The sequence below is a fragment of the Mustela lutreola genome, chromosome 2 (genome assembly GCF_030435805.1).
Source record: "Mustela lutreola isolate mMusLut2 chromosome 2, mMusLut2.pri, whole genome shotgun sequence".
In the NCBI taxonomy this organism is placed as follows: Eukaryota; Metazoa; Chordata; class Mammalia; order Carnivora; family Mustelidae; genus Mustela; species Mustela lutreola.
The window spans coordinates 222328934-222466970 of NC_081291.1; the positions used below are offsets into that span (position 1 = coordinate 222328934).

General features: G+C 56.4%; 3 protein-coding genes and 1 long non-coding RNA gene across 18 annotated transcripts; 1 reads left to right on the forward strand and 3 right to left on the reverse strand.

Moving 5' to 3' along the window:
- Window positions 1-15051: 15051 nt before the first annotated feature.
- Window positions 15052-22242, reverse strand: LOC131825421 (uncharacterized). The gene is made up of 3 exons (XR_009351251.1): window positions 22133-22242; window positions 18718-18762; window positions 15052-16924 (listed from the first exon to the last, which is right to left on the reverse strand). It is a non-coding gene; the product is annotated as an uncharacterized LOC131825421 (long non-coding RNA).
- A 298-nt stretch (window positions 22243-22540) lies between these two features.
- Window positions 22541-85641, forward strand: PKNOX1 (PBX/knotted 1 homeobox 1). 5 transcript variants are annotated; one of them, XM_059164829.1, is made up of 13 exons: window positions 50337-51128; window positions 51352-52072; window positions 53373-53441; window positions 54469-54576; window positions 57659-57786; window positions 60176-60347; window positions 62004-62174; window positions 65666-65765; window positions 67094-67191; window positions 72812-72940; window positions 76539-76615; window positions 80163-80335; window positions 82409-85641. In XM_059164829.1, exons 4-13 carry the CDS (start codon window positions 54526-54528, stop codon window positions 82618-82620), a joined length of 1311 nt encoding a protein of 436 aa, XP_059020812.1. In that variant the 5' UTR covers window positions 50337-51128; window positions 51352-52072; window positions 53373-53441; window positions 54469-54525; the 3' UTR covers window positions 82621-85641. The 5 variants fall into 5 exon arrangements, with proteins under 5 accessions (XP_059020811.1, XP_059020815.1, XP_059020813.1 ...); XM_059164828.1 differs by lacking the exons at window positions 50337-51128; window positions 51352-52072 and adding an exon at window positions 22541-22692; XM_059164832.1 differs by lacking the exons at window positions 50337-51128; window positions 51352-52072 and adding an exon at window positions 22541-22692 and having other exon boundaries at window positions 65669-65765.
- Window positions 85642-96177: 10536 nt separating this feature from the next.
- Window positions 96178-115548, reverse strand: CBS (cystathionine beta-synthase). Of its 7 annotated transcripts, none has more exons than XM_059164837.1 (17): window positions 115396-115548; window positions 112813-113026; window positions 109483-109589; window positions 108995-109129; window positions 108756-108835; window positions 108531-108665; window positions 108070-108139; window positions 106681-106772; window positions 105767-105892; window positions 105280-105364; window positions 104276-104381; window positions 103055-103132; window positions 102829-102963; window positions 102188-102296; window positions 98714-98798; window positions 98252-98293; window positions 96178-96923 (listed from the first exon to the last, which is right to left on the reverse strand). In XM_059164837.1, the coding sequence occupies exons 2-17, from the start codon at window positions 113016-113018 to the stop codon at window positions 96784-96786; spliced, it is 1731 nt and encodes a 576-aa protein (XP_059020820.1). In that variant the 5' UTR covers window positions 113019-113026; window positions 115396-115548; the 3' UTR covers window positions 96178-96783. The 7 variants fall into 7 exon arrangements, with proteins under 7 accessions (XP_059020820.1, XP_059020816.1, XP_059020817.1 ...); XM_059164833.1 differs by having other exon boundaries at window positions 105767-105916; XM_059164834.1 differs by lacking the exon at window positions 115396-115548 and adding an exon at window positions 114889-114905 and having other exon boundaries at window positions 105767-105916.
- Window positions 115549-124397: 8849 nt separating this feature from the next.
- On the reverse strand, window positions 124398-137233 carry U2AF1 (U2 small nuclear RNA auxiliary factor 1). Of its 5 annotated transcripts, XM_059164844.1 has the most exons (9): window positions 136400-136524; window positions 133788-133875; window positions 130838-130904; window positions 129937-130003; window positions 126504-126553; window positions 126257-126355; window positions 125550-125683; window positions 125367-125459; window positions 124398-124674 (listed from the first exon to the last, which is right to left on the reverse strand). In XM_059164844.1, exons 5-9 carry the CDS (start codon window positions 126531-126533, stop codon window positions 124527-124529), a joined length of 504 nt encoding a protein of 167 aa, XP_059020827.1. In that variant the 5' UTR covers window positions 126534-126553; window positions 129937-130003; window positions 130838-130904; window positions 133788-133875; window positions 136400-136524; the 3' UTR covers window positions 124398-124526. The 5 variants fall into 5 exon arrangements, with proteins under 5 accessions (XP_059020827.1, XP_059020824.1, XP_059020825.1 ...); XM_059164841.1 differs by lacking the exons at window positions 130838-130904; window positions 136400-136524 and adding an exon at window positions 137090-137233; XM_059164842.1 differs by lacking the exons at window positions 129937-130003; window positions 136400-136524 and adding an exon at window positions 137090-137233.
- Between the last annotated feature and the right edge of the window lie 804 nt (window positions 137234-138037).

Consider the following 138037-nt stretch of genomic DNA (forward strand, 5'->3'; position numbering starts at 1 on the left):
TTTTTCTTTTTTTTTTATTATTATTTTTTTAACTGTTGGGTTTTTTTTTTTTTTTTTAAGGTTTTGTTGATTTATTTGACAGAGATCACGAATAGGCAGAGAGGCAGGCAGAGAGAGAGGGAGAAGCAGGGTTCCCGCTGAGCAGAGAGCCTGATGTGTGGCTTGATCCCAGGACCCTGAGATCATGACCTGAACCGAAGGTAGCGGCTTAACCCACTGAGCCACCCAGGTGCACCTGGAACTTTTTTTTTTTTTTCAGTTCCTATATCCATGCGTACATATTACTTAAGGCTAGAAGGGGTTCAATGAAATTTAACAGAAAAGAAAAAAAAGATGTGTAGACCAGTTATCGAGGATGGATTCAGGTTTTGTGGGACCTGATAGAATCTAGAGGGCTCTTTTTTTTTTTTTTTTAAAGATTTTATTTATTTATTTATTTGACAGAGAGAGGTCACAAGTAGGCAGAGAGGCAGGCAGAGAGAGAGAGGAGGAAGCAGGCTCCCCGCTGAGCAGAGAGCCCAATGCAGGACTCGATCCCAGGACCCTGAGATCCTGACCTCCATGGGATGCTGCCCAGGCACCCTAGAGGGCTCTTTTTAATAAATACAATACAAACATACAAATTCAAAGTTGAATGTGACCAGGAATATTATATAGGATGAGGAAAAATAGCTTACAAATTTTAAAAGCTGGTATATACTATAAACCTCACAAAATCCAGAAAAATAACATTTTAATTAACCACTTAACATACTTTTTTTTTTCTTTTTTTTTTTTTTTAAAGATTTTATTTATTTATTTGGCAGAGAGAAATCACAAGTAGATGGAGAGGCAGGCAGAGAGAGAGAGAGGGAAGCAGGCTCTCTGCCGAGCAGAGAGCCCGATACGGGACCCGATCCCAGGACCCTGAGATCATGACCCGAGCCGAAGGCAGCGGCTTAACCCACTGAGCCACCCAGGCGCCCCAACCACTTAACATACTTCTATATGTGCCAGGCAGCTAATAAAGAAACAAGTTTGGAGGAGCACCTGGCTGACTCAGTCGGTTAAGCTTCTGACTCTTGACTTTGGCTCAGATCATGATCTCAGGGTCGTGAGCTCGAGCCCCGTGTTGGGCTCAGCGCTGCTGAGTGTGGATCCTGCTTAAGATTCTCTCTCTCCCGGGGCGCCTGGGTGGCTCAGTGGGTTAAGCCTCTACCTTCGGCTCGGGTCATGATCCCAGGGGCCTGGGATCGAGTTCCGCATGGGGCTCTCTGCTCAGCAGGGAGCCTGCTTCTCCTCATCTCTCTCTCTGTCTGTCTCTCTGCCTATTTGTGATCTCTCTCTCTGTCAAATAAATAAATAAAATCTTAAAAAAAAAAACAAGGGGCGCCTGAGTGGCTCAGTGGGTTAAAGCCTCTGCCTTCGGCTCAGGACATGATCCCAGGGTCCTGGGATCGGGCCCCACATCGTGCTCTCTGCTCAGCGGGGAGCCTGCTTTCTCCTCTCTCTCTGCCTGCCTCTCTGTCTACTTGTGATCTCTGAGTGTCAAATAAGTAAATAAAATCTTTAAAAAAAAAAAAACAAAAAAAAAAAACAAACAAAAAACAAAAAGATTCTCTCTCTCCCTATGCCCATGCACGTGGGCTCACACTCCCTCTCTCAAACACAAAAAATAACGTGGGGGGCTGTCAGGGTGGGGGGGGGCGTGTGGGTGGCTCAGGTGGCTTAGCCTCTGCCTTCGGTTCAGGTCATGGTCCCGGGGTCCTGGGATCGAGCCCCGCATCGAGCTCTCTGCTCGGCGGCGAGCCTGCTTCTCCCTCTGCCTCTGCTGCTGCTCCACCTACTTGTGATTGCTCTGTGTCAAATAAATAAAATATTTTAAAAAATAACTTTGGGCTGTATACTTTTTCTTAAAGATTTATTTATTTGAGAGAGCACACACAAGCTGAGGGAGGGACAGAAGGAGAGAGAGAACCTCAAGCCGACTGCCCGCTGAGCGCAGAGCCTGATCGGGGGCTCATCTCACCATCGTGATCAATCCCACCATCGCGTGATCACCGAGATCACGACCTGAGCCGAAGTCCAGTCGGACGCTTCAGGGACCGAGCAAGCAGGTGTCGCTGGGCTGCGCGTGGCTGATTGCCTCCGCACGCGGCGGTGTCATAGCCTGCTGCGCTGGATGGAAGGATAGAGGCGTGTTTCCCCCAGCACTGTTGATCAGAATTTCGTTCTGGTAGTTTGGATCCATAAACGTGACCGCACACAGACCTCTTTGCTGTTGTGGGGCTCCTTCAAACACGGATTCTGAGAAACTTGATTTCCCATGATGCCGTCAAAAAAGGAAAAGCGAGGCCCGTGTTTACGTTCTCACAGAGAGGATTCTGTTGGTCTAGGTACAGGTGGGAGCTGAGTCCTCTGAAATGAGTTTTCGTGATTAAAAGGATTTCCTCCAAGTAGCTTCTGTTCCACGTGCGTCAAAGCCCGCACACACGTCCCACCCCACATCAGGTATTTCTGGTGCCAAGACACCTGGGACCCCATCACATTTGTGGCCACACCACGCATTCATAGCCGGGGTGGTGGGGGGCGCGTATTCCTGGTCACGTGGCACAGTCATAGCCACATTCGTGATCACGGACGTGTCCACACCACAATACCTGCTCTGGTAACCACCTTCACATCGGAGTTCCTGGCGGGTTTGCTCAGTGGGAACCAGGAGTATGCCTGGAAGCCATTCCCACATCAGACAGCTGTCACCAGCTTAGCTACCCAGGGGACTCAGTGTGCACCTCTAAATCCATCCCACTAACATGTCCCAACATGTCCCAGCCACTCCGACACCAGGCAGGGGACATGGGGGCTGACCATGCCGGAGGGGAGGTGGTCTGCAGTGACGGGGATCCAGAGGTCTCCCTTTTGGACATGTGACACCGGCTGACCTGGGGAAGCCTTGGCTGGACCCCAGTACACTCCGGGGAGGGGCCTGAAGCTTGTCTCTGTGGCCCACGGGAGCGCCCCCACTGGGCAGGAGTAAGTGTCCCCGTGTGTCCACATTCCAGGCTTAGTGATGGCCAAGGGCGCCTTCACTCTAAAAGCCGCAGCCCTCGTGACGTTGATCCGTATCTAACATGGACACGTAGCAAGGAATGAGTGACACTGCCGGCAAGTGACAGCAGTGAGACGGCCCCACACCCGAAGTGAATATCGATTTCCGGCATTCAGTTCTCAGATGGCAAAAATGAGCGCCTGTGTTTCCCCCACAAGTCTGGACAACCCAATGTCTCCCGTCCTGTGCCTTTAACTTGAGGATGTGACCTTGATCGGTCGGAAGTCAGTGCAGCCTTGTCCTGGTCTCCCCGAAATCACAGGACACACGCAGCCGGGACGCGGTCAGTAGCACACTTGCCACGTGCTTCCTCGTGGGACAATGGCAGAAGATGCCCCTGGGCTGGCATTCCCGGCAGGCTTCCGGCAAATACTGGATGCCACCCGAGTTCCGTGACCGATGGACAGTGCCACGAGGGTCCTTCCGTGTCTGCTGTGCTGTCTGGGCACCCCCTCCCTCTCCTTAACGGGAGTGAGGGGGTTATAAGAGCCATATCCCCCTCTGACTGCCGGTCGCACGCCCCTGGCCCCAGAGGCACAGCACCCTGACACAGACTGAGACATCTGGGGGTCCCGCCACGCTTCATCCTCAGCAGAAACACATATGTGAGGCCAGGGAGGACCACTCCCCGTGGGGTCACGGTGCCCCAGGGACAGGGCTTCCTCCGGCACTGTGTGCGGCTGCTTGACGCGGGGCCCTGCAAGCGTGTGGTATGGGGCCGAAGCTGGCAGGTGGGCTGCTGGGTGAAAAGTCCGCCTGCCTCCCCGAAGCGAGAGTGGGCTGCTGGGGGGAGAGGGGTGGGCCCTCCGGAGCCCCAGCTGTGCGGGCGGAGCGCGGTGGAAGACAAGCGGCGCGAACTCATTCCCCCCCGGACTGCCTGGGCCGTGCGTCCTGTAGCACAGTACGGACACCCCTCGTTCATCCAGTGCTGGGCGCTTGCAAATCAGGTATTCACCCAAGTCACGGTGGGAACGAAACAGGAATGTTGGCCACAAACCGCCTTCCTCGGCCACTGCGGGTGGAGGTGAAGACCGTGGGGTGGCGTCCCAGGAGGCAGGCTGTTGGCTGGGCTCCGTGAAGAAGCAGCTCTTCCTGCCCGAAGAAGGTGAGAGGTCTCTCCTGTCGCCCCCACCTGCTGGATCCCCAGCCCGGCAGGGATGCAGCCCGTGGGAGGAATCGGGGTAAAACCTAGCCCGGGGCAGCCATGGCCGTCTCCCATCTCAAACAGACACCCAGCCGCTTGCAAATGCACGAAAGGGGCAAAGGTGGGAAGAGCAGAGGGAGGCCTGTCCGCACAGTCGGGGCCTGACCGCCACCGGGACCTCCTTGGCAGGAGCGCCAATGGCCGAAGACCCGAGCCCGGCCCTGGGGGCAGGGCCGGTCCCTCCACACTGGTCCCCACTAGCCTTCCTCCCTTTCTTTCTTTTAAGTGCTGGTTTTGAAATCTCACAAAATTCCAACTAATCAGAGCCCAGGTTCCAATATCTCTTGATGTTTTTAGTGCATCCGAAGCCTTGCCAAGGTTTTTATTTTTAAGCGTGGGGCTTAAAATATCCCCTCCTCAGCTCTGAGCCAGCCAGAGGGAAGCCAAAATAAAACGCCGTCCTCTTTGAACATATGGCAAGTCACTGCTGCCGGAAAAAGGGAGAAATCAGAAGAGAAAGGATGTTCTGGTACAAAATAAGAATGTAGGTTTAATGCATGGAAACAGGCAAAGCTTCGTGCCACCAAAAGCTGTTTTCTGAGTGCGAAAATGTGAACCACAGCGTTTATGAGAGGGAAGGGGGGAAAGTCATTCCTGAAAACTGACCCAGACCCCCACCCCCGCCCGTCGGACACCGTCGCATAGGAAGGGCCAGAGAGAGAGGCTCGGCGGCTGCGGGATGCAACTGAACCTTTCCACGCTGCCCTTGGCGAGCTGTTTCTGCAGGAGGAGCGCCTGCTTGGCCTGAGTGGTGCTGAAAGCAGTTCCTTGTCTTTCTCCTGCCTGTTGGGTTCCCGGGTTCCCCGCCGTCACCTTCTCACCCTGCCGCTGTGTCCTCCAAAGCCTCCCACGGTCACCGGACACATGGCTGCAAACTAAGGTCATCCAGGCCATGGGGGCGCAGCTCACGGAGCTCCCGGGGCTTGACCTGTTTTTAAGGCTTATTTTTCAGCATCTTTTTTTTTTTTTTTTTTTTTTTAAGATTTTATTTATTTGTTTGACAGAGAGAGATCACAAGCAGGCAGAGAGAGAGAGGAGGAAGCAGGCTCCCGGCTGAGCAGAGAGCCCGATGTGGGGCTCGATCCCAGGACCCTGGGATGATGACCCGAGCCGAAGGCAGCGGCTTAACCCACTGAGCCACCCAGGCGCCCCTTTTTTTTTTTTTTTTTAAAGATTTTATTTATTTATCAGAGAGAGAGAAAGAGGAAGCGAGCACAGGCAGACAGAGTGGCAGGCAGACAGAGTGGCAGGCAGAGGCAGAGGGAGAAGCAGACTCCCTGCTGAGCAAGGAGCCCGATGTGGGACTCGATCCCAGGGCACTGGGATCATGACCTGAGCCAAAGGCAGCCGCCCAACCAGCGGAGCCACCCAGGCGTCCCTTTTCAGCATCTTTTGATGTTCTCTGTATTATTTTTTTCCAGTCCTTTGATTATTTAACCTAAAACCGTAATTCTCTCTCCATGCTCTTAGCTTTCTGGGGGGTTTCCATTCCTCTCTTGTCTTTTCAGCCGACGCCAGATTTATCATTGTTCTTGAAGAGCTGACAGCGCAGAGTAGGACATTTTATGGACTGGCGCTGGAGATCAGCGTTTCAGGTATTCGAATTTATTATTGGAGTTAGGGTGTCATTAGAAAAAAATGCATACGCCCAAGGAGACTGTTGGTAGTGTAATCGTAGAGGTATCAGGTTGATATATAATGTATAAGTCTGTGTAATGGATAGTTTTTATTATTCATAAAATTTTCCAATGCCTCACAGATGTGCTGCCGCAGCTGTTCCCTCACTAATGGCCTCAGGCTGTGACTCAGAGCGGAGTTTGATGCCAGAGGCTTCTGGCAGCGACTCTGGTTCTTGTGATATTCCCGGGGAGGAAATCATTCATTGTCAGCAGGGGTGATGATGACAGGCCCATAAAAGGCCGAGTGGGGAGGAGCAGGGCCGACCAAAGGGAAGGCCGGACCGGGCTTGTTCACAAGGCTGTTTTCCGAGCTGCTTTTGAAAGGAAACGTATTGTCTTCAAAGTCCTTTCCAGTGATTTACTTGAGTCTCCTTCTGTCTACAAAGTCTGCTGTTGCCCCAGGGCAAATCAGAGTGGCTCCTGCACCCAGGCCGGGGGACAGAGGGGCTGAGGACAGAGGGTGGTGGGGAGAGCTGACTCCCGTGCCCCCGCACACCCGTACCCTCTCCTGACTACGCCGAAAACGTCTGTCCGAGCGCCCACCGCTCGGCCCTCACGGCCTTCCCTGGGCCCACGGGCCTCCAGGACCCAGCTGCTCAAACATGATGCCGTAGGACTCACCCAGGGTTGCTAGCGGAAATGCTGGTTCCTGGGCCCCGGGCAGGCCCTGCCTGGACGGAACCATCAGGCAAGGAGACTGATCTTCTGTAGAGTCCTGCGGCAGGCGGGGCCGGGTCCCAAGGTCAGGTGGTCTCACCTTGGACTTTTGCAGGGAAGGTGGGACTCCTGACAGGTGGGGGAACTCACAGGGTCCTTGCTGTGCGGCCGGGGCGGGGCGGGGCGGGGCGGCCCGGTCAGTCGGCCGAACCGGGGCTGTCCGTCTGTGTCGAGCGGGTCTGGCCGGGACACCTCTCATCTCAGCCAGCCACTAGGGAGACAAAGGATGGGAAATTGGAGAGTCTGTGTAGAAAAGGGCATCTCGTGGGCCTGTGGGAGCAGAGAGAAGGACCAGACAGTGAGCCTCACCTAAGGTGCACGGGCAAGTGGAGGGTTCTCAAGGTCGCTGTTTTCTGGGGGGTCAGGTGAAGCTCCTTCTTGTGAGCCTCAACTATCCGGATTTTGACCGATGCGCAGACTTGGAGGAGGTCTGGAAACTTCGAGAAGCTCTGCCTTGGGGCGTCAGAGTGATGTAGGCGCCGTGTTGCCCCGAAACTTCGCCTGTCATGCGGTGACCCGGGGTGCTGAGATGTGGCCAACTGCCCAAGTGCTCCCCAGCATTCCCTGTCCTTTCTGCTCACGGGTACTGATTTCTCCCGTCTCCAAATTCAGAGACCTGCGGCCGCTACGTTCCCCGAGACCATGAGCGCCCCATGGCGGGGAGAGGTCTGTATGCGGATGGCTTGGGCTGCCCCGGTAAGGGCCCTTGGCCCCTGCCTCCTCCCCTCAGGGTCCTCTGCTGGCCTGTCCTCCCCACCCCCTACCTGGTCTGGCCAGACTGTCCCCTGCCCAGGCATCTCTGTGACAACCCTCAGTGCTGGCCGGTGACCCCTGCTCCCGAAGGGGCCCGAGCCCCTCTAGCCAGCACGGGGGGCGCTGCTCCCGGCGGCTTCCCTGCATTCCTGGTTACTGGCCAGGGCCAGGACTTACAGAGCACACTCGGCCTGAGGGATCTGAAAACACTTTATCCAGCGCTGCTCTGGGCTCAGCACAAGGTTATGGGGAGCCGGGCGCCCCTGCAGAGAGGGCCAAGGGAGGGAGCAGCTCCCGGAAGCCAGGGAGGCAGCCGAATGCTGGAAGCCAGCCGTGGGCCAAGGGACACCGCACCGCTGGGGACCCGGGCCTGAGTGCCACCTTCCTTTCCTCCTACCCTCTGAATTCTGGCCAAGCCTCCCCTTGGCCAACCTACCTGGAAGCCAGAAGGAGGGAGCCCAGGGAGCAGCCCCGGAGGGTGGGCCCCAGGCCTAGAGCAGGAGGGAGGAGGGGCCGCACCTCTGTCTTCCCCGGGGACCCAGGGCCAGCCTTCCTCCTTAATACTGCAGACCCTGAAGTCGGCAGGGGACACCTCTTTCAAGGGATAGTGGGTGCCTCCGGGCACACCGAGAGTACTTTCATTTCTATATTTTTATTTATTCTGTATTTGAGCTTCTAACCATGGGTGTGTTGTTCGATAATGAAACCTAATACACCTGTTTTCATACGTAGAGCAGTGACACAGGGAGACACGCTACGGGCAGGCTCTGTGCTCCAGCTCCGGCCGGGCCCCTCAGGTGCTGTGCTGAGATCTGGGGCTGGATGGAGGCCCGGCCACAGACCAGCCCACGGGGCCCACTGTCCCAGCTGTCCCGGCTGGGGGCGGTCCTGCGGGGACAGGCAGTGTGCTCCCGCCATGGGCTCCTGAGCTTAGGGCGGACCCCGCAGCCCCGGCCTGCAGACTGCCCGCCCTCACTCCAGACGCCAGCCATGCTTCGTGGGTTCCAGGCCTCTCGTGCTTCCGACAAACTAGCCACAGATTCGAGAATTCCTCCCACCCCCTCGGTTCAGCCGTTCGCCAGGACGCCTCACAGAACTCAGGAAACCACTAGCATGGTGGTTAGGGTTTGGCCCTAAAGGTTACTCTAAGGTCCGGGCGGGCCTCGACCGCAGAGTGTCGCGCCATCCTCCTGGCACATCCCGGGACTCCCAGCCGGGAAGCTCCTCTGAGCCTGGGGTGTTCGGAGTGCTTGTCGGGGTTTACGAAGCGGGCACAGGGGAGCCCTGTCCCATGACTGGTCCCAGGCTCCAGCCCCCTCTCCTCCCTGGAGGTCAAAAGCTCCGCCTGCCATCACTTGGCTCAAAGTGCCAACCCTCTGGGCTGAGCTGGTCTCTGGCAGGAAGGGCTCACATCCCGAGACAGGGTAGGGACCGTTGATGACCTTCTAGCACCAACTCGGGTGTGGGCTGACAGCTTAGAGGCCCCTCCCAGGAACCAGTGACAGAGACCTGCCAAATTCTTCCTGTTAGGCAACACTGGCTTCCCGGAGGCACGTCTGGGGACCACAGGCGCTACGTGAAAGCCACTGTCCGGTGGGGAAGCCTGAGGTTGCAGATACGTCTGAGAGTGCGCCCCTGACGGGCACCTGGGGGTACCCAGAGCTCAAAAATGGGGTCAGGAGAAAACCCAGACATCTAAGATGTCTTCTGGGGAGACGGTGTTTGCTGTAAATTCTGGCTTTGTCAACGCTACCGCGAAGCCCAGTAGGGTGTGCTCGGAGTTGCAGGTGACCAGAAGGTCCCACATTTATTCTTTATGACTGCATACATTCGGATCGTTAAGTGACTTTCTGCCTCAGTGTAACTTTGGGAAGTTAGCTCGTAATTAATTCCTTCAAGGGACTCCGATAGCTTCCGGAAGTCAACTTTTTTAACTTCTTTAAATACTTATAGACTGAGATAAATCTGTCTGTGTTCTTCATCTGTTTGACTGTCTTTGCCACCGCCGACGTTGTGTAGTTGGTGACAGGCTGTATGTAACTACGCACATCCCTTTGTGGGACAGTTCGCCTCTGTTCCGAGGAGCAGGGTGTGGGGAGGGAGGGAGACCCACTCCTGGTGCCTGTCTCCTCCGGGGACTCGGGGTAATGGGGCGGCGAGGGCCTTCACGTGCCTCCACTTCCCCCTAACCGGGAACTGATAACACGTTCTCCCCCTGCAGTGAAAACCCCCCATGGCTGGGATTTATTCGAAGCTGCTTAGAGAGGAGAGGGACAGGAAAACGATGGAATAAGACTTGAGAAGTGTTGATGATCTTACAGCTGAATGATGGGTGCGCAGAGGCTCCTTATACTTTCCTCTCTGCTTTTGTGCATGTGAAAATTTCCAAACTAGGAAGAAAATAATAATAACAACAACAACAACAACAATAATGCCTTCCCCTGTCTACTGCACAGGAATGCCAGAACGTTCCACACTGTCCTCAAGTGCCTTTGCCTCTTGGAGAAGGACACCACGTAAATAGTTCTGAGTTATTACTCTGTGGCCATCAGCTGATCGAATCTCCCCCTGGAGGTATTGTTGACAAGGAGACAGAAAACAGACGAGGACCCAGGGGAAGAATGGCTACAAAACACGAAGGTAAAACTCCCGAAGCATCTGCTGCTCCTCGGAGCATCCATCTTCGTACGAGGAACTGGAGGCCCATCTGGGCAGCTCAGTGACGTAGGAAGTAAATTCGCCATATATCAGAAATATGTTGCCCAGTGGCGGACAATTTATTCCTGGAGCTCCATATGCGTCACATTTCCAGGCTCATAAATGATAAATAATAAATTTTTATTTATAAATCACTGGCTCCCAGGGGCGGATGAGCAGACCGAATGCGGCTGAGAAGCTGGTCCATTCCCACCACAGACGCGGGGCGCCGGGCGGTGGTCTCACCCAGTTTGGGGAATTGCGGAGCCCCTGAGAAAAGCCAGTCCACCTTTAGGAAACTGTGCCTGTCATACCTCGAAGTTGAGGTTGTGACAAGTGCATGGAGGGGAGGTGCCCACAACAGCGGAGCCCCGAAGTGCAGGCTCGGAAGCTTGCTTCTTGGTGAGGATTGACAAACCTGGCCCTCCTCGGAGGACGTGCATTTGAGAAGCCATCGCACCTGGCTTCTTCACACCCCGGCGCTGTCTGCTGTCGCGCGCAGAGAGTTACCCTTACAGAGAATCACCCTTATCCTTAAAGGAAAGATATGCCTCCTCGCCCTGTCAGTGGCCCCCGCAGAGGCCTGGGCGTGTGCTGGTCCGCACAAACCGTGGCGCTGGCCGAGGGCAAGAGTGCAGGCAGGGCTCAGCCCGGCTCCGGCGGCCGCCATCCAGGACCGCTTGGACAAATGACCGTCGTGAAGAAAGGCAATGCGGATGTTGCTGAAAGTGCGGAGGAAACGTATGCAAAATTATTCCGTAGCAGCAGGCCTCCCGCATTTTTTAAAAATTTAATTTAATGTGTGTGTGTGTTTTTTTTTAAGATTTTATTTATTTATTTGACAGACAGAGATCACAAGCAGGCAGAGAGGCAGGCAGGGGGTGGGGGAAGCAGGCTCCCCGCTGAGCAGAGAGCCCGATGCAGGGCTCGATCCCAGGACCCTGAGAGCCTGACCTGAGCCGAAGGCAGAGGCTTTAACCCACTGAGCCACCCAGGCGCCCCCTGCATTTTTTTTTTTTAAACACAGACCAAGCATGAGCATACAGCAGTCTTCGGTAATTCTGGATTGCTGGTGGTTGTAAGGAGACAGGGAGTGGAAGCTTATTTTTGTTAGTATAGCCTTGGGCCCTGGGAGAATAAGATGGTATCTATAAGACTTCTAGGGGAATCTTTAAGTCAGGAAGAAATTCCCTTTATAACTTTTTTTTTTTTAAAGATTTTATTTATTTATTTGACAGAGAGACAGATCACAAGTAGGCAGAGAGGCAGGTAGAGATGGCGGGGGTGGGGGAGCAGGCTCCCCGCTGAGCAGAGAGCCCGATGTGGGGCTCGATCCCAGGACCCTGGGATCATGACCTGAACTGAAGGCCGAGGCTTTAACCCACTGAGCCACCCAGGTGCCCCCCCCTTTTTTTAACGTACAGTCTACACCCAACATGGGGCTCGAACCCATAACCCTGAGATCAAGAGTTACATGCTCTTCCAACTGAGCCAGTCAGATGCCCTGGTAAGAAATAACATGTAAAAAGACTTTGCATAACTTTACATATAACTTGCAAAAGCCAGGTTGCTTGTAAATGATTCCATCCTGGTGTTAAACAAACCTCAAGGTTCTTATTAGGTAAAAGCTTGTGTCCCTCGTTCATACTGCCCACAAGTAGGAAAGGGGACGACTAGTTAAGCCTGACGAGCACTAGCCAGGAGGAGGACACCCGGACCCTGTCTTCACTGCACGTTGAACTTGTCTAGACGGGTTTCTCCCCATAAAAGGACCCAGAGAGTTTCCCTCTAGCTCTAGAATTCTGTGAGCACATTCTGTTTTCTGGAAACAGAATCTCTCCAGGGATTGTGACTACTCTTTGCACCTAACAAAAGTACGTGTGTTTGCAGTAGGTGATACTGTGGAAGCAGGGGAGGAAGAGGGCCGTTCAGCCCGACGAGCGGCCAGCCGGACAGACACACAGCCGCCACGGAAGTGTGCTGCCCTACCCAGCCCACAGGTCCGGCCCAGGATTTGTTCTTTCCTTTTTTCTCATTGAAAATTTGTTATGGAAACTGCAGCTCTGTCCTCTGATGTCTCAAGAGATGGTAAACGTTCATTTTAGCAAGATTAGGAAAGCAGCCAAGAAGGAGAGGCAGGAAGAAAAGGGGAAAATTTTTGGCATGATGTGCTTTTTTGTGCTACTTTGTCCTGAGTGTGGGAGGGCAGCGCGCCAGCCCCCGCCTCCCTTGGGCATCCACTGCAGCCTCCCCCAGACGATCCGGGTTCCTGCAAGGCCAGCGCGGCCCACTGGTGGGCATGGAAGCAGGACAGGGACCTGCAGCCAGGACGTCACTTCTGTGCCTCCCCCCTCCTCCAGCCAGCAGCGCCTGAGCTCTGGGGACCTGCACGGGCAGGAGGGCAACCTTCCACTGCCCGTTGTGGGCAGATGCGAAGCAGGAGGCAGGATCCAGAGGCACGTCTTCCGAGCCCAACCCTCAACTGCATAGTTCGTCCAGGGAGAGCCACGGGTGAGGGAGTGGCTAACCTGGACCCAGGCCTTCCAGGACCGCCCCACAGCAGCCTTGGCGGTCCGTGGTGCCTGCCTGCTCTCCCGGTGGCCTCACTGGGCCATCAGAAAGGCCTAGATAGAAATGGAAAGGGTCCTGGATCAGTTAGGACTCTCCGGAGAAACAGAACCAACGGACGGGGATTTTAGATAGACAAGTTCACAGACAGATCGATCGATACATAGATCGATGGTAGGGACGGATGCACGGGTTCTAAGGAGTCAGCTCTTCGGCAAGTCTGGCAAAACTGAAACCTGCAAGGCCGGCCCGTGGGCTAGAAACTCCGGTAAGAGATGATGTGCTGGGGTGGGGGGGGGTGCCCCTGGGTGGTGCTGTCGGCTGAGCACCTGAGTCTAACACCGGCTCAGGTCCTGATCTCAGTGTTGTGAGAGCCCACGTGGGGCTCTGTGCTCAGGATGGAGTTGGCTGGAGATTCTTGCCGTCTGCTTCTGCCCGTCCCCGCACCCCTCAATAAATAAATAATTATCTTAAAAGAGAGAGAGAGATGGGGCGCCTGGGTGGCTCAGTGGGTTGGACGGCTGCCTTCGGCTCAGGTCATGATCCTGGGGTCCCGGGATCGAGTCCCGCATCGGGCTCCCAGCTCCACGGGGAGTCTGCTTCTCCCTCTGACCTTCTCCCCTCTCATGCGCTCTCTCACTGTCTCTCTCTCAAATAAATAAATAAAATCTTTAAAAAAGAGAGAGAGAGAGAGAGAGAGAGAGAGAGAGAGAGAGATGATGACGTTGCAGCTGGAGTCCCAAGGCCAAAGGCTGTCTGCCGGTAGAATTCCTTCTCCCGGGCTGGGGGGGGGGTGGACCTGTCTTTGCTCTCAAGACCTTCTTCTGATGGGATGAGGCCCACCCACGTTCTCTCAGGGAATCTGCTCTGCTGATCTAAATGTGAGTCCCATCTTGGGCCACCTGGGTGGCTCAGTCGGTTGGGCATCTGCCTTCGGCTCAGGTCATCATCCTGGGGTCCTGGGATCGAGCCCCACATCGGGCTCCCTGCTCAGCGGAGAGCCTGCTTCTCCCTCTCCCACTCCCCCTGCTTGTGCTCCCTCTCTCGATGTCAAATAAATAAATAAAATCTTAAAAAAAAAATTCAAACAATGTCATTCTTCTGGGTGACACTAAAGTCCCACCACCTGGGACGCCTGGGTGGTTGTCAGTTAAGCATCTGACTCGGTCTCAGGTCTCAGGTCTCAGGTCTTGATCCCAGGGTCTGGAATCCCGCAGGGGCTCCCTGCTCCGAGGGGAGTCTGCTTCTCCTTCTGCTCCTCTCCCTGCTCATGCCCATGCTTTCTCTCTCTCTCTCTCTTTCTCTGAGGATGTCCTGACGAAGCAGAATTTATTCATTAGCTTTATTAAGGGTCAACCATTGAATATGCAAATTTTAAGGTTCTGTGTGAGGCAACCTGACGGACACATCAGGTTCCTCTGCTGCAGACCCTGGGACTGGGACCACCGGCAGGAAAGGCCTGGCGCGGAGATGTGCACTGCGTCAGCCGCTGCGTCTTCACAAAATGTCACTTTTGCCTGAAGGAACCAGTGAGGGACAAACTTTTGCTTCTTAGGCTTAGGGCCCTGGCAGACATATTCTTAAAAATTAACGACTTAGGCTTGCCACTTCAAGGCAACCCACGGACAGTATTTGCTCTGAAATGATCAAAATTTGGAAAAACTTGTATCTGTCACCATGAACTTGATCGCATCCCGGTACTGGGTGAGGTTTCTGATGAGGCAGGTGCCGCTGCCTCATACCGTCTAGGGACACGGCGCAGCACTCGCGGGGTCCCTGTAACTTGGGGTTAACAGGTCTCCAATGACTGAGTGACCACGTGACAGCACCGCGCGGGGGTCGCAGGTCCGTCTGCAGGGCGGGGGGAGCCCAGTGGGGTTTAGGCTGACAGCACGAAGAGTTCATCGATGAGGTGTTGCCGGGCCCACGTCACCACACACCTTCCAGAAACGTCGATGTGTGGGTTTCCGTGGAGTCTCTGTAAATGCTACACGGCTCCTCGAGGCCGGAGTTTCTTCACACGCGTTGACTAAGACAATATATCGTGACAGACTGGACACGGAAGCGGCTGTGAACCCCCAAGCGTCTTCTCTCAAGCTACACGCTAAAGAGACCGGCAAAAGCGTGAAACAAGTTGACTCTTCTAATTTTTGAGAAGCATTTTCTATAAAATACACTATTTATATTAACAGAGGATCATATGGAAGAGGCTTCTTAGTGAAATCACAAATAAATGAATCTTTCAATTAAATAAATAATTAAATATGTTACTTTAATAATAAGTAATATTTAATATAATAATACATTTAATGATTTATTTTAATTTAATTTAAAAATCTGTTAAAAGCGGTTTCTTGGTTTTACTGTCTGATGCCGTATGTGTCGATGAGCATAAAGCCCGCAGAGGAGAGAGGCGGGGTGGTCTCCGGCTGCGAGAGCTTCAGGCGGTGAAGGGACTTGTTCCAACTGCTCTGGCGACGGTAAGTCTAAATTTCCCAATTCTTCATGTTTACCAAGTGCCCCTCTGATACATTTAACCTCTTGAGTATTTCAGAGAGTAGAAGGGAGGGAGAGAGAGAGATCAAGAAGCTCAGAACCAAGTGGTCTTTTAAAAATCACGAGATCCTCGCACACCCTCTAGAATGGCTACTCCAGAAACAAAACCAGAAAATGAGTGTTGGTGAAGATTTGGAGAAATTGGAGCCCTTGGGCACTGCTGATGGGAATATAAAATGGTGTATCCACGGTGAAAACCAGGATGGCAGTTCCTCAAAAAATTAAAAATAGAACCACCATGTGATCCAACAATCCCACTTCTGGATACACACCTGAAAGAACTGAAATCAGGGACTCACGAACTGGAACAGATATTTATGTATCCATGTGCTTAAAAACAATTTTTTTAAAGATATTTTATTTATTTATTTGACAGAAAGGGAGAGAACAAGAAGGGAGAGCAGAGGGAGAGGGCGAAGCAGGCTTCCGGCTAAGCAGGGAGTCTGATGTGGGACTTGATCCCAGGAACTTGGGATCATGATCTGAATTGAAGGCGGATGCTTCAAGGCTGAGCCACCCCAGCATCCCTTAAAAACAATTAAAAAAAATTTTTTTTTGTATATCCATGTTCCTAGCAGCATTATTCACAATAGTCAAGGGTTGAAAATAATACAAGTGCCCATTGACAGACGAAGGGATAAGCAAAATATAGTATATCCAGACCACGAAATATTATTCAGCCTTAGAACAGAAGGAAATCTACACAGAAAACTATGTCATTCATCAAAGAAACTGTAGAAGAGGGAAAGATATGGAAAGACATTCTGTGCTCTTGTTAAAATATCCATATTATCCAAAGCAATATACAGATCCGTACCCCATTAGATCCAAGCCCCATCCAAATCTCAGGAACAGTGTTCAGAGAAGAGAACCAACAATCTTAAAGTTTGTATGGAACCACAGAAGGTCTGGAATAGCCAAAGCAATCTTGAAAAAGAATAAATCCAAAGGTATCACCCTCCCTGATTTCAAACTACATTACAATGTTATACTAATCAAAACAGTGTGGTAGCATAAAACCAGACACACACACAGATCATTGGAACAGAACAGAGAGCCCAGGAATAAGGCCACACATAGAATATTAATTAATTTATGACAAAGGAGGCAAGAATATAGAATTGGGAAAGCTGGAAAGAAAGAAAGGAAAAAAGGAAGGAGCGAGAAAGAAAGAGGGAGAAATTAGAGCACTGTCTTACACCATACATAAAAACTCACTGAACACTTGAATGCAAGCCCTGAAACTATGGAAGTCCTGGAAGAAAACATACATGGTAAGCAACCTGACATCAGTGTTGGTAATGAATATTTGGATTGGACACCAAAAGCAAAGGCAACAAAAGCAAAGATAAAGTATCAGGACTACATCAAACTGAAAAGCTTCTGCACAGGAAATGAGACCATCAACAAAATGAAAAGACAACCTATGGAATGAGAGAGAATATTTGCAAATCATGTATCTGGTGAGGGGTTAATACTGAAAATATGTAGAGAACTCATAAAAGGCAGTAACAAAAAAACAACAATCTTATTAAAAAATGGACAGATGGGGCGCCTGGATGGCTCAGTCAGCTGATTCTCCATCTCTTGATCTCAGCTCAGGTCTTGATCTCAGGGTGGTGAGTTCAAGCCCCACATCCGGCTCCATGCTAGGTGTGGAGCCTGTTAAAAAAAAGGGGGGGGGGGCGACAGATGATCTGAATAGACATCTTTCCAAAGAAGTCATCCAGATGGCCAACGGACACACAAAAAGCTGTCCCGCATCACTCATGATCAGGGAAATGCAAATCAGAACCATAATGAGGGATCACCTCCCACCTGCTGGGATAGCTATTATCAAAAAGACAAGAAATAGCAAAAGAGAAAACCACAGCATGGTGGGGGCAAGCGTCACCCCGCGCCCCCCTCCTGAGCCGGTTTGGCATGGTTTGCAAGTCCGCTCCCGAATTCCTGACCCGTAAGTGTGTCTGTCCGCACCTGTCCTTTGAAACTGGTCGTCCCATGTCACCAGTTCCCGCATTCAATCACCGGTTCGGTAAGACGTTTGGCACACGTCGGTTGCGTACCCCTGGGACACTCAGGACTCTGTCCTTGGTCACCATAATTTTTTAACATTGGTCTGTCCCACGTGTTGTGGCTGCCATTTTTTTCCTGCTGCATTTCCCTGGGATCCTTGAGAAGGAAGCGTGGGTGGTGAGGACAAGGTCTCCTGATCTTTTAGGACTTTGGAGTGAAAGTCTGTGGGTCCCCCTCATCCTGGCCTGAGCGCTTCACAAGCTCTTCTCAGCTCGGATGTCCCCTGCACTTTCCAAGTGCAGCCCCGTTTTCTCTCCTGTGTAACCGTCTCAGAGAGGTCCTGCTGCCCCCATTGAAGGCAGAAAGAACAGAATCTCAGGGAAGGAAACTCCTCCTTGGAATTTAACAGTAAGTGGCAAAGTCATATTTACACCCAGGACTTTGGACCTAGGACTTTGGACCGCAAGCCCAGTGCTCCTTTGACTATACCACAACTGCCTCTCTCTCTCCCTCTTTTTTTTTTTTTTTTTTTAAATGATTTTATTATGAGAGAGAGAGAAAGAGAAGTGGGAGAGGCAGAGAGAGGGAGGGAGAGAATCCCAAGCAGACTCTCCAGCCGAAACGCCAGCTCAATCTCACAACCCTGAGATCATGACCCGAGTGGAAACAAGAGTTGGACGCTTAACCCAGTGAGCCACCCAGGTGCCTCCACAACTGTGTCTTCAACATAGAAAAAGAAACTGCCACATGTAGGCAGCCTCTAAGCGATTCTTGGGGATCCTTTCCTCCAGGCGCTCACGTCTTTGTGTGATCTCCTTCCCCGAGTGTGAGCAGGACCTGTGACTTCCCTCTAAGCCACAGAGTCCAGCAAAGGAGATATGACGTCACTTCTGGGATTACTCAATGCAGGAATGTGATTTCTGTGTCCTAGTGGACTCTGGTCCCTGCCGGTTTTAATGAAGCAAGCTTCCAGATCATGAATTCCTCCATAACGAGGTCCAAGTGGAAGGGAACTGAAGGTGACCCCCATGCCAAAAGCCAGCAGGGAGCTGAGACCCTCAGCCCATCTGCTCACAAGGAAATGAACCCTGAAAATGGAGCCATCCCCAGTGGAGCCTTCAAAGGAGCCCCCAGATTTGGCTGGCACCTGTGAGACCCTGAAGCAGGACCGAGGCAAGCCATGCCTGCATTCCAGACAAGCAGAAATTGTGCGGTAATAAATCAGTGTCCTTTGCAGCCACTAAGTTTGTGATAATTGGTTACAAAGCAACAGATTGCCGATACATCAGGTCTTGGAGCTTGAGAGGCACTAGTCAGACACTCAGATGCAACAGTGAACGAAACAGAGTAACATTCTTGCACTTTGATTTCTAGTGTTTACAGGTGTGTGGGTGGGGGGGCCTGTGTGAGTGAGACAGTTGATATAATGGGTACCTTACCTGGTTATACAGCTACAGAGGAACGTTACAGGGAGCTACACAAGTCTGCTGGAAGAAGGCAGGGTGAGGTGGGAGGGAGGAAGCCGGGAATTTTGCGATTTTAAACTTTTGAGAAAGCATTTTGAGAAATACCTCAGGGAGGAAGCCAAGCGGGTATTTTTGGGAAGAGTGCTGCAGGCAGCCGGTGCAAACGCCCGAGGCTGATGGGCCTGGAATGAGGGAGAGGCAGGAAGGAGGCGGATTGAACAGCCTGGGTGGGGGAGGGGAGGGGAGCTGAAGTCAGAGGGGGAGGGTGGGGGAGGGTCCGGTAGACCCCCTTTGGCTAGTGTGAGGACTTTGCTTTCACTCTGACTATGATGCGGAGCTCGACCCCAGGACCCCAGAATCATGATTGGGGCCAAAGGCAGACTTTTAACCAACTGAGTCACCGGGCGCCCCTCCCCCATCCTTGCATCCCGTCACTGTGGGTGCCTTTCGGCCTCCCCCCCGACCTCAGCCACACCGGCCGCCTTAGTAAGCCAAGAGACATGCCCTTATTTTTAAGTGGTTTTCACGGTCATTTTTCTTACTGATGCCTTCAGATCCTGGCCAACTGCTAAGGACAGCTCAAGCCCCGGACCCCCAGCCCTGACCTCAAACCCTCCTCCAAGCAGGCACTAAGCACCTTTGCGTCCTATTGGGGGTGGATGCTTGCTTTGCACTCTAGACTGTAAGCTCTCCCGGGCAGGTGCGAGCCCTACCCGTCTTTTACACCTGGCTGCTGAGCCCGAGCCCCCGCCCCGTTGGGCTGGCGGGCACCTTGGCAGAATTCTTTCTACCTGTCGCTGCGGCTTCTCTCCAGCAGCACGCCCCACCTCCTGCAGCCTCCTCACGGCCTCCCGGCATGACCACGACGGGCACCTGCTGCCACCTGCACACTTCTATCCGCATTTATAGGCGGCTTTTTACTTTCCACACCTAAACAGGGTCCTTGGGAAAAGACTAACACACTTGGGGAGGGGGGGTGGGGGAGAATAGCTAGAACGGCTGATTACCTGCAAGTTTTTGTCTGGGGACCACCTGGTCCTCAACACTGGGGACAAACCTGGGGGTGGAGGCCAAGGGAAGCAAGGAACCCTCCAAGGCCCCACAACTAATTTTGAATGACTTTTACTAAGGGTCCCCCTCAACCCCCAAATGTGTGAGCCTCAGGGCTACAAAAACTGGGGGTGATTACTGATGGTGCTCCAAGCCCCCGGAAAGGAAGAAAGCTTAGCTGATCAAGGCTGGGGGGGGGGGCGGGCGGGCAGGGGGGAAGACCAGAACACAGAGCCAGGAGGGCAGGTTGGTGGGGCTTGGGTCTCCTGGGCCTTCTGACCTGAACGGCTCTCAGGTGACCGCACACAACCAGATCCTCTCCAGGTTCCAGAATCCCTGCGGATCGCCCTTTTGAGGGAGGGGGAGGTGGGGAAGCGGGATGATGACATCCAGAGTTGAAGCACCCTGGCCCCCGTGGCTGCCCAGCCTTGCTGGCCTGTCCTCTTTCACAGCCTCAGGAAGCCCGGCTCCCCAAGTTCTGCCAGTTAGATGGTCTTACCTGGAGGCTCTGACAACAGCCTGATTTATAGACATTATGCAACCTTCTATCTTGTCTTCTGTGTGCAGTGTTCAGAAATCGGACTCGACATTTTAGACCTCATTCAAGTATTTGTGGAAACATTGGACAGGTGTTTTGAAAATGTCCAGAGCTGGATTTAATTTTTGCCACGTCGATGAGGTTCCTAATATTCTTGCTGAAATGGTGACGGGGGTGGGGGGGGGGGGAGTGCTACCGGAGACCAACGTGAAGATCGTTACACCAACTGATGCAATCTGAGGCTAAATAATCTGATAATCTGACGCTGATAATCTGAGGCTGATAATCTGAGGCTGGTTTGCAGGAGCCCTGGCCCCAGCTGTATCTGCTGTGGACAGGAATCTTCTCCCGATCCCAAGGAATACTAACACTGGTGACATCAGTATAAATCCGCCCACTTGTAAGGAATCCAGGGGAGAAAGTCATCTCAGTTTACCGCACAGTTGTTCACCAAAAATAGAGGTGGAGAGTCTTACTTTTTGCTCTGGGATTTAAGCCAAGATACTGTACAGAAGTTGTATAAAATTGGTATGGAAGTTTAATGTTCCTTTTCTCGCTCAGTGATTTTGAAGAAATTGGGTAATTCCAGCATGATATTTCTTTCTTTTCTGAATGCGTCCCTATGCCCACCTCAGGCATCCCTCCATGTCTTGGCTCCTGCTGTATTTCAAAAAGCATGTGAGACGTGTCTTTAAATCACGTACAATCCAAAATGTTGTTTTGTGTGGATCACAAGTGCAGCGTTCCATAACTCCTTCTGTTGTTTGTCAGAATTGTTAAAGAACTGAGTGCTAGTCCATGAAAACATTATGCTTTTTCTTAGTTTACAGAAACTCCAAGGTAACTAGAAACTAAAACAAAACAACAAAAACGCAAAAACACAGGACAGGACCCGGGACTCGGGGGAGGAGAGGCCAGGGACAGTCGGGCAGCCTGGGGACAAGCACAGTCACAAGGTCCGTGCCCAGGCCGGCTGTCGCTCCGTTTAGAGTTGTCCTGTCCCTGCCTTCACATTCCCAGTAACTGTTGAACAAGGGAACTTGCCTTTCCGCTTTGCCCTGGGCACTCCACATTCTGCAGCTGGTGTGCATCTCTGAACTTTTGGGGTCCCCTCCAACTTTTCACCCCGTTAGAGCCCCAGCGGCCTCTGGCGCGCGGGCCTTGCTCGCTACAAGCTTGTCTGTACAACGCGGTCCACAGAGCAGTTGTGCTGTGGCTCGCGGCGTCGGGGAGCTCAGCCGATGTCCTCCGAGCAGCTCCAGGCCGGACCGGACCCGCGGCTGCGGGGCCCCATCCCGGCGCGGCATCTCCCAGGGGCGGCGCCGGAGCCGGCCGCGCGGCCCTGCTCCGGGCGGTGCGGAGCCCGCACAGCGATCGCACGCGGTGGGCCCGCACAGCCGCCGCCCGCCCGGCCCCCGCCCCGGGAAGGCCCGCCCGCCCCTCGGCGCAGCGGACGAGGCCCCCGCGGGAGCGGTGGGCGCACCGGCACGGTCTTGGGGAGCCCGGCCCGCAACGCTGACAACTCTCGGTGTCGCTCTAAGGGAGGCCACGCCCCCGCATGGAGGGCCCGCGCGGGTCTCCCGGGGGGCAGCTGTGCGGGCGAGCAGAGGCGAGCAGAGGCGAGCAGAGGCGAGCCGGCCGCGGTCCCTGGAGCCCTGGCCCGGGGCCGCGGGGGCCGCTGCGCACCCGCCCGGAGGAGGCACACAAAGGGGCGCGCGCGTCGTGCGGGCCACCGGCGCCGGCGCCCGAGCGGACGGGATCCAGGGCAGTCGGAGGTGGGGGTAGGGGTCCGGGGCCCACCTGCGGCAGGTCGCGCCCCGGGGAAGCCCGCGCTCCCCCCGGCGATGGTTCGGCCCGCCCTCCCCGCCGGCCTGCGGCGGATGGTTCCGCCCACCCGAGCCCGCGCCACAAGCCCCGCCCCTCCCGAGAGCGAGCGAGGGGGCGTGGCGCGCCCCGGCCACGCCTCCAGTTGCATAGTCATGAGGCGGCCCTCTCGGCCGGCGGGGCGGGGAGGGGCGGGCCGCTCCTCGCTCCCCGGCGCGCCCTACGGGGGGGCGGGGCTCGGCGCGGGCGCGAGGCGGGGGCGGGGCCGGCCGCCGCCCGCCCCCGCCTGGCTCCCCGCCCCCGGCGCGCAGGCCCCGCCCCGCGCCGCCGCGGCGCAGGGGCGGGGCGGGGCCCGGGCCCAGCAGGCCCCGCCCCCCGCCTGAATATTGATGCGGCGCGCGTCGGCGTCGCCCTCCTCCCATTGAGCGAGGCTGTGTCGCGTGGCCCAGCGTCGGCGTGACGGTTGGACGCGGGCGCGGCACTGCGGGTCCCGATTGCTGCAGCCGCTTGTCAGTGTGATGAAGATTGGCACCCAGGTAAGCTGTCACTCAACCGCTCCGCCGCCGCCGCCGCTCCGCCGCCCCGTCCCTATCAATCACGCCGGCCCGCAGGCGCCGCGGCCGCCGCCCCGCCGCCGCCGCCCGGGTCTCCGCGGGCCGCCGCCGCCCGGGAGGGCCGCGCCGGACCCGCCGCCCGGGGCAGGGGGCGGGGAGGGGGCGCGGGTGGGGGAGGGGAGCCGAGGCGGCGGGGAGGGGCGCCGTCCGCCGGGCCGCCGCGGGGGCGCGCCCCGCTTGTTTTCTGTGTGGGCTCAGGGACGCGGAAATTTCTGGAAGGCGCCGCCGCTGCCGCGCGGGGCCCGCTGTGAGGCGCGCGCTCCTAACCGTCCCTCTCGGAGCGCGGCGCGCGCCCCTGCGCGGGCGGGCGCGCGGGGGCGGGGCCGGGCGGGGGCGCGCGGGCTCGGGCGGGGGCGCGCGGGCTCGGGCGGGGGGGGGAGGTGGCGGGGGCGCGCGGGCGGCGGGGGCTGGGGGGGGGCGGGGAAGGGTGGCGGCGGCGCGCTCGGAGCCGCGGCCGCCGGGGTGCGGGGCGGAGCCGGCGGCGCGGGGGCGGTCGCGGGCCGGGAGCCGGGCCCGGGGCCGCGCCGGGGTGCGAGGGGCGGGGGCGCGGGGTCGCCTGCAGCCCCGCTGGAGGCGGGCCTCGGGTGGGGGTGGGGATCGGGGCGGCCGCCGTCCTGCCCGAGGGCGGGGTGCCCCCGTTCCCGGAATTAGTCGGCGCTGGTGTGCGGCCTGTGGCGAGTAGCGGCCGCGGTGTGGGGTGCGGGAGTGGGTGCCGGGAGGTGCGGGCCAGGGGCTGGCCCGTCGCCGGCGTCTCACGTCGCTGCGGGCGAGCTCCTGAGTCCCTGGACGCGAATCAGGAAAAGTTGCGTCCGCCCTGCGGGGTCCCGGCGGCCGCGGAAGGGCCTCGTGGTGCCCGTGTGTCGAGGCTTGGCCCGCGGGGCCGGCCCGTGTGCTTGTGGGCCCAAGGGGCCGCGTCCCGAGCCGGGCTCGGGGCGGGTGGCCCGGGCCCTCGCACGCCCGCAGCCCGGGGCGGAGGCGGCGCGTGCAAGGGCTGCCCGCACGCTCGGGTTGTAAGAAGGAGGTTCCCTAAGAGCCGCTGGGGTGTCTCCCTGGGCAAGTGCGCCCTCCCCACCCGGGGTGCGTGGCACCCTCGGTTGGGTTGGGCGTGAGTTTATGCTCCTTTCTGACATGTTCCGAGAGAGGAAGTACCTGATCCGCTTCTGCAGTGCAGCGCGTTGGATCCATTATGTAAGGCTCTGCATGGGGGGCTGGAGACACTGAGGGGGAGCCGGAGGCGACGTGCAAGCGTTTGCCGGTGTCGGTGCCGCGCGCTCCTGCGCTTGTGCGCACGTGGACTCGGGGGTGGCGGGCCGACTCCCAGCCTCAGTGTCCTGAGCCTGGAGAGTGACACGTGGGTCACGAAGGTGGAAGGTGTGCGTGCAGAGCAGGAGCTGACCCAGCGCTTCCTTACGCAGAGGTGGGGGACGCTTCGTGTGTCCGATTTACAGGCGGGAGTTAGAGTGGGTGAGGTCCGCGGCCGAACCAGAGCTTGGAAGACTGACCTTCAGGCGTGAGGGTTTCTGAGTCCGCAGGTGGCGTGGCTGAGGATGGGGGGCAGACACACGCATCGACCGCTCCGTGTCCGCTACAACTTGAGAGACGGTGTGTGTATGATCGGAAGGTGCTGCGGGCGGACAGCAACATTCTAGCTGTAACTTTCACTTTGCAAATTGTTGCGAATTGTTAAAGTACTTGAAACTGTTTAGGAGAAAGCCTGAAACCACGGGAGGGGGTGGGAATCCTCTGCCTCCGGGGGCCTTTTTGTGCTTCACCTAGCCTGGGGGCTCCTCACCCACCTGTTTTAGACAAAATGAGATGGAGGAGGGAGCCCATCTGTTGAAATACAGTTTAACCAAAGTACTGAGCCAGACTGATGCTCAAGCGGCTTGGGTGCCCTTTGTTAGCTTACTTAGTAACAGGTCAGTTTCCTGCTGGAGCTGAGACCAGCCTAAGTGATGGGCTGTTTCTGTAGCAACTCCGGAGCTTTGTGAAAATATCTGTGGCTTCTCTTGGTGGAAAAGTCACAGGTCCTGTGAAAACTCTGGGATTTCATGTCTTCCTTGATGACTGAACAAGTACTGAGTTTCAGCCGGAGGTTATTGGGAATCAAGATGTGATGTTGTTTCTCACTCACATTCATGGAGAGCAGCGTCAGAACCTATCAGGAGGCCTGTGTATGCACCTTGTTTTCTTTCCTCGGGTGGACAGGGGCGGGCAAGCGCAGAGCAGTCTGCAGTCATTGTCAGGGGCGAGGGAGTGGCAGCAGCCACGTGGGGAGGGCTGCCTTCTGCCGAGACCAGATCAGTTCCCGGTGTGTCCTGGACGGTGGGGAGTATAGTGTAGAAGAGCTTCAGTCTGGAAGTTGCTAGAATCAACGTCTGAGAGCGGGAGGCCTGGTCATTTGGCAAAGCCCTGGCTGCACAGCCTGTCAGAGGTGGCCACACCTGCCATCCCGCCAGCCGCCCCACCGCGTTAGCTGTTGTTTCTGGAAAGTTCATTCGCAGAAGGCTGTGTGATATGGCAACGAACGTGCTATGTGACAGGGTAGTTTGAAACCAGTGGCTTGGAAGTGCTGTGGTTCGGGGTGGGGGGCGGCGGCCTTCGTGAGGGGAGGGGGCAAGGGGACAGCAGCTCCATTCTAGCTGGGATTCCTTAGGGAAAAGGTTCTCTGGTGTTTTCAGAATCTTCAGAACAGCCGACCTGCCCGATGGCAAGTGTCAGAGTTTGTGAGTAAACTGAGCCTTTGTTCCCCGTCTTGAGGCTTCCTCTCAGTGACCCGGTGCATCACCTGACAGGTCCACCCGCAGGCCTGCCTCTTCTCTGAGTGGCTCAGCCGCGCAGCGTGGATTGCTGGTGCTCCTGTCTGGGGGAGACCATTTCAGCTTGGGGTGACCCCACCACCACCTAAAAAGTGTGCATGACTTTGTGCAGTCTCTAGCTGAACGCAGCCCTCCGTGCGCTGGTAAGGCTGCTGGGCCCGCTCCCTGGAATGGCTTTTCTCATTTTCCGTCCGTGCCTGGCGCCTCGGGATGGTGAGCTGCCTTCGGCAGGTGGCAGCGTGGCAGGGAGCAGGCCGACTTCAAGTCTAGGGGTCGGGGGTTACAGAGCAAGAAGGAAACTAGGAATCTGGTGGGTCCCGGAACCACTAGTGCTGGACTTCGGGGCCCACATAACTAGCCTGAGCTCTGGCAGGAGGCTGGGCCGCCCTGGTTCGGCTGGGCCATCGCTCTCCACGGTCTGTGTGCTCTGCACACTGGTGACCACAGGGTCTCCCCTCCCAACAGTTTGGGGCCCAGCTCTACCGGCCTGGCCTCTTCCTGTTTCCCAGCAGGCACCCCAGAGAGAGTGACGAGCTCCTTCCCTCCGCCTACCTCCCTAGCCCTGACCCCTGCGCCAGGTGCTGCCCTCAGGGAGGGGCACAGGCCTTCCGCACTGCCACCCTTCTTCCCTGGGGTCTCCCGTAGGTTTGGGTCACTTGGAAGGGACCGTGGATTGGAAGGTGATGTGGTGCAGGTTCCAGCCAGAACCTGCACCTGATCAGACTTGTGATAATAATGCTGGTCTCAATACCCGTTGTTTTATTGATCAAGGTGTGTATATTTTTGCATTAAAAAATTTAGGAATTTAGCTTTGCTTTCTTTTAAATTGTGTTTGTCTATACCCACCCCCACCCCAGAATGGATGTCAGCAGAACTTATGCCGCATAAATGCGGACGCTTCTATGATGCTGCAGGGCCAGGGGTGTGCACCTGCGGGAGTGTTGACATTGGGGCCAGATGCTTCAGTGTTGTGGGGGCTGTTCTGAGCGTTGCGGGATGGCAGCAGCATTCCTGGTCGCTACCCCGCAGAGGCCAGAAGTGTCTTCAGATATTGCCAAATGTCCACTGGGGGACAAAAGTCGGCCCCGGTTGAGAACATTTCCCAAAATGTATTGTGTGGAACCCAAGTTTAATGGGATACATATCCATTTTTACGTGTTAGTTATTTTAGTTATTTTGTGCCTTTAAAAAAAAAAAGATTTATTTATTTATTTGACACAGAGAGAGAGAGAGAGAGATCACAAGCAGGCAGAGAGAGACGGAGAAGCAGCCTCCCTGCTAAGCAGAGAGCCTGATGCAGGGCTCGATCCCAGGACACTGGGATCAGGACCCGAGCCGAAGGCAGAGGCTTAACCCACTGAGCCACTCAGGCGCCCCAGTTTGGGCTATATTTTTAGTCGGCATTATCATGTATGTTTCCGTGTACTTACATAACCCACGTGCTTCTCACTAAAAAAAAATGTATCAACGGTCTCCACACAATTTTGTGATTCTTTTTTTTCCTGTATTGCTTTATGGCATGTCTGATGTCACAGAACCTTATGAGCATTTAGGTTTGGGTATTTTTTTGTTTTTTTCTGCCATTCTCTGGCCTACCAAGCCTAGTGCTGGGCAGATCACAGGGGATGTGGGGAGGAGGGCTGGTGCCCCTGGGTCCCTTTCTTTTTTTTTTAAGATTTTATTTATTTATTTGACGGGAGAAATCACAAGTAGGTAGAGGCAGGCAGAGAGAGAGAGGAGGAAGCAGGCTCCCCACTGAGCAGAGAGCCCAACGTGGGCCTTGATCCCAGGACCCAAGCCGAAGGCAGAGGCTTTAACCCACGGAGCCCCCCAGGCCCGCCCCCCCCCCCCCCCCCCCCCCCGCTGGGTTCCTTTCTGCTGCCGCTCTGTCCCTGAGCACACAGTGCCTGGGAGGAAAGATTGTCCTTGTGGAAGGGCCCTTGCTTTGAGAAGTTGGGGGTCTTATTTTTTTCCTAAAACCATTCCTTTACTCTTTTTTTTTTTTTTTAAAGATTTTATTTATTTATTTGACAGAGAGAAATCACAAGTAGATGGAGAGGCAGGCAGAGAGAGAGAGAGAGAGAAGGAAGCAGGCTCCCTGCTGAGCAGAGAGCCCGATGCGGGACTCGATCCCAGGACCCTGAGATCATGACCTGAGCCGAAGGCAGCGGCTTAACCCACTGAGCTACCCAGGCGCCCCCATTCCTTTACTCTTAATAACAAGTCCATCATGAAAGTTTTGAGTGTCAGGTTTTTGTTTTTGTTTTTTTAAAGATTTTGTTTATTTGACAGACAGAGATCACAAGTAGCCAGACAGGCAGGCAGAGAGAGAGGGGGAAGCAGGCTCCCTGCTGAGCAGAGAGCGCCATGTGGGCTCCATCCCAGGACCCTGAGATCATGACCTGAGCCAAAGACAGACTTTAACCCACTGAGCCACCCAGGCACCCCATGAGTGTCAGTTTTTAATGATGCCGATGATGGTCACCGTTTGCAAAGCAAGGGTGTGCTGTAATTTTAAATTCTACCAGCAATGTCCTAAGGCCTTCCAGGTGAGATTTTCTGAAACAGATTCTGATGCCATGAAATCAACTTCATTGTTAGAATTTTGCTGTGACTTGAATGAACATGTGGGCATTTGACTTGGGAATGCACCCCCCCCCCCATACAGTTTGTTTTAACAGGATTTAGTATCTGATTTTGAGTGTTAACTCAGTAAGAGGCACCTCCCCAAATCTTGTTTGAAAAATAAAGTGATTTCTTGACAAATGTTTTCCTTAATACGAGTTGTTGACTGAACACCTCCCGGGGCTGGGGGACATGAAGCCGGGTTGGAGGGTGGCTGGCAGGTGACTTGTGCTCGAGGCCCGGGCACTGATGACTTTCCACACTCTGAATGAAATCTCCTTGAACCGCAGTGGCAGTTTCCTGAAAGGTGTCTGGGAAAAGATCTTTTTTTTTAAATACAGAATTTTGACAGTTTTCTTGGATTCCTTGACGCTTTCTTAATAAACAGGTTTAGTCTGAAAAAGGATCCTCAGTTAAATGTTTTTTGGGAAATGCTAGTAACCAAAACAAAAAAAGAAAAAGAGGGAGAGATGTAGTTTGCCAAGGTCTCAGGCCGCAGCTGTAGTTGGTGTGACCGAGAGCACGTAAACTTGAAATTCCCCTCGAATGTCTGGCATTTCTCGGTCAGTGGAACTGATCGTGCTCGTTAGTAAAATAAAGCCGCTTTGGAGAGCAGCTGTGAAGCTGCGGGGCTGGGGAAGTCGAACCCTTTGCTCATAGTTTGGCACAGAGGGAGGGATCAGGCCAGGCCGCTCCTCCCGCCTTGGGCGTGTTTGGAGACTCACTGAAAAATGCAAACGACTTGATGTCACCAAAGTGAGCCACTTTTAGATGGGTTAAAAATAGAAGAGTTCAGTTTTTAAAGTATCGCATGCCTCTCTGGACAGCTCTGCTTTCAGACCAGGGCCTGGAAGCCATCCCGCCATGGGCTCCTCTCGCCTGGCCCCGGGCCCGCGTGTTCTCCATTTGAAAAGGTCACAAAAGCAGGAAAGCACAGTCTAGGGAGGACAGTAGGCAGCTTGCAAAGCCTATACGGTTCCTGTCTGGCTCTTTACAGAAAAGCTCGCTGACCTCCACTGGGCGCTCAGCGGAAGCGCCGGAGGTCAGCCCCATCTGAATGGATAAAGTTGCAGAAGTGTGCTGGGGAAACCCGGGTAAGAAGAGGGAGGAAGTAGGAGGGTTTCCCTTCGTCATCCTAACGGGCCGGCCTGTGGCGAGAGCTCCTGCGCCAGAATTCGACCCGGCCAAGGCCTCCCTGTGCCTCCGGGCTGGAAGCTGACTCCGTGCCCAGTCGTTCTTCTCTTTTGGTGTCATCTGAGCCCTGGGGAACCTTGCTTTGCTGATGAAGTCAGTATATAGGGTCGAATTCTCTCATGGGTGCCACCTCCTGGCCCAGAAGTCATTCCGGGACCCCGGATGCTGCTGGGAAGGCGAGGAGGAGTCCTTGGTCACGGGCCTGTCCTGTGGGCGCCAGTCCCGGTGTCGGCCGGGCTCTCGGGCTTGGGAGTGCTGGGCGCGAGGGCCCGTGGGCCCTGGGCAGGGCTCCGAAGTATGGGCCAGGGGACTGGGGGGGCGGCTGGCCGGGCTCCTGGGGGGCTGGGCTGGGGGTGCCCTCACTGGTCTTTCGTTTTTCAGAGCTTTTTCTTTCTTTCTAGAATCCTCCCTCCCCAGCTTTCTTGTTTGCTGGTCTTCGGGGCTCTTTCAGCATTTCTTTTGTAAAAGGAGTAAAAAAGGGGACTGATAATCTTCAGCTCTTTTCCGACAGCTGTTTTCTCCTGCATGTTTTGATGTGTCTGGATGTGTTCGTTTCTCTGTTCAATTTTCATGTCAGTCCAGTATATCCGAAGAAGGTGACCTGTAGCTTTTAAAAATTTTTAAAAATTTCTCTATCACCATGTCTCTTATTTTCCCCATTTTTTTCAAAGACAATTTTATGTGACTCGATCTCCAAGTGGATAATTTAATTAATTGAATTTGTGTGCAGTGGAAAGCCCTACGGAGCACTCCCAGTATCTCTGCCTTCAAAGCTCAAAGGAATGTTTCTCTAATGTATTTGTTTCACATAATAAATAATGTTGAAAGCAATGATGATAGTGCAAATAAAACATTTAAATGTTTTCTAATTTTGGTTATATTCTTGATAGGGTGTCATTACAATTACCTGAACTCTGTCTAGACTCGTCAGAATAATCGCGCGTTGCACGTAGTTATTGTAACGTGCTTTGCTGTGTTTGATGTGGTTCCTCATTGAAAGGAGACATCCTGGTACTGTACTGTGAGTACACAGACAACTAAATGTGTGTGTGTGTGTGTGTGTGTGTGTGTACACATGGTTTATACAGGTTACATGACATTCATTGGGAAGGAAGCATTACAGCGAAGAGAAATCCACGGATAATAAAGTTTACCCCGTAAATGCCCCAAAACTCATTTTAAGGGGTTAGAAAATGTCCTAAAGTGATCCTAGATGTGTTTGCCGTTCCAGCCTTGTGTTTGCACAACCAGCAGTGAGCCTCTAAGGACAAAATGTCACAGTCCCGACGGCTAAGGAGGACAAATAAAAGTGTGGAAGTACAGTGAACCTTAGTGTAGGTTTCTCAGATGCGGTGAGGCCTGGCAGAGCCCGGGGGCTGGGCTGTTGGTGTGCGGGTCGGTCAGAGCTGGTGTGAGAGCCGGCAGTAGAGGGCCGGAGGGGGCTGTGCGGCTCCCAGACTCCCAGAGGGAAATGCAGCCTCGGAGAACTTCATTTCAGCAAAAGGGTGTTAAGAAGAAAGAGGAGGGGTGCCTGGCTGGCCCAGTGGGTGGGACATGTGACTCTTGATCTGGGAGTTGTAAGTTCGAGCCCCACGTTGGGTGTAGAGCTTACGTGAAAACTTCGAGAAGGAGAAGAGAACAAGGAGGTTTACTTGGCGTCTTGAAAGCAAACAGCGAGTACAAGGTGGCATGAGTAAGCGCAGTGTGGGTAACTGCGATTCACGTAGAAGGTTGAAGTCTCCCGGTGGTGATGACTCCAGATTTAGAAGAGTGAAATCTAGTAAATGCTGTTCATGTGCGATAGCATCTGGAGCACAAGGAGGTAGGCAACTAATCACGATCAGTCCTAAGAAGAGGAAAGCATCTTTAGTAACATTACATTGGACACAACCAGACTCAGGTTACGGAGCGCTGGGGGACTGTGTCCTGTTGCTCAAAGGTAGGATTAATAATCATAAATTAATGCCACAGTAAAACTTGCCAAACGTAGAAGTTGCCAGTTGTATTTGTAAAAGGGAGGACTCTTAATGTGGCTCTTTGCAGGCTGCGAAGTAGACCAAAGAAAAGAAAGGATGTGGGGTAGTTCCTAGCCTGACCCTGTTGGCATTTGGGGCCAGATCATTCTCTGTGAGGGAGCCATCCCGTGCTCTGCCTGTGACTGAACAGCACCCCAGTCCCTCCTCACTAGACACCAGTAGCTACGTGACTCCCTAATTGTGGTAGCCAGCAGTGTTTCTGGACGTTTCCAGATGTCCTCAGGGAGTCAAATCGCCCCCAGTCGAGAGCCACCGATCTCAAGGAGTTAAATCATGTGGCCATAGATACATATACGAATTTGTAGCCAACAAACCTAAAATACAGATTCTCTTCATTTACATGAATCATTTAACAAAACTGGCCACCTACAGGCCACAAAGGAACACCCTAGTTTCACCCAAAAAGTAAGTCCTGTGGGCCAGATTCTCAAGCCATAATGCACCCTAGTTAGAACCTAAGAGTGAAGGGATAGCTAAAAATAACTCCCTGGAAAAGGGGGGTTAAGACCCCCCCCCCCCGTTGTGTCTTTTGAATTGAAAGCGGAGATCAAAAATTGTTTTCAGCCTGTGTAAGTGACTGGCAGAGGGCTGCGTACCGCAGTCCTAGAATCAGGCAGAAACCGTTCTCAGGAGAAAGAAAATGTATAACCTAAAGGCTTTAGAGCACAGGAGAAATAAATTCGTTCAGCTTTCAACTCAAGAAACCAGGAGAACAAGTAAAAGAAAATAGAGGAAAATCTGTTTCTGATTTTGTGACCAGATTAAGAAGACCCGAGAGCTCAACAGTTACAAAAAGGATGTGACTGTACGTATGAGGATCTGTATGTTTACTTTTTATTTTATTTTTTAAAGATTTCATTTATTTATTTGACAGACAGATCACAAGTAGGCAGAGAGGCAGGCAGAGAGAGAGGGGGAAGCAGAGAGCCCCGATGCGGGCTCGATCCCAGGACCCTGAGATCATGACCTGAGCGGAAGACAGAGGCTTAACCCACTGAGCCACCCAGGCGCCCCCATGAGGATTTTTAAATAGGAATAAAACATGCACAGTTTGATGGCAACAAATCAGAAGCCTTCTGGATGGTTTATGAGGAAGTTGTAAATGACCAGCATTTACCTTGGAGGTAGAAAACTTGTATAGACCAGCACCTTTAGATGAAATTGAGAAGGTCGTCAGGATTCATCTGTCTAAATAGACGCTAGAAACCATTGTGTGAGTTAGATCCAACTTTGTATAAAGTGTAGCAACCATTAACTAAATAAAAATCTGTATGTCATTATGTTACATGGTCGAGGTTTTCAGGGTAAAGAAAAGATACAGAAATGTGAAATCAAAGTGGTAGTAGGTAAATACCCTGTAATCCCAAATTTGCATTGTAGATAATAGTGTTAATTCGTTTTGAAAAAAAGTTAATGAGAAAACACTTACTGTGTCCCCCAAAAAGCCTAGAAACAGTGACCAACCAGTAGCAGTGAGCAACGGTGGTGCCTAGATTGTGGTCTGTGCATATCATTTCCCACTGAAAGGAATCTGAGCCCGTTGGATGAATGGCAAAGTCAGAGTTTGGTGCAGAATATGAACAAGATGATCATGGAGGAGCTCGTTTTACCTGAAAGCAAGAAAGTTATTGAGAATTAGTAGGGTATGTTAAAGGCTCTAATCGGTAACTAAAGGGGCTTGCATTGGCCAAACATGGGATAATTTGGAACATCAAAAAATATATGCATTTATATGAAACTCTGCTTATTTTTTTTTAAGTTTTTTTTTGATTTATTTACTTGACAGAGATCACAGGCAGGCAGAGAGGCAGCCAGAGAGGAGGAAGCAGGCCAGGCTCCCTGCTGAGCACAGAGCCTGATGCGGGGCTCAATCCCAGGACCCTGAGATCATGATCTGAGCTGAAGGCAGAGGCTTAACCCACTGAGCCACCCAGGCACCCTACTCTGCTTATTTTTGAAATGTTCAAACCCATGAGGTGATAATGTACTAAAAAATTGGTCACTGTTGGAGAATGCTGGGGAATCAGCGCAGTATTCTGAAAATTGACAGCCAGCCGGAAGGCAGCAAGCTTTAAGGAGCCGTCACTGGGGCTGCAGCCTGGAGGTTGGCCTTGGGGGTGGGGTGGGGGTTGGGAAGGGTGGCCGCGGGAGAGAGGTCTGGAGGCATTGCTTGGCGGTCAGGAAATGGAGATGTGAGGGGGTGCTTCACCCCTGTCCAGTGGGGTGAGTGTTTCTGTAAATCTGTGGAATGAGAACAGATTCTGGAAAATAATCTTCACAGTAGCAAATCAGAGCCTCTGTCACCCAGCATCTGAACCCAGATGCTTACAGCAGTATCAGGAATCTGTCCCCCGTTGTCCGTCTGCGTTGGCTACAATGTATGTTTCTTGTATGTGTCCATGTGGCATGAACAAGGAGTTCTTTCCTTTTCAGTAATTTGTGTTACGGTATTTTGGAGATGCCTGACTTCTAAACCTTGACTGTGGGAGGTGCCGCGTCTGCTCATAAACATGAGGCTGTCATTTTCTTTCGAGTCTCGTGAATGTTTGTGGAGCACTTGCGCGGGTGGGCAGAGTCCCGCGCTTCATCCTCGCTGTGGTTGGAAGTCGTTCCCGTTTGCCCAGGGACCGCCGCCTGCCTCCACGCTGAGGGCTTCTCATTTTGAAAGACACCATCAATCATACATGGGATTCATGAGATTAACACGGAGGCATCAAAGTCCTGCGGGTTACCAGATACTGTGCCGATTTCCCTGTGAGTTCTACAGTCATGTTAGAAACAAGGTTCCTGTATTCTCAGAGATCATGTGTCAAAGGCACAGCAGGGCTGCGAGCCAGACAGAGCGACCTCACAGAGGTATTTGACCTCTGAGGTCCCTGTCACCAATGATCTACCAGAGTGTTCTGGTTAACCACTGGTGTGAATCCCGTCACCCCATAAAACAACCGTTTCCTTATGCTCAGGGCTGCCTGGGTCCGGAATTTGGGGAGGGGAGCAGTGGCAACGGCCCCTCTGCTCCAGGTGGTTGATGGGGTACCGAGCTGGGAAGACTCAGGCTGGCGGTGGCTTGATGGCTAGGGCTGGAGTCTTGGGAGGACTTTCTCACGTCATTTCCACTGCTTTCTGGTTCCACGTGAGTCACTGAGATCAGCCCAGATTTAAGAGCTCAGCTCAGTGGGAGGAATTAGGGGGTACCTTTTAAAAGGGCCTCACATGGGTCGTGACATGGAGTATACATTCAGGTGATAGTTCTTCTCTCTTCCCCCTCTCTACCCTTCGTACAAAATGAAGAGTGAGCCTCTTAGAACGAATTTTCCACGCATCCGTGCATCAGCATGGGCTGTGTGAGTCGGCCTATAACACAGCTTTGAGACGATGTTCTTCCAAATTGGTAGAGATTTCATCTTTTTTTTTTTTTTTCAAAGATTTAATTTATTTGTTTGACAGAGATCACAAGTAGGCAGAGAGGCAGGCAGAGAGAGAGGAGGAAGCAGGCTCCCTGCGGAGCAGAGAGCCCGATGTGGGGCTCGATCCCAGGACCCTGGGTTCATGACCTGAGCCGAAGGCAGAGGCTTTAACCCACTGAGCCATCCAGGCGCCCCAAGATTTCATCTTTTGAGTGCTTCTGCCTTAACCAGCTCGGTCACCAAGAGTCAACGTGCGCATGTGGCTGACCTGGAGAGCGTGTGCTGGACGGGTGCGGCGTGCTTAGAGAGTAGCACCAAAGCCCAGTTTCACCAGCACTTGCAGGAATTGATAGTGTTCAGAGGTTTTTATAACAGTGTCAATATTACTAAGGTTTGTGCATTTTTGGTACTTCTTCAAGCCCTGGCAGGTCTAATGTCTTATTTCTTCTGTTCCATTGCCCTGTTAATTGGTTCTTTGCCATTACCCAATGTGGCCTCGTAGAGCATTTTGGAAGTTGGCATGTCCTCAAGCTTTCTAGAGAAACTCAGCGATGCGTGGAGGCGTGTTCCCCATATGCATATTACAGTAGGCCTCATTTCTCAAAAATGCCGGGAATCTTGATTGACCACAGCCCTGTGACTTACAGGTAATGACACATGCCAAGAACAACGGGTACACCCTCCGTGAACCGTCAGGAGAGGCAGCCCCGCAGAGCGGGCGGGTCCAAGGTTAGTGTGTGCGAACCGGGGGCATTTCTTATCCAGAAGCCCACCGGAAAGTGCAGTAACAATGAGATACTTTGGACAGTGGCGAGAAAAACCAGAAGATATTTAGGAATAAATCTGACCAGGAATACAGTAGACCTCCACGGAGACCATCGAACTTCCTGGGGTTGCAGGAGGGGGCCTTAGATGGGGTGACCTGGTACTATAGAGATGCCTCTTTTCCCCAGATTGGTCCATAAACACCTTTTGGACGTTGTTGTAAGGTTGTATCTTGACAGCAGGGACCCTGACCTGTCCACTACTCCATCCCAGCCGTTAGAATACAGAGAGGACGGTCAGTGAATATTTGTGGACTGAATGAAGTCGTGGCAAATGTGTGCCCTCCCTTTCCCCTGGACGGTTGCTGGGAGCCCTTTCCAGGCGGCTCTTGGATGAAACCGTCCTGTTAATGATTGATGACGGGGAACTGTAATTGATTTCACCCGTCCCCTGTGGATGACATACAGGTTCTCTTTCCATTTATTATTAAGGTGCCTAAAAAACATTGTGAGCGTGTAGCTTTTCTTGCTGTTAGTTTTTTTTTTTTTTTTTAAAGATTTTATTTATTTATTTGACAGAGGGAGATCACAAGTAGGCAGAGAGGCAGGCAGAGAGAGAGAGGAGGAAGCAGGCTCCCCGCTGAGCAGAGAGCCCGATGCGGGACTCGATCCCAGGACCCTGAGATCATGACCTGAGCCGAAGGCAGCGGCTTAACCCACTGAGCCACCCGGGCGCCCCAACTTGCTGTTAGTTTTTAACGCCCTTTGACGTGAGGCTTTTGAGCCCAGGGAAGATTTTTTGAGATTATTTTAAATCGACATGTTTTTAGGCTGCAAAGTTACAGCCCTATTCTTTTCTTATGCTTTATGTGGACTTCGTAAATTTTATTTTTCTCTGAGTAACTTGGTAAATTTTGGGGCACCTGGGTGGCTCAGTGGGTTAAGTCTCTGCATTTGGCGGAGGTCATGATCCCAGCGTCCTAGGATCGAGTCCCACATCCGGCTCCTTGCTCAGCAGGGAGCCTACTTCTCCCTCTGCCTCTGCCTGCCTCTCTGTCTGCCTGTGCTCGCTCTCTCCCGCCTCTCTCTCTGATAAAAAAAAAAAAAAAAAAAAGCTTGCGTAGATGAAGAATGTTTACAGTCTCTGTACATTTCTCTTTTACACCTTTTCACTAAAATTAAAAATCATGTCTCAAATCAGAAGCTTAATTATGTATTTTATTTATTTATTTAAAAGATTTTTATTTGTTCGGCAGAGAGAAGGAGATTACAAGTGACAGAGAGGCAGGAGGAGAGAGAGGGGGAAGCAGGCTCCCCGCTGAGCAGAGAGCCCGACTCGGGGCTTGATCCCAGGACCCTGAGAACATGACCTGAGCCGAAGGCAGAGGCTTAACCCACTGAGCCACCCAGGCGCCCCTATATTTTATTTATTTTTTTAGAGATTTATGTGTTTATTTGAGAGAGAGAGAGGGCGGTGGGAGTAATAGAGGGAGAGAATCTTCCAGCAGACTCCCCGCTGAGCAGGGAGAGCCCAAGGCAGGGCTCCATCCCAGGACCCTGAGTTCATGATCTGAGCCGAAACCAAGAGTCAGATTCTGAACCAGCTGAGCTACCCTGGTGCCCCAATTTTACATTTTAAACTAGGTTCAAGGCTAAAATGTAAGATTAATTGGCCAGATTTTCTTTCTTTCTTTCTTTTTTTTTTAAAATTTTATTTATTTATTTGAGACAGACAGTGAGAGAGAGCATGAGCGAGGAGAAGGTCAGAGAGAGAAGCAGACTCCCCGTGGAGCTGGGAGCCTGATGCGGGACTCGATCCTGGAACTCCGGCATCATGACCTGAGCCAAAGGCAGTCGTCCAACTGAGCCACGCAGGCATCCCAATTGGCCAGATTTTCTTAAATACTACAAATACCTTAAAGGTCAAATACATAGTTCATTCTAAAGCTTAAATTAAAAATATTAAAATCTAAATCTTTCATACGGCTTAATGCCACCCCCAAGGCAATAATTAAATCCTCTCAGACAGGGGCTCCTGGGGGGGCTCAGTCGGGGAAAAGTCTACAATGGGCTCAGGTCATGATCCCCGGCTCCCTGCTCAGCGGGAAGCCGGTTTCTCCCGTGTCCCTGCCTGTGGCTCTGCCTACTTGTGTTCTCCTCTGTCAACAAATAAAATACTGAAAAAAAAATGCTCTCAGGCAAGTAGGAGTTCCCATGTGGGGGACCCACGCTGGCCGAAGGGTTGTGGCCGGGATGAGGAGAGAGGCCCTGCGCGGTTAGGGCCTCTGCCTGCCCTCCGCCCTGCCGTGCCGTGCTCCCCAGCCCGCAGGAAGCCTTCCCGGATTCGTCCACCTGCTCTGAGCACAAAAGACTTCGCCGCCACTCAGATTCAGTCTGGTTTATATCTGTTCTTTTCTGGAAAACAAAACAAAACAAAACTAAATTTTGTCCCATCCGCCTGGACAGGAATGCCTAGAAACATTAAAATGCCTGCCTGTTGGATTCGGGCCACATTACATACTTTGATCTGCCTTTAAGGTCACGACACTAACACTGTATTCTTAGGCTGATTCTGAAAAGAGTGTAACACTTTTTATGGCAGTTTGTTCGTGTGGCTGAAGTTACTTGGTCCCTGAGTCTCAGGACCCCTTCAGGTTCCAGGTTTGATTTCACCTCTGCCAGCAAAGTGTGGGACCCTTGCTGGAGTTTAATCATTGCTAGATGAAAAACGGTTATTACTTAAAAATTGGTGATTCTTTCATTACTGGTGCGAGTTTTAGTGTTTCTGTACATGAAGATCAGAAGATTGTGTTTTCTTCGTCCGTATTAGTCTGGCCAGAACTCTTGAAAGGGTAGCAAAGGGACAACATCAGTACATGCTGCGGCCTTTTTTCTTACTGGATGAAACCTGCAGAGGTAGAACAGATGGAAGTACGGGCAGCCCTTCACCAGCGCGTACCGTCAGGACACTGGTTGACTTCCTGCCAGCTGGAGGATGGGGCTCCGTGGGATGGTAGGAAGTTAAGGCAGTGTCGGGGCGCCTGGGTGGCTTAGTGGGTTAAGCCGCTGCCTTCGGCTCAGGTCATGATCTCAGGGTCCTGGGATCGAGCCCCCAGTCGGGATCTCTGCTCTGCAGGGAGCCTGCTTCCCCCTCTCTCTCTACCCGCCTCTCTGCCTGCTGGTGATCTCTCTCTGTCAAATAAATAAATAGTCTTTTTTTATTTATTTTTATTTATTTTTTTTTTATAAAGATTTTATTTATTTATTTGACAGACAGAGATCACAAGCAGGCAGATAGGCAGGCAGAGAGAGAGAGAGGGAAGCAGGCTCGCTGCTGAGCAGAGAGCCCGATGCGGGACTCGATCCCAGGACCCTGGGATCATGACCTGAGCCGAAGGCAGAGGCTTAACCCTCTGAGCCACCCAGGTGCCCCATAAATAGTCTTTTTTTAAAAAAAGAAGTTAAGGCAGTGTTGCTGGAGTTTGAACATAATAGGAACTTACTTTTCCGTGTAATGCAGGGAAGAAATGGGGATTAATTGATGGTTTCAAAACTCCAGTTAGCCCGGGATTTTGTATCCTGCCTCACAGAGCAGTTACGGACGCGCGAGCCGACCGCTCATTCTTGTTGGCCGCTGTGAGCTGATTTCCCAGTTAATGCTGGGTTTCCCTCGGGCGCTCAGACGGTGGCTCGGGCCTGGCGGGCCTGGCAGCCTGGAGGCCTGCACCTGAGCCCAGAAGTGGTGCAGGGTGAGCCCCGCGGAGGCTGCTGGGAGCTGGTTGCCCTGTCGGGGAGTGGGGTTTGGAGGGGGCTCCGCAGGTGAGGAGCAACACTCTTGTGGGTGCCCCTCCATGGGCGGGTGCCCTCTGTGGGGTTCGGGCGGGTGGTGGGATCCCCTCAGCCTCTTGAGCCAATGGCGCCACCTGCTGGCGCCTCCCTCCCGTTCTTCGGTGTCTGTCCTGTAGGAATGCGGGTCCCCCTCCTGCTGTGTGTTAGTCACAGAATTCCCGCCACCCCCCAGCCCCTTAAGAAAAATTCCTCGCGTGGTATTCTGTTGTAGAGGGAGCACGGGTTTTCAGAGCATTTGGCACAAATGACACCTAAATTCCATTTAGAATGTTTGTACCAGTTATATCAGACTTTGTGGTTTTGCCCAGTTTTGATAGAAGAACTGCAAATCCATCCGTCTTTGAGGGGTGCCTGGGGGGCTCCATTGGTGAAGCCTCTGCCTTCAGCTCAGGTCATGGTCCCAGGGTCCAGGGATCGATCCCCGCATCGGGCTCTCTGCTCAGCAGGGAGACTGCTTCCTCCTCTCTGTCTGCCTGCCTCTCTGCCTACTTGTGATCTGTGTCTGTCCAATAAATAAATAAAATCTTTTTAAAAATATCCATGTGTTTTTGAACAAAATTCTGACTTTTCCCCAATATGTATTATGAACATTTGGAGACGGAAAGTTTGAAAGAGTAGGACAGAGACCCCTACCAGCTAGATTTAGCAGTCGTTGACTCTGGCCGCATATTGTTCGGCTGTGTGTGTGCCTGGGACCATCTGAAGTACATTCTGGGGGTTGTGACCACAGCCCGAAGCATCGCAGCCCTTGCTTCTCAAAACCGAGTGTTTCCTACGAGTGAGAAGCGCTGTCGGTGGCTAACAGCCCTCGGGCTCCCCCGTCGGCCCACCCACTCCACGCGTCTCCCCCGGGGCCCCTGCACTGCGTCCGGCAGCGTTTGCACTGTGCTCGTTTGGTGGTTCCGTCTTTACCCCCTTGAACCCAGAGCACACCCTCACCTTCCTAGTCCTGCAAGTGTGAAACGTTAAGCAACTTCTTGCTTTGAATTTCACTCTTACAGAGAAGCTGCAAAAATTGGTCAAAGACTTCCCGTCTGCCTTCCCCGGTGTTAACATTTTGCCAAGTCTGTGCCCGCCCCCCCCCCCCCGCCCCGTGTCTCACTGTGTGTGTGCGCATGCGTGCACATGCATACACACGCACGTGTGCCCGCAGCGTCGAGAGCGAGCCCGTCACAGACACGAGGCCCCTGGAACGTCAGTGTGTGTTTCCAAGCAAGGATAGCGTCTTTAACCGTAGCGCAGTGATCAACACCAGGAGGGTAGCTGGCAAGGTAGCCTTCTCGGGGGATGTAGATGTTGCCCGTTGTCTCACTAGGGAGCTTTAAAGCAGGAAGGAAGTAACAGCTTGGGGGCCCAGGACCCAGGTGAGGATCACACCTACTCACCTGTCACTTCCCTTTCTGGAGAGGTCCGCCCGCCCTCTCACGCTGGCGCTTGGGAAGCTTGCTGGCGGGTTCCTGTGCAGGCAGTGGTTTGCGGGGACAGCCTCAGGATTGGGCAGGGCTACGTGGTGGGGTCAGGTGTCATCTGTCCTTTCTGCGGGGGCTGTGATGTTCTGTCTCATTACCGATGAGGGGACTTGTCACCATCTGGTCAGGATGTTTTCTCTTTGTGGTGAGGCTCCTGTTTTCCCCTGTAAGTAACAGTAACTGTGGCTTGTCTCCGGGGACCCCGTGCGTCTCCGCCTCCTCACGCCCTGCGCTGCCCCGTGGTGGTTCTCGCCTGAAGGAGCGATTACTGTGCCCGGAGCCGTGATGATCAGATGTACCCTCCTGTATGCGCTGGCCGGGACGCCGCGCTCACTCGGAGCTTTCCACCCCCCGCTTGTTTATCCCTGTACGTGTGTCTGCCAGAACGGACTCAGCGGTGCTTTGCTTTCTCTCGTTTTTACTTCGACCACCCCGTGCTCATCGCGGCGGGTGCGCCCCCAACCCCCATCCCGTCTCCCCCGTCCCATTGCCCACCTCCCCTCTGATGACCATCAGTTTGTTCTCCATAGTTACGAGTCTCTTTCCTGGTCTGTCTCTCCCTCTCTCTCTTGCTTGTTGTTTCTTAAATCCCGCGTGTGCCTGTAACCGTGAACTCCTGCGGCACTCGTCTGCCTCTGACGGACGTAGCTCACTCAGCCCAATACCCTCCAGCTCCATCCGTGGTGTGGCCGGTGGACCACAAGAGCTCATTCTCTGTTATGGCTGAGTGGTGGTCCGTTACACACACGCGCGCGCACACACGCGCACACACACACCCGCCCCCAAACATGTTCTTTCCCCATTCGTCAGTCAGTGGACGCTTGGGCTGCTGCCATATCTTGATTATGTAGATACCGCTGCTCTCAACATAGGGGTGCATGCATCCCTTTGATTTGGTGGTTTTTTAAAACATTTTTTGTTTTAATTTTTTAAAAATTTAACTTCAGTTAATTAACACATAGCGTATCATTAGTTTCAGAGGTAGAGCTGAGTGATTCGTCAGCTGCACAGCACACCCAGCGCTCCTTACATCACATGCCCTCCTCACTGCTCACCCCCAGGCACCCTGCCCCTCCACCCTGCCCCTCCAGCAACCCTCAGTTCGATTCCTGTGATTAAGAGTTTCTTATGGTTTGTCTCCCGCTCTGATTTCCATCTTGCTTTATTTTTTCCTCTCTTCCGCTATGATCCTGTTTTGTTTCTCTAATTCCACATATGAGGGAGATCATGTGATAATTGTCTTTCTCTGATTGACTTATTTTGCTCAGCATAATACCCTCCAGTTCCATCCACGTCATTGCAGATGGCAAGATCTTAATTTTTTGACGGCTGCGTAGTATTCCATTGTGTGTGTGTGTGTGTGTGTGTGTGTGTGTACATATATGTATATGTGTATATAGACCACATCTTCTTTTTTTTTTTTTTTTTTTTTTTAAAGATTTTATTTATTTGACAGACAGAAATCACAAGTAGACAGAGAGGCAGGCAGAGAGAGAGGAGGAAGCAGGCTCCCCGCTGAGCAGAGAGCCCGATGCGGGACTCGATCCCAGGACGCTGGGATCATGACCCGAGCCGAAGGCAGCGGCTCAACCCACTGAGCCACCCAGGCGCCCCTAGACCACATCTTCTTTATCCATTCATTTGCTGATGGACATCTCGGTTCTTTCCATAATCTTTCCATAATCTTTCTTCCATAATCTTCCATAATCTATCTTCCATAATCTTTCTAATAACCTAGGTTTGGTTATCGTGGACATTGCTGCTATGAACATTCGGGTGCACGTACCCCTTTGGGTCACTCCATCTGTATCTTTGGGGTAAATACCCGTTAGTACAATGGCTGGGTCGTAGGGCAGCTCTATTTTCAACTTTCTGAGGACCCTCCGTGCTGTTTTCCAGAACGGCGGCACCAGCTTGCCTTCCCACCAACCGTGCACGAGGCTCCCCTCTCTCCGCATCCTCGCCAGCATCTGTCGTTTCCTGACTGGTTGATTTAAGCCATTCTGACCCGTGTGAGGTGGGATCTCACTGTGGTTCTGATGTGTATCTCCCTGATGCCGAGTGACGTGGAGAACTTTCTCATGTGTCTGTTGGCCATCTGGATGTCTTCTTTGCAGAAATGTCTGCTCATGTCTTCTGTCCATTTCTTGACTGGGTTAATTGCTTTTGGGTGTCAAGTTTGATAAGTTCTTTATAGATTTTGGATATTAGCCTTTTATGTGATAAGACATTTGCAAATATCTTCTCCCCTTCTGTAGTTTGTCTTTTGGTTTTGTTGACGTTTCCTTTGCTGTGCAAAAGCTTTTGATCTTGATGAAGTCCCAGTAGTTCATTTTAGCTTTTGTTTCCCTTGCCTCTGAAGGTGTGTCTAGCAAGAATTTGTGGGATGGGGTGGAAGGGTTGGGGGGGATTGGGATGGGAATGGGGTAACTGGGTGGTGGACATTGGGGAAGGTATGTGTTGTAACGAGCACTGGGTATTATACAAGACTGATGATTCACAGACCTGTACCCCGGAAACAAATAAGACATTATATGATAATTAATTGAGTGGTCAAGGTCAAAAAGGTTGCTGTCTGTGTTCTTTAGGATTTTGAAGGTTTCCTATCTCACATTTAGGTCTCTCTCTCTCTCTCTCTTTTTTTTTTTTTTAAAGATTTTTAATTAATTTATTTGACAGATGGAGATCACAAGTAGGCAGAGAGGCAGGCGGGGTGGGGAGGGGAGCAGGCTCCCGGCTGAGCAGAGAGCCTGATGCAGGGCTCGATCCTAGGACCCTGAGATTATGACCTGAGCCAAAGGCAGAGGCTTAACCCACTGAGCCACCCAGGCGCCCCTACATTTAAGTCTTTTATCCATTTTGAGTTTATTTTTGTGTGTGGTGTAAGGAAGTGGTCCAGTTTCATTCTTCTGCATTGGGGTATCCAATTTTCCCAACACCGTTTGTTGAAGAGACTGTCTTTTTGCCTTTGGATATTCTTTCCTGCTTCATCAAAAATTAGTTGACCATAGAGTTAAGGGTCCGTTTCTGGGCGCTCTACTCTGTTCCATTGATCTATATGTCTGTTTTTGTGCCAGCACCGTACTGTCTTGATGATGACAGCTTTGTGATAGAGCTTGAAGTCCGGCATTGTGATGCCACTAGCTTTGCTTTTCTTTTTCAACATTCCTGAGGCTATTCAGGGTCTTTTTGGTTCCATATAAATTTTAAGATTATGTGGTCCCAGCTCTGTGAAGAAATGCTGATGGTACTTTGATAGGGATTACACTGAATGTGTAGATCGCTCTAGGTAACAGCCATTTTAACAATATTTACCCTTCCAGTCCATGGGCATAGAACGCTTTTCCATCTCTTGTGTCTTCCTCAACTTCTTTCAGAAGTGTTTTTTGATTTTCAGAGTACAGATCCTTTTTGGTTAGGTTTATTCCTAGGTATCGTATGGGTTTGGGTGCATTTATAGATGCGATTGACTCCTTAATTTCAATCTCTTCTCATCGTTAGCTTATACAAATGCAGCTGGATGCAACAGGATGATTCTGTATCCTGCCACTTTGCTGAATTCCTCTGAATTCTGGCAGTTTTGTGGTGGAGTCTTTCGGGTTTTCCACATAGCGTATCATGTCGTCTGCAAAGAGTGAGAGTCTGACTTCTTTGCTGATTCGGATGTCGAACCGGTTCACTCTCGCAGCCCAGGAATAAATCCCACTTGGTCCTGGTGAATCATCTTTTTGATGTACTGTTGGATCCTACTGGCTAGTATCTTGGTGAGAATTTTTGCATCTGTGTTCATCAGGGATATTGGTTTGTAATTCTTTTTGGTGGGGTCTTTGTCTGGTCTTGGGATCAAGGTAATGCTGGCCTCATAGTCTGAGTTTGGAAGATTTCTTTCCATTTCTGTTTTTTTTTTTTTTTTTTTTGAAACACCTTCAGAAGAACAGGTATTAATACTTCTTTAAATGTTTTGTAGAATTCCCCTGGGAAGCTGCCCAGCCCTGGAGTCGTGTTTATTGGGAGATTTTTGATGAGTTCTTTAATTTCTTGAGGAATATGTGTCTGTTTGGGTTTTCTCTTTCTTCCTCTCCTATTCTGAATGACAATTGTGGTAGTTTATATGTTTCTAGGAATGCATCCATTTCTTCCAGATTGTCAAATTTGCTGGTGTATAGTTGCTCATAATATGTTCTTACCATTGTTTGTATTTCTTTGGTGTTGGCTCTGATCTCTCCTCTTTCATGCATGATTTTATTTATTTGGGTCCTTTCTCTCTTCTTTTTGATAACTCTGGCCAGGGGTTTATCAACTTATTAATTCTTTCAAAGAACCAGCTCCTAGTTGATCTATTCTGTTCTTTTGGTTTCTATTTCATTGATTTCTGCTCTAATCTTTATTATTTCTCTTCTACCATTGGATTTAGGCTTTATTTGCTGTTTGTTCTCCAGCTCCTTCAGGTGTAAGGTTAGGTCGTGTACTTAAGACTTTTCTTGTTTATTGAGAAAGGCTTGTCTTGCTATTTATTTCCCTCTTAGGATGGCCTTTGCTGCATCCCAAAGATTTTGAACAGTTCTGTTTTCATTTTCACTTGTTTCCATGAATTTAAAAAAAATTCTTCTTTAATTTCCTGGTTGACCGTTCATTCTTTAGTCGGACGCTCTTTAACTTGCATGTATTTGTGTTCCTTCCAAATTCCTTCCAAATTCCTGCTTGTGATTGAGTTCAAGTTTTAAACTGTTCTGGTCTGAAAATATGCAAGGAATAATCCCAGTCTTTTGGTACCAGTTGAGACCTGATTTGTGACCCAGTAGGTGATCTATTCTAGAGAATGTTTCATGTGCATTCGAGAAGAATGTGTTCTGTTGCTTTAGGATGAAGTGCTCTAAGTATATCTGTGAAGTCCATCTGGTCCAGTGTGTCATTCAAAGTCCTTGTTTCCTTGTTGACCTGCTTACATGATCTGTCCATTGCCATGACGGGATGGCTGAAATCCGCTTATTATTGTATTGTTACCAACGTGTTTCTTTAATTTTGTTATTAATTGGTTTATATAATTGGCTGCTCCCATATTCGGGGCATAAATATTTACAATTGTTAGATCTTCTTGTTGGATAGACCCTTTTATTATGACATAGTGTCCTTCCTCATCTCTTATTACAGTCTTGATTTAAAATCTGGTTTGTCTGATATGAGGATCGGCACCCCGGCTTTCTTTTGATGTCCATTAGCGTGATAAATGGTTTCCCACCCCCTCACTTTCAATCTGGAGGCATCTTTGCAGATAGTGTATTGATGGGTCTTGTTTTTTTTTTTTTTATCCAAACGGATACACTGTGTCCTTTGATTGGAGCATTTAGCCCATTTACATTCAGGGTAATTATTGAAAGATATGAATTTAATGTCATTGTGTTACCTGCAAAGTCACTGTTTCTGTATATTGTCTCTGTTCCTTTCTGGTCTTTGTTACTTTTGGGCTCTCTCTTTGCTCAAAGGATCCCCTTTAATATTTCTCGTGGATCTGGTTTATTGATCACAAATTCTTTTAGTTTCTGTTTGTCTTAGAAGCTCTCTATCCCTCCTATTCTGAATGTCATCCTAGCTGGACAAAGAATTTTTGGCTGCATATTTTTCTTATTTAGCACCCTGAGTACATCATGCCAGTCCTTTCTATCCTGCCAGGTCTCATGGACCGGTCTGCTGCCAACCTTATGTTTCTAGCGATGTAGGTTAAGAACCTCTTGTCCTGAGCTGCTTTCAGGATTTTCTCTTTATCTCTAAAATTTGCGAGCTTCACTATTATATGTGGAGGTGTTGCCCTATTTTTATTGATTTTTTGAGGGAGGTTCTCTGTGCCTCCTGGACTTGAATGCTTGTTTCCTTCCCCAGATTAGGGACATTTTTAGCTATAATTTGTTCAAATAATCCTTCTGTCCCACTCTTTCCCTCTTCCTCTGGGACCCCAATTATTCCAATCTTTTTTCTTTTTTTGTTTTTTTAAAAGATTTTATTTATTTATTTGACAGCGAGAGATCACAAGTAGGCAGAGAGGCAGGCAGAGAGAGAGGAAGGGAAGGAAGCAGGCTCCCTGCCGAGCAGAGAGCCCGATGCGGGACTTGATCCCAGGACCCTGAGATCATGACCTGAACCGAAGGCAGCGGCTTAACCCACTGAGCCACCCAGGCGCCCCGTATTCCAATCTTTTTTCACTTGGAATTGCTAATCTTTCAGATCCTTCCCTCATGATCCAGTAGTTGTTTCTCTCTCTTTTTTTCAGCTTCCTTATTCTCCATCATTTTGTCTTTTAAATCACTGACTCTCTTTTGCCTCATTTGTCCCAACAGAGCCTGGGACAATTTTTTTAAATTTTTTATCACACCTCATTAACAGCCTTTTTTATTTTGACCTGATTAGATTTTAGTTCTTTTACTTCTCCAGTAAGGGATTCTCTAGTGTCTTCTATGGTTTTTTTCAAGCCCAGCTAGTATCTTTATAATCGTTATTTTGAATTCTAGCTCTGATAGTCTACTAATATCCATATTGATTAAATCTTTGGCAGTGAGTACTGCCTCTTTTTCTCTCTTTTGGAGTTCTTCTGTCTTATCATTGTATCCAGGAAAGAGTAAATGAAAGAAAGAGAAAATACAGAAATAGCAACTACAACACTAGAAAAATGCACACTAAACAAATCAGAAAAGAACAGAAACCAAAAAAAAAAAAAAAAAGAATCAAACAAGTTGAACAGAACAATAAACTAGATCCCCAAATAGGAAAGAAACACACACACACACACACACACACACACACACACACACACACAAAATTGAATACAATGAAAGGAAGCCAGAAATGAAAAATATATATGAAGTGTAAATGTAAAAATAAAAATGAAAAAGACTTAAAAAATTGACAATATAAGAAAATAGCTAAAACGGAAATGAAGTGTAAAACTGAAAGACTAAAGAATCACAAGAAAAAAGCCACAAATGCCTTATACTGTTTTCCCCAAGAGCCGGAGTCTTGCAGTTCTGTACAATCAGTAAACCTGCTGTCAACCTGAAGTTCTGCTGATTTTCGGGGAGAGGTGCCTGTTACGCTGATTCTCAGGTGACTTTGGCCTGGCAGAGATGCCCCCCACTTGCAGGGGGGCTGGCTCAGTGTAAGTGGCTCCAGGACCATGGGGGATGAAAATGTTGGCGCCCCAATCTCCAACCCTGGAGCAGAAATTCGCTCCCCCCACTCTTCGGGAGCCCCCGCGGGAAAGCAGTCATTCTTTACTCCCTGAGCTTACCGAGCCTGTGGCTGAAAGTTTTTATCTCAGACGCGTGACCCTGTCTGGAGTCTCCAAACTTTGCAGACTCCTGTGGTGTGCACCCATGCTGCTCCTCCGAGGGCAGGGAGGGGGTGTCTCAGCCCAGATCTGCTGCTTGCTAGGAACCTGCTCGGAGAACAGTGACCTGACCCCACAATGGTTCTCCGTTTGTGGCAAGACTGAGCAGAAAGTTCGTGCCTGGGGTCACTGATTGCAGTCAACTTCCTGCTCCAATGCCTGGGAACCCTGCCACCCTTGGGCACCCCCATTCTTCTTGTGACCCTGGGAACCCTGAGACCACACTGTCCCACCTGGGGTTCCGGCTCACTTGGCCCCATGTGTGCCTTTCAGGTGTCTAAAAGTTCTGATTTTGTGTTCACTGCGTGTAACACTCTCCAGTAGCTGGTTCCAGAGGCTCCCTCCGCCTGTGTTTATCTTCCGCTGTATCTCTTGTCTGTGTGCCTCCTACTGTGCAGAAAGTGGCCGCTTTTCTATTGGTAGAGTTGCAGCGGTTCTCAGATCTCTCGTTGATTCTGCAGTGTTCAGAATGATCTCGTAACTGTCTCGCTGAATTCCAGGGACCAGATAAAATTAGGGTCCCCTACTCCTCCTCCGTCTTAACTCCTCTTGAATTAGTGGTTTTGTATTTTCAGGGTAAATACCCAGTAGTGCGATTGCTGGGTCATAGGGGAGCTCTATTTTTAACTCTCTGAGGACCCTCTGTGCTGTTTTGCAGTGCGGCTGCCCCAGCTTACATTCCCACGAACGGTGCACGAGGCTCCCCTTTCTCGCATCCTCGCCAGCACCTGTTGTTTCTTGTGTAATCTTAGCTGTTCTGACAGGTGTGAGAGGGTGTCTCATTGAGGTTTTGATGTGCATTTCCCCGATGATGAGTGTGTCTGTTGACCCTCTGGATGTCTTCTTTGGAGAAAAGTCTGTTCATGTCTTTCCATTTTTTAATTGGATTGTTTGGTTTTGGGTGTTGAGTTTTATAAATTCTTTAACTATTTTAGATTATAACCCTTTTTCAGATACGGCATTTGCAAATATCTTCTCCCATTTCATAGGTTGCCTTTTGGTTTTATTGATTGTTTCTTTTGCTGTGAAGAAGATTTTTTTCCTTCTTTTAAAATGTATTTTATTTATTTATTTTTTAAAAAGATTTTATTTATTTATTTGACAGATGGAGATCACAAGTAGGCAGAGAGGCAGGCAGAGAGAGAGGAGGAAGCAGGCTCCCCGCCGAGCAGAGAGCCCAATACAGGGCTCGATCCCAGGACCCTGGGATCATGACCTGAGCTGAAGGCAGAGGCTTTAACCCACTGAGTCACCCAGGCACCCCATCTTCTTCTTCTTTTTTTTTAAAATGAGATCCCAATAGTTTATTTTTGCTTTTGTTTCCCTTGCCTCAAGAGAGATCTAAAAATCTAAAAACATGTTGTTATGCTTGATGTCACAGAAATTACTGCCTGTGCCCTCTTCTATGGTTTTTATGGTTTCAGGTCTCACATTTAGGTCTTTAACTCGTTTTGAATTTATTTTTGTGTGTGGTGTAGGAAAGTGGTCCAGTTTCATTCTTTTGCATGTAGCTGACCAGTTTTCCCAATGCCATTTGTTGAAGAGACGGTCTTATTTCCATGGGGTGTTTTCTCCTGGTTGGTTGAAGATTAATTGACCATAGAGTTGTGACTCCATTTCTGGGCTTTCTGTTCTGTTCTGTTGAGCTGTGTGTCTATTTCATGCCAGTACCATACTGTCCTGATGACTACAGCTTTGTAATAGAGCTCGAAGTCTGGAATTGTGATGCTGCTAGCTTTGCTTTTCTTTTTCAAGATTACTTTGGCCATTTGGGGTGTTTTGTGCTTTCATACAAATTTTATGCTTGTTTGTTCTAGTTCTCTGAAAAATGCTGGTGGTATTTGATAGGGATTTCCCTCAGGGTGTAGATTGCTTTGGATAGTATGGACATTTTTTTTAAAGATTTTTTTTTTGTAAAGATTTTATTTATTTATTTGACAGACAGAGATCACAAGTAGGCAGAGAGGCAGAGAGAGAGAGGAGGAAGCAGGCTCCCTGCTGAGCAGAGAGCCTGATGCGGGGCTCGATCCCAGGACCCTGAGAACATGACCTGAGACGAAGGCAGAGGCTTAACCCACTGAGCCACCCAGGCGCCCCTTTTTTAAAAAGATTTTATTCATTTGATACAGAGTGAGGACAAGCCAGGGGAGCAACAGGAAGAGGGAGAGGGCGAAGCAGATTCCCTGCTGAGCAGCAAGCCTGACGCAGGGCTCGATCCCAGGACCCTGGGATCATGACCCGAGTGGAAGGCAGACGCCTAACCGACTGAGCCACCCAGACCTCCCCCCCTTTTCTGCAATATGCTTTTTAACTCTGAGTCACTGTATTGCTGCAGGAAGCTCTTGGTATGTGTCCTTGCCAAGGGGTCTCGTCCATCAGGTGCACTTGTGACTTCGTACCTAAATCATGGGGGGCCTCTTCTTTTACGGTGATGAAAAAGGCTTTCAGAGTCGAATGCAGGGCACTGCTGACATGTGTGGGGAGTGACTCCGTGGGTCCGGTGCCGCCTCGTCTCCCACGGGCTTTGCTTTGTGGTTGAGTGTCGCATCTATTCTAGAAGAGTGGGTTGGAGCAGGAGACTCGAGGCCTCTGGATCAGCACCACTTCCCTGCCCATGTCCCCGTGGGCAACGCAGCGAGGGCTGCATGGCCGGCTTCACGCAGGCGGGCTGTGCCCGGGGGAGGACCCTGCACCTGGAGCCCACACAGTGCCCTGCTCGTTCTCTGCAGTTGCCGCTGTTTGGACTTGGCATAACTGAAAGCCAGTGTAAGCTCTGGACACCGACAGCCGAGGAGGCGCAGACTTCTTCTGACACAGGTGTTTCTGGGCCGGCATGACTTTGATCTAGAGCTGTCTGCTGTAGAGTGAGGTTCGGCATTGGGCTGGGTCCTGGGAGATGGACGTCAGCGGGGGGAGAGAGGCAGCTCCGGGCTTGGCTCGCCGGCCCGCGCGGGCCCAGAAGGCATGCGTCTTCCTTCCTTGGTTTGTCTATTCTTTAAATGCGAGTTTTCTAAAATACTTTCTTTTCCACTTTGAGCAGCGTTGGACTTTCAGACGGCTGATGGCAGGAAACCTCCGTTTCCATTGTGCAGCGCTGACATAGTGAGGCCCTGGCTGCCTGGGGCCTTCCTGGCCGAGTGTCCGGGCCTGGCCCGTCTGCCCTGGACGGCGGCGCTAGCAGCCCCCTGCGTTCGTGTCGGGTGAACTAGAATGTGCGGAAGCAGCCCCAGCAGAGGTGCACCGGCCCGAGGTCTCCACGGCCGAGAAAGTGAAGCCCTGAGCGCGGCAGCTGTCCCCGCCGGCCACTGCAGGGTTCACCGAGAGAGGCGGCCTTGCCCGTGACCAACGGCTGGTGCGCGCGGGGGCTTGAGTGCTCGCAGGGCAGCCGTCACTGGCGCTGGGAGCGGGGGGCTGCCCTGCTCTCTGCAGGCCGGGGTTGACTGAGACCCAATCGGCCTCGGGAGTTTGTGTGCCCGTGGCCGCCAAAGGGACCGTGGCCGAGACCGGAGAAGGCTGAGCGCGGCCCGTTGGTGCGGGCGCCGGGCTGGACAGAGCTGGGTGAGGCAGGCATCCAGACCTCGCTGTCATCTGTCTGCGGTGGGCTCTGTACGTCGTGATCGGACACGGTACCGGTCATCGAGGCCACGGCAGGACAGGGGCCTTGGCCCTGACGGAACGTGCAGTGTGCAGAGAAGCCATGAGGCCCGTGGCACCGAGCACGGTCTGTGAGGCCCCGGGAGACAGATGTGCGCCAGGTGTGGGTGAGCGCTGGGCAGACTCTGGGGTGGCTGCGTGGATGATGAGGATATTTGCCTGCTGGCCAGGCCCAGAGAAGGCCGGAGTGTTCCAGCCGAAGTCCCAGGCTGGGGGCGTGCCAGGCCAGAGGAGGAATAGCCTGGCGCTCTCTGACTGCTGGCACGGCTCCCAAGGGGACAGGGCTGGCCGGGGTGCTGCTGCGTGGGGTTTTCACCAGATTTGCGTTTCTAAACGGTGGACAGTGGAGAGGAGCGGGAGAGACCAGATGTTCCCGGGAGCCCCTGCTGCGATCGGGGTTGTGGGAGGGGGAGTGCTGGTTGGAGTCACCATCCTGGGGTGGAGGGGAAGGCCAGCTTTGGGTCAAGGCAAAGACCACGAGGAGGTGCCCAGTGACGGGTTTGCCTCTGTCTCAGGACAGAGGCTGCCAGGGGCAGAGAGGGCAGCTCGGGTCTTGACTCCACGCGAGTTCCTTCCCTGGGGCTGGCCACGTCTTGCTGTTCTGTCCCCCCTGCTCCCCGCTCCGGTCAGGCCCTCCTCCCCGCAGCACGTGGACACACCCCTGCATGTCCCCGTGGCCACAGTCAGCTGTGGTGACATGGCTAACACCCCCTCCTCCGTCTGTCTTCTCTGGCGTCAGCCGTGCCTCCTGGCTCTGTGTCTGTCCTGCCGTCGGCGGCTCCCCATTCTGTACCGGGTGTCCCAGATTTCCCGACCTCCGGACTTACGTGGCCCACCCCCTCTCCCCGGGCTGGCCTCACCCAAGCTGGAGGCCCTACGTGCTGACGCAGTGTCCTGGGGCTGCCGGAACGAAGTCCCACACACCGGACGGATGAAAACAACAGAAACGTGCTTCCTGGCCCTTGAAGTCAGCCTGGCGTCGGAGGCGCCAGGTCCTCCTCTCGCCACTCCTGGTGCTCCGGGCGTTCCTGGCTTGTGGCAACATCACCTGGTCTCGGTGTCTGTCTGCACACAGCGTCCCTCTGTATGTCTCAGGTCTTTGTCTCCTCATCCTTAGAGGACACCAGTCACTGGACTTAGGGCCTCCCCGAAATCCAGGATAGTCTCGTCTTAAGATTCTCCGCATAATGACCTGTGCAAAGGCCCTTGTTCTAGAGAAGGTCCCACTGGCAAGGACTAGGGGCTGGGACCGGCGATCTCCCGAGGGACACTGTTCGGTCCCCTCCTTGCGCCAGCCGTGCCCCCAATGGGCGCTGAGTTTGCGTTTCGTACACAGTCGCATTTGTTCAGAATTTGTCTGAGAAGCATCAAACCTGAAAAGCCCTGCCTCTTGCTCTCTCCTCGCAGGCCACAGAAGCTGCTCCCCTCGGTCAGCTCCGTTCCGGGACGTGCGGCTCGGCGCTGCCCGTTGTTCAGGTGGGAACATGCCCAGCGCGCTGCCTGTCCGCGGCTGCGCACCCGTCTGCCTTGGGCCCCTGCCGCGTCCCCCTGCTGCTCAGACCCTCCCATGGTTCCCTGTGCCCCCAAGACAGCAGGGCCGGGGCCTGTGAGAGTCTGTGGGAGCCGGTCCCGCACCTGATGCTCCCTTCCCTTCGCCGTCCCCTTTAGCACTCTGCCCAGGCGCCTGCCCCCCACACCTCCCTGTGGCTCCTGCTGGCCCTCCTGCGCCCGGGGTCCCCCACCCTCCCCCAGTCTTCTCTGTCCCTGCTTGTCCTCATCTCTTCCCTCCTGACACTTACCCATGTGCAAGGTGACCGGCTTGTGCCTGCAGCTGCCCGGCACCCTGTGTGCGTGCTGACCGGTTGGCGCCTGTCTGCGCCGCTGCCTGTGCTCCCCAGGCGCCGGGTGGGACTTGAGTCGGAGCATTTGCTGCAGGAGGTGGGGGAGCCTCGTTTGCCCCTGGGCCTTTCACTAGGTCACGGTTGGCTCCCGGGGCGGGTGGGCGGCATCGACTCTCGTGACGGCTTGGTGGGCCCCGCCTCTGGCCACTCTGCAGTCGTGGCCCTGTGACTCGGGCCCCTCCAGGGAGGCTGGCCCCACGGGAGACCCTGACCCAGGGAGGGTGCGAGTGCCAAGTGGGTGGAGATGCTGACCCTTCCGTGTGGCCCGGCTGCCTGGCCGCCCCAGGAGAGCAGAGCGGAGCCTCCGCACTGTCGCGGCCCCGGGCCCAGGACGGTGTCCTGCACCCGTGGAGAGTTACTAGAGGGAAGGCATCCAGACGGGTAAACACTGAGAACAAGCCCGGGCCCGGAACAGGTGTGACTTTGGGGCCGCTAAGTGAGCGGGGTCGGGCCGAGGGGGTGGCTTATAACCTCCTGGGGTGGCTTTTTCCTCTCCACGTGAACATACGCTTTTAAAAAAAGCCTCTGGGTCCTGTGGAGTAAGGGGGACTGAAAGTGCTCTGTAATTATTAACTGATGCTCTTCTGCTTCTGTTTCCCTAGACACCATTTGCCTCTGACTGGAGATGATGTGATGTTTTATTGTAAAACTCACTCACCATGATGGCCACACAGACCTTGAGCATAGACACCTATCAGGATGGGCAGCAGGTAAGCGGCCGAGCTTTTCCTGCACGCTGCGTTCGGGCGTGGAGCGGCTGCGGAGACGCGACTTCGCTGCTGAGTCCGTCTCCCGGAGGCTGCGAGTTCAATTTCAAGTGCGTGATGCGTGGGTTATGTGCCGGTGCTGGAGGGGCTAGCCGCAGACTCGCTCGGCCGCTTCTCCCCGTGATGCCCCATTTCCAGTGCTCGTGACCCGCTCCGTCGGAGCCGACTGGGAAGTTACCATTTTCATGTCCGCACTAGTGAGCGTTGTTGCTTTTAAAGGGAAGCTGGGTGGGTGAGAGCTGCGTGGCCGGTTGCCGACCTGCGTGGGAGCCACGGCCTTTCCCTCCGCAGGCGTGAGCGGCGGCGGGGCGTCCCAGTGGGCTGGGCGGCGGCATTTCCCGGCCCGTGGGGACAGCCTCGTGCCCGCCCTCCCGCTGTCTGGGCGCTTGGTTCGCCTTGCAGCTGCGGTGAAGGTCTGGACGTTTCGGGTTCTGCGCCCTGAAGGAACTGGGCAGGCAGGGAGTGGGAGCAGCTCAGCTGAGGCCCGGGCGGCCTCTCTTGGGACCCCGAGGTCTTGGGGTGCTCCGTGTGTTCAGAATGGGGGCCAGTCCCCCCTCTTACTTGGAGCCCTGGAGCTTTGCTTCCTGCAGTCCAGAGGTGGTGGGAGGTGGCCCGGAGGCCCCTTCTCCCTGCTCAGATGTTGAGTGCGCTCTGTCACTCCCAGTTACTCCCAGGCGGGGGGACTCACATGAATGAGGTTGGGGCGCACCATGGTGAGGTTGGGGGTGAGGGTGCAGCGCGGGGTGGGGGGAGGGGGCGGCGCGGCTGCTCCCCCTCCTGCTGCGTCTTTCCTTGGCAGCCAGTCCCCTGCCTTGCTGGTTTGGTTCCTGACGCACAGACTTTGTTGGCTTTTCGCTGCTGTTGTGGTCATTGCTGGCTCTTTACAAACGTTTAAGGGTCTTAGCTTCTTACAGGAATTGAGGCGTGGGGGTGCTCTCTGCATCTCAAAGTCCTTTGATATTTCCAAGTGATTCTGTTTCTCAAATGCAAAGCTAGTGCTGTCCCCTCTCCTCCCGCCCACAGAGCCCGGCCTTGAGGACCCTGCGTTGCTTTGTCCTCACCTCTGCAGTCAGCTTCTGGGCATGTCTGCCCTGTGACCCTGGCCTGGCACTTCCCTGGGCTCTTTCCTCAAGCAGCAGCGTGGCCAAGGCCAAGGCGTCTTCCATCGCATCCTGGGAAGACTCCCTGACCTGCCCTGGTCACACGGCAGCCTGCTCCCTCCCCACCTGCCCCCTCCCCCTGTCCTTCCCATAACCCTAACACTAACCCATCCCCTGCTGGCCGAACCTATCCTGGAGCCTATCCCGAGAGTCGCCTCCAGCAGGGGCAGGTCCGTGCCCATGGCGGGCCGTGTCCTGCACGGGGCCGGGCACAGGGAGAGAAGGAGCCTCTCTTTTCTCTTGCCGTGGAAAACTCTCGGTGAACGTTGACTGTTTACTACCCTGCAACTTTGATGTGCCCGGTTTCCTTGGCCATTCCTCCGAGGTGGCACATTTAGGTGTTTCTTTTTTACACCATCATTTAAAAAAAAAACAACTAAAATAAATCTTTTGAGGCTTTTTTTTTTTTTTTAAGAATTTATTTATTTATTTGACAGACAGAGATCACAAGTAGGCAGAGAGGCAGGCAGAGGGAGAGGAGGAAGCAGGCTCCCTGGGCGATCCCAGAACCCTGAGATCATGACCTGAGCCGAAGGCAGAGGCTTTAACCCACTGAGCCACCCAGGCGCCCCGAGGCTTTAAAATTTAAAAACAAAAGAAGATGTTGTTTTTATTTGACAGAGAGAGACACAGTGAGAGAGGGAACACAAGCAGGGGGAGTGGGAGAGGGAGAAGCAGGCCTCCTGTTGAGCAAAGAGCCCAATGCAGGGCTGGATCCCAGGACCCTGAGATCATGACCCAAGCTGAAGGCAGAGGCTTCATGACTGAACCACCAGGCGCCCCCTTTTGAGGCTTCTCAATAACACTGTCAGATTTCCCTCCAGAAAGGTCGAGTTTGGCTGGGCTGCAGTTAGCTGCTTTAGTGTTTTGTTTTTTTAAGAGAGACCAACGCTCTCCCAGGCCTGCTGCACCATCTGAAGGCAGCAGCTTGGAGGGGTCCCTGCCCTCTGGACCATCGGTGAGCTGCAGCAGGGTCCCTGTGGCCTGTGACCAGCCCTGGCTGTCAGGGGACCCTGGGTGGGGGCAGGGTTCTTGGCAGGACGCAGGCTCTCCCACCATGTGGGGAGAAGCCCCTTCCCCAAGGGTCTCCACCCAGCTGCTGCCTGGAGGGACAGAGTCCTGGCGGTGAGGGGCGGCCCTGAAGGAGCTGGGGGACTGGCCATCTGCTCTGCTCCGGGATCCTTGCGAGCTTCCTGCGGCGATCTGGGATTTCTTTCTGTGAACTGAATTCCTTATGCTGATGGGTTAAATACCTTACACATAAGTTACAAACCAAATAGCTAGCTGAAAGGAATTTAACTGGTAATATCTCTAGCACTTCCTCTCACATTTAATACAAGTTCTTGAAACAGCCAGTCTTCGCTTTCTGAGCACAGTGACTCTTTTCTCAAACTTTGGATAGCTTATGTGTTCTCAAACTCAAGAGTAGATAGGGGAGAATTTAGAATATGGGGTCTGAGTTGTTTTTGTGACAAGGTAAGAGTGTGAACTCCTCGTGTGTGCTTCTCTTACTGTAGTGTTACTCGGTGTGAGCCTCTAGGGCAGGAAGGGACTGCGGTGACATTATTCATGTGCCCCGTTCCTTCAGTGCTGGGCAGTAGTACGTTTCTGAAAATCATAAGCATTTCACGGAGACCGGTCCTCACGGCTTTCACGATGATTTGGAAATTTTACTTTCTCTTAGCCATTTGCAAAACGTATTAAGTTCAGAGGAGTTTTGTTGGTCACAGTTTCTAGATACTGTTGCCAGTCATCCAGCCGTCCAGCAACCTCCGCTCCTGTTGCTTTTCTGTTCCCATTTGAGAGTCGCGGACTTCGTAGCTCTTTATTCTGTGTTTAGTAACTGTCTTCTCCTCCTTTCACAGATGCAAGTAGTAACAGAGTTAAAAACGGAGCAAGACCCCAACTGCTCTGAGCCCGATGTGGAAGGAGTAAGCCCCCCACCTGTGGGGTCCCAGACGCCAATGGACGCGGACAAGCAGGCCATTTATAGGTAGCGGCGAGATGCGACGCGCAGGGGTTGTAACAGCAATCACAGGGATCGAGAGCCTTGTTATGTGGAACGCTAGAGCTGTCAGCTAGGCAGAGTAATAAGGTTTGACGTGATAACCACGGAGGTGAGAAGTTTGTCAAATTAAGATATCATTCCTGATACCTTAAAAAACGTTTCGGAATATAAATGTACATTTTAGTCAGCCTTGCAAAAAGAAATCTTCAGGCCCAGGTATTTTTTCAGGAGAGTCCACTAAACAAAGAGGGAATGGCTCCCAACGCATCATTCTGATACTAAAGCCAGACAAAGACAGTATTAAAAAAAAAAGTACACACCAGTGTGTCTCAGGAACTTAAACATAAAAATCATTAATAAAATATTAAATCCAGTGACATATAAAAAGAATGACATACACTCACCAAGTGGATTTATCCCGAGAACTCAAACTGAATCATTTGTCAAAAGATCAGCCAGCAAGACCCCAACATGATCATACCGAGTGACACAGAAAAGCATTTGACAAAAATCAGCAGCTAATCATGACTCAAAACTGTCAGCAAGGTGGTCGTGGAGGGTCTGTCTTCTAACGACGAAGGCAGCGTCAGGAAATCTGTAGTTCTCCTCGTATTCGATGGCCGGACACTGTTTTCCTCTGAGACTGGGCAAAAGGAGCCCCGTTCGGCACTGTAATAGAAGTCCTAGCCAGTGCGATAGGACAAGACAAGGAAAGAAAGGCATACCAGGGGCGCCGGGGTGGCTCAGTGGGTTAAAGCCTCTCCCTTCGGCTCGGGTCATGGTCCCAAAGTCCTGGGATCGTGCTCTGCATCGGGCTCTCTGCTTCCTCCTCTCTCTGCCTGCCTCTCTGCCTACTTGTAATCTCCGTCTGTCAAATAAATAAATAAATAAATAAGATTTCATTTAAAAAAAAAAAAAGAAAAGGCATACCAGGCAGGAAAGGAAGACATGAAGCTGGCTCTGTGCACAAATGACACGATTGTCTGTATAGAAAATCCCCAAGATTCTACCAAAAAACTTCCAGAACTGGGTAAGTTAGTTTAGTAAGGTCACTCATGACAGGGGCAACGCACAGAAAACAATCCCATTTCTGTATCATTAATACAGCGGGAGGCTGAGAATTTAAAAGACATCGTTTACAAGAGCTCTGAAACATTTAGGTATAAATCTAACAAAACGCAGAAACTTTATGCTGAAAAACGATAAGATGCTGATGCCAGCAATCAAGGAAAACCTACATGTGACACATACCGTGTTCATGGGTTGGAAAACTCAACATAGTAAAGATGTTTTTTCTCCTGAAATCGACCTGTAGATTTAGCATAATTCCAATTAAAGCCTTAGCAGGATAGTTTTCTACACGTAGACACATTAATTTTGAATTTTATATGGAAGGCAAAATAACTAGACCAGCTGAAACAGTGTTGAAAAAGAATAAAGTTGGATTTGGAGACATCCTGTGGAGTCACAGTAATGAAGATGCCGTGACGGTGGTGAAGGGTTAGGAGCAGATTGCTGATAGCGAGTCCCGACGGAGACATACCAGAGTGTGACTTAGTGGATCTGACAAAGGTGTAGACGGTCCCATGGGGTAGAGGCAGACTTTCCCACAAATGGTGTTGGGAGAATTAGACATTCACATGCCAAAAGAAGATCCTCAATGTGCTCTCACGTTTTGTATAGAAGTTTACTCAAGGGGCGACCTGGGGGGCTTAGCGGGTGAAGCTTCTACCATCGCTGGGGTCCTGATCCCAGGGTTCTGGGATCAAGCCCCGATTCAATCTCCCTGCTCAGCGGGGAGCCTGCTTTTCCCTCCTGTTTGTGCACTCTCTCTCTCAAATAAATAAATAAAATCTTAAAAAAAAAAAAAGTTTACTCAAAACAGAGTATAGATGTAACTGTAAATTTTCAACTGATAAAGCTGGTCTGTCCATACCGTGGCGTATCATTCAGCCACAACAAGGAACGAGGTGGTGACCCATGTGCCAGCGCTGGTGAACCTGGAAGACACCGTGCTGAGTGCGAGAAGCTAGATGCCGAAGGGTGTGTGTTGTGTAATTCCGTTTAGATGCCTAGAACCCTGGCAAGCCTAGAGAGACAGAAAATCGGTTGTGGTGGCCGGGGGCTGGGGTCTGGGGGAAGACGGACAGTGAATGCTGATGGCTGCAGGGTCTCTTTGCGGGCTGATGAAGGTGCCGTAGGGTTGCCCGGTGATGGCTGCACCCGTCCGTGAACAGAGGAGCCCGCCTTGGCGCGTCATGGCAGCGGATAAGCTGTAGCCCGAGAACGGTGTCTCGACAGCGGATGCGCACCTGCGCACTCAAATACTCTCGGGCACGCGTGGGACACCCGTTTTACTGTTTCTTTCCCCCAGGCACCCGCTGTTTCCGTTATTAGCTTTGCTGTTTGAAAAATGCGAACAGTCCACGCAGGGCTCCGAAGGCACGACTTCCGCCAGCTTCGATGTGGATATCGAAAATTTTGTACGGAAGCAGGAGAAGGAAGGGAAGCCCTTCTTTTGTGAAGATCCGGAAACTGACAATTTAGTAAGTAAAAGAAATGTTTCATTCTTATTCTTTATTTATTCCAAATTTAAAATCTGTTCAGTGAACTCAAAACTTGTAATCCGGACTTCAGAATGTAGTTGTGCTAAAGGAGGGAATCCGGGAGTTGATGAACTACTTCCCGTATGTGTGACCTGGGTGTGACCCCACGTCTCCCAGCCTTTCCCAGTGACCTCTGTCGGGGGCTCAGAGGAGCTCGTCTGCGCCTGTGCCACCAGGGGGCTGGGGACTGAGGTCCCCCCCAGTATCAGTGAAGTCCCTTGGGGTCGGTGTGCTTGTGTGCATGCTTCTCAGGCAGCATACCTGTGTCTCTGTCCAGTTCTGGGCTCATCCCCGACCACGGACACATCCCTGTGCTCTGTCTGGAGGCTGGTAGTGAGTGGTGGCAGGTGGCTGTGTGCAGACTCGAGGCCCTTGCACACAGAGCAGGGCGGCCTGCACAGCGGGCTCCCACGCTCCTCACTGCTCGCCCCGGCCGTGCCGCCTTGGCTGGGTGCCCTCCTCCCCGGTCGGGTGCCCCACAGCCCATGCTGAAGGACGGGCAGACGTGGTCAGTGTCAGCGTCGCTTGTGCACCCCTCAGGGCAGTGGAGCACCAGTAGCCCGAGTCAGGGGCGCGCTCCTTCCCCGGGCTGCCTTTAGAACCTGCTAACCCCCAGCTCCAAACCGGGGTCAGGGCCCCCGTCCGCAGAAGAGCATCTTTAGGAAATCTTTTCCTGAATAAATGTCGCGGGTCTGTGTGGGTTTTTAACTTATCATGCATTCAACCTCCGTGAATTTTCCCGGGGCGCTGTCTGACCTGGAGCAGCCTCCAGGTGCCTGCCCTTTCGGGGTGAGAATCAGAAGCTTGCTCGGCCTCTGAATCTGTCACACTGCACCACTGCGTGGCCGCGGGGACAGCCAGAGGAGGGGACCCAGGCTCTCCTGACCGCAGAGGGCCAAGCGGAGCTTGGCTGGTTCCTTCGGCAAGTGCACACGAGGTGTGAGACCAGGATCCCAGCAGGAGGGGCTGGGCTTTGGGCTGTGGAGTCACAGGCACGTTGTGCTCATTGGGACAGAGCGGAGTCTGCAGCTGTGGGGCGGGTTACCCTGAAACTTAGTGACTTAATAAAGTCACAGTAGAACTTTTAGATCTTAAAGGGCAGACGTCGTGCTAGGGCCAAAGTTCTCAGGCTTCCCACCAGGAGCGCAGTCCATGAAAGGCAGAGTTGGTGAGTCGAGTTTTATCGAAAAAAAGAGCCACCTGTGCTGTGGGTGTGGATCCGACCCCACTGACGGAGGGACCGAGGGAGACACAGGAGGACAGGGAGGGTGAGGGCCTTGCTCTGTGGAACGGGGCAGTGCTGGGGCCGGGCCGAGGCTGGGCCGTCTCCCGGCGCTGGGACTCACCGAGGGCGGCAGGGGGACCATCCGTGTCCTCGCACAGCAGATGCAGCTGAGATGCCAGAGGCCCGCGGCGCTGGGGTGACTTGTCATTCCACATGTTTCAGACGTAATCCCCCTCTGTCGCTGGCCCTGCAGACGGCCGTGGCTCTGCGGCGCTCAGGCTGAGCCGAGAGAGGCTGTGTGCTGAGAATCCCAACTTCCCGGGATGCTGCCGTTTTCTTGTCTGAGGGTCTTTCATTTCCTCTGCTTCTAGATGGTAAAAGCAATCCAGGTTTTGCGTATCCATCTTCTTGAGCTGGAAAAGGTTAATGAACTGTGCAAAGACTTCTGCAGTCGATACATCGCTTGTCTAAAGACGAAAATGAACAGTGAGACTCTGCTCAGCGGAGAGCCCGGGAGCCCGTATTCCCCCGTCCAGTCCCAGGTACCTGTTTGGGTCCTGCTCTGCTTCGCGGTGACGGTAAGGTCCGCGGGGGCGACGGTGCCGCCTCCTGAGACCAGCAGCCCCGCCAGAGGGCCTGGGCTGTCATGGCCTTCCCGGGGCCAGGACAGCCCTCTGGGCTTCATGCGGTCGTGGACTGAGGCCTCCCTCTGCTCAGCGGAGCCTGGATCCCGGCTGCGGAGGACGGAGAACCAGTCCTCGCTTTCCTTCTTCTTTAAAATAAGGTTTTTATTATTTCTGGAAATTGTGGTAAAACACGTGGATCACAGAGTGTACCGTGACATTCAGCGTATTCACACTGTTGCTCAGTCGCTGTCACCAGCCGTCTCTGGAACTTTCCATCTTCTCAGACTGAAGCGCTGCCCCTGTGGAGTACTAACTCCCCACTCTTCCCTCCCCAGCTCCCACCTTTCTACTCTCTGTGAACCTGGTCCGTCCAGGTTCCCGACGCGAGCGGATCCCACCGCATTCGTCCTTTTGTGTCTGGCCCGCGCCACGGGCGTGACGTCCTCGAGGTGGGCGCACATCGGAGCACCCTTACCCATGAGCCGTTTTCGTTCTGTGGCGCGTAGTGACATCGCGTCGTGCTCACGGTTCGCACCTTCCTGACACCTGATGGTGTTGGCCGTCTTGCCTGAGCTTGTCTGCTGTCTGTCCGTCCAGCTCACATCTTTGCCCATCTTCTGATGGGATTTTCTGAAAGTGTTGACTTCTCAGCACATTCTAGATACTAGTCTTTCATGAGCTAGATGGTTTGGGAAGGTTTTTCTCCCCGGTCTGTAGCTTAGCTTCTCATCCTCTTCTCGGGGTCTCTTGCGTTGTAAACATTTTAAATTTTGATCAAGTCCCATTTGTCAACTTTTCTTTGATGAGCTGTGCTTTTGGTGGTAAGTCCAAGAACTCCGCCCGGCCCCAGGTCCCAGGGACTTTTCTCTAGGATTTTTTGTTTTGTTTTGTTTAAGATTTTATTTATTTATTTGACAGAGATCACAAGTAGGCAGAGAGGCAGGCGGGGGGGGGGGGGGGGGGAAGCAGGCTCCCTGCTGAGCAGAGAGCCCGATGCAGGGCTCGATCCCAGGACCCTGAGACCATGACCTGAGCTGAAGGCAGAGGCTTAACCCACTGAGCCACCCAGGTATCCTTTTGTTTCATTTTTTGGTTTCTTTTTTTTCCTGCATGTTTTATGTTTCACATTTAAATCCATAAGCCTTTTGGGTTAGCTTTGGTATGAAGTGTGAGGGTCTAGGTCGAGGTTCTTTGTTCTGCCTCTGGCCGCCCAGTGCTCCAGCACCATCTGCTCCGGTCCCTCCCTTGAAGTGCTTTTCCGACACTGGGGGCAGCCGGTCGGGTGTTTGTGTCCATCCGTCTCTGTTCTCTGTTCGGGTCCGCTGATCGGTGTGTGGACAGCAGCCGGTCGGGACGCTGGAGCTATCTAAGAAGCCTCACATGTCGGTAGACGGGTTCCTCCCACTGCAGTCTTCGTTTCCAAAGTGATTTTAGTTATTCTACGTCACTTCCATAGAAGTTTTGGAATGATCTTGTCTGTATCAACAAAAAAGTGCTGCTGAGGTTTAGGTAGGAATCGCATTCAGCCTGCTTATCGTTCCGGGGAGAAGCGAGGTCTTCCCCCCGTCCACTCCTCCGGCGCACAGACCGGCACGTCTCTCTGTTCATTCACTCCTCTGTCGTTTCTCAGTGGTGTTCTGTAGTCTCGTGCTGTAAGGCCCACACGTGTGTTTGTAGAATCACACCTAGGTGTTTCTTTTCTTCTTTTTTTTAAGCAGTTACAGGTGGTGTTACGTTTTTAACTTCAGTGTCCCTGCTAATATTGAGAAATAGTTGATTTTGTATGTTTATCCTGCATCCTGCAACCTTGCGGAACTCCTGTCTTAGTTCTAGGAGGCCGTGTTCACAGCTTCCTCACCTGTGCAGTGATGCCAGCCATGGACAGGAACTGTTCTAGTCCTTTCTTCCAAGCTGTGCGCCCATTTCCTTGTCTTTCCTTACTGCGTTGGCAGGGACGCCTGGTGCGGTCTTGAATACCATTGGTGAAAGTGAACGTCCAGCCTTTTCCCCAGTCCTTAGAGAAAAACACTCTGTCTTTCACCATTAATTACAGTTTTAATGGCAGGTTTTCCTGGATGCTGTCCATCCGGTTGAAGAAGTTCCTCTCTATTCCTTTTTCTTCTAAGAGTTTCTGTTACGTTGTGTTTTGTCAAATGCGTTCCCTGTGTGAATCGATAGGGTTATGTGATTTTTTCCTCTTTCTACTTGAAAGTACTTGATTTGTTGCATACTGAGCTGGAATAAACTCCTCCTGGGCATGGCACGAAATTCTTTTCATGTAGCCTCCTGGGTTCTGTTGGCGAGTATGCTGTCAGGCGTTTGTGCCTGCTTCAAGGGATGCTGGTCTGTGGTTTTTGTTACGGTCTCTGTCCAGGTTTGGTACCAGGATAGTAGAGCTTTATCCTTTCCTGTTTTCTGGAAGTGACTACGTAGAATTGGTGTTACTACTTTACATGTCAGATAGAATTCTTCAGTGACAGTAGCTGGACCTGGAGATTTCTTTTTTGAGTTTTGAAGTTACGAACTCGGTGTCCTTCATGGTTGTAGGGCTGCTCAGATGGCCCGTGTCACAGAAGCTCCCCTCTCAGACGGCAGAGGCTCGCGTGGCAAGTGGCTGCGGCCCGTCTCGCCTGCTGCTGTGTGTAGGATGTGCGATGCCCTCTGTGTCCTTCCTGGTCTTGGTGATAGGTCATCTCCCTTTGTTTTCCCCGAGTCTTGTAGACGTGATCCATGTACTGGTCGTGCGGAGAACCAGCTCTGCTTTCGTCGCTCTCTGGTTCTCTGGTTTCAGCTTCGCGGACTTCGCTCTGATCTCTTCCACGTCCTCTCTTCTGCTTGCTCTGGTTTCCTTTTGTTCCTCCGTGTTTCGCTTCTTGAAGGTGGGAGCTTGGATTATTGATTGGGATGAAGTCACTTTTTTCTAACCAAGTTGATACGGCAGCCTGCAGAGTAATTGTCTCTGCACGATTGCCACCAGCGCTGCTCAGCTGCCCAGGTACCCGGGTGCCCGCCGGGTGCCGGGCCCCATGCCCGGACGCCAGGTGCACAGCTTCCTACCCTTGCAGCCGCCAACCCAGCCGTCACGGTGAACGGGTAGATGAGCCCGTGAGTACCCGACTTCAGATGGTGGGATCTGGGTGTGGTGTTCGGGCCGTTTTCGTGGAACCTGCTGCAGGCCAGGCCCAGACCAAGCCCTCCACAAGCAGGAACACCAGGAGGCTCACCTCTTTGGTGATGAGTCACATGATGACAAGCTGAAACATAACCTTTTGAAAGCCAGATTGAAACCAGTATCTCAGAACCATCGTATGTGATGCCGGGGCAGCCTTGGATCTCCTGGTTTGCAGATGCGGAAGGAGGCCTTTCTGTTTTCCTCCAACCTCTCACTGTGTGTCTCTGACTTACAGCAGATTCAAAGCGCCATCTCAGGCACTCTCAGCCCCCAGGGAATCGTGGTGCCGGCGTCTGCGCTGCAACAGGGGAACGTCACCATGGCGACGGTGGCAGGTATGCTGGCGAGAAAGGGCCGCTCTTGTCTTGAGCGCTTGTGGAGAAGGCCTTCCTGTTAGAACGGAGAAGTGCGTCAGCATAATTTCTAATCAATGCCAGTTCCTGAGACAGGAGTGGCAACATCTAGAGCCCTTAGAATTGAATGCGTCTTCCTTGTTTGAATTCCCAGTAACAAACAGTAGATGCAAGCTGTGTTTCTCTACCAAAAGATTTTGAGAAGAAAGGTTTTATTATTTATTTATTTATTAAAAGATTTTATTTATTTATTAGAGAGAGAGAGGGAGAGAGAGCAAACACAGGCAGACAGAATGGCAGGCAGAGGCAGAGGGAGAAGCAGGCTCCATACCAAGCAAGGAGCCCGATGTGGGACTCGATCCCAGGACGCTGGGATCATGACCTGAGCCGAAGGCAGGTGCTTAACCAACTGAGCCACCCAGGCGTCCCGAGAAGAAAGGTTTTATATAGGAGTGGACGACATATAGCAGAACCCGCTGTGGTTTGCAGGTGACGTCGTTGTTCCCTGGGCTCTTGGCAGCACCTGGACAAGCTTAGGTGGTGTCGTTAATACTTGACAAACAAGAGTTCATTCTTGGTATTACTTGTATAGTGAAACCCACCGCGGGAGGGGACGAGCGCTGCGGTCCCCTGGTGCATGTCGAACATCGCAAATACAACATCGTCGTGAGAATGGACTGGGGCGTGTAAGGAGGGAAAAATTTACACCGAAAAGCCCCGTGTGATAGTGTGCAGGGAAACCCCCGCAGGAAGATGTATGCATGTTTGATCAAAAAAGACGATAAAAAATATTTCACACCATCACTGGGTCCTTCAGTACTGGTAACTGTGGGGAGAGGAGGAAATAGAGGCCGACAAAGAGGGAACCCCAGAATCCAGGGACGCCCTTGTGCCCTGTGCGGTGGACACCTTGCCGCCTGCCCCACACTGTGCACCCCACACTGTGCCCGCGCCCCAGAACACTGCCCTGCCCTCCCAACTGTTCTGCCCCGGCCCCTGGACACTGCCGCGCTCCGCTGCGCGATACCTCCTGCCCAGGGCCCACACACCCCACAGTACCATGTCCCTCCTCGGTGTCCCTCCCCTTCCCAGAGCCAGGCCTCACTATAGATGCGGGGACACTTTGTCCGGGGACATTGTTTCAATAATTTGCAGTGACGGGTCCGCCAGCAAAGTACTGATCACTTGAAATAGTTTAAAAACCGCATCAGACTGCAGGTTTTATTCCTTCCATACGCACGTTGAGTATATCGAGAATATGGTTTTAAATCCTTGAGACTTAAGAGTCTTTTAATGTCTTCCTTCTTGAGGTGGCACCGTGTACCAGCCCGTCACAGTCGTCACTCCTCAAGGCCAAGTAGTGACACAAGCGCTGTCGCCTGGCACGATCAGGATCCAGAACTCGCAGGTGCGTGTGTCATTCCCGCGGGCGGGGTTGGGGCTGAGGGGCGCCACGTGGGGCACAGTGGGTCCCGGCGGGAGCTGTCCTCGGCCTGAAGACCACGGTCTCGGCCGGCTTTCCCGTCGCCGTCTGCAGGTCACCTTGATGTCAGCGCGTCGTCTCTCGTCTACCCTTCATCTGTGTCATTGTAAAAAAGTCTCCAAGTTCAGAAAGTCTAAGAAAGCCAGAAAAAAGTCAGCCCTGACCCCTTTCCCTCAGCAGCCACTGTCGTCCAGCTGAACGGTGGACTGCGTAGCTGTCCCTGGCTCGGGAGATTCGAGGCCGTGTGGACGGGCTCTTCCCGCCCCAGGTCAGCCGACCGAGACCCCGCAGACCATGGCCAGGCCCCTTCTCGGGGCACCTGCTGGGCCAGAGCGCTGCTTCAGGCCAGTCCTGGGGGTGGCGGGGCACTTCCTCAAAGCCCTCCCACAGCCTGTGGGAAAGCCAAGCCCGGGCTGCCCCTTCCCCGCTCCCCATGGCCCAGTGAAGGCCCTGCCCGAAGAGGAGGCCGGTGGGCTTGTCCTGCCCTTGGCCGCCCGCCTCGAGGGGAGCCCTGGCTTCGAGAGCTCGGGAAGGAGCTTCGTGGGCGGAAGCCGCAGGTGGACGAGCCGTTCTCTCTGTGCCTGTGCGGGAAGAGGGGCTCGGGCTTAGCCCTGCGCCCGCCGCCGTCGGTCCTGGGCACGCACGCACCCTCGTTAGCCACGTTTAGCTGGGTGTAAGTCAGAGGGTCGTGTTTCTCTTACCCGCTCACATTTAGGAATACAGATTCTGCTAGTTCTTTGTCTTTGGCCTGCACAGGGGTTTCCCACAGCCTCTGGGCGGCCTGGAGGCCCAGCTCCGGAGATGCTGGTCTCCCTCGAGCCACAGCAGAGGCCACAAGGCCTGAGGGGGTGGTGGTGCACGGGCTGGCGCTGCCAGTCCAGGGCTTACTGCCTCTTGCTGCCTGGACAGAGTTGAGCTGGGGCTTGTCGTCTGGGCACACGGGGTCTCACCAGGCCCCGCCGTGGGTAGAGGAGGAGCCGGACTCCGCCGGCCTCGTCCCTAGACCCCCGGCCAGCCCGCTGTGCCCGGAGCTCCCCATTCAGCAGGGCGGAGAGCGTGAGCGCCTCCTGCTACCACAGGGAGCTGCTTTTAGAGAGACACACTTCAGAGTGAGGTGCCTTCCTTGTGTGGCTTAAGAAGAAAGTTCTCCGGGGCGCCTGGTGGCTCAGTCAGTTAAGCCTCTGACTCTTGATTTTGGCTCAGGCCTCGGTCTCAGCCCATGTTGGGCTGCACACTCAACGGGGGTCTGTGTAGGATTCTCTCTCCTCCCTCCGCCCTCCCTGCCGCACGCTCGCTCGCTCAGATTCATAAATCCGTCTTTAAGGAATAAAAAGGAGAAAGTTTTCTACTTGTCTGAATTTTCTTACAGACGGAGAGGACTAGTTTAGCAGGGGACACACAGAGCTTGTGTTTCAGTAAAACCCCTTTGGATGCACGTGACCCTCCCCAGCACTGCTGGGCAGACAGAGGGACACAGCTCCCCTCCCTGTGGCCCGTGGGCTGTCTCTGCCCCGGCGCTCCGTGGCTCCAGCCCACCATGTGTCTGTCCCCTCCCCGTAACGCTCCTGCCGAGTCTGGCTTCTAGGGCGGCAGGGCCAGGAAGCGGGAGACACGAGCTACCTCGGGTTTGCAGCAGAAGCGCAAACAGATTGCCGGGGGGGCCCAGGGTGCGGGTTTCTTTGAGTACGAGCTGTGCGTGGTCCGCGGGTTTTTGTTGTAGCTCCTTGGGCTGTTCTGGCTCTGTTCTTCCCTTTTTCTTTTCTTTGCGGGGGGCTGGTTCTTACTGGGCTTCAGGTTATTGGGGAGAGTAACTGAACCAGTGACATGGTCTGTTTTAGTGTCAGAAACCATCAGGGTTGGTTTTATTGGGAAGACCGCTGTCCGTCCCAGGTCACGCCGTCACTCTGGCCAGCACCGTCCACGGCAGCAGTGTGGTGGCAGTCCCTCCCGGGCCGTCCCCGGCCTGCCCTGTCCTGCACTGTGTCTGGGTGCATCGTGGGTGCACACGGGGCAGATAGTAACCCTGCCCCTCCCCCCCAGAAGAGAATTGGCCACGGGGGCCCCATTCTGACCTAGAGCCCGTCAGGAGGGGCAGGGTTTGGCGTCTTCCTGGGGCATCTCTGTAGGAAGCTGTTTCTGCTTCTCAGAACAAGTTTTCGGGAGAAGAGAGGCGGCTGGGCATTTCCCTGACGCCCACCCGGGACACTCTCGCTTTATGACTGTCATTTACGTGTTTTAGGTTTTTGCTGTTTGGCCCGTGACAAGGTTTTCTGTCTCTGTTTAACTCTTATTTTGCCCTTTTTTTTTTTTTAAAGAAGATTTTATCTATTTATTTGACAGAGACAGTGAGAGAGGGGACACGAACCTGGGGAGTGGGCGAGGGAGAAGCAGACCCCCCGCTGAGCAGAGAGCCCGATGCGGGGCTCGATCCCAGGACCCTGGGATCATGACCTGAGCCAAAGGCAGAGGCTTAACAACGGAGCCCCCCAGGTGCCCCTTATTGGGCTTTTTTATATCCAGTTGTGTGTCCGGCTCATCGGGCAGCGTGCTAAGAGGCTTGGAGCAAACCGCCACCTCTCCTGCCCTGTTCCCTCCTCTCCGCTCGGGCAGCTGCTTTCCGATCCTGCGGCTTTCCTCCCGTTTCGAACTGAAAATCCTCCCTCCTGACTCACCCCCGAAGCACCCGGATTGGATTCTCTGTCTGCGGTCGGGCCTGTGCTCCGCATCCCACCCGATGACCCCCACCCCGGGCTTGCCGCCCCCGCCCTGCCGGCGCTTCTCACCGCGCAGCCGCACTGTCGTCAGCACGAGCCTCACCTGGTCTCTGAGCCGAGTGTGTAGCCGAGATCGCAGGGCTTCTCTGGTTCTCGTGTTTCTGGCTGAGTCACAAGCACTTTACTGTCGCCCCTGGCCTGGCTCTCCTGGTGCCGTGGCCCACAGCTGGCTGAGCCTTGGGCGTCCCGCCGGCCGGAAGGCACGTGGGTGTCACTTGCCCCCAGAAGCTCTAGTCCTCCTCTTTTCGGGGCTCTTCTCCATCCAGGCTGGGCACAGGGCGTGTTCTTGAACTTCCCTTTGACGCTGCCTTGAGGAGTCCCTTCTCCTAGAGCCTCGGTCCTCTCCTTTCTCGGCTTCACCCCCTTCTTGGAGAGCTCCCAGGGGAGATGTGCGTGGGAACTACGTTTTGTTGCGACGTGGTGAACCTGAAGATGACTTTATTCTGGTCTCGTACTCAACGCAGTCCGCTTACAAGTAGGGTTTCCGGATAAAATCGTAGGTGGGGGCGGGGAGCACAGTGTCGGGGGCTCCAGCCACCGCGTTGCAGTGGGAGGAGGTCCCGCCGCTGCTTTCCCGTCTGCTGTGTTCTCTGCTCTCAGATGCCCCTTCTCGGAGCTACTGCCGAGCCCCGGCAGACCTCAGGTCCGTGGGTGCGGGTGGGTGGGTGGTCCTCTCCCGGACGTCTCGGGGACATCCCCGCCCCCAGCCCGAGCCCCGTAGACCTTCTGAGCCGAATCTCTGCATTTTGGTGTCATTTCGTATTTGCCTTTCCGTCGACCTTCTGAGCAGGCTCCTTCTGCGCCCCGCTCCGTGCGGGCTGGGTTTCCTAGACGCCTCCGTGCCCGCTGCGCGTCTTCCAAAGTAGCCCCCATTTTGGCTTCGCGGGCCGCCGGGTTGTCTTTAGCGTCCGCCTTCTCTCTCCTCTGCATCTCCGCGCTTACGCGGGAGCCTGCGGTTTGTGGCGGCGGCCTTCCGGTGTCTGGGGACAGTTGGCTGTCCTCAGGACTGTCCCCACGAGCTGCCAGAAGCCGCTGGGTGGGTGGCCGGGGTGGTGCACGGGCTGGCCTCCAGAGGCTTCCTCTAGAGAAGGGCTCTCGGACTTCTTGCCGGCGTAGGCCTGCTTGCAAGGGCGGGGGTGGGCCGGGGTCTCCCATTCTGCGTGTAGAGTCCCCTCACCCCCTTTCTGGCCTTGCCCCTCCCACTGTGCAGCTGTGTCCTGTGTGTCCCTGGTCTCCTGCGGGGCCGGTCAGTCATCTGCAGAGAAGGATGGGCGGGGGCTCTCGCTATGGAAACGCACTTCCAGCCGCTGGCCTGGGCCCTTAAACCCCCCGCTTATCCTGTCCCCGGCTTTGCTGGAGCCCAGCAGGGCCAGCGGCCGCTCCACGCAGAAACCCCGTGGCCTGCCTTCCTCATAGCCTCGTTAGCACTCGGGCCCCTGAGGCGCATCTGTGAGGCGAGGCGCGCGGGCGGCTGTCATCTCACACGTTGGCTTTAACCCCGCGCAAAACAAGCAACGCTGAGCGTGTGTGGAATTTTGCGAAGAACATCGTCTGTTAATTGAAACAAATAAGGCAGGTGAACTGAAGTTTGGCCCCGGGGCTCTGAAGCTCGTATTCCAAGTTCATTTCCTGTTCCTTCTCCCGTGCGCACAAACACGAGCGTGGAGGGGTGCTTGATGCCGGCCGCCTTCAGTCCTTTGACAAAGAAGCACATTTCAAAAAACACTTATGCCCTTCATGATAGTCTTGATTTTCGAGACGCTTTAGATACAGCTAGTGTCTCTGTGCTTCCGTAAGTCATAACTGGTGTCCGTTTCCATGTCACTGTTGAGGCTTTTAAAGAGCGTATCTTTTCCAAGCTCTGCGCAGCCCGAGGATGTACAGACGATACAGTGACCGCCTCAAAACCACGTTCCAAGCGCTCACAGCTGTGTCTGTGGATAGTCACGCTGAAGCTCACCTTCTTCCTTACCAAGTCTGGTTCCTACGCTAGGTTCCGAATTCATGCGTGCACAGTGTCCCCGAGCATCTGTGCCGAGGGCCTGGGGAGCGCGGGGGCTTTTCTTCCTCACCAGGGTCGTGAGCGCTGCCGTCTGCACAGGCAGGCCGGGCGTGAGCTGTGGCACCTGCAGCCCGCGAGGCTGACCCATTGACGCCTTCTTCCGTTGGGGCGAAAGACACGCGAAAGACATGAGAAGTGCTATGCGTGCTGGAATGGGCAGAATGTGCCCACACTGTCCTCGGAGCTGAGGGAGGCCGTGCCCAGGGCGGGCACCATGGCCCCTTTGCCCTGTGCCCACACTGTGTGCGCGTCTGTGTCTCCCCTCTGCTCAGCCCACGCGGCCGCCTTTCGCTGGCTGCCCTTTTGCCTTCCTGCCCGTTTCTACTGATTGCCTGGGATCCTCGGCTAGGGGAGTGGGTGTTGTTACGTGTTGTCACGTCTGTGACTAGAGGGCACGAGGTGAAAACATGTGGTGGGACAAGGGCCATGGGACGCACGTGTCTGCCGGTCAGTGGCTCCGAGGCCCTCTGGGCTCCGCTCTCACCTGCTGGGTGGGGGCCGCTGCCTGGGAGACAGCGGGGTCCGTAGTGAGACTGCGGAGGGCGCCGCCCCCACGGGTGAGCTCGTGGGGCCCAGCCCACCCCCTCTGAGGTCGGCACGTTGTTTATCCATAAGACCTTTGGGTATTTTGTCCATCTGAAGTCGCGAGCCACTTGCGTATGTCGTGATTTTCTGTGCTTTCTAACGTTATTTTTCCATTGTTTAAAAGCTTCAGTTGCAGTTAAACCAAGATCTGAGCATCTTGCATCAAGATGACGGCTCCTCTAAGAATAAACGGGGTGTTCTGCCGAAGCATGCCACCAACGTGATGCGATCGTGGCTCTTCCAGCACATAGGGGTGAGAGCGCGGGGACCCCGGCAGCAGCGCCCTGGGCGCTTCCCCTCCACTTCCACTCTGCGGAGAGCGCACTGTGCGTCGGGCCTGGCTGTCCTGGCTGACTGTGTCAGTGTTGGGGGGGACGTGGGACAGAGGAGGGTGACCACGCTCTGGGGGCTCTGCCTCAGGGGCTTAGTCGGGAGGGCCCCGCTGCCAACCAGGGAGTCCTCTCCACTCCTGCTAATCACCTCCGTGCTGCGAAGGGTGACCCAGTGAGCTGAGGTTCGAGAAGTGGGCAGAGAGAAGAGTTTGGGCAAAACCTGGAAAAACAGTGACATCTTAGATATTGGATTTGAGCAGAGGGTGTGGTAAGGTCAAAGACTGAGCTGTGGACAGAGGGGCCGGCACACGAGCTTGTTGAACTTGAGATTGCGTCTGGCCCCGCAGACAGACCGGGCGCACACACGTTGTGTCTGCGCACCTGTTCGCTCCCCCAGGTCGCGACCACACCTTCTCTGCGGGGGTGTCCCGACTAAGCAAGCACATGCTCGCTCGCCCATTTACTGGGCAAGACGTGCTTCTCACGAGTTGAGACCCTCAGGCCTCATGCTGCTGCTGAACTTCGGGGACGCATGTGACCCTGAGCAGCCTGGGGGACCACCCGGTCTGGTGACCAGGGTCAGGAAGGGCCAGATTGGCTTTTAGGGGAGTGTGCAGTGAGACTGAGGCAGGAAAGTGGCCACTGCCTGTCCTGTCCAGGCGGACAGAGAAGCCTGCAGGGGCGTGTGGGCACAGATGCAGTGGCCTTTCTGTACCCGGAGGGTTGGAAGGTTGTTGGGTCCATGGTCAAAGGAGCGAGACTGATACAAAGTGAAGGTCCAGCAAAGCTTTATTTCGTGCCAAGCATCGAGAATCAAACTGACCGGCCAGGGCTGTCTCTTACAAAGAGGCGACCCCTCCCAGCCTCACAGACTAACTTTTATAGAGCAGAGGCCCTGTGGTCGAGCCTGGCCACACACAGGTGGCCGATTGAATCACAGTTCACCCATAGTAGCTATTTGAACTAGCCTACCACTCTGGTCAGAATTGGTGCCCAAAAGGCAGGGCCCACATTCTCGGGTGGTTAGGGAGGTGCTTTCCTGATGGGATGTCTCCACCTGGCTTGACTCAGCCTTGTCTTCTGGGCTCTGTCACCTCCCCCTGACCTGACACGTCCTGCTATCTGGGCTCTGTTATCAGGGGCTGGTCAGTCGTATTTTACTGGTTTCCTAGACTTGTTTCTATGGACGTTCCTCTTGCGGGGGGCAGGGTCGATCTAAGTTTACTGCATAAACAACAGAATGGCTCGCTCTGGCTAAGTAGGCCCTTACAAAAGTCAGGAGGCCCAGCGGGGGCCACCCGGCAGCCACGGGAGCCAGCTCTGTGGCCGGCGCTCGCCTTCCTCCGCAGCCCCGGCCGCCTGCTGCTCCCGACTGCCGCGCAGTGTCGGCAGCTCTGCCCCTTGGCCTCCCTGGCCCCCGCTCGTGTCTCTGGTTGCCACCTGCTCCCTCCGCAGCCCGCCCCGCTCGTCTGCAGCCCGTTGCCCCGTGGCTGTCAGCGGGGAGTCCTGGTGCCCCCCTCCGCACCCACCCCAGGGCCGGCCGGTTGCCTGAGCCCCGGGCCTCCATGTATTCCCAGTGCCGGTCTCCGTCCTCGCCCTGACTCACGCCGGGCTGGCACCAGTCTCTGTCACCCTCTGCCTTCCGGGCTTCAGCCTGTGTCACTGCCGACCAGCACCCCCTTCTCTCTCACTGATGCCAGGCTCCTTCCCCGAGAGATAGCAGTCGGAGGAGCCGCCGACTCCAGACGTGGAACGGGCACGGGATGTCACTGAGCAGTTTTGGGGTGGGGACAGGACCTCTCTTCCTTTCCCTGGGGGGAAGGCCCTCAGGGAGCCCAGGCCAGCCCGCCTGGGGCGCTAGGACCCCCCGCTCCTCTCCTCTCCCGCTCTGCCATGCAGTCCCTGTGTGAGGGCCACGGCAGCACGGGTCTGGGGACGACAGTGCCGTCTCTGAGTGGTGCGGCCGCACCTGGACAGTTGTCCTAAAAGGAAAAGGTGTTATGGGTACAGTGGTTCAGCGACGTTCGTCCTACTGGTGGGAAGACTCGGTTTGTGGTTTCGGGCCCATCTGTTTGCTGGGAAGTTACACAGCTAGTTCCCGTGGGACATGAGGGCTGGGGCGCCCGGCAGACCCAGGCAGAGGGGGGCGAATGAGACAGCAGGGTCCCCCAGCCCTGTCCCCCCGGGAGAGTGCCACCGTGTAGCGTGTCTGCGCTCTAGGAGCACAGACAGTGTCCTTGAATGTTTTCATGATTCCTAGAACAATAAACTCTCCTCACAGGTTGAAGTAAAATGTTCCCCTTTGTCCCCCCTTATGAGGCGTTTTCTGCCTCTTCTGGCCCTGGTTTCTTCGGAACACAGCCCTCTCGGCAGCCTCCCTGGCCTGGGGCGACGGTGGTTCTGCCACACAGCAGGGTTGGTCCTGCTTAGTGCACTTGGCTTTCCTGCCCCCTTTGCTCTCACGGGCTCCTCACCGGCCGGCGCGGCGCTCCCATCCCCGCACGCTCCGCCCCAGGGCCCCGTGCGGTCGCCGCCTGTCCGAGGGAACAGACACCGCTGGGGAGGCCGCTCTGGCCCGAACCGTGGTCCCTGTGGTCCTGGTCATGTGAAGCGACGGCTGCCCACGCCGAGTGTTACTCGCGGTAGCTTCTGCCCCCCGTGTCCTCCGGGGTCCCGGGCCATCTGGAATCAGGGACTCTGGGGAGGCAGGCTTTAGACCCCGTGTCCTCCGGCTTCTGTGTGTGGACAGTGACCAGCCGGAGAGAAGGCGCTTGTTACCGTAGATAGAAGAGATTCCTTTGGTCCTTCTGTCGGTTTTGATATGTACCTTCCGGTTTAATTCTGCTTTTTCAAGTGGAGTGTTTTCATCATACGAGGAAGAGGAGTGTAACAGGTGCTCCCGCCCCATCCCTGGGCGCGGCTCTTCACGGACCCCGCATGCTGACCTGGCCCTGGGCAGGTCCTGAACCGCCAGCCGTGCACCCCCGTGTGCCTTTCCTCTCCCAATGCCTGGGACGGAAGCATGTCGCCCTGTGGGTCAGGCTGGGAGCCGCCGGCCCCGCCCCTTCCCTGTGTCCCCTACTTACCCAGCTGGAGGATGGGGACTGTGTGTGCTTTCCGGCCTCGGCTTCCTCGTCTGTACGACGAAAGTCACTGTGTGTGATGCCCGTGCTGTGGCTTGCTGGGTCCGAACGCCATCGTGTGCCTCGGTGAAGCGGCCCCTCCAGGACAGCAGGGCGCGGCTCTCGGTGGGCCTGGCACCCTCGCCTCGTCTCTGAGCCGCTCACTTGGTCTCGCCTCGGCCTGCGCGGTGTCTGCCGCGTGCTCGGGCGGTGCGGGGGGACGTCCTGCGACACGGTTCTAAAGTGAAATCGTAAGACTAATGAGGTTTTGGCAGGAAGTGCTATTGCTACTTACCATTTTTTCGGTAAGGATTCTTTGTATCTTTCTATACTACCTAGGTAAGCTCGAGTCCTTTTAATCCCCGCCGGTGATGCTAACCCTTCTTTTTATTTCTAGCACCCCTACCCGACAGAAGATGAGAAGAAACAGATTGCTGCTCAGACGAACTTGACACTACTCCAAGTGAACAACTGGTAAGAGCCGCCCGCCCTCCGGCACGGTGCCACTCCCCGTGATGGAAGCCTCGAGAATCCGCTAATAAGTAGTGGGATTGGTTGAAGATGGCTGAGTCCTTTTAACGGGTGGCACTGTGTCCCCAGAGTGCCAGAACTGGTGGTAGGATATTTGAGAATAGGTCAGCACACACTTTCAACTTAAACCTTTCATCCTCGCTACGGACTTTCCTCTGCAGCCTACTCATCCGGTTAGAGACGTGCTTCTCCGAGGGCGCCTGGTGGCTCCGTCGGCTAAGCATCCGACTCTTGATTTCGGCTCAGGTCGTGATCCTCGCGGTCATGGGATCGAGCCCCGCGTTGGGCTCCGCACTGGGCATGGAGCCCGCTTGAGACTCTTCCTCTCCCTTTGCCTGCCCCCAACCGCTTGCATCTGGCCACACAGTCTCCAAAAAAAGTTTCTCCATTGTGGGTCACCACTACGCCCGAGCCTCGCATTCATTCAGAAACATGATGTGTCTGGCGATGGGCTTCCCTGGGCGGTGCCTGGCGGCGATGAGGCGTCCTGACCCCTGCTGCCCCTCCCGCCCCTGCAGCTGCCCCACCTTTGTCCCTTTGTTCAACTCTGAGTCGGGGAGGCGGCCCCTCTGCTGTCCGTATGGTGGTCCCACCCCCACAGCAGGACGCGGGGTCCTAGGAGGAAATGCCCGGGATTGGTTGACTTCACGAATAAAGTAGCCTGTTGTAATTTTGGTGTCACATGCTACGGTGGACGCTTGGACCCCGACCACGTGCACTCCCCTGAGAACACAGCTGCTGACGTGACGGAGGGCGTTAAGGTCTAGGGTGCACCTGAGGCTGTGCGCGTCTGTCGTCAGTCTCTTGTTCCCACTCAGGAGCGGGAAACAGGATCGGGTAATAAAACGGGCGTCCGTAAAAGGAAGCACAGACTCTACCACTTGTAAACACTGTTCTCTTTTTTTTTTTTTAAAGATTTTATTTATTTATTTGACAGACAGAGATCACAAGTAGGCAGAGAGGCAGACAGAGAGAGAGGAGGAAGCAGGCTCCCCGCTGAGCAGAGAGCCCGATGCGGGGCTCGATCCCAGAACCCTGAGATCATGACCTGAGCCGAAGGCAGCGGCTTAACCCACTGAGCCACCCAGGTGCCCCGACACTGTTCTCTTTTTTTTTTTTATTAGAAGATTTTATTTATTTATTTGAGAGAGAATGAGTGAGAGAGAGCATGAGAGAGGAGAAGGTCAGAGGGAGAAACAGACTCCCCAAGGATCTGGGAGCCAGATGTGGGACTCAATCCTGGAAGTCTGGGATCATGACCTGAGTCGCAGGCAGTCGCTCAACCAACTGAGCCACCCAGGCGCCCCACTGTTCTCTTTTTAACTGTTAAAATTTAAATTTTAGGGGCACCTGGGGGGCTCAGCGGGTTAAGCCTCTACCTTCTGCTCAGGTCATGATCTTGGGGTCCTGGGATCAAGCCCCTCATCGGGCTCTCTGCTCAGTGGGGAGCCTGCTTCCCCCCCCCCCCCCCCGGCCTGCCTCTCTGTCTGCTTGTGATCTCTGTCAAATAAACAAATAAAATTTTTAAAACAAAATTTACATTTGAGCAAGCTCAGGCGCCTTCCAATAGAAGTGACAGAATCTCCCAACGTACGCAGCCGTCTGGGCAGGACGGACGGGTATGCTTCGGTCGCACTGAGTATCTGTAGCCTTGCGTTTGGGCCATTGTTGGAGCCTTGGGGACCAAGAATACAGTCGTTGGATTATTTCCTATTAAATCTTTTAAACAGCATTCACAAAAAAAAAAAATTCACCTGTATTGTCGCTGTGACGTTTGCAATGGTCCAGTACCTTCCATTCCCTGGTGCATCCTGGACGCTGTCCATCTCGGTTTAGTCCTAAGGACGGTCGGCTGATTGGAGCTGGACGTTAGAGTCCCTTCTCCGGACAGCCCGATGCCGCTTGTTGCTGGTCAGCCTTCTTCTTTTCCTCATCTGTTAACTTCCTCGAGCTCCCTAACTTGCTGTTCTGTCACATTGCCAGAATTTTCTGATCCGGAAGGTTTGACACCCGCTTTTAAGGCTTTTTTTTTTTTTTTTTTAAAGATTCTATTTATTTATTTTACAGACAGAAATCACAAGTAGGCAGAGAGAGAGGGAAACGGGCTCCCCGCGGAGCAGAGAGCCCGATGTGGGGCTCGATCCCAGGACCCCGGGATCATGACCTGAGCCAAAGGCAGAGGCCTTAACCCACTGAGCCACCCAGGCGACCCTGCTTTTAAGTTTTACATTAATAACAGTTTACTAGCACGATTAGCATAAAGTTTCTAAAACCTTTTCATCTTCGTAGCTACTTTTACTTTGTGTGACTTTGTTTCCTTTGACGTTTAAAAAAATCCCACGCTGGGCTGACCTTGAGCACCCCCTCAGCTTGTGCCCCTGCCACCTGGCGGTTCTGAGTGAGGAGGCTGGCGAGGCAGATGCTGAGACGCAGCAGTGGGCTTCCGTCTGCAGGCAGTGGCGGGGGTCAGCGCCGAGCTGGGGGCTGCCAGGGCTCCCCTGTGACGACCGCTGCCCCCCGTGCTTGTGCTCCAGGGACCAGATCACGGCCTGCGGCTGCGGCTTCTGTCCCCTCCTTTCCACTGGAGAATGTTGCAAATGCTAGGATTTTAGGTTTAAGTCATCTGTGCACCCGGCGTCAGGCTCGCTCCCGGTGGAGACAGTGAGTGGCGCGCTCTAACTGGGCCATCCAGGCGCCCCGTGAGTGTCCCTATGTTCATGTGGCCTGGGAGCAGGTGCGCCCTAGTTCTGCTTTGCACCTGGGCGCCTGGAGAGCGGGGTGTGGCGGCAGACCAGCGCAGAGCCCCAGTCTCCGTGGAGCTTGTCTTTCTCTGACACCCAAACACGAATCCTCGCCCTCATGAGGACCCTCTGCTGAGGGTGAGCGGGCTCGGCCCCAGTGAGAGGTAACCCCCTCCTCGCCATACTCCTAGAGGAGGAACTGCTCCTAGGCTTGGCAGGTGCAGCTGTGTCCTCCTCCGAGTGTTCGGTCAGAACAGCTGCCGGCTTCTGGAGGGCAGGGGTGGTGGTCCAGAACTCTGCTCCCCTCCCAGACCCGGGGGCACCGGCTGGGTGTGGGGAAGGTGCCGGCCGAAGAAGGCAGACTTTCCAGGCACATACTTAAAGTCATATTCCCGCGTGGGACCGTGCGCTCCTGCCACTCTGCTCGTGTGGGATCTGGTCCCCGCTGGGGCTGCTGGGTCCCGTCTGGGTCCCCGGGGGCGCTGTCGCAGCACCCGCACAGCTGAGGGATTTCAGACAGGGGCCCCTCCATAACTAGCCTGTTCCTTGGGGTGTCGAGGGCCCACTCCGACCCTACAGCTGCCCACATGGAGGTGACCACGAATAGACGGAGCACCGTCTGCCCCGGGAGGGTCGGGACTGTGGGGTCGTGCTCCTGGCGGTCCAGGATGTGCTCAGCGGGAGGGCTGTGGGAGGCCGTAGGAGGGCCCGCCTAGTGACCGCTTCCCTGGGTTGCCCTCCACGCCCAGGTTCATCAACGCCAGAAGACGGATTCTTCAGCCCATGCTGGATTCTAGCTGTTCAGAAACTCCAAAAACTAAGAAGAAAACTGCTCAGAACAGACCGGTCCAGAGGTTTTGGCCTGACTCCATTGCCTCCGGAGCCGCGCAGCCGCCCCCCAGCGAGCTGGCCATGTCTGAAGGTGGGCCACGGGGTGCTGGGGGCGGGGCGGGGGGGCGGAGCCCTGAGCTCCAGCTGTGCAGAGCTGCCGTGTTGACCTTATCCGCAGAGCCCCGTGACGGAGGCCTGGAGTCCCGACTGTGTTCTGTTCCTCGTTCCCCTCCGTGTGTTTCTCTTCCCTCGGGCTTCAGTGCGCAGCGGGGAGCTGTCCCCCCTCACCACCTGCCGTTCTGCCTTTTTTTTTTTCTTAAACGTCGGGGAGCCCCCGCGGCCCTGGTCCTGCTGTCGCTGGTCCCCTTCTGACCCGTTCCTCTCCCTGCCTGATCTGTGTTTTCCAGGCAGCTTTATGCTGGCGACAGCTCTCCAACGTTTGGCTCGTTTGGGTCTGCGTGTCCTTGCGTGTGTATAATGGGTGTTATTAGCTCATTCCTACTTTCTCGGGCGTATTTTCCTCAGCCGCATACTGTTGCTACGTCGGGAAACTTGGGGGCCCAAATACCTGCTCTGTCGCCCCTCCCCCACCCCTTCCGGGACCGCCGTTGTCCATCTGTCCTTACTGGTGTGCTTTCCTGCGTTTGGGATTCTGTTTCTTGTTTCCACTGTCTTGATGGCTCCTGTGTCTGTCTTTGGGCATCACTGAGCTCGTCTTCTGTGGCTGACCTGCCACCGGGCCCACCGCGGGTGTGTTTTGGGGAGACATTGTCCTGCTCATCTCCAGAAGTTCCGGAGAAGTCTTTTCTGCCTCTCGTGGCTCCGCTTCCTAGAACACAGTCCGAGGAACTGTTCTGACGCCCTCCGCTGCCTCTAACATCTCTGTCCTGCGCTTTCCGTTGGCTGACTTTTGTCCTCACTGAGGGTCGTCTCCCTGCTGGCGCGTGCCTGGGAACCTTGCTTGGACTGACGCCAGGCCCTGTGAGTGTCGCCTGGCTGGGGGCGGGGCTTCTGCACGGCCGCGTGTCCTCCTGAGCCGCGTCCTACCACGGACGCTACTGGGGACGGTTTTTGTGACTGGTCCTCATTTGGTGACCCAGGGGCGCTCAGTCCTGGGCTGACTGCGCAAACCAAGGCAGGACTTTCGATTGCCCCCCTTCTCCGGGCCCCCGCCCCCCGTGCATTCAGCGCTCAGAGGCCTGGACAGCATCCTTGAGTCTTCTCACAGGCTTCTCTCCCAGGGCTGGACTGTGTCCCCCATGCGTGTGCGGACCCATCCTCCGCCCAGTGTACGCGGGGCTCCCACAGCCGAGCTGGCCAGAGGGCTGGGCTGGGCTCTCCATGCTGTGCTGTAAACCAGGCTTGACTTTGTTTCCCGGTTGTGGTGCGTGCGTTTACAGCTGGGCCTTCACGGTTTGGGTTTTGATACACAGTGGTCTTCAATTTTTATTTAAGTAATTTGTGTTTTCAGGTCCTGTTTTCTCTTTTAATCCAAGAATTAGTTAGGGAGGTATTAGTTCTCTCTCCCTCCGCCCCGCCTTGCCTCCTTGGAAAAGACAATCCCTGCATATCGGGGTAGAAGTTCACACAGAACTCTCCAGTGGAAAGTGATTTTCCCTCCATCCTGGCCCCCGATCCTCTCCAGAAACCGTCCTCAGTTTCTGTCTGAGCTCCCAGGGCGCCCCTGACACGACCCGCTGTGCGGAGACCACAGGGCCTGAGTGAAGCTCTTTAAAAGGGTTTCCCCGATTTGACCTGCGACGCAGTCTCCTCCTATGTCCGGAGGCTTTCCCAGACGAGCGCACGAGGCCCCCGTGTGTGAGTGACGCAGGGCACCTCGCGGTCCTGCAGCTTCTGTCCCTCGGCTGCTAGGCCGGAAGGCGCACGGGGACGGGCGTGTGAGAGGGCTCGTGGCCTCTTCTGTTCTGCTCGTGATGCTGCTTTCCGCCCCATGCCCCTGTGTTCTTGTCGTCCTGACCCGAGGCCTCGCGTAGACCAGGAGCGTTGAGAGCGTGTTAGCGAAGGAAGGGCTGAGGCGGATCCTAGAGGCCGTTTCCCAGCCCCTGTGGAGCGCCCCAGAACTGGAGGTCACATAAGCAGGCAGCGCCCCGCCGCGTGACGGAGCGTCTCCCTGCGTGGAGCTGATTTTCCCCTCCTGCCGCAGGAGCCGTCGTGACCATCACCGCGCCCGTGAGCATGAGCGTGGACAGCCTCCAGTCCCTGTCCTCGGACGGCGCCACCCTGGCGGTGCAGCAGGTCATGATGGCGGAGCAGAGTGAGGACGAGTCCGTGGACAGCACAGGGGACAGTGGGGCCGCGCTGGGCCCCGCCCACATCAGCGGCCTCGTCCTGGAGAACAGCGACTCCCTGCAGTAGGCCCCCGCGCGGCCCAGAACCGTGGGGGGGCCGGCCTGACTTCTTACAGTTTGCACGGCAAACCTTTTACACAGTTTTATTCTACTATGTTTTATATGTAGATAGAGAAGAACGCACTTTTGTATTTCATAGGACGCTTCAAGAGCATCTCTGCTGGTGCAGCGACTTCTTTCGAGCGTGCGCGTGTGTGTGTGTGTGCGCGCGTGTGGGTTTTTAAGGAAATTCTTTAAAGGTTTAACGCTAAGAATGTGATGAGTGGCGAACACCCCTGTGAGCCCTGAATTAGATTAAGGAATAGTGCTGCCATTTTCTAAAAAACGACGCAGTTTTAACTTAGTTCTGTGGCTGAAGCAGGTTTCAGTGGGCTGATCTCTCTGTGCGGCCCACGGATTCGAAAGAAGCTTCTGCGTCTTACAGCTGCCAGTGCCAGGTGGACGCCGCACGGTGGCAAAGTGGGCGTGGCTCCGCGGTGGGCCCTCTGAGCACACGTAGGTTCTCGCACATTCCGTGAGCCTGTTTCATTTGCTATAGATGAAAAAAAAACTCCTATTTTTACCTTGCTGGAATTATTGGATAAAAAACTATTTTTATAAATTCGTTATGAATTGGATGACTATATTGAGGATAAAATTTCTAGAGGACAAACAATACATGCTTACTACTTCAATTTGGAATGTTGTGAACTGACCAAATTTCATGAACCTGCCCAAAGTTAGCTCGCATTCCATGGTTCTCTGCTGTCCCAGGCGGGTGGTTCGTATTTACAACTATGAAGGAAGCAGCTGTTGAATGGAATTTTGGTGCCTGCGAATTTCAGTTGCGTGAATGCTCACGTCACATCTCACTCTCAATCCGGACATAGACCCGAGGGATTGCTAACAGGGCTAGTGAGTCAGGTGACGCGGCGGCCGCGACCGGAGAACAGCCACTACCTGTGTTTCTGTCTGACTGCAGTTAAATGGTCACTGCCTGAATCTGACCACAGTTAAATGGTCACGGCCTGAATCTGACTGCAGTTAAATGGTCACTGCCTGAATCTGACCGCAGTTAAATGGTCACGGCCTGAATCTGACCGCAGTTAAATGGTCACTGCCTGAATCTGACTGCAGTTAAATGGTCACTGCCTGAATCTGACTGCAGTTAAATGGTCACTGGCCCAGCTAGCTGTGTGTTGCTCTAGGACGTTTTCGTCAGCCGTGTGTTACACGTAGAATGTTCATCACAAACTAATGCAAAACGTCCTCTACCCGCTGCCTCCAAGTGAGGGCCCATAAGCCACGCTAGCTCTGTTACGTAATTAACATCTCCCCGAAGTGACCCGGGGACCCAGACCGGGGCGACAGCGTGACGGCGTACTCTCCCGCCGTCGGGCCCGGTGTCCGTTTTCCCTCCTTGTCTGTTGTTGCTTTGGCATTTCCAGAGCCCTGCCCCTCGGGCTTGCGCACACGAGATTTGGAATAATTGTAGGACTTGCGCTTCCAGGGGACAAGACAAACCAGAAGAGGAGACTGGGTTTTGTTTCCTTTGTTTTCATGTAGTTGCAAGTGGGGCTCCTTCTCAGAGCAAAACCAAGCCGCCTTGTCTCGTGAAGTCTTTACATGGTCTGACACGGGACGCCCGCGGTCCGTGTGGCCGAACGGGAGTTTGTGGCCGGGAAAGTCGCCCGTTCTCGAGGTTCGACGGCGGTAGGTGGCTGCAGACCGCGCTGATACTGAGGGACATTCAGAGCGAGGGCAGGTTTTGTTCTGCACTTGACTTCTTCCCCCCAAATTTATTGATTAAAGTTAATCACGGAAGAGCATTTCCTAGATAACTTAGAAGACAGTTAGACATACTTGGAAATTTCTCTTAAAAATATTTCAGGAGCTTTAGAAGAAAAACACAACTATTGACTCTTGGCAAGAGAATCACATTTGTAAGCAGCGGTTACATTCCTTATTTATAAATGGTTTGTAATGTTTTCAGCAAGTCTACCCCAGTTTAAAAGATGATTTTAACTTGACCTGAAGTCTGGTATTGTTGGACTTCTTGAAGCGAGGACCTGTGGAGGCCGGCCGGCTTCCTGCGGCCACAGGTCCCTGGGCCTCCTAGCCGCCCTGCTCCTTGGGTGAGCGCAGACATGCTCCTGGTGCGGACTCCCGGCTGTCCCGTCTCCCTCCCGCGCAGGGACTCCAGGGGTCACCGGATCTCTCCCTGCTCAGGGATCCTGCAAGGGGCAGCCCGGTCCAGGGCTCCTGTGCAGAGTCCCACCCCCCACTGGCCTGAGGCCTCGGGGCCCAGTGATGCCGCGCGATCCCTCTGGCTGAGCCTGGGGTTCTCGGGCTCTCCGTTCTCACTGGGCTCCAAGCACTGGGATGAGCCGTTGAGAGAGCGGCGCGGAGGTTCCAGCAGACTTCCCGGGACGCGCAGGTGCCCATGCGGGGCTGGGCATATGGCAAAGCCGACTGGGGTCAGAGAGCCGCCACCCAGCGCACTGTCTGTCCATCTGCATTGTAGAAACCTCCATCCCCAGCCCTCCGGCATTCCAGAGCAGCCGTCGAACGTTCCTTTTTGGTGAGCGGATGTGATTCTGACCTTCCACTAGAAGGTGCCTTGGATGCGTTCTGAGGCTCAGAGGAAGCCGGCCGTCCCCTCTGGGCCGCGGCTGAGCAGGGAGCCCACCAGGCTGGGCCGCTGCCCGCCCACTCCACCCGCAGTGCGCCGACTGCCGCCAGCCCAGGGAGGATGCTGAGTGAGGGGGGCGGCCTGGGGGGGCCTTCCCTGCGGGGCGAGCGGCCTGGGCTTGCCTTCTAGACACAGTCGAGCACACCCGGTCGGAGGGAGAAGGCCGTCTCTGGCCAGTAGTGACAGAAGTGACTCCACGGTCTGCCTTCGTTTTAGTTACGTTTGGTCTATGAACTGACAATCTTTAAAATGTGAATACTGTAACAATATGTTTTCTGGGATTGTTGTCTTTCAAAGGGATTTTTGTGAAGCATTTGATTTATCAAAGCAAAAAAAATTAAAAATAGAAACACGCTTTATGGATGTTTTATTTTCTAAAAGCTGATGTCACCGCAAGCTGCTTTTCCATTTTAAGTGGAACATGGACATCGTTGACAGGTTTTGTTGGTGACGTGGGGGTCGTGGGGAGCCCTGCGCTTTGTCCAGGAACGAGGAAGGAACGACCCAGACGCAGCAGTGCGCCTGCGTTTTCAGGGGTCCTCCCTTAAGTTCTGTTCCGGGGGGGGGGGGATATTGCAAAGTTTTTGTTTGTTTTTTATTGTAGTTTATCAGAAACCTAATTATTTTGGTAGGAATGAGGAAAGATTCACCAGCAAAGGGCTGCCTTCCGCAGGCGTGTCGTGAGCGGCGCCCAGCGTCGTTTTGGACGCGTCGAAGAGCCACAGTAAAACAGCGTCGGAGAACGTTTTCTTTGTAGTCCGGTGTGCTCGCACTCCCCCCAGACGGCTCACGCTTCGAGGCCAAAGTAAGCAGACGTGCGTGTTTCTAAAGGGTACACTCGAAACAGTAAGTCTCGCAGGCGATGAGAACCGGCTGTGAAACGTAGTGTTTCGGGAATCGACGGAAAATGGAGCGTCTGTGCCGCCCCTGCAGCTCCACTAGGTCGGAATTCTAACCAGGTGAGACCTCGGCCCAGTCTCTAACCCCCTCTAGGCTTCAGGTGCTTCGTTTGTAAAAGGAAGAAATTGGAGTATAAGGTTTATTCTAGCACAGAAATAGTATTTATAACTAATCCAATGCTGCCCATCCATCTACAGAGAGAAGTAAATAAGTCGTGATCTAGCGAATCCTGGAGAGAAGAAATATGCCTGGACTAGTTTTCCATTTTGTGACACCGCGCAGAGGTCAGAAGTAATGTCTACTACGTTTAGCCCCAATGCTGTGCTTAGAGACGCTCTTTAACGAAATTCTTAACACAGAGGATTTTTGCCCTTTTACAGTGAGACCCTCTTATCTTCACTAAGACCTAAGGTCTCGGTGCCATTTTTCAGCTAAAATTTGCAAAGCTGCAGAGCTGTGGCCTCTACGCCCACGTGACGAGGAGATGAATGCTGGGCTTGGACGCGGGCTCCGGCTGGCTTGCCGGCCGGCCGCTGTCCCCAGCACCCTGGCCCTGAACCAGGTCCTGCCTCCTCCCCGCGGCGGCTCTTCCCGCTCTGGAAAGGGCTACTTTGTCTGGCTTAATTGAATGATTTAGTATTTTACGCACAAATAATATTTAGAAGGCATTATGTTGCACAGGTGTTTCCATTTCTTATGTTGTGACTTAAGTGAGTCCAAAAGTTCAACGCACAGAAGCCAGTTTGGTTTTACTGCAGACGAGGGAGACCTTTACTGCAGTGGTTTGACAAGGAACCGTTTAAGGAGGTCGAGGGCTTCAGTTGTTCAGGCTTTTTTTTTTTTTTTTTTTTTTTTTTTTTTAAGAAAACAGCTTATAGAAAGAAAGAGGTATATTTTAAAATTTGTTGCTTTCTGTTAACTCGATTTTCTCTAGTAGTAACCAGTAGTAACTACTCACTGCTAGGAGTGACTAGTGAAGCCCATAAGCGTCTACACCGCGTGTTGGTGTTGGCCGGAGGTCTGAAGCCCCAAGTTTGCTTAGAACAGGACGGCGGGGCTGAGCGGAGAGGCCGAGAAAGGCGTGTTTCTAGGAGTGGAGGTGGCGTGTGTGGGGGACGTTGGGTGGGGCCCCCCAGAGGTGATCGCGGCTTCTAGCAGAGCCGGAGAAGAGGGGGAGGCAGACACCGGGGGTCCCGGAGAGGTGACCGCAGATCAGTAGGTGGCTCTGAGGGAGCGTGTCTTTGTGACCTCGTGGAAGACCTTGTAAGACCCTAGACACGTAAAGACAGGCTAACCCAGAAGTGGACTTGGCCAGACCCGCAGGGAGCGTCTCTGTTGCGCGGAGGCCACTGTGGGCCAAGTGGGCCGTGCTTCTGTCCCGGTGCCTGCCACCACGAGTCCTTACTGGCCGGGGTTCTGGGGTCCTGCGGATCCAGAGAGTGAGACAGGCAGTGGCCAGAGAAGCCCGGAGGACAGGAGCTGGCAGTCAGGCCGGATCCGGGTGGCCAGCGAGCCCACGGGGGAGCGTGGCCGGCCCTGCAGGTGGCTGTGGCTCTCGAGCCGAGGTGGGGGTGGTGGTTCCGAGTTTGCCTGGAAGCGGGAGCTTGGGGTTAGAGCATCACTGGGACCCCTGCCGCTGGGACCTCCTCCCGGGGCTCCAGGGAGGGGAAGCCGGGGTGCTCTGGCCCCACGCGGCCCGGCCAGGGGACTGTGTCCACTTCCCATGCGGACCATGGTGTAGACACTCCCTGGAAGTTAGAGCCAAGGGGACAGGGCAGGGCTGCGTGGAGGGATGCACCTGTGGGGGCGGGTGCCCGAACCCGGTGACCGTAGCAAGCTCGTGTTCCCAGGTCTGCTTTGGAGGACTGCTTTCTCGACAGGGTGGGGTGCCGCCTAACTGCTGATGGGACGGATGGAAATCTGGGTTGATCTGGGGGAACAGCAGAGACCCGGTAGATGGTCCTCATGCCCCTGGCGGGCGTACCCCTTCCGACAGGCCGTGAGCATGCGTGCGTCTTTTGAACCAACCTGCTGGGTTTAGGTTTCACTCTTGCTTTTACACCTTCAGAACCCTCCAGCCAGACCACTGTCCCATGTGTCTGCCCTGCCGTCAGCTTTCGGCAGGCCCTGCACCCGGGCCCCCGAGGGGTCTCCCTGCTCCTGTCCCACCCCTGCAGAAGACCCCGGCGAGGCCGGGAGGTGGTGGGCAGGTTCTGGGGCACCCGTAGTGCCGCCCACCTGTGCCTCTGAGCACAAACCCGGCCTTACAGAGTGGGAGAAGTGCGCCTCCTGGGATCAGGGCCGCATCCAGGGTCCAGAAAGTTCTCTGGGCCCCCCTAGAAGCAGCGGTCTTTATGGGGCAGCATGGGATGGTTCCTGTCCTCGGGGATTAAGGCTCTTACATGAGGGACTGGCTAGGGTGGGGGCGGGATCATGCCTGAGAGGTCATGACCTCTGAGGGGGTCTCTCCGGTCCCCTAGCCCGCTCCCCAAGCTGCCTCGCCAGCCCCCGTGTGAGGGAGTGCTGCACCCTGATGGCCAGCTGTCTTCTTACCCCTTCCTGTGCTGGGCTAAAGGGGAGCCCATCGGCGTCCGCTCCTGTCCCAGAGGGCGTTGTCTTTCTTGGGAGGTCAGGCATCTGGGTGCCTTGCCGCTGCAGCTCTGAGCTGGAGAAGTCAGGACCTGGTGGGTTAGCCAGTGTCCTTACCGTGGGGGGCACACTTGCGTGGCTTCTCCATCGGAAGGGGAAGCGGAGCCGCCGCACAATCGGCGGGACTTCCGACGGGTTGGCCCGTCTCTGCCAACAGCGCTGCCACAGCTCCCGGAGGTAAGTGAGACCATGCGGGACACACCTGGGCCGGGCCCTGCCTGGGAGCGAGGGCGCGAGGGCGGGCGGCAGGCGGGCGCCCACGGTGGGTGGGAGGGGGCCTCCCAAGCTCTCGGCACCGGAGGTCCACAAGTTCAACATGGGTGTCGGGGGCGCCTGGGGGGCTCAGTGGGTTGAGCCGCTGCCTTCCGCTCAGGTCACGATCTCAGGGTCCTGGGATCGAGCCCCGCGTCGGGCGCTCTGCTCAGCGGGGAGCCTGCTTCCCCCTCTCTCTCTGCCTCTCTGCCTGCTGGTGATCTCCGTCTGTCAAATAAATAAATAAAATCTTGTAAAAAAACGGGCGTCAGGAGGGAGGAATGCGACTTGGAAGTCACTTTTACTTAGAACCGGAGAGGTGGTTTCATGGTCTCCTGCGTGCCCTTGAGCTGCGACCCTGCTCCCCGTGGCAGTGCTTGTGTCCTAGGTGCGGCGGCTCCCGAGGCCGCAGCAGTGCGCCAGCTGCACGCGCTCTTCCAGGACCCTGTCCGCCGAGCAAACCCTGCCTCCGGAGGGTTAGGGACTGCCTGGCCATCCTGGCACCTCCTGGCACCGGGCTGGAGAGGCTCTGACCCACCCCGTGGTGCTTCCTCTGTGCCCTCCCCTCCCCCATCCGCTGTGTCCCCTGGTCCCCTCCTGGCTCCTCTCTGGCTCTTGAGAGCTTCTCGGGGTCTGCACGCGGGCTTCGCGGGTCCTCGCCTTCCTTTGAACTTGTGAACTGTGAGTGAACTTGTGAACCCGTTCAGAACAGACGCGACCTTTGACGTGAGTCCGTGCCGCGAGAGCAGTCTGTCCGGCTTTGTTGTCACACGTCACAGAAGGTCCCAGTGCTCTACACTTCAGTTCTGGGCAGCCGCCCGCAGACGCCCTGCCCCTGTCCCCCGGCACCAGCCCGGCACAGCGCACGCGGGCCCCTGCCTAGCCAGGCTCGGGCAGAGCCACCTCTGCACAGGACCTGTCCCCGCCCCACGCCCTGCCTCCCCTGTGCCTCCCCCTGTGCGGCCGGCAGGCCCGGCCTCCCTGGCTCTCCCCGCCCGGCTCCGGGTTGTTCTGGGCAAGCCTCAGGGGTGATGGCTGGGAAGCTCCCCCGTTCTCTGGCCTTTGGGGTCTCTGCGGTAAGAGCATTGCCCCGACACGGCCACCAAGACCGTTGGAAACCGTGGGCTCGCCCGGTGCAGAGCATTTGCACACACGGGTCTGTGTGTGGGAGTTGCCACACATGACTTCCAGACCAGCCAGCCGGCCCGAGTGACCAAAGTCGGCCCCTGGGAAGATGCCGCTCCGGCCAGGCCGTCTGGGAGCAAGGCCAAGTGCTCCTGCAGGGGCTGGGGGCAGAGGGGTGCAGGGGGACAGCTCTGCCCAGCCCCGAGGGTGTTGCCTGCTCCTCCTGGTCCCTCGGAGCTGCCGGGACGCTGCAGGCTCACCTGACCAGGGCCCGTGTGCTGGCTGTGCGCGCGGCTGGGGGCCCTGACCTGCCTTCCGCCAGGCGGACCCACACGGCTCTCCGGTCTCCAGGGTCACCATTTGGTGGGATGTGGCCGCTTCGCTCCCCCTCACCCTCTGGCTCTCTTCCTGTTTCTTGTTTTCATCGTAGTAAAATACACGGACATAAAACACAGCACCGGACTACGCCACAGGCGCCCGGTTCTGCAGCAAGTCCAACCGTGCAGCGGCGGCGCCGTCTCCCTCCGGAACGCCCCGTCTTCCCAAACGGAAGCTCTGTCCTCCTCAAACACAGCCGCACACCCCTCCCCGGTCTGTGTTTTGTGTTCACTGGTCTGACCCTTGGAGTTGGTTCTGCGAGCAGAATCCGACGGGGTTTGTCCTCGTGTGACTGGTTTCTTTCGCGGAGTGCGGCGTCGTTAGGTTCAACCCTGCAGCGTGGGTCGGAACCCTGTCGAGGCCAGAACCCTCCCTCGGAGGCCGCGGGCATGGACGGCGCAGGTGTCTCAGGTCTTACTTGGCTCCTCCCACCAGAAGGGAAGGTCTGGTGCCGAGTGTTTGTGACTCTGGGCTGGGAGTGGTGTCTGGTGTCCAGGGACGCCCCGTGTCTGCAGGATGCTCACGTGGGCTGCCCTCCCCAGACGCTGTGATGTCCCCAGCAGCCGGCAGAGGGCGTGCCGGGAGGCGGGGCGCGACACCTGCCCGCCGGTACCCCCCACTGCTGGGATTTTCTGCTCCTGTCGCTTGTCTGGCAGGTGGAGAACAGTCTTGCTTGTGGCCTGTGTCTCTGAGCACAAGAGAAGGCAGCTCGGCCAGCAGCCTCCCGAGGGGTCCAGTGGGACTGACGCTACCTGAAGCCCAGGTGACAATGCCCAGGAGGGGCTGTCTGGGGCCGGAGTCTTTCCAGCCTTGGCCAGAGTGTCACGGAGGACGGCGAAGGGACCGAGCGTGCGGCCATCCCTAGGTGGCCACGGAGGAAACGTCCCTACTTGGCGTTTCTTGTTGCAAGAGACAGTGGCTCATTTGGCAAGAAGGACACTGCCAGAAAACCCAGACTCCAGTGGTCCCGGAGCCAGAGGACCAGGGCCAGGCCGGCCGCTGAGCCACCACCGCTGGTCGCCGACCAGCTGGTCGCCGGTCGTCGTGGGCAGACACCACGCCGTGCCCCCACCATGGATGCAGCCGCGCTGCCCTCCACGCCCAGATCCTGCGGGGGGCGCCATGTCCTCCTTCCTGGCGGCATGAGGTGGCGTCGGATCCCCAAGCCTGTCCGGTGCCTGCATCCCGGCTGCAAAGGATTTTGGGAGAGCGAGCGGCGCTTCTGCAGCCGGGAAGGCGGGCTGTGTCTCGCTGGGACGTGCCGGGAGGTGAGGAGGTCCACAGCGCAGAACAGTGCTCACCTGTGGGCAGGACCAGGAGCCATCCGAGTTCCCCGGCCCGACTCAGCAGGAGGAGGGGGTCGGCTGCCAGCCACGTGGGACGCTCACATGGACCCCAGGAGCTCCGCTGGCGCCCCTGGGACACTATGTCCTGAGCCAGCTGTCACCTGTGCAGGTTCCCCTAAAAAGGGTGCCCTCGGGAAAGGGCAGCGTGTGGCCACCCCCCCGCCCGTTTGATCTTTCTTGCTCCTTAGGACAGACACCCCCACCACTGCCCTTTTAAGCTGAGCCTACGGCCCCCCGACAAACGACCCCAAAGTCCAGCTTCCCTCGCAGGCAGGGGGGGCCGCACCCCAGAGTTCAGCCCCGCGGGCAGGGCAGTCTCCTGTGCTCACCACGGCCAGCCATGTGCAGAGCGGGGTGGGGACCTCCCGCTTAGGGACCAGGTGTTCCTGAGCAGGAACTGCTTATCACTGTGTGTCGGGCGGCACCGGCTGCTCTGGGCCAGGGGACGCCGGCACAGGAGGGCAGTGCGCCAGCAACAGTGGCCTTTGTCGCACAAGGCCTGCGGCTCTGGAGAAGCAGTGTCTGAGGGGGACGGCGGGGGCCAGCCTGGAAGGGGCTCCTGAGCCGCGGCCGGGAAGCTCCCGACTTTCCCTGAGCACAACTTCACGTGGCCCCAGGGGCTGTCCCCTGGTCCCCAGCCCTTCATGGGAGGAACGAGGGCCAGGCCGCAGGGCGGGGGGCTGCCGGCTTCCGCAGCCAGCATGGGCGGCCGGGGCAGGCTGAAGGCCCACCGGGGAGGTGTGTCCCCGCCGGCCCTGGGTGCAGACCCCGAGGTCAGGCCCCGGCTTGGGTACCCAGGGGAGCAGAGGCTCAGAGCTCCACAGAGAGCATCACTGTCCTACGGTCTAGCCCGTGGTCCCCAGGGAGCAGGCTGTGACGGTGCTGGACTGTCCAGTACAGACGTTGTGGGAAAGTGACCCGCTGACCCGTCGGGAGTCTTGGGACAGACACGGCCACCAGACAGGACTGTCCTCTCCATCTGGCCCCTGGTTCCCAGAAGCCTAATACGACGACTACCCAGTTTCAGAAACGTAACCAAGATACTTTCCTTTTTGTCCAGAAACTAACCTTTACCGGCTTCGTGTGTAAAAAGGTATTTTTTTTTTTTTTAAGTCACTGTTCTGCTCCGATCCAGGCCGAGGTCCAGGCAGCTTACCATGAACGCAAGCAAGTCCCAGACCCACCCCAGCCTGGGTGTAGACTCCGAAGCGCCAGGCTGCCCTCGAGACACAGCGGCTCAGGCCCCCGGCCGCAGCCCGTGCCCCTCGCCTGTGTGGCTCCAAACCCTCGCTCGCCCTACTCCTTGTGATCTAGTGACATCCTTCTGTAGGGGTGCGGACCCCGCTGCCCCCGGGCCCCTCCCACCAGCACAGACCCCCTTCCTATGGTTTATGCTAACGTTTGTGTGGATCCCCACTCCGTGTTTCTGGGTTTTAGGAAGCAGCCCTCGCTCCCAGCCCAGCTGTGTTCGGCACGATGCCTGCCTCTCTCGGACAGCAGACCCGCCACCACCACGGGCTCGGACCGCGAGGACGGCCTGTCCATGGATTCTTCTCCATCGTCGAGTCTGTACATGTATTTTCTTAATAACCTACAGCTTAGCTTAGTGTAAAAATACAGTAGAAACGGAACAGACCATGTGTTAACGGTGTATGTTATCAGCAAGGCTTCTGGTCAGTGGTCGGCGGGAGCGGTTACAGTTCTTTTTCTTTGGAGAGAACACGAGCAGGGGGAGTGGGAGAGGGAGAAGCAGGCTCCCCGCTGAGCAGGGAGCCCGATGCGGGGCTCGATCCCAGGACCCAGAGATCATGACCTGAGCCGAAGAGAGACTCAACCTACGGAACCTGCCAGGCGCCCCAGGAGTTAAGCTTCTGAGGAACAGAAGGTTACAGGTTCTTTACTGCAGGGCAGAAAGGCTGGCGCCCCCGAGCCTGGGCTGTTGAAGGGCCAACAGTCCCGTCTTCATTCAGACGGCCTTCTCGTGGGGTTTCCTAGGGACGAAAGCAACCCCTACTTTCTACCAGCCTCGTGACTGGATGTTTGCAGGCCTCTGATGTTCCCTCCCCTCCGAGTGCCCCCTGGAGCCGTCCGTCCTGCTACAGCCCACGGCCGACTCGCCCTGTCAGGGACCTGCCCCCCAACTGTTCGAGGTGACCTGGAACTTGCTGGGGGGAGCACCTCTCCCAGGGCCTGCGTGGAAGGGTCTGCATCCCCAGCTTGCGGTTAAGGGAGGGCCTGGCCGGTATTGCTCCCCGTTCCCGATGTTTTTAGGCTCTGCTCCCTCGTCTCCCAGCGTCCGCAAGCTAGAGATCAAGTCAGACGCCTTCCTCCTTCCCAGACTACATAGGTGATGGGTTTCCTCACCCACCTCTGGAAGCTGCTTTCGGATCCTGTCCCCAGTGACCGAACATCTCACAGTGTTGTTACTGTGAGAGTCCTTCCCCATCCGTGGGGTGGGGTGCCGGATGGACCCTCTCGACTTCCAAAATCACGTCTTTTAGTCTGGGAAGGTTCTTGAATTACTTCGCTGATTTCTTTCCCTGCTTTCTTTTTTCTCTCTGGAACTGTTTCTAGTCAAATATCGGAATCCAAGAAGCGCAAAGAATTCGGAGCACAAGAAACATGAAGCAAAATACATCAAGATACACCATGATTAGGCGCCTGGGTGGCTTAGTGGGTTAAGCTTCTGCCTTCGCCTCAGGTCATGATCCCATCGTCCTGGGATCGAGCCCCGCAACGGGCTCTCTGCTCGGCGGGGAGCCTGCTTCCTCCTCTCTCTCTGCCTGCCTCTCTGCCTACTTGTGATCTCTGTCAAATAAAATCTTAAAAAAAAAAAAAAAAGATACACCATGATTTCCAAAATAATACTAAAAACGAACAAAAGCTGGAGGGCTCACAGTTCCTGATTTCAAAACTTACTACCGAAGCAACAGTCATCAAAATGGTGTGGTACTGGCCTAAGGACATATCTACTGACCGAGGAGAATTCAGAGCCTAGAAATAAACACTTCCATCTGTGGATTTTCAAAGCCAAGACCATTCGATGGGGGACACTCTCTAACAGACAGACATCCACATACCAAAAAAAAAAAAAAAAAAAAAAAAAAAAGCCTGGTTCTCTACCTCACACTCTGTATAAAAATGAACTCGAAATGGGTTAATAAACCAAATATGGCAGCTAAAACTAAAAGTCTTAGAAGAAAACAGGTGTAAAGTATCATGACCTTGGATCTGGCAGTGGATTTGTACATATAAGAGCAAAGATAACAAAAGAAAGAAACTGAACTCCGTCAAAGCTGAAGGTGTTGTACGCTAGAAGGGGAACAGTCACCCACAGAACGGGCGGAAACCTCTGCTAGTCACGATCAGATAAGGGTCTAGTATCTATGATCTATAAACAGGGGCGCCTGGTTGGCTCAGTCGTTGGGGGTCTGCCTTCGGCTCAGGACATGATCCCAGGGTCCTGGGATCCAGCCCGCATCAGGGTCCCTGCTCAGCGGGGAGCCTGCTTCTCCCTCTCCCACTCCCCCTGCTCGTGTTCCCTCTCCTGCGGTCTCTGTCAAATAAAAAAAAATAAAAATCTTAAAAAGTACATAAAGAAGTCCTCCAACTGGACAAGACCGTCTCAGTGAGGAATGGGCACAGAACTACGGGCACTTCTGCCAAGACCTACAACTGACCGAAAAGCGTAATGATGCTGAGTGTCACCAGTCACTGGGGAAACACAGGCAGGACGCCCAGAGCCAGAGCACAGCAACTGTGCACAAGCTCGTGGAGGAACCGGATCCCTGAGGGGCGGAAGTGGGCGCCGCGGCTGCGCAACAGCCCGGTGGGAGCCGCACGCACACATGTGCACTCACACACACACACATGCACGTACGCACATACATGCACACACGCATGTGCGCTCGCACATAGGCACACACATGCATGTGCACTTGCACATAGTCGCGCGCGCGCGCGCGCGCACACACACACACACGCAGCATTATCACGTGACCCAGCGGTTTCCGGCCGCGTGTGGAACCAGAGTTCGAAGCCGACCCGCAGACAAATACTTGGGCACACATGGGGTTCACGGCAGCAGAAACCACCCAGACGCCCGCCGGCAGTGCACGAAGGGACGAGCCGTGTCCTGCGGCGCGGCAGAAAGTCCCTCAGCCCTCAGCAGGAGAAGAGCCGCCCGCTACGTGTGAGCGAGCTCCAGAAGCGTCGCGCTGAGCCACAGAAGCCGACACAGAAGGCCGAACCACAGGATTCCGTTTATGTGATGGACCCAGACAGACCCATGAGACACAAAGCAGGCTGGCAGCTGCCAGAGAGGCCAGGAGGGGACTGGCTACATGACCCCGAGAACAGCACGTTTTTAAACTATTATGGGAATGTCCCCTCCATCAGAAAACCCCAGACAAGACCCTCTGAGCGACCCGGCCCCAAGCAGACCCTGCTGCGTGAGAGGGGGCATCGCATGCACCCCACTTCCCCAGACACCTTCTGTTGCTCCCCATCCTTGGGGGGACCAAGAAAAAGCACCTGCTGCTGCTGCTACCCACCCCGCTCCTGTCACGTGGGCGCCTCCAGCTGGCTGGGCTCTGCTCGGATTTCCGCGTTGAAATGGGTTAGAAGAAAGTTCCAGAAAGCCATCTACTCTAACAAACCATAAATAGACCCACAGGGTAGCCAGGCGTTAATGAAGGGGAACGAACATTCCTGCCGGCCGCGGGCTCAGCGCTGTCCACCTTCCCTGCTGCCCATCACGGGAGAGCAGAGCCAGCGGCGGGCGGTCAGCAGTCATGGGGTGTGCGCTCGGCTGTCGGACGCCACAGAGCACGGAGCCCCGCAGGCGGCGTCAGAGCTGTATGGTGGCCCCGGCAGGCCCGGACTTTGTCTTCTGCTCCCGCTCCCGAGCGGCCACGAAGTTCAGCAGGTCGATGGCCGTGACGACACCGAACACCATCTGCCTCTTGCTGGACTTCCCGTCGCTGTGGTCTGAGGACGAACAAGGCAGAAGGGTGTAAAGCTGCCTCGGTGTGCACTCGGGGACACATGGCCCTGCCCACATCCGGGCCCAGCCGGTGCCTGAGTGTCCCCCCAGGAGGGCCCAAGCCGACCCCACCAGCAGCCGCCCTCCGACACGAGCCATCTGGGCGACGCCACACAGAGCGGGGTCCTGGCTTCTCCCCACCAGGCCTGCTGGGCCCGACGCCCCGTCTCACTCCTTCCTCTGTGGGGCCCCCTTGGTGGCCGGCACTCGTGTCCTGGCATGAAGTTCCAACCCTGCCCATACCCACGAACCACACCAGCTCACAGCTCCTAGCTGTTGTCAGACCCAGGTCCCTCTCACTTGGTGGCTGCCGCTGTGCTGCCAACCGGCAGAGGGTTTGGGGGATGGCTAATTTCACGTGTCCGCTTCGCTAAGTCACGGGGCGCGCCAATACTTGGTCAAAAGTATTCTGGCTGTCTGGGTGAGCCTCAGTATTTTATGGAGTACGCGGGGTACACCAGATGCCCTCCATGGCCTGGTGAGCCGTGCCTTATCAGCCTAAGGCCTGAACAGAACACAAAGGCTGATGCCCCCTGAGTAACAAGAGAAATTCCTATCTTTGGACTCAAACTGAGATATCGGCCCTTCTTGGGCCCTCAGCTGGCCCGCTCACCCTGCAGCCCCCGGGACCTGCCAGCCAGAAACGTGAGCCAGTTTCTGATACTGAACCTCTCCCTACATCCACAAGTGCTGCTGGTGTCCCTGGAAAGCCGTGAGCAACACACGGAGGACCGGCAGAGCCGAGGAGCGGATAGGAAGGGCCCAGGTCCCACCTCTCTGCCTAGTGTGGCCACTGAGGGCAGAGGTCACAGAGGGCAGGGTTGGGAAGGCCCGGGGCGCCAGGCACCTCAGGAAGAAACGTGGAACCCAGAAGAGCCGGCCCCGGGCACTGCAGGGAGCACAGGCAAAGGGGTCTGCAGGCGCCTCTGGGACCCGCCCTCCAAGCCCCTCCAGGAGAAAATCGCCCACAGCCGAGGCATGCTAAGGGCCACGTGGTCCGTGATGACCGCTCGGCTCTGCCAGCATGGCAGGAAGCGCTGTTGAGTGTGACTCTAAGAAAACTTTATTCCTGGACCCTGAGCTTGGACCTCCCAGCTCTTTCTCTTTTGTTTTGTTTTGTTTTTACTAGATGCTCAGATAGAAGTAAATGTGGCACTAGGAGGAGGAGCCCTCGCACGTAAGCTTGGGCTCTAGGACCCTGGACAGCCTCCTTTGCCCTCAGAGGCTGCGATTCTGACCCCGAGCTGCCTCCGGGGCGGGCAGGGGTACATACCTGCGGGCCCCCCCACCACGCCCGGCAAGGCCAGGTCCCGTGCTGTGGAGCCAAGGACGGAAGAGGGGTTAGACTCGGGGCTGCCCGGGCCCCAAGAGCAGCCCTCTGTTGGGAGGGTGGGCAGGTTCCAGGCCCCGCCCGATTCTTACTCCCCAGGCCTCATCGTCACCAGAACTGGACCGGCAGTCCTAAAGCCCCGCGGCCTCCCCAGCAGCGGACCCCCAGGAAGGCCCACAAGGGGGTCCCTCGGAGCCACAGTCCAAGGCCAGTGGGGGCTGAAGGTCGGCTCCCCACCAACTCCCAGATGCCCTTCGAGGGACGAGGGCCTTTCTGCCGGCACAGCTCACGGCAGGAAGGCGCACAGAACCTGGGGTCGGGCCGTGGTGGCCAGCGCCCCACAGAGCTCCCGCCACCCCAGTCCCAGCCCAGCCTGGAGCCAGCCCTAGAACCACCCCTACTCACACTGGATCTGCTCGTGGACCACCAGGGCGAAGTGGTCCATCTCCAGGATGTGCGAGAGCTTGCCCAGCGGGTCCATCAGGCGGATCTGGAAGAGAAGCGGTGCTCAGTGCACGCAGGGGCGGCCCAGCCGTGCTCCAACCCGGCCAGAGCCGGAGAGCGGCCGCCCCCATGGGCGCTGTCTGCCCGGCTGTCCAGTGAAGGCAGCAGAGCCTAGGACAGGCTGGGCACTGCCCCAGAAGGCCCCCCTGCAGCCTTTGCGGAGTCACAAATAAAACACAGGATGGAGAGAGCCGCACAATGAACGTGAGCAGACACGGAGACGGGCCACCAGTCCCTGAAAGACACAGGATGTCCTGCACCTAACCCTGCGTGGACGCGGCCGGCAGAGCTTCCCACAGTCTGAGCCCCGTTCCGTCTGGCCATTCTGGGAACAGTGAAACCAGCGAAAAGACGAGGGGCAAGCTGGGTGGGGAGGGGGCTCACACGCAGTGTCGCTCGGCGGGGTACCGGCGCGGAGGCACTGGTCACAGCCCGGAGACCCCAGGAGACCAAGACGGAACCCCCACCTCAGCCGGCCTTTACGAACAATGGACAACGCGACAGACGGGCGGCAGCACGAGACCTAACGAGAAGAGATGCTGCGGAGAAGGGGAATGTGGGAACTCAGCGCCGCCCTGGGCGCCCGAGACGGAGAACCCGCGGCGAGGAAGGACAAGAACACTCGGGTCCACCTTTCAGACACGAACACGAGCAGACACGCCTCCGCGCGGCTTCACCAAAACGTGTTTCCGACGAGATGGGGAAGGGGCTCGGGGGACTACAGAGCGGACAGAGGACCCGGGAAGGAAAAGCCACAGCGGGGATGGAAGCCAGCCATGGCCCGGAGACCCTGGTCCTCCGGGGCCGGGGGGACAAGGCCGGCCCCCAGTGGTCCCCGTCTCCAGGCTGGTCACCCCGCTCGGGCCACAGCTCACCACCAGCTGACCCCGCACCCAGGTCTAGGCGGGTCCAGCTCCTTGAGAAGGGCTGCCCAGACCCGCGTCCCCCCAAGTACCAACATCACAGCTCAGGAAAGACCTGAAATGAGGTTTCTTGGCCCAAACGCCTGGGAGCCGGGGAGCCGTGTGACCTCACGTCCAGAGGGAAGACGTGTGCCGTCCGCGAGAGGCCTCACTGGCCCCAGACTCTACCTTCGTTTAGAAATCAGTCTGAGGAGGCTGTTCCAGGTCGGGGCTCCCTGACCTGGTGGGGCCCCGTCACACTCGTCCCTCCCGGGGAGGTGATGTTCGCAGTGATCGAAGGCGACCTCCCTGCGAGCTGAATTCATGCCTTTTGAAAGCTCCTTCCACTTGTAAGGGGCCCGGAGGGAGAGGGGAGCACTGTGAGGCCCTCCGGCAGGGTCTTCTCCCCGCGAGGTCACACCGCGAGGTTCTCAGAAGGGGACTTACAGTCGGGGCGCCCGCAGCCCAGCCCCAAGGGTCACTTGGCATTAGCCATGCACTCGGGTCATCTGTTCACGATCCCAGTAAAGTCCTTCACGGACCTGGACAGGCCTCCGTCCCCATGGCCTCCATGGGCGTCCATTCCCTGGGAGGGGCTGCAGGGGCTCAATGACCCTCTCCAGCCACACAGCGAGGGGGTCCCGATCAGATGCGAGCTGCACAAGCCTAGCTGATTTCCAAACCGGCTGGCCACGCCGGAGCCCAGCCGGGTGCCCTTCCCATCTGGCTCCGGTGCCGGGGGCGACCTCCCGTGAGAAGACGCGTGCTCACGGGGCCGGGCAGAAAGGGTCAGCGCTGGCCTGCGGGAGCCGAGTGCCCCTGAATGCGCCTCGGCAGGTCCGACGTGACGTGGCCAAGACGACCGCGGGGGTCAGGGAGCGCCAGGGAGTTGGGGCGGCGGCTCACTGCCGGTACCCGCGACACGGGTCCCACCCAGGCCTTCTCCCGTGGCCCCTGCATTCGCCTCCAGACAGGATCTGGTCCACGGAAGCCTCGCACGCCTGGCAAAGGACCACGCCTGCCTCCATCCGCGCCAGCCCCGTGGTGCCCGGAGTGGAGCAGGCACACCAGGGCCCCTTCGCGGTTTGCTCCCGCCGGCCCTGCCCAGCATCTGGGTGGGAAGACACCGGGGTCCCCACACACAGAGACACTGAGGGTCCTGAAAGCAGCAGAGCCAGTGGGGGGCCCTGCCTGGGGCTCGGCCGTGCTATAAAGGCAGAGGCCTGGCAGCGTGGCCTCTGAGGAAGGGAACAAAACAGACGTGGGTGGCAGGTGGCAGTCCCGCTCTGCCTGTCCGTGCTCGGGCTCTGCCAGCCATGCGCACGCACGAAACCCCAGGGGCCTCCCGCACAGGGACCCCCAGCAGTGAGAGGCAGAGGAGCCACAGCGGCTTGCAGCAGGCCACGGCGCAGGGGCAGCTACTTGCTGAGGGAGGGACCAGGCGCCCACGGAATCAACCCCAAAAGGGACTGAGCTGCCGTGGAGCCGGCAGGGGACGGACCGTGTGTGCAGCTCCCTGCGGATGGAGGACACATCAGGGAGCCGTGGGAAAGCAGCCGGACACGCGGCACACGCCACCCGTGAGGACAGGATGGGCGTGGCCTCCGTGGCACTGGGGGTCAGGGAGTGCGGGAAGCCTTTGGGGTGACCGGTGACGGCGTCCTGTCCCAACTGTGAACTGGGATGTGTGGGACGTGCTCACCGCGTGGCAGTCACACCTCCGGAGACGGAAAGGAGGGAGCAGGATAGCTGGTGGCCGCAGGGCCCGTGGACAGGCCACCCGTGCTCAGCGGGGCTGGCCAGCCACGTGCACGGGACACCGGGCTCAGGGGCGCGGAGGCCAGGCAGCCTCACAGTGCTCACGGACGAACGCACACGCAGACCAGAGCCGGGGCTCGGGGACTGCGAGGAGGGGCAGGCTGGGGCAGCGGGGGTGCTCACAGTTGGAGGAAGCAGGCGGACGCAGAGGAGAGGGGGTGGGGGTCCAGGCCAGGGGGGCGAGCTCTCTTGGGGGTGGCGTGGCGGGGGAGGGGGGCTCTGCAGGCCCCGAGAGATGCGGTGGAAGTGGAAGCAATACTCGATTCCGGCGGGCCCACCGTGTGCCAGGGGAGGGGGGCAGCACCTTCGTCCCTGGGTAGGGGCCCGACCCCCGACCCCCGACCCCTAGGCCTCTCACGTGGAACAGTCAATGGCCCACCTTCCCCTCACCGCCAGGTGGAAGCCAGAGCACTCGGGCCTCGGCATGTTGGGGCCCGTCACGGTCTCAGGACACCCGCGGGGTCTCCCCAGCCCCGGCACGTTCCCAGAATGCTCCAGTTCTCACTAGACAATCGGGCGCACCAGGGGTTCCTCATGAGTGTGCCCAGGAAAGGCGTGGCCCCGTGTTAGGGGACAGTGGTGCCCGAGAGGCCCAGCTGGCTCCTGACCCCCGGGGGGCCACGCCGTGCCCTCCAGGCGGCGTCTCTGCTCGTACCTGCTGGAACTGCTTGTACAGGACTTTCCGAACTTGGTCTGACGGCTGGACCTTCCCGGCGAGCAGGGATGACAGCATGTTGCCCAGGGTCACCATCCCCAGGATCGCCCTGGGGGGTGGGGGACAGGCTCAGGGTCAGGGCTCAGGGCGTGTCCCCTTCCTTCCCCAGGGCAGAACATGCCCGGGGCCGCCCTCGGCGTCAGATGGTGCCCTCTGGCCAAGGGCGCAAGTCCTCTCAGACCTCAGCCAGCACGAGCAGGGCATACGGGGGGCAGAATGTGCAAACTGCTGGGTCCCCTGGGGGCTTCCGTTCTGACCAGCATCGAGGCCGCCCCCGGGACCTGGACTCCTGGGGTGCGCATGGGGGTCGTCTTGGGAGCCTGTGCACACGGATCACCTGTGCGTGGCCTGCCAGGCCTGGAGTGTCCCCCACCTGCCCCGGGGTGCACAGCAAGAGAGCCGTGGGACAGGGGGACCCCATCTGCAGGAGTGCACATGGCCCACTCCCCACCACTCGTCCATCGGGCCCCCAACCGTGCTGCGGCGTGCACGGCGGCCACCGCCAACCCACTGGCATGTCCCCGCGGCCACCCCGTCCTGCAGCGCGGAGTGCAGTCCGCGTAGGGGTCGCAGACACTGACCCCGACTCGTCGACCACGGGCACCTGGTCGAAGCCCTTCTCGCGCAAGATCTCGATGGTGTGCTCACAGGTGACTGTGGGCAGCACGGTCAGCGGCGCCGACAGGCTCAGCTCCTGGACCCGGAGGTGCCACCACCTGAGCGACAGTGCAGGGCGGGCCGTGAACCGGGGACCAGGAGCACGTGCCCTGTGGCCACATGGGGGACTGTGGGGGCGGCGGTCCTCACCACGGCTTGGTCACCGTGAAGTCTTCCTCCTTCAGGAAGCCCTTCTGCAGCATCCACTTGTCGCTCAGGAACTTGGACCTGCGGGCATCCGAGGTCACCAGGGTTTGCATGGAGGGTCTCGCCGCTCCTCTGCCCACCGGTGGGGGCGGGGGAGCGGCGCTCAGAGAGCCCGGCACTCCCCACTGGATGCCACGGTCCAGCAGAGACCCCGCCATGGCCGAGGCTGCAGGGGAGGGGGACCCCCGTGGGGACCCGGCGGGAGAGCTGGACAAGCAGCCCCCCGTGTCCGTGTCTGAGCGAGCGCAGGGCACAGCACACCGACCCTGCACCTGGGCCAGCAGGCCCTCGCGGCCCCAGCCCACTGCTGACACTCGGGGACAAAGGGAGCGCGACCCTCCTGGGGGTGAGGGACACCGGCCGCACCACGGCCACCTCATATGCAGTCACCCCCCACACCCGCCCCTCCTCTCACACCCCCTTCAGACTTTCTCGCACACGCGGCAAGCGTGAGTCAGACGCTCCTCCTGACCGGGGCAGGTGAGCCGCCAGCTGCAGGCGGTTTGGCTGCAGGAGCCCAGACGTGACTCACGCCGCCCCCGGGGGAGCACCGGAGACACGTACCCCAGCCCCCGGGGGAGCACCAGAGACACGTACCCCAGCCCCCAGGCTGCGGAGCACACAGTGAGGGGCTGGTGGGCAGAGCGGGGGCGTCTCTAGATCTCTGCCCCCCACAAGCCCGCCGCAGAGCACATGGGCCTGGGGCCACCAGCCAGGCCTACGGTCTGCAGAGTCGGGACACAAGGTGAAGGGGTGGCAGAAGCCACTGGTCACATATTCCGCACCAGGTCCCACGGGGCCATCTGACCCCCCCGGGAGAGCCTCGGCCAGAGGCTGGACGGAGCTACAGGGGAGCGTGGAGGACAGCAGGGAGGCGCGGTCACGGCCGCAGTCACCCTCCTCCCTCAACAGATGCTTTAGGCAAAACTGTCAAATGCGTCTAGAAGGCCCGAGGTGGGGACGAGACGGAAGGAGAAACCACGGACTCCTGAGACCCCCAAGGGGACCCCAAGGACCAGGAGGGTGGACACAGGGGCTGGGGGTGTCGTGCAGGCCCCCACCCCACCACGTTCTGCCTGCAGACGTCAGGGGAGGCTTGGCGGCGGGCCAGAGCGTGGCCGGGAAGGACGGGGCGACCCGGGCGGATGAGGGGGCGCGTCTCACATGTAGTTGCGAACGGAGTCAGGCAGGATCACCACGCAGCGCTGGCCCTCCCGCAGCTCCTGGGCTGCCTTCACGGCCACCGACACGGCGCTGCCCGCACTGCCACCTGCGGAACGGGACCGTGAGCGCGTGTGCATGTGTGCCCGGATGCACGCTGTTGGACCCCGGGGCGCCATCACCTGTGGCTACCTCTGCGGAGAGCACCCCGCTTCTCAGGGCCCCCTGCCCTGCTCTCACCGGCTGAGCTCTGCGTCGGCCCAGGCTTTCCTCACTTGGCCCTGCCCCAGGGAAACCCAGACACCCCATGGCGGATTTCACAGAGCATGTGCCTGTCCCCTCCGTCCTGAAGCCCCTGGGGGTCAAAACTAAGCTGCTTCCCTCGGGGGCACTGGGGGCTGTGAGAGCTGGTGGGGAGTGTCGTCCCACCTCCCCTGCCCCATGTGACAGACGCCCTCCAGCCTCTCCCGGCCGGGGACTCAGTCGACGACAAGCCCCCACTCCAAGGTCAGTGCTGGGCTTGACTGGAAACACAAGTGTCCCAAGAGCCTTGGCCTCGCCCCCAGAACAGGCCAGCATGGCTGATGCCATCGCCAGGGCTCTTCTCACGGGCTGGGGGACCCAGGCGGGAGGCAGACGCCCGGCGCGCGCCCGGACCCCAGTGCCTACTTCCCCAGGAGCGCGACGGCTACTTCCTCTCCCGTCAAACTACTGGGGTCTGCTGTGTCCCCAAGCCCCTCACCGCTCACGCTGCCCCCAAATCTGCGTGCCACGTCCCTGTTCTCACCAAGACCGTTCAACACAGAGCACAGAGCATGTAGGGACCCAGAACAGCAGCCCAGAGCCCCGCGCTCCCCGGCCTCCTGCCCTCCCGCGAGGAGGGTGCCCACCGAGCACTGAAGGGCGGGCGGGCAGCACCTGAGGAGCCCGGCTGCGGCCCCCCACAGCCCCAGGAGGAGGGCGTCTCTCGCACCCCTGGACTGGAGCGGGCAGAGCCCCCCACTCACCGCACAGCAGACCCTCCTGCGCGATCAGCATGCGGGCGAAGGTGAAGGCCTCCTCGTCATTGCTCTTGAACCACCGATCCACCACCTGCGGCAGGGACCGAAGGCCTGGGGGGTGCGACCCGCCCCCTGCACCCCCGTATGTCCCCACGGGGCCCAGCCCAGACCCTCTCAAGAGCCTTGTCTGGGGTCCTTCTCCTCCGCCTCGCTCCCCTGCCCGAAGTACCTGGTGCTCCCTCCCTCTGCGGGGGCCTGACAGGCACACAAAGCTGGGTCTGACCGGCCACGTCCACGTCTGTGCCCAGCAAGGCCGTGGCACACACCTGTACGGTGCCGCCGGTTCCCCAGCCTTGACCGCCAAGACCGTGCTCCGCCCACCGCCCCGTGCAGTGCTCACGTCCCGGCGCCCCCTCCGTGGGAAAGCCGGTCCGAGGGCGCATGTCGCGGAGCGCTGGAGCCCCTTACGCGGAGGCGGCCCGGCTCTACCTACCGACCGGTCCAGCACCGTAGGGATGAAGTCGTAGCCAATGCCCTCCACCTCGTACACGGTCTGCTCCGTCTGGTTCAGCTCCTCGGGCTCCGCAAGGATGGAGCCCTCAGGATCCACCCCGATGATCTGCACAGCAGGCGGCGTTGGGGCCTGAGCCGGGCACAAGCCCCATCCGGCCAGGCCTGGCTTTCACCCAGGTGCCGGATCCCGACCCCAACAAGTGCTGGATCAAGATTGGCCCCTGGGGCATCGGTCTCATTCCCAGGCCTCAGGCCAAGCTAGAAACCCAGGAACCCACGCCCCCAGCCTTGGGCAGATTCCAAGGTAAACATTCACCTTGGGGCACTCAGAGGGGCCAGCATGTCGGGGGAAGGAGCCTCCCAGGGGAGAACCTGGTAGCAGGGCGCCCCAGGAAAGCGCTGACTGGCCCTGTGGGGACAGCTGAAGCCTGTGGGGCTGAGAGGGCAGAGAACGGACCACCCGCTGGATGTTTCTACAAGCCCCTCCCCAGGTCTGGGCTAAACCCCAAATCCAGATGCCCTCCCAGGTGCGGCCCATGTGAGACCCAAGCCTGAGAGCTTAGAGCTTCTGGAACAGTCCTTTGGAGGCCACCCAAGCCAACCGTCTGCCCCCAGAGCATCTGGGCACGTAGGTCACGGGCCACTCCCAGACCCGCACAGACACACTCTGGCCCCGACACAAGGCTGGAAGCAGAAATGGCAGGAACTCTCAGCCCTAAAGCAGAGGCCGCTCTGCCGGCCGGATGCCCAGATGCCTGACGGGTCGGGTCCACCTCCAGCTGTGGTGGAGGCCACAGGGGAGAGACGCGCCCACGTCGGGGCCTGTGTCTTGGGGCGGGGTCGGCGTCCACGTGCCCCCACCTCCCGCCCGTCTGCAGCCGCGGGGTCACTCACCTTGCAACCCGGGCACTTCTCCTTCAGCTTCCTGGCGATGCCGGTGATGGTGCCACCCGTGCCCGCCGAAGCCACTAGCATGTCCAGCTTCCCTGATGGGAGAAGCTGCGTCAGGGGGACACCCTCGGGCCACAGCCCAGCTGGCCCACCCTTTTTCCTTTTCTTAAAACTTTATTTATCTAGTTGAGAGAACGCACACGCGTGTGTGCATATGTGCAAGAACAGGGGAGCAGCAGAGGCAGAGAGAGAAGCAGGGTCCCCCTGAGCAGGGAGTCTGTGCTCGATCCCAGGCCCCCGGGGTCATGACCTGCGCCGAAGGCAGATGCTTCACTGACGGAGCATCCACCCCCACCCCCGCACCTACCAACGGGTGAAAACCTAACCCAAGTGAAGGCTGGTTATGGGAAAGTTCCAGAGAACCGATTCTCGTGTTTCAACAGCCTTTCATTACAGCGCCAGATCTCTGAAAGCGTTCACGGCGAGTGACCCCGGGGGCTTCATTCCAGTCTCAGCTGGCGGCCCACGGCCACGGCCACCCCGAAGTGGCCTCCTTCCCTCCGCGGAGGCTGCCCCTGGGGGACGGGGCCCGGGCAGCTGAGTCTGGCTGGGGACGGGACTAAGGGAACTGGGTTACAGAGGAGTTAGAGGACACCCCTGAGGCTCGGCTCCAACATCCCCCGCTCCCAGCCTGCTGAGAGGCGAGCTCCGACGGCCGCAGACAAGTCCGCGCGGGCACGCATGCCGGGGCAGACGCAGGTTTTTGCCAAGGGAGAGGGTGACCCAATGCTTGGAGCTCGCCGCCTGGCTCCTGGGCTCGGAACACAGCTGCACAGAAGCCCACGCCAGCACCAGACTCCGAGCAGAAAGCCAGCGGGGCCCACCGCCCCGCAACGACTCCCTTAAGTCTCTCTGGGAAATGGCCCGTTGGCAAACACCGCCATAGCCCCTCGAGGCCTTGGCTCTGAACGTGTGGAAAGGAAGGAAACCAACCCCAGGTGCCACCACCCATTCAGAGCGGGGCTCGATGCTAAGTGCCCTTCCACAGTGTGAGCCCAGGGACGCGTCCAGCACCGGCCGGGGACACACGCGCTCCCTGAGCTCGGGAGACGCTACACGTCTGGAGGGCACACCGCTGGGCACACAAACAGGACTGCTCGTGCCTGGTGTTAGAGGAGAGGCAAAGGCAAAGTCCAAAGAAGCAGAGCAGAGCGAGAAACCTCGCTAAGGAGAGGCTCGGCAGAGCGCGCCACAAAGTGGGGGCATCTGAGCTGGGTTTTGAAGGACGAATAGGAGTTTACCAGGGAGAGGATAAGGGACTCAGACACTCCCAGGCAAGCAGGCGTAGAAGCCACGGAGGTGGACCACGGGGCGGGACGGGGTACTACGCACCGTCACACTGCTGCAGGATCTCCTCGGCGGTCGTGTCGTAGTGAGCAAGGGGGTTGCTGGCGTTGCGGTACTACGCAAAGACGGCGAGGTCAGACATACTAGGAGCTGCAGCCACAGCGCGGGGGGCGCACGGCTCAGAGCCGGGACGCTCCTGGCAGCTCCGGGGACAGTGGCCACAGCATGGGCAGTTCTGGGAACCTCAGCAGGCACGGAACACAAAATCCCATCTCCGGGAGCCCCGGGAGGGAAGCGTCCGGAGAAAAGGGTCTTGGGCATTTCACACCCATAAAGCACTTCCAGGGTCCCCTGCACAGGCCGTTCCAGCCCAGGGCCTGACCGGCCAAGACACCCCTGCTGCGGGCCAGGCACCCCTGCCGCCAGTGCGCCCTCCCGCCACCTCCCCCGCCCCCAAGAGAGGTCCCCGCCTCCGAGGGCACGACCGCCCCCAGCCCCACCCTCACCTGGTCCAGGATGTGAGAATTGGGGATCTCATTTCGGAGCCTCCACGCCACCCCCACGTGCGACTCGGGGGAGTCGAATCTGGCGGTGGTGGGTGTCCTCACGATCTCCGCCCCCAGGGCCCGCAGCACGTCCACCTGCAGAGGAACACAGAGGCCTGCGTGTGCCCCACCCTGCAACCAGGACCGGCATGCGGGGCGGCCCCGGCGGGAGGACCCCTGCCCCACCTTCTCGGTGCTCATCTTCTCCGGCATCACGATGACGCAGCGGTAGCCTTTCACGGCAGCAGCCAGGGCCAGGCCGATCCCTGGGGATGGGTGGGGGCGGTTTTTGAGAGGGGCAGCCCCTCCCCGCGACAGGTGCAGCTGGTGCAAACGGTCGAGGGAAGAGGCCAGCCAGACAGGCCAGCGGGCCGCAGCGGGTCGCCCGGGGCCAGGGGACCCTCCTGGCCTGTCCCGACACTCACCAGTGTTCCCGGACGTCGGCTCAATGATGGTGTCCCCGGGCTTCAGCGTCCCGGCCCGCTCGGCGTCCTCAATCATCCGCAGGCTGATCCGGTCCTTGACGCTCCCGCCCGCGTTGAAGAACTCGCACTTGGCCACTGGGAGCCAAGGATGGATCAGGAGAGGACGCCCTGCGCCCCACCGGTCCCCGCACCCCTGCCCCGGGCTCTGATACAGCCCGGATGTGGGGACAGACACGTCTCTGCTGAGTCTGCAAACCAGCCCCCTCCGTTCCCGCCTCCCACCTGCTGGGGGGGGGGGGCCCGAAACTCCCACCTGCCTCCACCTGTGGGCCCCACGGCCCCTCCCCCTGAAGGAGACAGAGACCCCCGAGGAGCCCCTGCAGGGTGACGGGCCAGGAAAAGCCTCCGTGGGTGGGGGGCCTAGGGGTCCACCCCCGCATCCCTGCGCCCCCCGAGCCAACCACAGGACAGAGCGCGCCGGCACTCACAGAGCTCACACTTCAGGCCAAACTTCTTCCCAATCTTGTTGATTCTCACCATGGGGGTGTCCCCAATTTTCTTCAGGATATCTGGCAAGATTTTAGGGGATTTTGCCCTAAAACAGAGAAGTCCATGATTATTCAGTCTTGGCAATGGGCACGTTGTCTTAAGTCAGTCAAGTAAATCGAAGAACAGGTTTCCCGGGATCCGAGTGAGGACAGAATCCACACGCAGGGAGGAACGTCACAGGCACACGCACACCCGCACGCGCGCACGCCACGGGAGGACATGTACGAACCCCGCCTGGAGCTCGGCTCGGGGTCAGCTGCGCCAAGGTCGTGAGCTCGGCAGCAGGGGTCACAGGGTGGCCCGGCGCAGGGACGCAGGACCCCTCCGTAGGGTTTCTGCAACTTCTCACGTTAACGTTATTTCCAGATAAGGTCGCTGAAGGACAGCACTTTGACAAGGTCCCGGTCGATCTGTTCGGGGAGTCTTCTCTGGGGACCCTCACTTCCTCCCCTCTCTCAACCCAAGCCTCAGGGTTCCTGCTTTTCCTTTCCTCGATGAACGCACTGATGCCGACTGATGCACTAATGCACTGATGTGTGCGCCCCAGGGCCCCCAGGGCTGCCCGTCTGCCCACCAGGCTGGGGATAGTGGCTGCAAAGGGCTCGCACGGGGCACCTGGCGCCGTCTAGAAAATGCCAGGTCCTGGCAGTGGGAAGTACCACGCTCAAAAGCAAACCACAAAGACCACGGGGAAGCCCCTGGTGCCCCTGGAGTCAGGGTCAGGATGAATGCCGAGGCGGACCTCCAGCTCAGCGTGGGTCTCCGTACCACGGACCTGCTGTCCCCCTCCCCGTTCCGGCGACCGGCTGCCTGAACCCATTCTCCCACCCGGTAACAGGTGACAGGCGGGTGTGGACAGCCCAGCGGGCGCGGGTGTGCACACCAGGATACGTGTACTTCCTGAAGGGCCCGAACTTCCCTCCATCCTCACCCTCGGGGACCGATGCCAATTCCGCACCCTCTTCCCGTCTGCGCCAAGGGTGTGCTTGCCCAACGGTCACCTGGGAACATGCCCCACAGACCCGAGTTTCCAGAAATGCAGCCGCTTCCTACACCCCTGGCTCTCACGCACATTCTGGGGTTCTCAGACGCAGCAGGTCCACTGCTCCCGGAACCTGCTGTGGTCAGATTCCTGGCCCCATGCCCAGCACCAGCGGGCCCAGCTTCCCAGGGGGGCCGGAAGCCTTAAGGAGGCAGCATTCCAGCCTGGGGGCCTGGACAAGCCGGAACCAGCCTCCCACTGCAGCCTTCCCAAAGCTCAGAGGACACCCCGTGGGGTGAGCTCAGCAGAGAGGCACCTCACAGATGCGCGGCCAAAGGGTGAGCCTGGCTGGGGCCCAAGGCTCCTGACCTTGGCCTGGGAGGGAGGCCAGGACCTCAGTGTGAGGCGGGCGCTGATTCATCAACTAGCCAGAGGCACAGAGGTAAACAAGTTACTCCTGAATCATCCTGCCCCCCCCGCAGGGGCTGAGGCCCACCCGCTCTGGGCAGGAGAACCTGGGGTTCCTGACTCAGCACCAGGCCTTGGGGGGCAAACCCCGCCCCCCAGAAGCTTGCCTGAGGTGAGCAGCGCAGGAGCCTGAGAGAGAACCGAGCAGGGCCGAGCCTGGAGGCCTTCAGGAGGGTAACCCCACAGCACCTTCGGGTAAAGCACGCACCTCACGCTGCGCCCACCCTGGCCCTCCTCCCACGCCCGTTCCACCGGGAACCATCTAGAATCCCTCCCCCAGATGTCCCTGTGGCTTCGGTCTATCCAGACATGGCCGTCTCCCTCACCCAGCCCCAGCACACCTGCGTCCTCACCTGAGGCTCCCCAAGCTCCACGGGCCCCGGACCCTCGGGGTCTTGCGTTCCCCCGGCCGGTCAGCCCCAGCACCCTCGGAACTCTGGGCCTGAGCCGGAATGAGCATCACAGGGGACACCGGCCCATTAAGGGCTTTTTAAGAGAATGGATCAGGCCAGTGTGTGAGATGCAGGTCTGATGCTATCTCACAGCCCGGGAAGAGAGATCCTTTCCACCCCGGGCTTTCTGAGTTAGAGCTCGGGAGCCTGCAGGAACCTGGGTCTCTCTCTGCTGCCCCCCCCCGACCACGCCCCCCCCCCCCCGACCCCGGCAACCATGCCCCAGCCTCACGGCCCATCTGTCCACGGCTGGGCTTTGCCTGGGATGCGAGGGCTCATCCCACCCCAGCAGCGGCCAACGTGGCCTCCCCCACTCCCAGCCCTGAAACTCGTCTGTTTCCAGCTTCGGGGACATTCGTCATCTCCATCAGCTGAGGCCTGCACCCCCTCCAGCCCTCGCTTCTGATGTTCAAACTGGGGGTCACGAGCGCTGGTCCAGCAACGTCCCCGGGACAAACAGCACACGCCTGGGAGCACCTCCCGGATCTACCTGTCCCGCTTTCGGGAGATTATACCAAGGACACGAGACAACCCCGGGCGCTCAGCTTTTATCCCGGGACAGGGACTTCTGTCCTGTTTTTCCCTTTCCCACAGACAGATCTCCTGAACCTACAACAGGTCGCAGGTATCGTGGGTTTTCGTTAAAGACAGAGTTTTCTGGGGCGCCTGGGTGGCTCAGTGGGTTAAAGCCTCTGCCTTCGGCTCAGAATATGGTCCCAGGGTCCTGGGATGGAGTCCCGCATCGGGCTGTCTGCTCAGCGGGGAGCCTGCTTCCCTCTCTTTCTGCCTGCCTCTCTGCCTACTTGTGATCTCTGTCAAATAAATAAACAATCTTTAAAAAAAAAAAAAAAAACTTAGGGAAAAAAAATTTTCTACAGATAATTCTTCACATGAGATCATCACAAACATCCCAATACTCAATAAAAGGCCTAATGAGTTTCCACGCGACAGCCTCGGCCCAACCATGAAGGGGCCCGAGGCAGGAAAATATTTCCAATCAGAAGCGTTCATCACCCGATGCAAAAAAGCGCAGGCATGTTCCTAAGGACCAACACCCGCCGGCTGGCCTCCCACACGAAGGGGCGGCCCGTGTGAAGGGGCAGGAAACGTCTCCCCCACGGGTCGCTCCAAGTCTGCGGCTTGTTACAGGCTCAGCGTCGACCCTTGCTGTGCACGAGTCTAGGGGCCCAGCTACCGTGCAGACAAGCCCGGGCCTCTCGGAGCCTCGGCCCACTCCCCCCGACAGCGCCCCTGCCCCAGCTCACTGGCCCTCCGGAGGGATTTCGAGGGGGGACCACACCTCAGGCCAGGGGGCTCCCAGGAAACAACGTCCGCCCTTCCACTGCCCACTGTCCACGGGCACTTACAAGGGGGCGTGGTGATGCGGAGAGTCGGAGATGGGCCTGCCCAGCTGCCAGGAGCACCTGCTTGGGGCATCGGGACGGATCCACAGACGTTCCTTGGCTTCTTTGTCCCCCGGGGCCCTCTTCTCCAGGCTCCCTTTCCCCAGCTGTGCCCCTGAGAGGTGGGGACATGCCATGGACCCGTCTGCTTGGGGCGTTTCGGAAGGCATCCTGGGATCTGCCAAAGGGAGGGGACAGAGTCCGTTCAGGCCGTTTCTAAACACCTGCCGCCAGACCTGGGGGGTTGGGCTCAGCTGGTCCCCCTGGGGTGGTGGTGGGGGTTGGGAACGAGCACGAGTTTCAACTACAGCCCTGGCTGCTCCCCAAAACGTTAACACAGACCCACCATGTGGGTCGGCGCCGCACCCCCAGGCACAGACCGACCCCAACGACCGGGAAGGGGGGTGGGAGCGGACGCCGGGAGAAACAGAGCGCGGCGTCCCCACAAGTCAGAAATAGTACTGGGCTATGAAAAAGCAGTAAAACTTCAAATTTCTTCTCAATACGAGGGCACGTGGGGAAAAAAGGGTTCCTATGTGGAGGTGACGGGTATCCTGACTGTAACCGTCAAAACGAACACTAAGTTGTAAAAAGGGCTTCGAATGGCATCTGTAGGGCAGGTTCGGGGGGGGGGGGTCAGGGCCACGGGGGGAGCTCAGTGAAGTGTCTGCCTTTGGCTCAGGTCATGATCTCGGGGTCCTGGGATCGAGCCCCACGCTGGGCTCTCTGTTCTGTGGGGAGCCTGCTTCCCCCTCTCTCTCTCCCTGCCTCTCTGCCTGCTTGTGATCTCTGTCTCTATGTCAAATAAATAAAATCTTAAAAGACAAAAACAAAAACACTCTAGAATCCGGTGGGTTTGGAAAAGTCCCTGCCAGAAGCTCACAGTAGGAGCCCTGGCTCTGGGCCGTCTCTTGCGCACAGCCACACAGCTCCTCTGGGAAGCGGGAGGGACCCCAGATCCCAGACCTGCTATCTCTGCTCCCCCAGAGCTCTGTAGGGCAGTTCCATTGTGAAAAGGCTGCGGGGCCCCGGGGAACTGGGCTGAAGCTGTGCACAGGGCTCCTCCCCCAGAGATGCAAATCCACTCCCCTGCTCCCTTTCTCCTCTGGAGCTCACCTGGCCAGGTGACGGGCGAGGGCAGAGGCTGCCCCAGCTGGGTCTCTTTCCTCCAGCGCGGGTGGCCTGATGCAGCCCAGCCTAGCGGCTCCCCACAGAGACCCAGGCCAGAGCCTGCCAGCAGGGAGTTAAGAGGGTTGGGACCCTTTGCAAGTCATACCCCTTGGGAATGATGCAGGCCGAGGCTCCCCCCAAGCCTGGGGCATTCTGAGAGAAACCAGCTCCCAGCTGTCCTGCCCTGCGGCATCCTTAGAGCGGTGGTTCCCTCAAGGGGACCACAGACTTCTACTGGGGTCAGACCTTCCCTGAACCCACTGGAGGACCTCCTTCTTCCTCCTTTTGGAAACACCTGAGCAGAACAACACCTGTTCCCCAGCAGTCGCCAGAGTCGCCTGTGGGCAGGTGACCTGCATCTGGCAGAAGACCCCGTCACCAACGTCGCTCCCCATGAAGGGCCGGCAGCGCCCCTGCCCGGTAGGCGCCCGCTGGGCCGCAGGACTGCCACGGACCGGCCACCCACGCCTTTCTGGCGACTGACCTCGCCTGGCGCAACCTGCGGCCCGGTAGGAGCTGCTGCGTCCACTGACGGAAGCCGAGCAGTCTCCGTGGCCCCCAAAAGCACTGCGTCGCGCGCTCGCTCAGGGAGCGGTCCGAGCCCGCGGGCCTCACCTGCGGAGGCGGCCTCACCTGGAGCCGCCCGGTGGGCTCTCGCCTCACCTTAAACCGCAAGACCCCCCACCCCCGTGAGGACGGCCCGAGTGCACCCTGTGCTCTGCAGACACGCACCAGTCGACCCCGTGTTTGGGGGTGGGGGCGGTCAGGGTCAAGGGCGCAGGGGTGCTAAACTTCCCCCTTGAAGTGTGAGTTTTCAGGCGTGAGAGCGAAGCCCGGAGGGACAGTGCGGGATACGCACGCCCAGCTCACCTGGAGGAGCTCCGAGTTTTGCGTTCCCGCCCACTCCCCAGTCCGGCCGTCCGCCTCGCTTAGGGTTCGGGGAAGTGGGGGTTTCAGGGCATCCTCCCCCGACCCCGCGTCCCCTCCCCCCGTGGACACCCGCTCACGTGCCGCCCACGCAACTCCGTCAATATTTACTCCCGCCTCCTACAACTGGGAAAGGAGCATTTGCGAAACTGCCCTTTCCCGTCCAAAAAAGCAGCGAAAACTCAATGATCGCACCCCGCCCCCGCCCCCACCGCATTCGCTCCACAGCCACGGGAGTCGGGGGGCAGGCCCGGGGCCGCGTGCACGCGGCATCCACAGCTTCACGACCGCCCGGGCGCGCGGGAGCGGGGAGGTCCGGGGGCGCGGGACGCCAGCCTCGCTCCGCCGCGTGCGGCTGGAGATGATGCAACTCCGGGGGGGGCGACCCGGGCCCCCAGCCCGAGCCTCCGGCCCATTGGCGGGGCGGGTCTTGGCCCGGCGGGCGCTCACCTGGACGCGGACGCGAGAAAGCGGCGCGGGGCGGGAGCGTCCGGGCGCGGGAGCTGCGGGCCCGACTCTGCTCAGCCGAGCCGCGAACCTGGAACTGCGGGGCCACCGGGACCTCGCGGCCGACGGTGCGCGCAGGCGATTGGCCGAGAGGCGGGGGCGGGGGCCGGCGCGCGGCCAATCCCGAGTGCGGAGCGCCCCGCCCGCCGCCGCGCGTGTCCCCGCCCCTCCCTCTCGCCTCACCCCTACCCCTCTCCCGCCCCCAACTCCCTGCCCCCCTGCCCAGCCCCGGGTCCGGCACCCCGCCCCCACCCACACTGCCGGGCTGCACGGCCCGGACCCCGCCCCCAACTCCCCGCCTCCACTGCCCAGGCGCAGGGCCAGGACCCCACCCCCTCCCCCGCCCCCAACTCCGCGCCCTCACTGCACAGCCGCTGGGCCGGGACCCCGCCCCACTGCCCAGGCCCAGGGCCAGGACCCCACCCCCCCTCCCCAGCCCCCAGGTCCCGCCCCCACTGGTCAGGCGCCGGGCCAGGACCCCGCCCCTCGTTCCCGTTCCCCCTCCCCTCCCCACCCCCCACCCCAGGCCTCCAACTCCCCGCCCCCACTGCACAGCCGCAGGGCCGGGACCCCACCCCTCCCCCGCCCCAGTGTCCAACCGCGGGCCCTCGTCGCGGTTTCTACTCCGCTTTCACGCGTCCGCCGGCCGGGAGCCCCTTTGCCCTCCTCTCCCCCCGGTTCCCCGGACACCGCCCCGCCCCTGCCCGTCCCCAGGACCCCCCACCAGCACCGCAGACTCCAGGGGTGCGGACACTGCGTACTCGGTTCTGTTTTACGTGGTGACCTGCTTGCTCTGCGGATAAGACGCGCGCCCTCCGGAGCGGGGGAGGGGCTTGTCCTGCCGCGAGGCTGGGGCTCCGCAGAACCCCGTGCGCCAGGTCCCCCCACGCCGGCCCTGGTTCCCGCGGCCTCGGTCAGGGGCGCGCCCAGCGGGAACGCGGCACCCGGGCTCTGGCTTCCCCGCGGCGGGGTCCCCGGGACTGATTTCTGCCCCCCGTGCTGCAGGTGCCCCGCGGCCCCAGAGCTTGCCCTCGGAGCCTGTCCGCCCAGTCCGGGCGCTGGGAAGGAACCGGAGCTCGCCGGAAGCTTGGCCTGAAGTCACAAACGCCGCTCAGAAACACGTGTCACCCAAGCGCTCCCCATCAACGCTGGCTGCCGCCCCGAGGGCGCCCTGGGGTCACCGGGAAGACCACCCCCAACAGGATTTCAAACCTGTGTGCTCTTGACTTCTAAGGAGCCGGCCTCGTGGGGTTCTGGGGTGACCGGCACCTGTGGGACTGACAGGCACAGGACTGACAGTCCACAGGTGTGGACAGAGGCGGAAGCATCCTTGGCTCAGCCCAGGTGGGGCTTCTGTCCCAGGCTCTGGAAACTCCCGGAAACTCAAACGGCCTCTGCCCCTGGGGTGCTCTATTCCAGGAGGGGGGCCCCGCAACAAGGTCTCGTTTTATAACAAAAGTTCCACTAATGGGAATTAATGTGAAGAACGAGGAAGACCTGAATGGGAGGGGGTGTGATGTCAGGCGCTCCAGAAGGTGCCGCAGACAGGTGACAGGTGACCGGAGGAGCCAGTCTTGTTCTCAAGGAGGAATGTTCTGTGCTGAAAACAGCCAGGGCGCTAATGCCTGGGGCAGGAACGAGCCGGGGGGCTGGAAGAACCCAGGAAAGGTCAGTGTGTCCTGGCGGCCCAGCAAGGGACAGGAGTGGGGGAGGGGCGGCGGGCCAAGAGGACAGGGTCCAGCCTTCAGCCGCCACCCTCTGGGCCCTTGGACAGTTTCAAACTAGGGAGTGTTTATTTATTTATTTAGAAGATTTGATTTAGTCATTTGACAGCACACACAGGAGCCTGGAAGAGGGAGAAGCAGGCTTCCTGCTGAGCAGGGAGGCCGATGCGGGGCTCGATCCCAGGACCCTGGGACCAGGACCTCAGCCGGAGGCAGACGTCCTTCTAAGAGAAGTTGGGACCACTGAGGCACAGACGGAAGTCATGCTGGCACAGGAGGAGGGACTCGGGCTGCACCCCACTGCCACCCTACCCTAGCTGGGCGTGGCAGGAGGGCCCCTTCCCTGAAGCCTGGGGGGTGGCCCTGCGGCCGCCTTTTGGACTTCTAGCCTCCAGAAGCAAGAGATGAGAAATTTGCGTCGTTTTAAGCTATCTGCGTTTGTAGTGATTTGCTATGGTGCCCAAGTACTAAAAAAAGCTTTAAAATGTTGACAGAATTTCAGACTGTCAGGAAAGGGGCAGGAACCATAAGAATTCCCAGATGCCCTTCACCCATTTTCCAAGTGTTCAATTTTTTAAAGATCGTATTTTTGAGTCATCTCTACAACCGTCGTGGGGCTCGAACTCGTGACTCCGTGATGAACTGTCGTGGGCTGCACCAACCGAGCCGGCTGGGCGCCTCCAAAGGTCACATTCCCACTGCGTCTTCTCCACGCTCGGTCTCTGCCTGTCTCCGTAGTGAGAACGCGAGCGCGCACGGTCTGTCCATCCGTGAAGCAGCTGGCTCTTCTGGATGGGTCACAGGAAGCCGCAGACCTGGTTTCCCTTTCCCCCTACTTCAGCGTCTATTTCTGAATAACAGAATCGTTTTCCATGAGCTCCAGCCAGCGGTCAAAGTCAAGAAGTTAAGCTACAACTGCTTGAAAGAAATTTAGTCTTTAAAAGACAACCAAACCGGAGATGAAGTTACCGGTGATACAGACCCCAGGGTCGAACCAACGGTCCCTCTGCCGACAGTCCCCATGGTGCCGGGCACCGTGAGCGAGTTCCGGACGTCTGAGCTCCTGTGGGCGCTCTTATGTGAAGCCACGGGCATTGGTGACGTGTACAGGACAGACGTCTTGTAGGACGTCCCCGATGTGTCTGATGTTTTCTCGTGACTGGCGCGGGATGGCCTCCTGGGGGAAGGCACGGGGGTGGGGGGACGGAGGACAGAGGGGTGTCTGCGTGGCCCCTCTCCGGCCACTGGGATTCTCCTCTGTGAAGGTGTGGGTCTTACGCTTCGTAACTGGTAAGACTCTTTGGAGAGATGCTTCGGAAATACCCCGTGACCTTCTCAAGCTCGGCATCCTCTGGGGGAAGCTTCCTTGGAGAGTCCGCCTGAATCGGTTTCAGCGACAGTGGTGGCCAAGGGGGTGTTCTAGGTCCGGGCCCCTTCTGCCTTTGTTACTTGGCACTCGGACACAGCAGAGGTGCCTCGCCCCGCTCCCGCACCTACGCACCGATCTACACCCGTGTGCACTCAGGTCCGTTATTTTTTTTTAAAGGTTTCGTGTATTTATTTAACAGAGAGAGACGGCGGGAGCAGTGGGGTTGGGGGTGGGATGGGGGAAGGGCAGAGGCAGAGGGAGAAGCAGGCTCCCTGCTGAGCAAGAGGCTGGATGTAGGACTCCATCCCAGAACCCTGGGATCATCTCACCAGGTTTAGGGGTTTTTTGGTTTTGTTTTGTTTTTAGTATTTTATTTATTTATTTGACAGAGATCACAAGCAGGCAGAGAGGCAGGCAGAGGTGGGGGGAAGCAGGCTCCCCGCTGAGCAGAGCCCGATGTGGGGCTCGATCCTAGGACCCTGACATCATGACCTGAGCCGAAGGCAGAGGCTTATCACCAGGTTTAGGTTTAGCAAGAATCCTGCTAAGTGAGTTTAGAGAGGAAGCCCCACATTCAATCGCCGTCATACCTGATCACGTGCCTCACGCCCCCTGACTCCCCACCGCGTGGAGAAGCCCCTGGCCCCTGGTGGTCTGCTGCAGCTGTCCTCTTGTTGGGGCTGAGCCCAAACTCTCTCCCTACGGTCACAGGCCCACTGCCCAGAGTCTTGACTAGCGTCTCTCATGTGGGGACGCACAGCTGGCCCAGCGTGTCACTCTTGATCTCGGGGTCGCAAGTTCCAGCCCCGCACTGGGGGTAGAGGTCACTTAAAGGAAGTCTTCCCGACCGTTTCATCCAGAGTCGGAATAAGATTCTTAACCGAGAGGGGGGCTGGGCTTAAACAACACATGTTTAGTTCTCCTGTCTCGGAGGCTGAAGCTCCGAGAGGAGGTGGGGGCATGGCGAGGGCTCCTCCCCTGGCTCGCGCACACGGTGGGGGGCGGGCGGGGACCCAGAGCTTCTGTCTTGTCTTAGGAGGCACCGAGCCATCGCCCGGGCCTCACCCTCTGCCTGCTGCTCTGCCTACTTGTGGTCTCTCCCTCTCTGTCAAATGAATAAATAAAATCTTTTAAAAAAAGAGAGAGACCGCACAAGCACAAGCAGGGGGAGCCAGGGAGGGGAAGTAGGCTCCCCACTGAGCAGGGAGCCCAATGCGGGGCTCCATCCCAGGACCCTGAGATCATGACCTGAGCCGAAGGCAGACACAGAACCAACTGAGCCACCCGGGCGCCCCGCCCCCCATGGCTTTAATTCTTATGTTTAGGTTTCTGACCCATTTTGAATTAATTTTTTGTTTATGGTGTGAGGTAAGAGTCCAACCTCCTTCCTCTTGAACGTAGATAAGCAGCAGTCCTACCACGTTTGTGGGAGAGACCTTTACTTCCCAGCTGACCAGGGGGGCACGGCTCTTTCTGGACCCTCAGTTCTGTCCCGCTGGCCCCGTGTCTGCCTTTATGCCAGGCCCACACCAGGTTCATTGCCGTGACTTGCAGTAGGTCCGGAGATCAGGAACTGCGAGTCGTCCTGCTTTGTTGAGAATTTCTCGGCTCTTTGGGGTCTTTAAAATGCCACATGAACCTCAGGATCAGCTTCTCTCTTTCTGCAGAGAGGCCGTTCGGACGTGGTAGGGATTATGTGGGATCTGCAGACTGCCACGGTGGGGGCAGGTACTGCCGTCTTAGCAAAGGGAAACATTCCAGTCCGTGCACACGGCCGGCTTTCCGTTTGTCTGGGTCTTCTTCAATTCCTTTCAGCAATGTTTTGTAATTTTCAGTGCACAAGTCCTGCACTTTCTTGATTGAAAGTACCCCCAGCCGAGGTAGGCCTTCGGCTGTGGGGAGTGAGCCTTCTGGTCCGTGAACGTGGGACGCCTCTCTCTGTAGGCTTCCCTTACTTCTTTCCGCGACGTTTTGTCACAATCAGCACGTGAGTTTTATAGTTTCAACTTTTTACACTACTTGTGAGCTCTACACCTTGTAAAAGGGGCCTCGTGGGTAAAAGGGCTCCCATGGGGTCCTTCTCCTGTCCTCCTGGGCACTCACCCGCGTTCCACCTTCTGTTACTGACCGTCTTGCTCCTATAACTAATGGTTACCAAGCACTTGCTACGTGCGTGCTGGGCGCTCCCTATTCAGGAACTTTCCCTAAATTAGCAACGGATTCTTACCATCACAGCCCTCACACCACATCATCTTCCCCAGACCGAGGAGAAAAATGAGAAAAACGGAAGGTCCGGGGACTCGCCCAGCCTCTGCAGCTAGTGGCGAGCAGAGCCGGGGTTCGGACCCACAATTCAGGCTCCTGGTCTCTGCTCCTTTACCCCCGAGGCAAGGGCAGTCAGCCCAGCCCTGGGGTACATCAGCCTGAACCAGGTAAAGTTGCTGTTTGATCTTATTTGACCTACAAACAATGGCTATTTCATGTGATTCGACTTGTTTAAAAAAGAAAAAGGGCCTGGGATTTGCAGCAGGTGCCCGAGTCTATGCGCCCTCCCAGTGCAGATGGAGATGTTGGTGCCCGTGTGCTCCCCCCGAAGGAGGCTCCAGCCGTGAGTGGACCAAGTTCGTGGCCCGCGTCTTCTGAGGAGAAGAACGCAGCCTGCCCGAGATGGGTCCCACGTCGGGGCGAGAGCTCCTGTGCCCGCTCTGACAGGAAGCCCCCAGGGGGCCCCAAGGGCCACCCTTGGCACGTCTGGGAGTCACCCGGCCTGTCAGGAGCCCCCGCCAGGACGGGCGCGGGGCTGACAGATCCCGGGCCTGGGACCTCTCCTGAGGGCCGTGTGCCCTTGGCCTGGCTCTGTTTTCGGGCCTGTCCTGCTGCTCCCGGAGCATGGGAAGGCAGCCACCTGGTGGGCAAGCTTCCATCACCTGAGATGAGGTGGAGCGGAGGCCTTGAACTCGGACGAGGGAAGGCGACCCAGCCGCGGGCGTGGGAGGAGCGCTGTCCTCACCCACCTCCTGCACAGCTGCTGCGGGGACTCCCGGGCCTGGGCGTCAGGGGAGACGGGCTGGGGGGAGGCAAGGCCCCGCTGCAGACGCTCTGCGGTCTCGCTTGTTCCACACCTTGTCGGGACAGAGGCCTCACTCTGTGGAGCCAGGAGCCCCGGGGGGGCAGTGGCTGATGGACAGCAGCCTTAATGGAGGTTGGGCCTCTCCCCAGCAGGCTGGGAGGGGCCCTGAGCGACAGCGAGGGTCCTGCATTTCCACGGGGACGAGCGGCACCGCTCTGCTCCTTGCTGGCCGCGGGGAGACCTGGGGCTGCAGATCTCTAGGCAGGTATGTCCAAAACACACAGGGGCCGTGCAGAAGCCTCGCACGAGCAAGCCAGGTTATGCATAAACATTCCACTTCGGTAGAACTGAAACACCGGGAAAATGGCCCCGTTTCACGAAGCTTACGGGGCTGCTGTCCCCTCCAGGAGAGCTCGGAGGCGGGGAGGGCCCATGTGGGGCTGGCCGTTCCCTCAGCTCTTCCTACTTGTTTCCTGTGCTGAATGCGTCAGGCAGCCCCCCCGACACCGTCAGCGTGGGCTTCACCCCGCCGCCCCAGGGTCCCGCGTCTGCCAGGCGCCCTGCGGTGCCCCTTCGCAAGGGCTGCGGGATGCTGCCGGCCAATGGTTTATTTCAGGCTTCATGTCCCTATTCAGAACCGAGACTCCCTTGCTGTGGGTGTGTCTGTCCCATTTTTGTGAGGCTTTGTTTGTTTTCATCCTCATCTCAGAGAGCCTGGAAGCTGTTCAGTTTTTTTTTTTTTTTTTTTTTTTTTAAGATTTTATTTGTTTGGCAGACAGAGATCACAAGCAGGCAGAGAGAGGGGGAAGCAGGCTCCCCGCTGAGCAGGGAGCTCGATGTGGGGCTCGGATCCCAGGACCCTGGGATCATGTCGTGCGCCGAAGGCAGAGGCTTAACCCACTGCGCCCCCCAGGCGCCCCTGGAAGCTGTTCATTCTTACCAGAAAAGTAAGTCGCACCGAACTGGGTCAATGGGGCACGAGGCCCGGGGTGTTCCGGGGGAAGACGGGACCCTCCCAGGTCCCGGCCGCATGAGGCAAGGTGAGGCCCCGAGAAGCGGCCACCTGGCTCCGGGCCTGGCGTGCAAATCCACGTGGGGCGGGTGCAAACCCTAGCGGACCGCGAGAGGCAGGCGGTGCGATCCTCCAGCCCGCCGGCCTTTCCTGCTGTTGCTGCTGCGCTCGCCAGCGGCGCGGTCCAGCTGCTGCCCCAGGACAGCGTGGTCGCCAACCAAAGCGGTTTCCTCGCGCCTCGGAAGGCTGTGTGCATCGACTGGGACGGCGCCCGACCCGACCAGGTCCCTGCCCGCGGCAGTGCTCGGGCTGCGTCCGAATCCCCGTGCCTGGCGAAGACCGGGGCGGCACCCCATCACCTCGTCTGCTTCGCGCTTTCCAGCCCTTGGAGCCTCCGCCATGCGGCCCTGCATGGACCCGGCCCTCCTCCCGAATTGCTCGTCTGAACGGGGCACTTCTCAGAGCAAGTCTCCTGGGCGCCGCCTCCGTGTGGGCACCCGCTTGTCGAGGGTCGAGCCCTCGCGCGTCTCGGCGCGGGACGCCGGCTGGACGTTCCAATGGCCGAGGAGGCGTTCGTCCCCGTTCGCTCCCGTTGCTGGCACGCGCGTCCTGACGGGCTGGCCAGGCCTATGGCTGCCAACCCTACCCCAGGGCAATGTGGGACATGAGGCCCCGTGGCAGTCGCGCAGGGCAGGGCCTCTTCTCAGACTGTGGGGCCAAGTCTGCAGGGCAGGGGCGCAGACGTAAAGCAGCTAGGGCCTCCCGGCAGCCTCCACGGCCCTGCAGGTTTAGAAATGTCCAAAACGAACAATGCAAAAGCTTTCTGGGGCGTCTGGGTGGCTCAGTCGTTAAGTGTCTACCTTCAGCTCCAGTCACGATCCTGGGGTCCTGGGATCCAGCCCCGCATCAGGCTCCCTGCAGGGAGAGCCTGCTTCTCCCTCGGCCCACCCGCGGCTTGTGCTCACTCTCAACAAATTAAAAACTGAAATGTTTCCTTCTATAAAAACAGACATTTATGAAAAAACAAAAAACCAAAAAACCCCCATCCTGGTGGAGTGAGCAGAATTTGCTCCCCACGCCACCTCCCATGCACCGTCCCTAGGGCCATGCAGAGCGCAGGAGCGGGGCTGACCACGGGCTCCCTGAGCTGGCTGGCAGCCCCCGGAGGCCGAGCAGCAGGTGGGGACGGGCAGGGTCCCAGGGTGGTCCCTAGAACCATGCCGTGGTGCGCCACGGACGTGACCTCCTGTGAGGAAGCGCCCCTGGCTGAGACGTGCGAGGGCCAGAACCGGTGACAGCAGTCAAGGTCACACCGCAGCGCACACGCTGCCGTTCTCTCGGCGAAGACGGTTCGGGGATGGTGCCGCGGCAGCAGCCCGCCCCGTGCAGGGCCGGGCCCGGGGCTCTTCTGCCACTCCAGGCACGCCCAGGTTTCAGGCAGCGCCCTGCTTCCTGGCTGCAGAGGCCCGGCAAGCAGATGCGAGGCCTGGGCGAGAGGTGGGCCGCAGCAGCCGGCCGGACAGCCCTCCTGTGAGTGCACGGGGCCCCTGCCCCACGCTGGGCTCCCGGGGAGCCTCGGAGGAGAGACGCCGGACTGCCGGTTACCATGGAGGCCTAACGGGCAACAGGCCTGACCATGCCCCAGGGGAACTGTCCCTTAATGGGGGCGGGGGTCTCCCACGCTTGGAACCACGGCGCCGTGCAGAGCCAGGTCAGGATGGGGACCAGCCTCCGCCGACAGCACGAGCAGTAAGTGACACCGAGGCACTGTATCGCTACAAATTTTATTCAGAAACCCATCTTTGTTTGTTTTTGTTGTTTTTTAAAAAAAATCCCCGTTACGAACTGGTCTGGTCAATCAACTACGGCACTGCCCGGCAGACAGACGGTACAAACGGCTCAGAATCGCCCAGATCTCTCGCGGTCTCTCGACCGCCTTCTGTCACGCTCCCGTCCCCCGCCGCCGCCGCCGCCACCACCGCCACCGCCGCGACCACGGTCTCTAGACCGAGAGCGACGCTCCCGAGACCGGGACCTCGATCTATGCCTGCAACCAAGGAAAAGAAACGGGACTGCGGCATCCACAGCGAAGCCCGGGTGGAAACCCACAGCGGTGGACACTTCCGGACGCGTCTCCCACCGAGGGGACGCATGAACCAAGGGAAACCGCGCAGCCACGGCCCGCGTTGGGGAAAAAGAGGGGCCCAGCAGGATCGGGGTCAGGTCACCTCCCACGGCCCCCACTTCCGGGACGCTGGCACCAAAGTTTGGGGGCTGAACTGCCACCATGCTCGAGACACACACACGCAAACGTTGTGTGCACACACACTCCCCCACCAGGGCCGGTTCTGGGGCGGGGAGGGCAGGGCTCCCCCCGTGCCGACAACGGGACCACCGCCGGCAGCGCGTGCATACGGAGACCGGCGAGAGCTCCCAGGGCCAGAGCGCGAGCTGCGCAGGCCGAGGGACCCTCCCCGGACACCCCGGCTCAGTCTCTGTGCTGCGCTCCCGGAGGGGTGCTTCGATCCCAGGCCCAGACACACAGACTGCCCGGTTGTGCCCATGTCCCCCCAAAGCAAACCGACACAAACCAGGAGCCCCCAAAGGAGCGCCCAGTTCTGCCGAGGGACTGAAGCCCACTCCTGTCACGCAGGCACCAAGGGCTCGCGGGACCACATGTGCGGGGGACGTGCATGCTGGGCTCGGGGACAGGGGCGGCCGGCCACGGCAGGTACTCACTTCTTGCGCCGACGCCCGTACAGCTCCCGCCGCAGCTCTCTGGAAATGGGCTTCAGGTGCATGAAGTTGCAGAAGCCGCCTCGCGTGCACTCCCTGCGGGGAAGCAGAGCCCACATGCCGTGCACCGCTCCCCGCACCCCCCCGAACCCCCCCCCCGCGGGCCGCACCCCGTCCGTCACCTACCCCATCTCGTACTGGCGGCAGCATGCCTCTCGGAAGTCGGTCACCGGGGAGAGCTCCGCGTGGATCGGCTGCCCGTTAAACCAGCGGTTGTTCAGGTCGATCACGGCCTTTTCCGCGTCCTCCTCGCGGCGAAACTGCGGAGACGAGGGGAGCTGCCTGCGGCCGCGCTTTCCCAGCTGCCTCCCAGCCCTGGCCCGAACGCGCGCCGCGTGCTCACGGGGGTCAAGTGAGGCGGACGGGCCGCGCAGCAGGTGAAGAGCAGCGCACCCTCTCCCTGCAATCCCACAGCTGCACTCTGCGGCGGCGCGAGGCCCCGCCAGCTGCCCATGGCCTTGGCCTCCCACTTCAGTGCATTAAAAGAGCAGATGCGAGGACGTGCGCAGGCCGGGGGTTTCACAAAACGGGAAAAAGGAACCACACGCATTAACCAGCTTCTCCTGTGTCTACACAGCCCGTCAGGAACGGCTATGGAGACCCGATGGAAGAGCCCCCGGGGACCGCGGTGGCCTGTGCGCCCCTCCCGCGCCCACAGGCGGCCGCCACACCTGGGCTCCGGCCAGCCAACACCTGAGCGCCTTGAAATCAACCAGCAGGGAGCGACCCCAACTTCCAAGCGCACAGCTGAAACCCAAGGGCAAGCGGTCTTCACCCCGCAGTCTGCAAAGGTCAGGAGTCCCCAGTCCCCGGACGCGCCGCACGGTTCTCACCTTGACGTACACATTCCCGACCAGGTGGTCGCCCAGGTTGTCACACACGTTCATCTCCTCCACCTCGCCGTACTTCTCCTCCATCTCTGTGAAAACCTCCTGCGGGGGGACAGGCCTTTAAGGCTCACGACACACTCAAGATGAAGGAGGAACCGAACGTCACGCCCACTTCTCTCACAACGAGAAAACGTAAGCCCCCCGGGACAGAGGGCGACCGGGCCGGTCCCTTTCCAACGGTGCGTCTCACCTCGAAAAACTCGTCGTAGTGCTCCTGCATCTCCACGTCGCTCACGGCGCCTGCGAACACAGAAACCTTGCTGGTTAGACGGGAGCCCGGCCCGCCGCCACGCTGCGTTTCTCTCAGCCTGCTACAGTCACACACATTCGATTATCTAGAGAGGAAACACCACGGAGCTGCGTTCTACCAGAACTGACGGTCCCGCGGGACGCCCGGAACCTGCGCGTGCGGGGAGCTTCTTAGACGCCCCTCCTGACCGTCTCACTGCTGGCCGTTCAATCACAGCAAGTTTTAATCCGCATCAAAGGGCCATGTTTTCAGGAAGTGTAAGGGTCGAGTTTACCCTCGAGAACTTTTTTTAAATAACAATTCTCTTCCTTTTACAATTTAAGATAGAGGCCAAGGAATCACATGGATGTTTTTCCCCCTTTCTTAGGCTAAAATAAAAGTCGCAATCAGGGTAAGTGATTAAGAGCTGATGTTCCTGACTGATTTCTTTTACAGATGAACAGCCACACGATGCTATTATAAAATTCTGAGGCGATTAAAACCCAAATGACCATAAATAAAGACTCAGTAGGATAATGACCACGTTCAGTTACAGTACTTTAAATGCCTCTGCATAAAGGGAAAGTTACAATGCTTTGTTGAAGGAAGCATTAGCTCATACTCCAGAACTATTTCCATCAAGTTTATCTCCGTAATGCACATGCACTAAGTGAAATCCTGTCCGCTGTGTGGACACTTTTCCAAATTTACATTCTGTCTTTGTTGTCATTCTCTCTACCAAGTGTTACCGTTCAAATTCTAGAATTCTCTTGACCTAAATGTGAGAAATCACAAAGCTGGCAGGCCGATAAACCAGTGTGCCACACAGCCAGCTCTGGGAGCCTACGAAGGCTGAGTGGCTTCGAGGCTCAATGTTCAACTGTCCGCTTCCACGACCACACCCCTGGCCTCACCTGGCGCACCCCACTGAGGGAGTGGAGCTGAGGCGCTCGGATCTAGCTACTGAGCTGCCCTGGAGTGGTTTCCTAGCTCTCTGGAAAAACCTTCTCTTCAAGGACAAGAGCTTTCAACTTTTGGATTCTGAGAATGGCCGAGATTTACTTTCTAATGCATGGGAGGGGGGATTCCTGCACTGTAGTTATTTTGGACTTTCCAGGAGTCCAGCTTCCTTTAGAATGAAAACTCTCGGTTGCACTAGGCAACAACTCCTCCTCCTGATGGCCCGGTCCCATGGACATGCTATCGTGAACAGAACCTCCTTCCCTGTAGCCATCTAGCCCTGAGCAAACAGAACAGCTGGTCGGGAGAAGAAGCAGATTTTAATGTTTACATTTCCTGCTCACACCAGAACAAAATGAGGAGAAAAGGCATTTACACGCTCAAAGTGCTACCTGTGTTGAAAATCAGGCTCTGCTGGTGGTTCGGACACTGCTGTACTCGTGATTACTTCTATTCTCTCGCTGGAGAACGATATTCCTGTAGCTTAGTAACTTCTGGAAAGTTCCATTTGAAAATGCTCCACAGTGGGCCTATTTTATCCTCTATACTCAGCTTATAGATTTTCAGTCAAGTGATTTGGGCAGGACAGAGGTGAGCGATTAAGAACCCGGTCCACTGCAAAGCCACCTGTGGGACTCAGCAGATGCTACAGACCGGCACCTCAAAACCCCGTTTCGCACAGACACATCCTTAAACTGGGTTCGTACTTATAGACGAAAGGGTGTGTCAAAAAGGTGTAAATTCAGGGACTGGATGAACCTGGCCGGTTGAAAATTTTCTCAAAAGGTCTGCCACAGGTTCATCAGCTTAAGCGGATTTTCTTCTTAAACTGAAGAGTCAGAATTTCATTTAATTTGTGGAATCAGGACCCCACAATCGGAGTATTTGGTACAGCTAAACTTTACTCTGTAGCACATGCACAACAAGAGCACCGTGAACCGCAGGGAGAGACACGAGGAAAACTAATCCAACACTGTTTTGTCAATGAAGCATCTGTAGTCCCCAGGTAAACCATCAGGGCAAAGAATGATTAACTGTTGTTACTCAATCATCAACCTCTCATTGGTTTTATCCCAGGGCAGGGCTGTTACCAAAATTATTTAATAAGTTCATATATAAGCATTTCTCTTCAACTACTCATCTTGTTTCTTTATAAAACAAAACAAAACAAAATAAACAAAGCAAAACCAAATATTTTAAAACAAGGGCTACCAAGTAAATCCTGTTACCATCACACTTGGGGACACAAATGATCCGCTACCCGGTCAGGACTGGTCAGGATCAGTGTGGAGACAGACAGTGTCTGGGCAGGAAAACCTTACCAGCCCCTCCCCCACAGACCCGTGCACTCACAGGTGCACCACTGGGAGGTCCCCCCGTCGGGGGCTGGCCCGAGCGGGCAGTGCTGCTGGGACCACTACACTGAGCCGTGTAGATCGCCCTATAAGCTAAGGGGCTACAGGCCAAGGGTGTGTTGGACTCAGGTCTGTGGCTATCCAGGGCCTCTGTGGACAGCACCTCGCATGAATTTTTGCAGCTTCAGAACAAACTGGCGAGCGAGAAGCCGCCTGGTTCGGACCCCGTGATCTTAATAGGAGTCCGGGGACTCACTTCTGCTTATCCAGACGAGCAGACTGATTCCACGGCTCAAGAGCCATAAAATTTAAAATTTCAATTTTCTGAAATCTCCAGTGATACGAACACAGATCTTGTTCTCGAAGAACTACCCCTTGGGAAACACAACGTTCGTAACTTAAATTTACTGCTTCCTAAAGCAGGAAGAAGGGGGCCGTGTCTACTAAGTGCCCCACGCAGCCCTGCTTCCAGGGCCCATGTGCCTCCTCTTGCCCACGTGGGGGAAGCGAACCCCCGCGGCTGCAGACGGCCGCCCAAAGGGCTGATTACAGACTGAGCTGGCCCAGGGCTGGCGTGGAGGAAAACTCAGGAGGGTCCGTGCCCCTCGGAGGACCCTCATTTGGGAAACGCTCTCGGAACGATGCTCTCGCACTTAAAGCGGGAGCGCCAGAATGGACTTTTAAGAACGAGTCTAATGAGAAATAATAAAACCTCAAACATAATTTCCAAAGCACTTGTTTCTTAACCGGAAACTTAAATGCTGTTGCTCTTTAGAGGGGAAGAACGTAACTGCACACTTAATTCCAGGCACAGTCTCCCCTAGGGGGACAGTCCAGGACAAGAGCGGCAGCTCTGAGCTGTGGGACAGGGAGGGCATCCCTTCCGGTCCCTTCTCATGGCTTAAGTAAGTGGGCAGGAGCTGCGATCTCAGAGGCTTCCGAGGGGTCAGTGGACAAAAGCTCTCGGCATGTCTAGCGGAAGGCTGTCTTTGACACTACAGCGGCAGACCAGGCGGAGCGGACACTGAGCTCTGACGCGCAAGCCCAGGGAACCAGGGAAGGAACTTGGATGAACTTACAGCGCAAACCGTCAGCAGACTGGGAAGAGTTTTGAGGGTTACGGTAAATGTTCAAGAGGGCAATGGTCTGAAATACAAAACGCAACAACTTTATATTACGGAAAATTAAATTTAAACACTTCACCGGTTTCCTGTGGCGATCACTTCAGTCAAGACTCAGTGCTGAAAAAAGAGCAAGTTATTTTCTCTCGAAGCAGAGATGTTCTCTCTTAGCGGGTGGCTGTCTTGGAGCGCCCTAACCCTGCACCGTCACGGAGATGCCATGATATGCGGATATTGTATTTCTGTCCATGGGACGCAAGGACTCCCCGCTGCGGACTTCCCCGGGTAAGGGTACAAGCACCTTGGCAGACTACTGCCAAGACGGTTCTCCGTGTTACAGAAAACGTCAGGAGCCGAGGAAGTGCCCGCACCAGCTGATGACAAGAACCACGGGAGCAGAGAAATACAATAATTACATATCATGAGATCTCCACGTCCTAGAGAAAAAATTGTAATGGTGAAATAAAACCCACACTTATTGGGCAACTTACCTTAGTGATTCCTAAATATTCCTAAGAGTTGTGGCTTTACAGAAAGAACCTCATATTAAGGTCAAGCGTTCAGGCACTGGAAAGACCAGTGATGCTGGCGGCTGTCAAGTGTCGCAGGGACAGACCCCTTCCCTCTCGTTAACAAACGTCAACCCAGGGAAGAGGCCTCCCAGCGCCCGTGCCGACGGCAGCCTCCTGGACGTGGCCAAGTACCAGGTTCTTGCTGTAGGTACCAAGGCCTTCATCACCTTGTCCTGTTTGCAACAGCTCTACGTCAGCAGCTCAGAAGCCAACATTATTTGTCTCAATTAAGAGTGGGCTCTTTAACACCATTGTTTTAAAAAAATTTCTCCAACTGTGGGACTTACAGTGTGAGCCGTCAGCCGTCTGTGCACTGTTTTGGGGATTACGATAGATGTTTTGAATCAAGATGGTCTGCGGGGAAAAAAAAATAAAAAGGGGAATTCTACCGGCTGCTGTGCATGTATCAGACAATTGCAAAGAGACAACCTGTTTGCATATGGCTCAGCGCTCGCTCGCTTCCCACGAGGCAGGCGCTCGTCCCCTGAGAGCGCACCCAAACCACCACATGATGAAAACTGAGTGTGGGCAGCGACTTAGGGCAAGTCAGCCAGCAACCAAGAGGAAACTGTAGCCATTATTCTCGGTAGTCCCACGTTATTCAAGTGTTTTAGTGCAAAATAAATAATAACACACTGACATTTTCTTATACTTCAAGCTATGATGTCGAAAACTTCACGTGATAATCATATTCCCCACACAAAATTGTATTTTTTAAAACCAAATGCGTCAGTCAACTGTATGCAGTCCATCAAGCTGTCTGGTCTCCCAGGAAACAGGCGCACCAAATGGGTGTCCTGACTGTCACGGACACCTAGACACACTCCTGTTTGCTTGGTGGGACCTCTGTTTACATAATACAACAGCTTAAACATCTGTTCTTTTCCGATCCTTCTTTTAAGGGAAAAAAATCCTTTTAGCCCTTGTGCTTTAAACTGGATCAGGCAGACTTGAAACCTTACATTGTACCGTTCTTCTTAAAACCAAGTCTGAAAAAACAAACCACGTTTAAGTTAGTAGGCTAATACAGTACATGAATCTTAACGTCCACATCACTGCAAGAAGCTTAAAAAGAAACCCACACTGAGTTTTACAGGCTGAATGAATGAACTGCGTGATTTAGAAAAATAAAGGTTCAGTCTCAACACAGCTCCAAAGCAGTTCAGTGGTTTTACAGAAGCAGCCATTCCGTTTCTAGCTACATGTAAAGGAAAATGTTGGGTGGGCACTCCCCAAAGGTCTGCTGTGGGGAAACCCCCGGGGGAGGAACATCTAACAGCCAGACCTCTCACACACACGCACACGCAGACCCTTCTCGCCGCGCATGGCCTCCTCCCCTAGCCATCAAGTACTGCCCCAGGACAACTTCTCTCTGCCTCCGGTATTTCCCAAAGCTGATCTGACTCAGTTTTCAATAGGAACCGCCAGTGTGTATGTGATCGCGCTGGGAGGGAACTGCACGGAGCCCAATTACTCAACAAGAAATTCATTTAGGTCTCACACAGATCATCTGGCAGTGGCTGTTTAGGAAAAGGATCGTCACTCAGAGTGGGCCACGACGTTCCGTTACAATCAGGGGAGGTCAGGATTGCCTGCAACCAGCGGACCAGCCGAGCCAGTCGGAGCGAGATGCTCAGGCAAACACGTTACAGCCGACCCCACCCAACACTAACGGACTCGCTCTCTTTCTGACCCGTTGTACTAAAATTCACTTCCCACCAACATCCTGAGGTCATCAGATTCAGAGAGAACACAAGCCGTGTCTCTAGAGAGCTTGAAGAAAACTTTCCTGCCAGGATCATTTCCCTCTCGGCCCAACACCTGCCACATCTGTAAGCAACCCCCCAAAGTAAAAAAACTCAGTGGACACTCAAGACATTTGGTTACTGCCCAACCTAGGACCCCTGGCTTAGCTGGGGAGATTTAGTCCAAAAAATCAAAGGACTTAAAAGAAACAGAGTAAACAAAGTTTAAAGCAAGATCTCCGATATTCTGAAATTCAAAGAGACATATTTGTAAGTTATGAGAGATTCTTGTTATATCAATCGTGCCGTTATCAGCAGACTAATGCAGGAAAGGAAGCCATCTCCCCCCTTTCTAAAGGTTTCTAAAAACCCATTACATTGTGCGGTTTTCTATGGGCGTAAATTAGAATATACAAATGTCCCTTTCTTAGAGCAATTGGCTGATTTTCCTAAATCCTTATAGGAAAAACCCAGTATCTATTCTGACAGAGGTTTACAACACATCAGCAGGACAACGTGAGCTCAAAGGCGAGTCTGGCAGCTCCCAGGGGTGCTATACACAATTGTGATGGAGCGGCTCAGAGGAAGCTCACTCAGACCCTGCCGTAGTCTTGGAAGGAGCTCAGAAGTCCTCGGTCTGGAAACACTGCAGTCTTCAAACTCCAAATGCTCAGATCAACGTGGGCAGACACTTCCTGTCCCTGTCCCTGCTACAGGTGCTTTCTCCCTCTAACTCAGCAGTGATCACTTGTAGGGAGCAAACCCTTGCCTGTTCTTCAATTACCAAACAAAACCTACCCCGTGTCACACTTTCTGACTCACCTGAACTCACAGCGGCCCTGAGCTCAGGCTAACAGGGAACCCCCTCAAATGATCAAACAGAGTGGCTGCAACTAACTGAAGGTAAATGCTATCTTCTGACGTTCGGTTTCATTTTTAAGGTTTCTCTGACACAATGACCTCGCTATCCCCTTGCCTGGGGGTCTGAATGCGGGGGTGTCCCAGGACATCGGAGGACTGACACTGCCTGGGGCTCTGTGGAGAATGGCCCCAGCATCTCCCGCAGCCAGCTCTGTCTCCGCCGCCGGCCTGGAGACAGCAAAGCGCAGACAGCCTGCAGGGCCTCTACCAGCGCCTGGAACACAAGCTGGCTCCTCGCTGCTGCGGCCACCCCACTGGACCCACGTCTGTGAGAGGGACAGGAGGGGCAGAGGGGGCGCTGGGCGGCAGGGACCAGTCACAGCCAACACGCAAACATTAATCACTCCTCTGTAAAAGAGGAGGGACCTGTCTCGCAGACCTCCCCCAGGGGTGGTTCAGCTGCCTCGTTCTCATTGAAACAGAAGAACAAACTCATGAACATGAATGGAGAATAAAACAGAGAGAAAAACGCCCGACGGGATACACGGACATTATTAACTGCCTCTGTAAAGTACGTGAGGTTTTGATAATTTACATGAGAACAAAAAAAAAGAAAGGAAAACAAACAAACCTGGCTAAAGGTCGGTTTATTGTGCAAGCGAGAGCATCTGTCTCCATGACGACATGCTCCGATTTTGAAATAAAATGAACAGTTGACTCTGTAAGGGAAAAGAAGAGCTGATTATTCGGCTGGGCAGACATCAGACACGTGTAAACACGCCAACACCACGGCACATGCTACCGAACTCTTCTCCCTTGGCGCCACGAACACCCAGGCACAGGGCATTCTGGGGCAGCAGTTCCGGAAACATCACTTGAACGGGCCTCTTGACAAGCACGCTACTTCCAACAAAGAGTTTCTAACTCCCAGCCCAGGACCCCTCATCCATATCGACTCTCAGCTACTCATTCTGCTCTATAGTGTTTTTTTCTTAAATGAAATATCCTGTTTAAAATGCAATTTAATTGAAAAACATATCCGCTCTCTAGTGTTCTATGATGAAATTCTCTCTCGAGGGCACCAAGCCGGCACAGTGAGGGTTAAGATTCTGACTCCCCCCACTAGCTACCTGGCCTTGGGCAAGGCACCCTACCTCTCCGGGTCCCAGGAGCCATCTGTGAAATGAGGAAAATGCCAAGCTGGCTTTGTTCCAAGAATCAGAGACGGCGTGTGCGCCTCATAAAACGACTCGCTAAATGCAATCATTATCTAACAGAGTCCATGCTCTCTCGTTCGTGACGCCAGACCAACAGGAAATTTCCAAACACAGGTCTGAAGCAAGCCAGTCTCCTGGTTTCAATACACTGAAGACAGGCTATTGGGGAACTCCTCCGTCGGTTCTTACGTCAGGCCACCTTCTGTCCCTGTCGCAAAGCCCTCTCCTACTGCTGTTCAAACACTGGGATGATCCAGACGAAATCAAACCTAACGATCCAGCCATCGCGACAGCAGCGTCCGCTGGCTCAGACCTGTGATGAAGTATGAAATCTTACTGGATGGGCCCCAGATTGGACTCGCAGAGGTGGGACGGTTACCCCGTAGATTCAATTTTTTAGCAAGTGACCTATGTCCAGACAGTCGGTCCAAAGTTAGAATCAAAGGGCTTGAACAAAATGTGATGGTTCACAAGTACCAATCAGCCACTGACTTATTACTAGGTAGCAGTAAACACGGGAAAGTCAGGATTATCAGGGAAGGAATACGATTACTGTACGGATTTGCAAACTCATCATACAAGTCTCTCCTTACGGAACTTAAGTACAATATACAACTTACATCTTTAGAAAGTCCCCTGAAAACGAAGAGCTTATTTTAAGAATCCCTCAGAATGGGCGACAGCCCCGCCTGAACAATACCCAACTACTCTCTATTATTAAAACAATCTTTGTTCCTGTACTTGCAGAGATGGCTTTCATTTCATCATGCTCAATCAGAGCTTCGGGTATTAGTCAAAACTTTCCTAGTAATAAACTTTTAGTGACCCACTTATTAAACTATTGAAATTAAAGAAGAGACAGAAAATAAGTCTGATCCACCATCACGGAGAAGATTAACGTTAGAGAACGAACTTTTGCTTGGATTTAGAGAATGTCCATAACTCCAAATGTAGGACTTGCTAAATCCTGTTAATTGGTACACACCTACATTTTACTTCTAGCTTGGGGAAAAAAGAAAGAAGTTGGCCGGACTCATCATCTTCATTTTTTGGGAGTTGATACTGGCTCCTGCAATTTAAAACCCCTCAAGCCGCCCTGAAATGAGACTATGGAGTAATTTAGATTAAATAATCTTGTTTCCAAATTAAAGCCATGCCTCTCATGATAGAGCTCTACCAGGCTGAAATGTGGTTTCTTACAGCAGGAATATAAAAAAGGCTACTGGAATAAACCTCTAAACTTCAAGTGTTGGCAGCACAGTGAAGGCACCTCCAGGAGCAGCTTTTTACAAGAATAAGGGAAAAACTTCATGGAATAGAAGTCAGGGCACGATTACCAGCTGAAGGATGAAATCAACACTGCATCTTTGTAGCTGGGAGCAGGCTCTTTTCCCAGAAGAGGAGCCCATTCATTTAGGATGAGGTTTACAGGTAAGTTCCCAGGTGCTTCCAGCGACCACCTTCCCTAGCACTTAACAAGCTTCGGTCTGTTTTACTTTAATCATCCTTTCCGCGACAAGCCCCCCTCCCTTCTAGCTCCTTGAGAACACCGTCCGATTTTGTTCCTCTTCAAGTCAGCAGAGACAGACTTACGGTTGACAACAATGTTTCTGAAGTGACTAGGACGGACGATTGTATCCTGTGGTTTTGCTACTAAAAAACAAAAAACCCTCTTCCCAACAACACAAAAGGTTACAAGATAGCCTGCATCCTGGAAAACAGAAACAATGTAAAGTGTCTGACGGGTGCACAGTCCCGGAGCCGCGCACCCACTCCTGATCGCAGGGTTGGCGAGTTCGAGCCCCACGCTGGATGCCCAGGTTACTTAGAAATAAAATCTTTAAAGAATAATAATTAAAACCCCCACCGTGTTGGAAAAAGGGGTACTGAAACCTTATCTGGGCAAACCCAGGGACTTAACAGCAACGTAAGCCCTGAAGAGCCCGAAGAACCCGACGTGGTACCTACGGACCCCAAAATCAGTTACACCAGAGCTCAGTTTTTCGGTTTTCCAGGCAGGACTTACGCTCCGAAGCAAGACCTCCCCTGCGGGCTGAACTCCCGTCACGGAACCGAAACGTCCCAAAGCGACAGTCAAATCGGAACCGCACTTTCTGCTAGTCATGGAGCAGCCGGGCGGGAGGGCGCGCGGCCGCAGCGGCGAGCGGGGAGGCCCGGGCGCTCCGCCGCGCCGGATCGCGTCCCCGAGCCCGCGAGCCCGCGCTCCGCCCGCCTCGAGCCGGCACCAAGTTCGTCGCGCTCGTTCGCGTCCGTGTCCTCGGGCCCGGCGCGCGCGGGGCTTCCACCGCCGGAGGCTGGCCCAGCGGCCCCGCGCCCCGAGCGACCGGACCACGACCACGGCGGGCCCGAGGCCGCGCGCCCGACCGACGCCCGCGGCGGCAGCAGGCGGGGGCCGCGCTGACAACTTCGGCCCCAACTCGAGACGGTTCGGAGCCGGGGGCGGGGGCTCGGGTCGCCGGCACCGCGGGCGGGCCGCGGAGCAGCCTCCGGCCGGAGAGCGGAAGCCCGCCCGCCCGCGCAGGGCCCACGAGGCGGCGGCGCGCGGCTCCCGAGGCCGGAAGGGCCGCCGCGCCCCTCCCCCCGCCCGCCCGCCCGCCCGCCCGGGCCTCCCGCGGCCGCCCGACCCCGCCGCCGCGCCCGCGCGCGCCCCGCCCGCCTCCCCGGCCCGGGGCCCCGGCCGGCGGCCCTCACTCACTTGTCTTTCTCGGTGCCGAAAATGGAGGCCAAGTACTCCGCCATTTCCCACCCGCCGCCGCCGCCACTGCTGCCGACGCCGCCGACCCTGCCCGACGCCCGCGGGAGACGTCACCCGGACGCGACGACGCTCGCCCCGCCCCGACGGCGTGGCGGCGCTGGCCAATCGGACGAGGCGTTGCCTGCGCGCGGGCGGGGCTTGCCGCGCGCGGGAGGCACCGCCCCCTCGGCCGGGAGCCCGCGCGCCGCCCGCCGGCGCCCCCTGCCGGCGCCCGCGCTCCCCGCGCGGCCAGCACCGCGCCCCTCGGCCCGGGAGCCCGCGCTCTCCGCCGCCGCCGCCCTCCGCGGCCCGGACCCCGCGCCCCTCGCGCCTCCCGGGCCGCCGGAAGCCGAACGCGCAGAGAAGGTCTCGGAGAAGCAGCCGGGGCCCGGCGCCCGTCCGCGCGGAGCCCCTCCCCTCGCCGGAGACCCGCCCCCGCCGCCCCGGCCTCCTGGACGCCGCGCGGGCTCGGGCTGGGGGTCTCCGGTGCGCCGGCTCCGGGCGGCGGGGGGCGGCGCTGGCTCGCGCGGAGCCGGGGGGCCGCGGCGGAGGCGGCCGGGAGCGCGGGAAGGCCGCCCGGGGCCCGACGTGCCGCGGTTTCCCGCTCCGGGGCCGCGGTGTGGGGGCCGCGGCGGCCGGCGGGCTCCGGGGAGGGACGCGGCCTGTGCCCCCGCCGGGCGGCCTCGGGGCCTCGGAGGCCCACGGACGCAGCAGCCCCGGGCGCGTCTGCGGCGAGGACCGCCCGAGGGAGTCGTCCCGGCCGCGGTGTTCGGCGTCTGGGGCTGCGCTGGGCTCGTGCGGCTCCGAGCGCGTCGACCTCGGGCGCGGGGGGCGGACGCTTCACCACAGGCGCAGCCGCGAGGAGCCCCGGGCCGGTTCGCGGCCCTGTTCGCGGCCCGGTTCGCGGCC

Excerpts from the sequence above, each read along its gene's own strand:
- CBS (XM_059164833.1), bottom strand. The coding sequence starts at position 113,018 with ATGCCTTCCGAAACGCCCCAAGCAGACGGGTCCATGGCATGTCCCCAC. Across the intron at positions 103,133-104,275 it reads GACTCCGTTCGCAACTACAT|GTCCAAGTTCCTGAGCGACA; the intron begins GTGAGACGCGCC and ends GGATGCCCGCAG. Across the intron at positions 102,297-102,828 it reads CCCGTGGTCGACGAGTCGGG|GGCGATCCTGGGGATGGTGA; the intron begins GTCAGTGTCTGC and ends CCCACCCCCCAG.
- PKNOX1 (XM_059164828.1), top strand. The coding sequence starts at position 54,526 with ATGATGGCCACACAGACCTTGAGCATAGACACCTATCAGGATGGGCAG. Across the intron at positions 67,192-72,811 it reads TCAGGATCCAGAACTCGCAG|CTTCAGTTGCAGTTAAACCA; the intron begins GTGCGTGTGTCA and ends ATTGTTTAAAAG. Across the intron at positions 80,336-82,408 it reads CGAGCTGGCCATGTCTGAAG|GAGCCGTCGTGACCATCACC; the intron begins GTGGGCCACGGG and ends CTCCTGCCGCAG.
- U2AF1 (XM_059164841.1), bottom strand. The coding sequence starts at position 137,133 with ATGGCGGAGTACTTGGCCTCCATTTTCGGCACCGAGAAAGACAA. Across the intron at positions 133,876-137,089 it reads TTCGGCACCGAGAAAGACAA|AGTCAACTGTTCATTTTATT; the intron begins GTGAGTGAGGGC and ends TTTCCCTTACAG. Across the intron at positions 126,554-129,936 it reads GTCTGCTGACGGTTTGCGCT|GCGCCGTGAGCGACGTGGAG; the intron begins GTAAGTTCATCC and ends CTGTGTTCGCAG.